At 40.1% G+C, this 142,452-nt stretch overlaps 8 protein-coding genes across 16 annotated transcripts in view; 5 read left to right on the forward strand and 3 right to left on the reverse strand.

The window, feature by feature from the left end:
* Nucleotides 1–752: 752 nt before the first annotated feature.
* Nucleotides 753–24,898, reverse strand: mrrf (mitochondrial ribosome recycling factor). Of its 2 annotated transcripts, XM_087843640.1 has the most exons (8): nt 24,699–24,898; nt 20,088–20,264; nt 19,800–19,952; nt 11,306–11,424; nt 3,809–3,900; nt 2,347–2,506; nt 1,456–1,534; nt 753–1,423 (listed from the first exon to the last, which is right to left on the reverse strand). In XM_087843640.1, the coding sequence occupies exons 2-7, from the start codon at nt 20,260–20,262 to the stop codon at nt 1,457–1,459; spliced, it is 777 nt and encodes a 258-aa protein (XP_087699766.1). In that variant the 5' UTR covers nt 20,263–20,264; nt 24,699–24,898; the 3' UTR covers nt 753–1,423; nt 1,456. The 2 variants fall into 2 exon arrangements, with proteins under 2 accessions (XP_087699766.1, XP_006788835.1); XM_006788772.3 differs by having other exon boundaries at nt 753–1,534; nt 24,699–24,897.
* A 14-nt stretch (nt 24,899–24,912) lies between these two features.
* On the forward strand, nt 24,913–40,175 carry rbm18 (RNA binding motif protein 18). 4 transcript variants are annotated; one of them, XM_006788773.3, is made up of 6 exons: nt 24,933–25,156; nt 26,120–26,233; nt 30,314–30,440; nt 31,173–31,259; nt 35,495–35,595; nt 38,374–40,175. In XM_006788773.3, the coding sequence occupies exons 2-6, from the start codon at nt 26,127–26,129 to the stop codon at nt 38,552–38,554; spliced, it is 603 nt and encodes a 200-aa protein (XP_006788836.1). In that variant the 5' UTR covers nt 24,933–25,156; nt 26,120–26,126; the 3' UTR covers nt 38,555–40,175. The 4 variants fall into 4 exon arrangements, with proteins under 4 accessions (XP_087699768.1, XP_006788836.1, XP_006788838.1 ...); XM_006788775.3 differs by having other exon boundaries at nt 24,934–25,156; nt 31,173–31,253; XM_006788774.2 differs by lacking the exon at nt 24,933–25,156 and adding an exon at nt 25,909–25,995.
* A 1,009-nt stretch (nt 40,176–41,184) lies between these two features.
* On the forward strand, nt 41,185–54,405 carry lhx6a (LIM homeobox 6a). Of its 3 annotated transcripts, XM_087843638.1 has the most exons (10): nt 41,185–41,363; nt 41,621–41,704; nt 42,539–42,610; nt 42,869–43,051; nt 44,814–44,935; nt 51,465–51,685; nt 52,030–52,130; nt 52,225–52,320; nt 52,473–52,647; nt 52,800–54,405. In XM_087843638.1, the coding sequence occupies exons 2-10, from the start codon at nt 41,627–41,629 to the stop codon at nt 52,877–52,879; spliced, it is 1,128 nt and encodes a 375-aa protein (XP_087699764.1). In that variant the 5' UTR covers nt 41,185–41,363; nt 41,621–41,626; the 3' UTR covers nt 52,880–54,405. The 3 variants fall into 3 exon arrangements, with proteins under 3 accessions (XP_087699764.1, XP_035762830.1, XP_087699765.1); XM_035906937.2 differs by having other exon boundaries at nt 41,185–41,704; nt 51,468–51,685; XM_087843639.1 differs by lacking the exon at nt 41,621–41,704.
* Nucleotides 52,781–71,070, reverse strand: morn5 (MORN repeat containing 5). Of its 2 annotated transcripts, none has more exons than XM_006788777.3 (6): nt 70,888–71,070; nt 70,618–70,765; nt 64,714–64,825; nt 64,271–64,402; nt 55,593–55,645; nt 52,781–53,018 (listed from the first exon to the last, which is right to left on the reverse strand). In XM_006788777.3, exons 1-6 carry the CDS (start codon nt 70,932–70,934, stop codon nt 52,896–52,898), a joined length of 615 nt encoding a protein of 204 aa, XP_006788840.2. In that variant the 5' UTR covers nt 70,935–71,070; the 3' UTR covers nt 52,781–52,895. The 2 variants fall into 2 exon arrangements, with proteins under 2 accessions (XP_006788840.2, XP_006788841.2); XM_006788778.3 differs by having other exon boundaries at nt 52,915–53,018; nt 55,553–55,645.
* Nucleotides 71,071–71,219: 149 nt separating this feature from the next.
* ndufa8 (NADH:ubiquinone oxidoreductase subunit A8) lies at nt 71,220–80,567 on the forward strand. Its single transcript, XM_006788781.3, has 4 exons — nt 71,220–71,435; nt 74,903–75,066; nt 78,973–79,138; nt 80,107–80,567. Exons 1-4 carry the CDS (start codon nt 71,385–71,387, stop codon nt 80,242–80,244), a joined length of 519 nt encoding a protein of 172 aa, XP_006788844.1. The 5' UTR covers nt 71,220–71,384; the 3' UTR covers nt 80,245–80,567.
* Nucleotides 80,568–114,701: 34,134 nt separating this feature from the next.
* si:ch211-243g18.2 (keratin, type I cytoskeletal 18) lies at nt 114,702–123,899 on the forward strand. The gene is made up of 10 exons (XM_006788782.3): nt 114,702–114,751; nt 117,238–117,510; nt 117,636–117,761; nt 118,215–118,297; nt 118,955–119,111; nt 120,252–120,416; nt 120,512–120,637; nt 121,679–121,896; nt 122,688–122,716; nt 123,324–123,899. Exons 2-10 carry the CDS (start codon nt 117,247–117,249, stop codon nt 123,437–123,439), a joined length of 1,284 nt encoding a protein of 427 aa, XP_006788845.1. The 5' UTR covers nt 114,702–114,751; nt 117,238–117,246; the 3' UTR covers nt 123,440–123,899.
* Nucleotides 123,900–131,037: 7,138 nt separating this feature from the next.
* Nucleotides 131,038–133,016, reverse strand: rbp4l (retinol binding protein 4, like). Its single transcript, XM_006788783.3, has 5 exons — nt 132,926–133,016; nt 132,368–132,485; nt 132,139–132,275; nt 131,593–131,705; nt 131,038–131,510 (listed from the first exon to the last, which is right to left on the reverse strand). The coding sequence occupies exons 2-5, from the start codon at nt 132,482–132,484 to the stop codon at nt 131,287–131,289; spliced, it is 591 nt and encodes a 196-aa protein (XP_006788846.1). The 5' UTR covers nt 132,485; nt 132,926–133,016; the 3' UTR covers nt 131,038–131,286.
* Nucleotides 133,017–138,554: 5,538 nt separating this feature from the next.
* The window catches only part of pde6b (phosphodiesterase 6B, cGMP-specific, rod, beta), a 13,169-nt gene continuing 9,271 nt past the window's right edge, over nt 138,555–142,452 (forward strand). For both annotated transcript variants that reach the window (XR_436824.2, XM_006788784.2), the window contains exons 1-10: nt 138,555–138,650; nt 138,739–139,001; nt 139,078–139,389; nt 140,496–140,648; nt 141,255–141,344; nt 141,468–141,608; nt 141,693–141,767; nt 141,880–141,944; nt 142,034–142,100; nt 142,197–142,244. Coding sequence is in view for 1 of the 2 variants with exons in the window: in XM_006788784.2 (XP_006788847.2) it covers nt 138,843–139,001; nt 139,078–139,389; nt 140,496–140,648; nt 141,255–141,344; nt 141,468–141,608; nt 141,693–141,767; nt 141,880–141,944; nt 142,034–142,100; nt 142,197–142,244 (1,110 nt within the window). In the remaining variant the exon portion in view is untranslated. The remainder of the gene's footprint in view (nt 138,651–138,738; nt 139,002–139,077; nt 139,390–140,495; nt 140,649–141,254; nt 141,345–141,467; nt 141,609–141,692; nt 141,768–141,879; nt 141,945–142,033; nt 142,101–142,196; nt 142,245–142,452) is intronic.

Genomic DNA, 142,452 nt, shown 5'->3' on the forward strand with positions numbered 1-142,452 from the left:
ATCACCACAAAAACCTGCCATTTCCACCCCACCCCTCCTCTGTCCCAACCCAGCCACTCCTCTGCTAAACTCTTGTTTATCCAGTGACTCTGGACTGTTTAGGCCATTAAAGAAAAGCCATTGAAGGAGACAGAGCAAATATAATAACATAAAAAAGTCACAACCTCTAACCAGAAACACAGCGTGGCTACCAAATACCAAAGAGAAATGTGGTTTGTTACTGTTTCTCAATTCATTTTTAATAAGTCTGAAGGCACTCTGATTAAAATGTAACTAGCTGATGCAAAATTGGAGCTCTGTGGTCTCCAATCAACTGTGTAGCTGTAGGACCAAGTGTGTGGGCAAACTTAAAATAAAACCTGTCTGACTTGTGGGCCGCCTGTGACCAGTAGCGGAAGAAGCAAAACAAATCACGATAAAGACGATGACACAGACCACATAATGGCTGTAAACAGCACATACATGAAAGCAGGGTTTGTGTGTGTGAGTGAGTGTCGCTGGGTTTCTCATTCAAACATATGTTGGTTTCAACAGCTATTGCGCTACAGTTCCTGAGTGCAGCTATTTCAAGGCAAAGGCCAAGTGCACAACATTAAAAGCCTTCTCCTAATGGACAATTGTGGTGCCAGGGCCTAGGGGTCTGTGCGCAGGAAAAGTCCATTATCACTCCAACTAATGGAGGAGGGAGCGACTTCAAACATAAAGTGGAGAAAATGAAAAGAAAACAAGAGAGAACAAGATGACGCACATGGTACAAAGCAGCGTTTCTTTAATGGACTCCATCAATAATGTTACGTTCCCAACTTTATTGTGTTTAAAGAAGAGAGTAGCCATATTATCAATCCTCAACATGGACAGAAATTAAAGGCCCCCTTTTTTCCCCCCTCAAGTGCATTTTAACAGACTTGGAATCAATGTGAAACAAATGTTTGGCAGCATCTTAATGGCATCTGTTCGGTCGACTCCTATGTCTCTGGAACAAACTCGCTTTTGCTCTTGCCACCAAGACAAACCCGCAGCCAGTTTACATTGAGACGGGTGCGCTTGCTTTTATATAAACAGACAGGCCCTGTGGCAAAGGGTTTGATTAGGAGGAGGCCCACAAATCCCATTAAAAGTCCATTCGTTGCTTTCTCGCTGTTTGTTTGAAGACAGGAAGAGTAACAAGGGAGGAGGGAGGTGACGGGTAGTCTGTTGTCGTTTTTGTACCAGTTTTTGTTTATGCAGATATCACGACGCAGCAAAAAAAAAAGAAAAAAGAAAAAAAGAAAAAGAAGAAGGTGGTCTTACCCAGTGATGTGGGCAGGAACAAGAGCCCAAGATGCAGTTTGAACAAAAACTACCTCCCCAACATGATCCAGTCACTGTCTATTAACAAGATGAAAAAAAGAAGGATATGTTGCTGCTTTTTAGAGTGTCCTCTGTTTCACAGTGACACATATAACAAGTTCCACAGTCAGCCTAACAGCTCCTTGGTCTTGGCTGCAAGATGCTTGTCAATGTCTGCTGCAATGTTGTCTGCCATCTGCTGAATCTGTGTAGGCAGAGAGAGGGGAGGAAAAAACAAAAGTAATGAAAGTTAACGCTTCAGAGAGCAGAGGTCTAATAAGAGGTGGCGTGAAACAGCTACAGAAAAGGATGAGGGTGAGCGGAGGTGAGCTCCATTCAGGTGGAGGCTAGTTTCTCATTTTGAATGTAGTTTTCAAATAAAGAAAATACGATCAATAGTTAACTTATCAGTGAAGTGGACTCACTGCACTTTTCCTTATTTTCTGTAATATGTGCTCTTATAACAGTGCATGCTGATCAAGCTCAAAGAGAGCTGACATCCTATGGTCGTCTCACCAGCTCCTGCTGGTCAAACCTTCTGTTTGCAAGGGGCAGCCAATCAGGTAGATGTTTCTTAAAGTGGGAGGTGCTAAAACTGCTTGAATTGGATAGACGATGAACTGAGAGGCTTCACCATGTCCCCGTATAAAATAAAACTTTTTGTAACTTTGCGATGATAAAGTTATTATTTGTCATCAGCTGTATCCTTGCACAGTGTTCATGTTTTGATTGCAACAGCTGGTAAACTCTAACTAGGCACTTCAGTTTGGTGGGGGGGGGGGGGGGGGGTTTTGGAGGGAAAACCTCGGAGCAACACATTTCTGATGAGTTTTTCAAATATATTTTCTTAGAGTTTTATGCAGCACAACGAAAGTGACTTCTGGTTGTGCTGCATTCAGGGAAACATATCTGACAGAGGAAAAACTGTTTGATTTTTTCCTCACCTCAAGCTATCCTTTTTTTTTTTTTTTTTTTTTTTTTTTTTTTTTAAATCTCAGGGAATCCCTCGTCTCCTACCTGTTTTTCTACAAGTCGTATTTTGTCCTCTGAGTGTGCTTCCTTTGCTTTTTTGACCTGTGTGACAGCATTAGAGCGCACTCTCCTCAGTGAGTCTTTAGCCTTGTTGCTGAGCTGTTTGGCTACCTTGGCCAGGTTCTCCCTGTGCTCCCGAGTCACTCTGCAGGGAAACGGGAAAAATGTCAGAAATGAGAGGCAAAACAAAAAAACGAGAGTGCAAAAAAATATATAATTCAAAGTTACAGGGGAAAAAAAAGGGAGATGGTCTAAATACTGAAATGGGACTTCTTGCTGCATGCCAGCAGCTTTGACATCACTTTTGGCGAATGCTGCCATCTGCAAGCACAAACCGCCTGTTATGCATCTGTATTTACCATGTTTATTTAAGACGAGATGAAGTCTAATACCAGCTCGGTTTGACCGCATTTAAGCGTGAGCTAGGAAGTAATTACTGTGTTTTGTAGTGTACGGTAAGAAGGTTTTATTAAAAATATCATGGAAACAACAACATTTTAGTAAGAGACACTAACAAGCAGTCACAACTTTGTGTGGCACGAGCAAATACACTCTGAAAAACAAAATAATGAAAACTAAGGTCCTCACTCCCACAGATGGGGACGCTAAGTGCCTATAAGCATGACGTCTGATCCTCTTAGCTCTGACTTGCAGTAACCACCAAACAATCTTCCTCAGACCTTAGAGCAGAGCCGAAACATCCGTCATCCTAACAACTTTGCATTCACTCTGCATTTGTTAATCACTTAGAAAGTCCTACTTCCCATTTCACTCTCCCTCTTTGTCCTTAATTGGCTTTTTTTCCCCCTTGTTTTTTGCCTCAGGGACTATTTGCAAACAATCCAAGTGCGCCGTCTATTTACTGCAAACAATACGGCCTAATTACCGATTCCAGGGCCAATCAAGAAGCGCCTTCTCTTTGGAAATGCAAATGTAGGCTTGGAGCGTGCCGAGACTGATTGCAGGGGGAAAAGCAGTCTGACTCTCGTGTCCCTCCTCTGCCAGAATAACACCTGCTGCTCCATGCGCACACACACTCTCATGATAATGCATGCACATAACCACAAGACAGCAGTCATGCACTGAGACGCACATGCACGTGTGTATATGTAAAAAAACATACTTTATATACACAGGCAGAGCAGTTTAGTGAGTGAGTGACTGATTGTTTTGTGTCGGGTTGTTTGATTTGGCCGGGGGAAAGAGAAAGAGACTGACCCAACCCTCACGTCGTCACACCGGGGGTCTCTATACATCTACAGGCAAAAGTCAATAAACCTGTCAGTTTAGAGCACGGAGACGAGTGGAGGAGGAAAATAGAGGAATACCAAAAGAAAAATAAAGGTGAAAGAGAAAAAGAAGTGAAAGATGGAAAGTGCTAAAGGGAGCAAAAATGTTTTCTGGCCTCCGGCGTGTTTGTCTGCGAGTGCGTCAAAGAGAGACTCACTTGGGAACGGGCACCTTGATGATCGTCCCGTCCACCTCTGGGTTTAAGTTCATGCTGCTCTCTCTGAGGGCACGGGTGGCCGCTGCTGTAGCCTGGGGGCACATGCACACAGACACACACACTGGAGTGAATAAAAAGCAAATCTACAAGTGCAGGTAGTGGCTTAGCTACAGCTGGCAATCATTAAGGTGTTGTGTGTGGTGTGTATATGGTGTGTGTGTCAGGGAAATCCCATGTAGTGTGGAACTGCCTCAGGCCACTGTCAACACTTGGCCCCGTGGGACAGGACTGAGAGGTTGCAGGGCAGGGTGGTGACTCCTGGTGACCCCACAGGAGAGTCTGCTTGTGGATGATACATCAACACACACACAAACTTTGAGTTTGTGTTCAGTTGTACTTGAAGGTTTTCTGGCAGAATCATTACCACATTATTGTTATTGTTATTGTTATTATTATTATTATTAATAAAAGTTATTTATACTTTGTTCGCCTGTGAATATGGGGGGTGTATTTATGCATTGTTGTTTTATTACAATGACACACATGTATATATTTATTCACCTTAACAAACAGTAAATGCAAACATGTTTTACATATGTACATGACACAGACAGGAGCTATAAGATTATGAGTTACAGATGTGAAAGACTCATGAAGCATGAACTACACAAGTTATATTGAAGTATATGTAGAATGATTACTGTGTATAATTTTTTCCCCCCTCTTCGGATACACAAAACAAACACTCCTCCCTTAACACTTGTTATCTGTTGCCCTTTACGAGTCCTTACCAAGAAAATAGGAAGTGCTCAACTCTGCTCAGATCAGCAGGATGCTGTGTTTGTTGCAGGGCGCCCTCTGGTGGACAAACTATGCAACATGAACACTCACAGCATGGTTGAAGGGTGTTTCTCTCATTTTTACTTTTATGAATGCAGATACTGATATCAGCCTGCAGCTATATCAGTCACAGTCTAGAAGTAAGACCCCACCAATGGATCATTTTTTTTTATAATAATACAACATCCAACTACTGTTAGCTGCATCTCTATGGTAACCGCTGAATCCTTAAACAACAGCTTGGGATCTGTCTTGAATTTATCAAAATTTATTCATTTCCCCCCAGACTGGAGCTGTCATCATTATAATGACTTAAGATTGGGGGAGATTAAAAGGAGAGCGCTGTGTGGACACTGGTTGAAGAGGCAGCAGTGCTGCATAGAGATAGAACAACATAGGATCAGAAAAACTACTGGACCACAAACACACAATGCACAACAACAACAGCTACGTGATAAGCTGGATTTTGGTCTTTTTCCCAGAACTAAGAAATACACTTAAAACTCAAAATGACATATTAAGACATGTTTACATGTGTAAAACTGAGACATTATCTACCAAGTGAAGCTTAAGTTAAGCAATGACTGCATAGGACCATAAAGCTACAGTTAAAAGAGTGCATAGACACAATGGAGAGGAACAAAGCCACACTCCTCAAGCTAGCGCAACAGTCTCATAACTCAGTTTGCAAAGCAAGCAAATGTGCAATGCATGTGGAGAAAAGAGAAAAAAAGATTTCCTCCTCTTACTTCAGCCGTCACTAACCCATCCTGCTTTCTCAACAGCTCCTTCTGGCCTCATCCACTGGGGGAAAGAAATGGCAGCAACATTAAAGGAATTTATTTGTGTGCATTAAATTAATTCAAGGGGTTTCTTTTCTTTTGTTAAAGTCATTCGGGAAACAGGCCTCCAGTTGCACTCTTTGAGCGAGGGGTGATAGATTCATCCCATACCTATGTTTGATTGTTCTCAGCATCAAATTCATCACCATTTCCCCTCTCTGACGACCACTCCGGTGGTTACTAAAACCCGAGTGGAATTTCTCTGTGAAGGCTGGGCAGGTTCTGGTTAATATGTTGGAAAGGAAGAGAAATTACACTGAAGTTTCACATCAAACGCTCACGACTTGGTTCAAAGCAAATAGGCGAAGGGAGAAGAATGTGTGTGTGTCTGTGTGTGTGTTTTTAAAAAAAAAAACATTTAATGCTTAAACATGGACACACACACACACCAAATTGCCTCCGGATCCGAGCGTAGTGGTTAGATGTTGTTCTCTGTATCGTCCCAGCCTGCTCTTAATGAATGAATGGAAAACAATGGCAGGGCCTCTGTAGTTCCTGGTAATGGATAGGCATCATTATAAGCCTGTTAGCTCTGAGTACTGACGACTCACCTCTGTGTGGTACATGGGTAACACGGGACATGACAGGGTAGCGTGCATGTGGATGAGTGTGTCCGTCAGTGTGTGTGTGGTCTGTGGTTTCTAGAGTTTCTGGGAAGGAAAAAAAAGAGACTCCGGATTCAGGTGGAAAACTGACTTCACAGATTTGAGGTGTTGATAAATACTTCGGATTTGCATGTTGTTTGTATGCTGTGGTTTCACCTGGAGAACAAATGAGGGAAACCACAGCCCTCAGGTGACTGGCTGTGGAAATAGAAGGTGCAGGAAGATATTTAAAAACAGGTTTTTGTTTGGCAAGTTGTACTGGAAAAAAAGAAAAGAAAAGGAAAGGAAAAGCTCTTGGATGTCGTGTGCAAAGAAGCTTCTTTTAATTTTTTTTTTACTGAGACAGATTTTTATCGTTTGCCTTCACTGCCTCTTCTACCCATTTTATATATAGAAGAAAAGATGTATGCTGTATCTGCTGTCGTCACAGCCAGTGTACAGTCACTTTACTTAGGACCTGCTAATGCCCCCAATTAAGGAATCTCTGTTTTACAGAGATGAGAGCAATGAATTATTCTGCCACAGTCACATTAACCTCCTAGGACCTGGCGTCCACATATGTGGACATCACATTTTTGGGTTATTTAGACCAAAATCCTCAATTTTGCTCTACAAGGGCCTGATATCCACTTACGAGGACATTAAATTGCCACTGTTCTATTGAAATTTTAAACGAATATCCTCATACGTGGCTCTTATTTTCTTAGAAACAAAAGTTTGGTTAAAAAAAAAAAATCTTGTAATTCTTTGTTTTTACATTCATCAGGTCCCAATCAACCCAAATATCAAAGAGTAATTAAAAATGCATGCCGTGGAAGAGTTCGGCTCTTAGGAGGTTAATGTTCAGGAACATTTCTGTAGCCAACATAGCACAACAGCAAGCTGTGCAGTTTGTCCACACACTACATAACCAGACACTTTTAACCACAGACTGCAGCCTGATTATTACCCATTGTGGTTCAATCACACTTATTTACAGAGTAAAAATAGTATGGCGGCCACTTCTAAACCTCCTAGGAAAACAATTAATGGTTGCCCGGTGATTGCAATGAGGTTTTTGCTGCTGGAGACTGACTCCTAGTAGTTGGGGTGACCAACTGGTTGCCCATGTTTTGAGGGTGTTGCTCATCCACCTGAGCAAGGACTGAGAGATTTATTAAGGTTTGCAAATAACTACAGACTGATCTGAGTCAGTCTGCACCGGTGAGTGCAACTTTTCTGCCACAGGAAACTCGACTCAATATATTCTAGTTATATTCCTACATAGAAGCAAGGTTGCTGAGTGTCTTGTTGCAGTTAAATTGCTGTTCTAAAGCAAACGTGGCGCAATCTGTGGAGGGATTTCTGAATGAGTATTATGCTGATGAGGTTGAATCTGAATGTGAATGCTAATATGAATTTCTATGTATACAGACAGCAACAAAATTTTCTACAAACAACAACAGATTTGTGATTTTCACTGATTGATCACAGTACTGCACTGTACACAGTCCTCACTGATTTATCACAATCCCTGTGTTATCAAACACAGATTACACATGATTGTCGACTGGCCCTGTTCAATCGGAGACTGACAGCAGAATGACTCCATCACTTGACTGTCCATTCTTAACTTATCCTCCATGGTCATTTCTCAGCTTAAAGTACACTTTCTATTATAAGCAGCATCCATTAGTTCTGTCTCAACTGCCCTCGACCACAAAAAGTACAAAAGATGGAGGTAGGCTGCGTACAAACTCAAGTTATGTCACAGCGACGCAACAAAGGCAGTCCAAATATGCAACTGGAAGAATGCGTCAGGTGGATCCTTCGCAGTCCACCCAGATTCACTGCACATTGGTTAATGTAGAGTAGTTTTGGGGGGAAAAAATGACGGTGCAAGTGAACAGTACAGGAATACAGTTAAAAGTAAGTGCTGGGTTTTATCTCAGTCAAACATCCAACAGTTCAAAACGTTAAAATAACAAAGAATGTTAAAATATTCAATTCTGACAATGTTTCAGCCAACTTATGTGACATGCAGCTCCTGCATGCTTTTAAAGCCTTTACATTAAAACCAAAGAAGTATGTAGCTTCTGTGTGATGCTTGTGGTCACAGACAGACACCCGGTCCTAAAGAAGTCTATGGGAAAATGACCTTTAACCCTGACCTCTATAAACACTTTCCTGCTGGGATTATTCACTCAAGCACCCATTTCAGGTGATATTTTAGTCATTCTAAGTAAGAAGGATTACCCAGGATACGCTCATTTACTAACCTCTGATTGACAAGTCATTAGCGATGAGCACTAGACCTGCAAGTCTTAACACCAATACTTATGTCCTTCACACAAACACAGTCAAGGAAAATTCCTAACAACAAAACAAACACAGTCTATTACAGATAACTGTAAAACTAGAAAACTAGCAGCACCGTGACAGGATGTTAACACTTTTGGAGGGAGGAAAAAAAAAACAACCACAAAAAAAACTCAAACAACCACCTGAAAGATGAAGATTGTTTAGAGACAGGGTGGAAGGGAAATGCTTGAGGGAGCAGCTCAGGAATACTGGAGCTCAACGAGTAGAAGGAGTCTCCCTGGGAGGCTCAATGTAAACCTTAAAAAGAGAAAAAAAAAAGGAAAAAAAGGCCTGTATGCCAAACTGTAGCGCTCTGGAGAGTCTGACAAAGGAGATGGCAGAGAGAGAAAAACTGGAGAAGGAGATGAAGGCTGTGGAGGAACAAAATAAACTGTAGGAAGAAAGAAAGTGCTGGATGAGGAAAAGGAAAAAGTTAAGGTGGCAATCAGAAAACTGAAAGAGGAGGAAAAAAAGCAACTGAAGAAGGTAAAGAAAGACGTGACAGAAGCAAATAGGAAATATGACAAGAGAGAAAGAAAGATGAAAAGACCGAAGCTGAAAGGGGCCAAGAAAAGACTGAAAAGCACAGGGAACCGTGGGAAGACAAGAAAGAATTGGAGGAAGTGCAAAAGGCAGTGCAAGAGTGGCTGAGAGAAGCAGAAAAAGAAAAATAAACTTGGTGAGGAAAAACAAGTGGTGGAGGACACAAAACAAGTATTAAAAGGAAGTGCAGAAGGAAACCGAGGGCAAAAAAGTGAACTGGATACAGTCGAACAAAAAATGGAAGATACGAGAAAAAAAGGACAGGCAGTGATGGAAAGAAAGCGGAGGAGGTGAGGAAGAACCTGGAGACCAATACGGAGACTGAAGATTGGACCAGATGTGAGGAAAGACAGAAAAGGATGAGAGGAAGCAGCTGAAACACAAAAAATGCGGATAGGACGGTGGAGTAGACTCCTCTTCCTTGCCACTTTCTCCTCATTGCCTCCAAACTCCCTCCGTCTCCTTCATCCTCATCTTCTCCCTCCATCAGCCTTCTACTTTACTGCCTCTTCCTCTCAGGTATGCACAGCGGTTCAGTGACTAACATTATGTTACATGTAGTTTTCCAGGTAAACTCCATCCTAGTAGAATTATAAACCAGTATAAATAATTTTTTTTTTTTTAAATTTTAAAAAATTAATCAAAAGAAAATAAATACATTTTTATTAAAAACCATTGAAACTTCATGCGTGTGTCGGTGTCTCTTAATAAACAGAATTAGACCTCAGCATGGCTGCTGGTTGCTGGGAAAACACTGGTGGTTACTAAAGTGGATTGTTTGTACGAGTGTCTGTTGTTCCCAACCTTCCACTATGAAAAAGACCAACTTATGACATTGTCTGATGATGTCACTGTGATGACATAACTGGAAAAAAAAGAGACTGTCGGGAAGTTTAGTTTTACTTTACTTTTACGATCTTAGACATAACTCCTGAGAATTGAGTCATTCTTTTTTCATAAGTGCCCGAATTTCAGAGCGGTGTTTTCCGCAGGTTGATAATATGGTGGTTGTGGGTGGCGTGGGCAGAGTTTCTCTAAACACCTCATAGGCATTCAGAGTGACTGAAATGGGCCTTTAGAACAAACTATTACCAGAATCAGCCCATCCTTACTTTTCACTCCATCTCTCTCAGGTCTGTTTGAGAGTTCAGACCTGGTATAAGGGCTTAAACTCAGACTAAAAGCTAGCCATTTAGTTTAAGAATCACCCTCAACTAAAGCAAATTGTTTAAAGAAGTGAAATCAGTCTAAATTTGACTATTTCCTGTTGTGTGCTTCCAGATTATACCAACACTGCTGGGTTTGGTTTTTTAGTTTTTCCTCCACATAAATGACATTTTGGCATCCATCCAAAGGGGTTTAAACCAGAGCCAAATGGAAAACAAATACATGTTAATTGGGGTTTATTTACACAGGCAAAATAGTCAATCTTATTAATAAAATAGTCCTAAACAGTAAGAAATTGCACACATTTCTGTGTCTCTGTAGTGAAACCGGTGACTGTGCTTTATTGCTGTGCACAGCCAATCCCCCAAAGGCCCATAATGAGCCAGGAAAACCCTGGTTATGCATATTTCCGTATTGTATCCTGTCTGCTGCACTTTTCCTCATTCATACATATGTGGAGATATTTTCATTTGCAACATTTTCAGATCATTTTTTTCTTGTTTGTCATTTGCAAGAATAAAGGACTGTGCACATATTTCCGTTCAATATTTAATGAGATCAAAGAAAATGTAGCAGACAGCAGAGAAAGTTGAGCATATCGGTCATTAGCGTCTCTGGATATATGACTGTATAGTGACACATGCAAGCACATTCAGCTTTTCCAGACCACCAGAAAGTCTGGCCACCAAAAAACGTGAAAATCTACAGAGCAAAGGAGGCAGCGAAAAGAAGCAAAAAAAGAAAAATAATCCATTCCTTCCTAACCTGGGGGTAAAATGAGGTCATTTCCTATTCTGTGACAACTCACACTAAGACATATCCACGCTGCAGTACACACATACAGACTTTTGTTGCTATCTTTCACCCCAGAACAAAGGGCTCCCTGAGTGATCAATCAATTAGCATCTGAGACACAGCATAGAGAGAGAGAGGTAGGTCAGGTTTCATTTACAGAGTGATGTGAGATTCGAGTTCTGGTCTGGCTTACTTTTCCTTCTGTGAGGAGGACCATCTATCTGTCTGTGCGTCTGATTATTTTTACAAAGCTTAGTTACTGCGCGCTTGTCCATATGAGACAAACTGATACCGGTAGGAAGAAATCATAGCTGTGTGTGCTCTGTTTGACTCTGTGTGTGTGTGTGTGAGAGAGATCGTCTTACTTCAGGGAAGCTGCTCATGTTGACCATAATGAGCTGAGGTGACTTCATGGAGATCTGGCCCAGCTGCTTGAGAGGGAACTTCCCATCTTGAGTCGTCACCACAATGTGATCCAGAGCTCCTAAACAAATACAGGTCAATGCCAGTGTTTACTTTCTTCATTTATTTACCTTCATGGACAGTTTAGGCATCATTGTGTTCTCACTGTGTGCACTGTAGCATCCCGATTTTTCCTTTGTATTCGCATCACAGGATTAACTGTTCTACTGTAAGGCAGATTTAACTTATACATTTAATGTACTTTAATTGTTTTTCTGTCTTACTGTTGTTTTTAATTATGAAATCCATCTTTCAGCAAGATATGATATGCATTGACCCCAGAATTATAATTATAGATTCATTATCATTTTCTTTATATTTTTCTTTGAAGGAGCCAGACTTTATTGCAATTTCTTTTAAGTAGTATTAAGTAGTAGTTCTCCAGGCACTCTGAAGGTCTTTCAGAGTGTCTCTTTGGACATTGGCTGCTTTTTTTCAATATTTGAAGACCATAGAATCAATTTTAAAATGTATTTTAAGGCATTTTGTTACTAGCAGAAACACATAATTTGTATAGTTGAAAAAAAAAGCCAAATGTAACACAATTTGATGGGAATGAAATAATAGTTTAGCACCAACAAGGTAATTCCCAAAGAGCTCTTTGCGGAAAACTTGGCAAATCATGGTTAGGAGAGAGGTACAACAGTCAGCATCCACAGCCATCTTTAAAACACGGCGGAGGCTCCGTCACAGTGTGGGGACGCATTTAAGTGAGTTGTGTTGGCAGAATCGTCTCAAAATTGCTCCAGCAGCACCTGGAAAGTATCCGATTGCCAGTGGTTCATTTTTCAGCAATGGCAATGATCCCAAACACACTGTTAATGCAGTAAAAGCATACCTGGATAGAAAAATATACAATTGAATATTGGTCGTGGACTGGCCTCCCCAATGCCTGGACCTCAACAGTGTGGAATCATTTTGATACAGAACAAAAGGCAGCCAACATTCAAAGATGAGCTCTGAATTAAACTCAAATAAAATGCCTTAAATGTTGTATTTCCATGTATATTTCAACATGTTTGAGTGAATAACTGCACCCGTTTCCCCATTTTTATAGTAAAATATAAAGAAACGGAGGCTGGCTCAAGACTTTTGCACAGCACTGTAGCTGGACATGTTTTAATAACTTATTTCTGCGCACACATGTATTCATATTCACATGCATCCTTATGGCTGTCCTCTTTTCAAAACAGTAACCTAATTATCGCCTCTCTGTGACGCATTTAGAGGAAACCTGTAAATTGTAGCTTTAAAATCAGGTGAAAGCAAATCAAAAAAAAAAAAAAAAAAGCAGCAGTTACCACCACGAAACAGCTCAGTTGATTACTAACAGAACAGTAACTGTATTTCTGGTTAAAGCCAGGTTAATCATTCATTCTTGCTTCACAGATGGAGGGAAATCTATTTTTAATCACTCCATAAATCAGAAAATACTTTCAAGAGCTATAAAAAAAAATCAAGTCTTTTGCAAACAAAGTAAAATTTGTCTCTTAAAGATATATTATCAAATGGATTCTGTAAAAACCTTCAAAATATAAACAGAGAGGAAAATAAGAGTTTGTTAGCGCTCCTAAATTGGAAGATTTCGAGCTAAGAGTATGAAAAAAGATGTCTTTTTGATTGTGTCTTCTAAAATCCTGTACTGTAACATTCGATTTGTCAATTTTAAACCAACATTTGTATTGCAGTGATTTGCACATTTGCTTAACAAGTGAATGATTCCCAGTCTGATCCGTGGATGAGGCAAACAACGCCTTGCGATGCTACGGCGACTACTTACGAGTAACAAAGCAGCTGCAAGTAGCTTTATATCACTTTAAAAATCAATCAGAGGCTTTTTTTCATTACAACCTTTCTGAAAATATATGTATGATAATACCGATGGAGTATTTTATCATTAGATATTAACTACTTTGGAAGAACGACGGACAGACCAGTTTTGGTCCCAAATGTGTATTTTGGAGCTTAAGCTATGGAAGCAAAATAGCTGAAATTGAAAAATAAAAATGGTCTGACTATAGAGTTTCACCCTGTGTGTTAACACCAGCACTGGCACATAGTTAATAAGATGTTGCTATGGTGTAATGGAATAGATGAGGGGAAAAATCATTTAGTCCTTTGGACAGATTAACAGATAGACAGAGGAACGTGCAATAGCACAGTGAAAAATATTAATTTTGAGACCACTGTCAGACTCTTAAAAGTTTCCATGATCTATTGTCTCCCCTCTTTGTCAACACTGAACGAAACTAATGCATGTTTGCCAACACAAGCTGACTTCTGTCCCTCCCTCCCTCTCTGCATCCACCCACTCCTCTCCATCCTCCATCTGGCTAACCTCAGACGCGCTTGTTTCCTTCTTCTCCACCTCTGCCTTACATCACTCCCTCCCGGCTCACCCGGTGGGGGGCTGCGCTAGTGGTGTGTGATTGTGGAAATGTGAGGTGAACCGAAGGTGAGCCAGTGGTGTAGTTTTCTCTAAAAGATCAATTTATCATATGATTTCAAGGGTTAAAAGAGAGAGACATATCCAATCAAAAAAATAAGATACAGCTGCAATGAATTAAAAATAAAAGGTTGGTATGATGTGATAGCATGGATATCAGCTGACATGCTGCCTACTTTGCTGCTAATTATACCGTCTCTCTTTTTTACTTTGTCCCTCTGTGTACATGCAGACAGCTCATGCCCATATCTCTGCCTGTCTGACTTTGTTACCTGCACCTTCACAACGAGCACCAGCACATCTGCAAGTACTTTAAGCAGGCAGGCCGGCAGACAGTCGGTCATTGCTACAAAGATGGATGGTGAGAGGGGGTGGCAGCTGGTTGAGATATCGGATGAAATTTGGCTAAAATGCTCTTTATTTTTTAAACACGTTGAGTTTTTAACGATACCAAAAACAGATTTTAAGCTGTATGCTGCGTCTGGGTGTTGGTGTAATCAGGATACGTACCACATTAATTTGCACTTTTTCCCCTCCTTTGTGTCTTGTCAGGCCAAATTCTCCTTTTAAAAAGGTGCTGTAAAAATTTATATCAGTTCCCATCTCCTTCGCCTACCTCAGCGAGTGTTTGTCTGAACCGTTGCAAACTTGCTGGCTGTAATGTCGTTCACCCGAGTAAGCCCAGTGCTCAGTTTGAGGTTGTCTGGATGAGCGGTTCTCGCCTTTTGGTACTTCTCCCTTTCCTGGAGTGACTGCTGCCTGCTCCAGTCAGTTTTTTGAGGAAAGGGGTACTGTGTCTTGAGCCACCTCTCATGGCTTTATATTTTGCTTCCAAGAAGCCAGACTTTATTGTAATTCTTATAAAAGTGATCTTGATCAATAGTTCTCATTTTCTTTGAACAATGACTCATTTTCAGTCCAGTCTTCATACCCCATTTTTTTGTAATTATTTAAGTCACTTAACACTGTCCTAAGAATCGTTCAAGGATAAACGCCCAACCTAACAAAACACCAATTTTAAATGCACTCTTTTGCTGAAATGAAATTTGCACCAATTTATATTTTTGCACCAACGAGGTGATTACCAAAGAGATACGAACTGAAAACCTGTCATATATTGGCATGGAGCGCTGTGCAGTGTATGCCAAATTACAGTAGAACAGGAATGAATCCATTCTTAGCAACAGTTCTTAATGGGATGCAAATCCAAGTGGAAATTTTTTAAATTATCATCAGTATGTATGAAGGAGATCAAGACTAGGCTACAACAGTGAGTGGGTACAGGCATCTATAAAATACATTGGAGTCTCTGTCATCTTCTGATTGACAGTGGTTCATTTTTCACCATAACGATGATTCCAAGCATACTTTCACTGCAGTAAAAGCACATCTGCACAGAAAACACACTGGAACACTGTCAGTCATGGATTGCCTCCCCAGAGCTCAGACCTCAATATTACTGAAGCAGCTTGGGGTCGCATTGACAGAGAACAGAATAAAAGGCAGCCAACAACCAAAGAAGAGCTCTGAATGTCCTACAAGTAGCCTGGAGAACTATTCCTGAGGACTACATAAAGATATTCTTAGAAAGTGTGACTAAGAGAGTTCAGGCTGTGTTGAAAAATAAAGATAATTACATCAAATACTGACTTTCAAACTTGTACAAACTGACTTTGGATTTGCAAGTCTCCAATTTTCCTAGCAAAATAAAAAAACGAGGGGCGGCTTAAAACTTCTGAACAATAGTGTAAATGGTTTTTGTTTCACATAACAGCAAAGCTGTGGAGTAATAATACTGCATCTGTGTGTGCTGACCGGTGTTCTCATTTACACGTGAAAAGCTTTACTTCTGCTCAGATTGTTGAGGACAAAATGTTGCACCTATTTGAATCCAATGAAAGGCAGCACTATGATTTTGTGTAAGTGCTCTGACCTGTGCCCGGTTGTGTCTGATTATAAGTGTCCTTGTTAGAAGAAATTTACAAATATAGGTGCTGTCGAGAAATGCCAACAGCACAAAAAGGGCGAATACCAACATAACCATTTTCTGACGCGCTACAAACACTAAATATGTTGGATTAGTGCATTTTTTTGCGCTGTCCTAAATCATACATCGGCTTCTTAGTCATGAATACTTTGAGACCTCCAGTCCAACCCTAAACTAAACTAAACTCTGGGGTTTTCCTGCATATAAAATTCTGTTCTATTGGCCTTCTTCCAAAAGAAAATCACCAGGGCTGTGATAAATTAATACTTCAGGCATTTCTTTTTAAAGTGGTTTTATTTTATTTACTCCAGGATAAATATGCTTTTCTTTATCAAATGGCCAGGGGTAAAAGGAAAATGTATATAGCTCTGTTAAGTAAGACTCATTACCGTATGTGGACTGATGTGCTTTTGTGTGTAGACTCAGCACAGAGCCGCGTTTTCAGCCAGGAAAAACTCGGTAAACCTAATTCTAAAGTTTCCCTAAAACCAAGTCTTCACCCTCAAACAAGCTTTCGAAGGAGTGTGAAAAAAGGAGGCAGGCCAAAACACTCTTTTACAAAAACCTGTAAAAATTTCATAAATCTGACGTCCAAAACCAGTTCTCACAAAGACAGCTGGACATGTTTTTATTCAGTTTAATTTCTGCAGATCCAAGCTCTGAACCAGCTCAATCACACACACACATGCATCCAATGAGTGCATCCTCATAGCCGTGCTCTTTCCAAAACGGTAATTTAATGATTTCCTACATGTGATGTGATCAGCGGGTGTCCACATACATTGCAGCTTGGGCGGATTACAATTACCGCAATGAGAGTATATGCTGATTAAAAGCTTAAGAAATGGCGATATCCATGTTTCAGCTAGTTGTTTTTACCCGTCTGCGAGAAACAAGAATGTGAAGTCTACTTTAAACAATGTTTTCTTGGACACATCGCTAGTTTCCAAGTCACATTACCCATCTGCGATGACCATGAGATGGTGGGCGTAGCACTGATCTCCCACTCTCTGCATTTATCTGTCTGACTTTGTGCTACGTGTTTGCTGCACACATAAGTACAGACTCATGGCAACAAACAGCAGTACATACAGTCATACACTCACTCTCATAAGTTTAATGAGAGCCAGATGAGAGGTTCATGAACAACACACACACACACACACACACGCTCGGACAGCTGACGTCATCCCATTCCACCATCTCATCTCTGCTGTCAACTCTAAGTCCTGCTGCCTCCCTGGATTACTGTCCAGCTGGACAGAGGAGAGGGGGATGAATGGACCAGAGGAAAGGAGCGAGGGATATATAGATTAGGGGGAGGGGACACAGGAAGGATGACAGAACAGAGGGATTGATGCAAAAAACGGTAGAAAGGACTGGAAAAAGAGGAAGTGATGAAGGGAACTTTTGACTGAAACGTGTTATAAAATTGTAAAAAGGTGGTTTAAAAATTTCTTATGTGGTCTTATCTAGTCAAAAGACAAAGTATGAAGCTGAGAAGCACTGGAAAATTATAAGACAAAAGTAATAGAGGCAGGGCTCCACACAGAAAATGACTCAGAGCAAAAATCAGTTGAGTGATAACCGGATTAAAAAAAAGAAAAGTTGGGAATGTGAAAAGCAAAGCTGGACACTGAAGGGTTAATGATATTGTATGTGTCTTCATTCTGTGTAAAAAAAGAAAAAAAAGGAATACTACACTAAAAGCAAATCAGATACGTGTGCGGAAGAAAAGTGGAACAAATTCAAAGTAATTTCAGTTTGAAGTCCGATTCAGGCAGCTGCCTCGTCCCCCGGGAGCTTCCATTACACACCCCACCTCTGACTCCCCGAGCGCGCCCCCATTTATTAAAATGCAGAGAGAGAGAGAGAGAAAAAAAAAGAGGCTGTGACCTGGATGTACTTGGGGAAGCAGGGGCCAAGGCGGGGTCAAGGTAACATCAAATAGGGATCTCTTTATGCTAAGCCTTTTGGCGCCGTGTCCGAGAAAGACTTTGATTCCAAAAGTTTTAAAAACGTGAAGAAAAAGCCGCCCTGTTAACTACAGTGCACACTATATTTGGACAGATACCCATTTTTTCCCTCCAGTATGTTAATTCTGAAAATGAAATAATGAATACCACATTAAATGTCTTCCTCTGGCATTATTATAACCCCAAAAAACTCATCTGTCTTCATCATAAATGCATATTTTCCTTTAAAGATGTGAACAAGAACAACTTTTCACATTTTAGGATGAAAATTAGCCCCAACCCCCCCCTCTCAAAAACATGCAGCTCACCTAAACACTCTAAGGTTTCAGCTGTAATTCGAGCAGGTTTGCAGAAATCTGAAAAGAACTAAGTGGGAGACGTAATTCTTTTAACAGCTTAGGAGCACAAAAGTAAATGGAAAGATGCCCGTGAAGGAAAACAATAATAATAATAAATGCTTTTGGAAGAATCATTTACATCATTACCAGCATGATGTCTATCGACTTCTCCGAGGCTTTAACTGTTTATCGTCATTGTCTTTTAGATTCTCTCTCTCTCGCTCTCGTTCAATTTTAATGGATTGTTTACATGACCCTACTTGACTCAAAACCTACAAAGTTTGATCAGAATTGATTCAAGACCTTTCAAACTATCGGGCTTACAGACAGAATGTCAAAAACATAACCTCCCTGGTGGTGGTAAAGATGAGCAGAGGTTTCTCCAACTTGTCATCATCTGCAGTACATAATATCATCAAAAGACTCTCTGTATGGTGACATCATCAAAAATTAATATTGGCCGCCTGTGATCTCCGAGCTCTCAGGCAATGTGGATTAAAGACTGATATGATTCTGTCTTTGAAATCACTGCATGAGATTGAAACATTTCAGAAACCACCGTGTGTGAACACCGTTCACCGCGATGGCCACAAATACAGGTTAAAGCTCTGTCAGAAGAAGCCACACATGAACGCGATCCAGGAATGCTGCCATCTTCTCTGTGCCAAAGCTCGGCAAAGTGGAAAACTGTTCTGTTGTCAGATGAATAAAAATGTGAAATTCTATTTGGAAAATATGGACACTGGACTACACAGGAGAGGGACTGTCCAGCTTATTATAAGTACTCAGTTCAAAAGCTGGCATCTCAGATGGTGCATTAAAGCCTACAGAACTGGCAGCGTGTACATCTGGAAAGGTACCATCAATGCTCAATGGTTTTAGAGCAACATGTACTTCAATTCAGACATCATATCTCAACCAGTCAGTAGCATGGCTTTGTAGCAGAAGGGTGCGGTGCTGAACTGGCCTGCTGGCATTTCAGACCTTTGACCAGCTGAAAATGAAAAATATGACAAAAAAAGACCTGGGACTGCTTAGCTAGAAACTCATAGCAGACACAAATGGGACAACATTCCTCTCCCAAAAGTCCACAGCTGGACTCCTCAGTCCCCAGATGTTCACAGACTGTTGTTAAAAGAAGAGAGGATGCAATGCAGTTTAAAGCTTTTATGAGACTTGTTGTTGCAACCAGATCTCAAATTCAAAATAAGACAATAATCTTCTTAAAATGTTAGATTTCCTCAGTTGAAATAGTTGATATCATCTATGTTCTATTTTAAAATGTTGTTTCTGCATTTTGTTTCCATTCACATTTCACACAGAATCCACATGCCTTTGTGGAATATGCCTCTTTGTGATATCCTTGTTATGTGAGGCTGGTGAGCTTTTCTGTGCATGAACAAAAGCTGGACGAGCACACAGGTAAAGTTTAGCTGCCACGTGTTTAACTGTCTTAATGTTTTCAGTCTGGACTGTACGTACATGAAGTGATGTCTGAACGTTTCTTTTAACTTTAGAGGTAATGCTTTCATGCTTCATCTGCCTTGTTGGTAACCCTTTGTTCTCTGCTTTGAACTTTGTACTGGAACAACAAGGAATGAAAGGCACAGTCCAAAAAAGAAAGAAAGAAAAGTACGGTAAGCTCACTACCTGGCGAGGTTCGGATGCTGAGGTTTCGTGTGAAGTCATCTTTGAGCGAATCGAGAACAGTGGTCATGTCCTCCTTCACTTCATCCAGACTGATGATGTCTTCCACCAGAGATGAATTAATGTTCACCTTCCCTGACTGGCCCTTTGCCTTGGCTTTGAAGATTAAACGAGAGAAAGAAGGAAAAAACAGAGGGAAGAGTGGAGACTCATCTAGATAAATAACACCACATTTGTGCCAGCAGAGTCATAGAAGTTGTACAAGTTAACTTCAGCAATCTCCTCACTGACCTTTGGCCTTTTTGGTGGCGTAGAGCCTGATGCATACAGCAGGAGCAGGGTGGTGGAAGGCGTCAGGAGCCAGAAGAGGCCTAAGGCTGACTCTGGATGTGAGCGGAGACCTGACATGTCGCAGCAGGGGCTGACACAGGAGAGGCCGCAGCAAGCTCAGATGATTCAAAGCCATAACTGTTGACACAGAAAAGGGGGGGAAAAAAAGTTTAAATTAACAAAACATTTTAAAGTAGATAAATGCTATACAGCTGAGTTTGGAAGGGCAACATGTGATTACATTCGACAGAGCTACAATTCAATCAGAAAAGCAGTTGAAAGCACAGCTGGTAATATTAATCAAAATGAGGTAATAGCTCATATCAGCCAGCAGGAGGTAGGCCTTCATCTTCTTCTAACAGTACAGTACCGTAGTCTGTGTGCACCTCAGTAAATGCATGTTAATTTCTGACAGAATTGCAACTAAATCAAAATGAATGCAACCTACTAATCTGTCATCTGCTACATTTGCTTTGTAGCATTTCTGTTATGGTCTCCATAAATTATTAAAGCATTCAAATCAAATAAAAGGGATTGACTTGAATGATCAATATTTGCTCTTTTGTAAGTAAATGAAACCTGTTATTAAGTGAGAGCACATAATGGTGTGCACATAATGGCATCATAAACTAATGTTTGCTTGATAAACAGCTGATCTGATCTAATTTTTTCCAAATTTTTGTAACTAATTTTTTCCCCTGTGAGGTTTAAGTGATCTTTTACTCTATGTTTCTGACTGTGAACATGCTGTTATGTTACACTATCCGGTAAAGGTTTTTTCAGTCCCTTTGCCACGGTTGTGTAAATTCAAGTACCTAGCCGTGCAGATTGTCTTTACAAATGTTCACTCTAAAGAGCTCGAGCGTGGTGCTGTAACAGGATGCCGCTGTTTCAAGAAGTCACTTTGTGAAAGTTCTTCCCTTGTAGATACTCCACAATCAGCCCTGAGTGGAGTGATATTATTGCAAAATAGAAGCTTTTAAATACCACAGCAACACAGCCAAGGAAGCACAGTGGTTAGCACTGTCGCCTCACAGCAAGAAGATCCTGGGTTTGAATCTAGCTGGGGCCTTTCTTGCATGTTCTTCCTGTGTCTGCACACAGTCCAAAGATGCGCATGGGGTTAGGTTACTAGGTGATTCTAAACTGGTCGTAGGTGCGAAGGTGAATGGTCTTGATAACTGTTCATACCTCCTCTGGTATTAACATCAGCACAAAAACTGTGTGCTTAAAGTGTCATGGAGTGGGTTTGTGTAGGTGGCCAACTACGTTTATCCTTATAGTGTATCTAAGTCTTTCTTTTTCCCCACTCTGTGCAAACGTTGTAAACCTGCCAGGGACTGCAGATGAAAATCAGCCAGTGTAACTAAAGCCCATTTACATGAGTCTCGGTGTACATGTTAATGTGCACGATCCCCTTAAAACATAATAAAAAAAATAAAATAAACTCTTTTCATGAATAATCATGTGCGTGTTTGGGTTGTGAAACAGAGATAAAAGCCTATGAATAAGAAATTCTTGAGAGCAGCTCAAAAATTACTCATCAACTGATCTAAATAACAGTTTATTATTTTTCTGGTATTCCAAAAAAAATGAATCCTTTCCACCTGAATTACAGCCCATGCATTTGACCAGAGTTTCTCTCAAAGTAGAACAGAGACAGAGGTTGGTTCTTATAAATCCATCCACACGTCACTGTTTTTGTGAAGCTTTCAACAGTCAGCTCTACCACCTACATTACATTCAGTTACACTCATACACTTAAAAACATGCCATTTCTCATAAATCTGTGGGATAAAGCTAACCATTATCTCAGCCCACGCGCACTCGTCTGGGCATTCCTGAGGGGGGAACCTCCCATTCAAAAAACCCCCCCAAAAAAACAACAATATGACAGCAGGCCCTGCCTTTCAATGGACGAATCACACCCCACCTCACAAATGGGCTCTTGACTGTGAACTGTGTCACTGACCCTCGGTGTGCACACACAAGTGCAGAAAAGCACGGAGATATTTAAGCCCCCCATACACAAACAAGACTCTAAAGCCTGTCTTTCACAGTCAGTGGTTGTGAACAGCGTGCGGTGCACTGCTGCCCACCTGACATCTTCTATTGTGCCTCGTGTATTTATTGCGACCTGTGAGGGGAAACACACCGTCTGAACAGTCTGAATACCCAAATTTAACATTTTAAGTCAAAGGCTGTGTCACAGTGAGCTTTAAACAAGCCACTGGGTGTGGTTTGTCTCCAACCAGACATGACACTGAACTCACTGTCGCCATTCTACCTCCAGCTACCACTAATCCCCGAAGTCAATCCAACGCTCACTTCAGATATTGACCAACATCCAAACTCATTCCTGCGGCAATATTTAGGCTACACAGTACACCACCACCTCCAGTACAAGCCCAAAACAGGTATCCACGGCTGGCAGGTTTCCCAGCAAGTATGATGCGACACGCCACAATGTGGCAGAGACGATAGGCCGAGATGCGGGACGGTGACAGATCTCTTTAAGAAGCCAGCCGAGCAGAAAGAGTGAGGCACAGGTGTTCAGTGGGATACTGTATCCTCACGTCCTGTAGATTTCACACACACGGCAGCAGCTGCAGACACACCCTGCGTCTTCCAGCAGCAGAAACCAGCTGGTGAACCCGCATGCTCTGTCTCCTTTCGCTCTGCAGCCTGAGCAGCGAACAACACAGCAGAGTATCTGATGATGTTCTGCATGGCTCTGCTTCCTCAAACAAGATGTTCATGCTGGGAGCGAAACAAATTATTTTCTTCTCATTAAAAACCATTGAGCACACCTGGTTTAGTGTGTAATGAATTCCTAAACTTTCCTCAAATGTTCTTTTTTGTCGAATACCAAAAATGCAAAAGATCCCCATATTTTAGAAGCAGGCACCAGACAATACTTCACATTGTTACAGGCTTGAGGATGCGATCAATTCAAACAAATCATTTCATCACATAGTAGCACTGCAGTTCGACTGATATAACAATCAATCACCATAATGTGTTGATGAATATGTTTTTACCACAGCATAATGTAGAAATGATGAAATGGAGACTCATTTCTCTGATTTGTTCCCCCAGATCTCTTCCTTCCTTCGTCCTCTGGCCTGTGACCAAGTCTTAGCACCCAGTGTTGAAAGGTGCAGCTGGAGTAGAGAAAAGGTTCTCTGGCAGAGCTTTACTCAACGAAGCAAAAGTGCCACTATTGCCAAAGTGGTTTTTTTTCTTGGTTTTTTTAACCATCATAGTACAAAAACAGGAATGGCACACAGCTGTTTATTTTGGGTGATTGAATGCGCGACTAAACCTTCTTGTCTTCACACTCTGTGTGCGATTAAAAGAAGGTTTGATATCTTGCCACACTGTCTCATGTTGTGAATTTAATTTTGATAAAAGTCCCAAATATTGAAAAAAAAAGGTCACAAAGAATGTTATATCTGTGATAATGAACACAATTTATACAGCAACAATTCATAATTCAGCTTTGTCACACATCATATTTAAATGACATGGCTTTAAAATGTCTCATCCCTGCTTCCCCCACACGCTCTGTCTACAGAGAAAAAGAGAAAATATCCAGTCAGCAGCAGGTCTCTGGTTGAATTGTCTCTGGATGCCAGAGAAAAATGGTCAGACTGCTTCAAGGTGACAGGAAGATAATAATAACTTTAATAGCTACTAGTTACGACCAAGGTATAGAGAACAGCATCACTGAGTGCACAACACGCCGAACACTGTGGGATACAGGAGCAGAAGACTGGATGCCATTCCTGTCTGCTAAGAACAGGAGAGCAAGGCTATAATAAACGCGATCTCTCCAAAATTAGACAACAGAAGACTGGAAGATGTTTCCTGGTCTGATGAGTCTTGATTTCTGCTGCAGCATGCATCCATCCTGCCTCAAATCAGCAATGATGATGCAACCCATGGTGCAAATAGCTCAAATAACACCAAAAAGCACTGGTTTCTTGAAAATGACAGTGGGTTTACTGGACTCAAATGGCAACCAATCCAATACAGGCAAGATGAACCTAATATCCAGTGAGTCTAAATATGTAAAAACAGGAACTATTGCTTATGTACATGTTTTAATGGACCTTTTCACAGACTTCCTGTTACCCAGCTGGGTATGAAAGTGGTAATTTTGTAGTTTTTCCGACACCAACAGTAACTTCACAATTAATCAAATCAAACACACAAATCAATAAGAAACGTGCGCCCCAGCCATCTATGGGGCACGTCATTAACATGACGTTAAAAATTCATGTGTTTTTATATTACTGTGGACTCGGTCCTGCATACAGCACCAGAATGATTCGGTGCAAATTTCACAGCAGTTGGGAGCTATCATACAAGCCCATGCACATTTAGGTTAACTAACTGTACAACTCTATGGCTGAGGGGTTGAGAAGGTCAGTAAGACTTCTCTCCATTCTTACAGGGGGCAAATTGAACCAAACTGAACTGTGTTCAGCACAGTGCTACCCTTAATTTCAACAACAACCCAGCAAAATAAAAGCCTCAACTGTAAAGTGCACCAAAACACACACTTACTTCAAAAAGTCTTCACAGAAGCGTGACAGCCTGGGCAAAAGCCATCGGGGAAAACGCGTTTGACATCTATTTCGTCATCACTACGAGACTGTATGTTATGGCCACCTGGTAGCTGTTCGATATCTGTACGGGTTACACCGACTGGGCGGGGTTACCGACTAAGAGGACACTGGAAGCGTTGTAGGAGAATGATAAAGGCGATACCAAACAGTAACCGAGTGCTCCCATAGGACTCTGCGCATGCTCAAACAAACTACGTCATCACCCCGCGCCTTTGTTGTCAGACGGTAGCGAGGTATCGTCAGAGCTAGCTCGCCTAGTCTCTAATATAGAACGAAAACAGTTTAGGAAATGGTTAATTTGACGTTTTGACGCACCAGAATCATCCCGAAGGTGGGATCAGTGGTAAATCAATTCGAAGAATTCGCCAGCGAAGAGGAAGTTTGACAAACAACGAGGTAAACGGAAACTCACTTAGCTAACTGCTGCAATCCACTGCTCTTCTATAACGAAGTGACTGAGAGCTCATCTTCATCACATATGCTACCACCTGCATAACCGTGTTTGGTTTAACTCTACCCGGACTGATCTATCCGAAGAAGTTCCGCAGTTAAGGAGTAAAATTGTACGGTTTGTTAAACTAAGATTATCTGCTTAGCTTTTCCCAGATGTGGAGTCGGAGTTTTGCTTTTTCAGATGTTTTCAGGAACTATGTGTTTATTTGACAGTGCGAGGAAGTAACCCACACTACGTTGTTTCCTGATTCTATTTCCTGATTAGGTTAAAACCCCTGTTATGAAACATACATCGGCACAACCTTTGCGCATACATTGCACACAACTGCTTTATATTTTAATTGAATGAAATTAACAGAGTTAGATCAGAAAATCCCTAAATTTCACTGTTTAATTGGACACTTTTTAGAGATTAGATCATTGGCGTGGTAGTGGCTATGTCGTAGAAAGCATGTTGGTGATAAAACTGCCGAGCAGAAGGAAGAAAAAGGTTCGTGGATGTAGGGAAGGAGGACATGCAGAGGGTTGGTGTGACAGAGGAGGATGCTTGGGATAGTGTCAGAGGAAGGAAGATGATCAACTGTGGCGTCCAATAAAGGGCAGCTGAAAGGCAAAGTTTTGAGACTCTTTATGATTTATGTGCAGTTAATGTGGAAGCTGTTTATCTGACGCTTTACTTTTTTGACCTTTCCTGGATTTTTCCTTCAATGAGGGTATAATTAGTTGAATATCTGTATTTGGTTGAGCGTGCAGATGCCCAATAGGTGTCCAGGTCTTCTCTGGTAGGTTCCTTCATGTTCCAGAGATTTCCAGAGGCAAACGCCCAGTTGTTGAGTGTCTGAGCTCCATGCAAATTCATACTTGCAATAATCAAAAACTCTGCCTTTTGCTTCTTTTATCCCACAGATTCCACATGTCATCGGCAGCAGAGACAGTCGAAAATGCCTCTATTATTTCAGAGAGCACGGCCCATGATGGAAACCGCTTGTGGATAGGAAACATTGATCCCAAAATCACAGAGTGAGTAAAAAAAAAAGTCAGCTTCTGCTTTAACGCAAGCTCATATTTCATCTTCATTGATCCACCAGATATCACTTTAGATAGTGTAAATTATCTACAACACTTTAATCCGTTAGTAATGATTGCAGGGATCTTAGCTCATAGTCAAAGAGCCACTGGGATTACAATAGAGCTGTGGCATAGTGAGCATTTTTAGGAATTAAATGTAACGTTTTCAGCCTCAAATGTGCGAAAGCGCCACTTTAACATGGAGTAACATTTAGTGATGGCTTTTAGTGGGTGATCTGTGGTCACTGTAATAGATGGTATGAAACTGAGGCATTGGTTTGTACCTTCTACCCCATAGAAAGGCAAAGTATTGTGTGTCTGTGTATGATTGATTAACTGTGTGTGTAGAGTGTGTGTGTGTGTCACAAGCTGAGACTGAGCAGACAGGGCTGGGTGTGTGAAAGAGAGGCAGTGAAGCGCGGAGACCTGCTCGGCTAAGGAGCAGCCATCATTCCTCAATCACCTGCCCTGTTTACTGTTTCTGTGTCAACCTGGAGCTGTGTGTGTGTGTGTGTGTGTGTGTGTGTGTGTGTGTGTGCGCGCGCGCGCGCGCGTACACACACAGTTGATGTTTGGGTGGCAGCTGGTAGAGGCTTTGACACCCAGAAGAGTCTTGACAGAGCATCACATGCAAATCCTTTTTGTTCCTCCTTCTTTGTGTTTGCTGCTGAATGCTAAAGACATCCCTGCATATGCTGTGATGAAGAGGAGGTAGTTTTTTGGGGTGAGGGGTGTGTTTGTACGCCTGTGGGGGCTGCTGGAGAATGTACGGGCAGCAGCTCTGGTGGGCGTCTAGACAGGCGTTTCCTTCCCCTTTCCCTGCTCTGCTCTGCTTCTTCTTAAATGGCCCTCTACTTCTCAGTATGGAGGGAAAACAAGAGAAATGCTCAAGGCCCCCGTTGCTGATTGGGAAGATTAATTAGCTCCGGGATAGCACGCAGTACCCCCTGTGTTTGTCTGGGTGAGCCAAACTCCCTGCAGAGGTGGAAAATAGACCTGAGATGCAAGGTGCTGATGCCACAAGGCAAAATGATTGAACTGAAACAAACTGTTTTCAGCATTTAAAATCAATACAACTATAAACTGCCCCCAATCTTAATTTATATCATTTTATTACAAAAGATGACATATGAGTAATTTATTCTGTGAGGGTGAAATTTTATTTCTTTGAGCTTGGATCATTTGAAAATACAAAAGTGTGCAAAAGTCTTAAGCCCCACTTGATTTCTTTATATTTTGCTCCCAGTGATACACACTTTGTCTTTTTTTAAGCAGTAGTTCTCCAGGATTTCTGAAGGTCTTTGAATTATTATTATTTTTTTTACATTGCACCCATCTTCAGTCCAGTCCTTGTACCTGGCCGTCCCAAAGGAATGTTTTTTGTTTGTTATGACACTTAACACTCACCTATGAATTATTCAAGTTTTAAAAAGGCACCTAACAAACTAGATGAACCAATGTTGTGTCTACACATAACACACAACTTAGAAATGAACCAATTTTAATGTGTATCTTTAGGTATGTTGTGACTAGCAGCCTGTCACAAAAGTATATAGTTTGTTCCAATTTCTGTAGTTGAATCTACAAAAACTGCCAAAAAATTTTTGGTTTGACTTGGAGGAAACAGTATTTTGCAGTAGCAAGGGGATTTCCAAAGAACTATCAGCTGAAAACTCTGTATTTTGATTTTGATCCACAATGCAATACCATCTGGAAAACATTTGAATAGCAGCGGTTTCCCAAAAACACTACCAATGCAGTGAAAGCATACCTGGATAGACAAAGACATAGTTGAACACTATCAGTCATGGACTGGCCTCCCCAGAGCACAGACCTCAACAGTATTGAAGCAATGTGGGATCATATTTGACAGAGAACAGAACAAAAAGGAGAAACATCCAAAGAGGAGCTAGTTGTCAGTTGCACACTCTTTTACTCTTTACAACTGCAGATAGCTGCATTGTCAAAAAGTCAAACCCTAGCTCCTCCTCTCCAAATTCTTCCCTTCTGACCTGCACTTTTCTGGACCGAACCTTTTGTCTTATCTTTTTCTGGACTTGACTCACATCCCCCCCTGTCCCTTCCTTCCTCTCCTCTTGTTTCCTAACTCTTGTATCTGTCATACCTGGCTTCTCACCTCCTCTCTTCTTTTGCCTTGTGCTCCTCTTCCTACACCTTTCACCTTGCCATCAATATCCCCTCTCTGAACTTTAGTTTCCGTTTGCTCACCTTTCCCTCCCTTTCCTCCCCCTTCTCTTCCCCTCTTCCTCTGGTGGGTTTTACAGCCCCCAGGAGGAGCTCTCCATTGTGGCTTAGCATCCATTAAGGTTCTTAGTGTGTAACCTCTGTTAAAAATACACATATGCTCAAACGTCTAACTATATAGCTTTTTCAAAGGACGGCATAGTTCACTACTGCACAGTTTTTGTTTACTGAAGTGTAAACAACAACTTAAGTGTAATCTAGGGCTAGATGAGCCACTGTCACATGGGGAGGCTTGCAGGGTGTTGTCTGGGAAAAGCAGAAACTGTCGTTGGTCTAAAGCCCCCCAGGGAGTCGTAGAAGACATTAGTACAACCTGTAGCTTAGAACCTCGCTTCACTCTGAGAATGCCACATCGAGTCCCTTGCACATACACTGCACACTTGCACATTGACATTTTTCTGGTCTCTCACACACACACAAACCACTTGAGGATTAAAAATAACAGGCTCCTAAACAATAAAAGGCTGAAGCATTAATTTCTCTTTAACAGTCATACAAAACACCTGGGGTCACTCTGAGGCCTGGACAGTCACACAAGGCAATGGCACCGAATCAAGAACACAGGAGGGCGTCTGTTGGACTCTTTTCTTCAAGCGTTTCAGTTTTTTCCCCTGTGACAGAAGACAAGAACATGTAAACAACAACAAAAAAATCAACGAATTGCTGAATATGTTTGGCTTCAACTGTTTGTGCATGTGCACGCTCCACAAAATATTAAAGTATACAAATGTGTAACTGTAACCTTTTTTTTTTTCGTAAACTGCTGATTGAGTTGGTTTGCAAACAGTTACGGGTGTTGTCGTCTTTCATACAGTGAGGACTGCTAAAAGCCGTTTCTTTGCCTTCACTCAGGAACATGAGGAGTTAATTCTGTGGTAGTTTCAGTGACTAATCAACAGGGTGATGTGTTGTTTCTTGTTGAGGAGTTTTCACAGTGATTCAAACTTGTTCTTGAACCTCAAACAGTTACTATAAATGAGTCCATTGACACTCTTAAAAGAAGTCTGCAACAATTTTGCTAATTGATTTCACCATTTCAGTCATTTTTTTGAGCCTGACTCACACAGTTGACCCCAGCATCTCGAATGTGTCAGCATATTGGAACTTGGGATGGACACTTTTTCGTATTTTCTTCTTAACAAAATGGAAAAGCACGTGCTGCTCAGTTTGTGTTGAAAACAATCAATCAGCCCCGGGGTATTTACAGTAGTGTAGCAGAGAATCTAGTCTCCAAGTGACCCTGAACTCATTGCTCTTTTCTGTACTGTCAAAAGAAATGTTTTTTTCCCATGGCTGCAAATTGCTGGTTAAACGCGCGCGCACACACACACCTTCAATCTCACAAACACTGCATAGCTCTTCAGTGACCACATGTATTCTCATTTGTAGTCCTAAGCAGCGCCGCACAGTCAGTGGAGGTTGTTTGTGCAGATCTCTGTGCTCAGGGGGGATTTTAAGCTTCCTCTGTTTTATTCCCTCATTGTCCTGCTACTGTATCCTCAGCATTGTCTCAGTCAGAGATTTACTGTCACCGGCCTGCCACACCAGCTGGCCTGCTGCTAAAAAGGTGTCAGGGAGAGAAAGCTGTCATTCTCATTAGCCCTACTTGACAGATTTACAGGGGCCAAATACAGCATGGACTGAGACCCTTTTGCAAAATATCAAAGTCATTTTGCTTTTTATTTCCCATTTTCTGTCTTTATGGAGCAGTCTTTTCTTACACTTTTTTTTTTTGCTCTCTCTCTCTTTCTCTCGCTCTCTCGACAGGTATCACCTGGTGAAGTTGTTAGAGAAGTTTGGCAAAGTGAAACAGTTTGACTTCCTGTTTCACAAGTCTGGGCCTTTGGAGGGACAGCCACGAGGCTACTGCTTTGTCAACTTTAGCACCAGGGAGGTACGTGCAGCATGTTTATCTGCATATAAATGTCAGTTGTGTTAAAAGGTTTGTTTGTTTTGTTTGTTTTATCATTTCTAAAAGTAAATCCTCAGTTGGCAGGAGTAAAACGAATCATTTCATCAGTATAGGAAAAATATTTGAACTTAAAGATCTGATGAGAAACAATTTTCATCCACTATGAGTTGGATGTTTTATGAAAATGACCCAAACTGAGTGTAAAAATGTTCATGAGTCAACCTGAAGCAGTGTGCGTGTGTGTCCTGTTGAAGTGGGCTTTATAGGGAGCAGGTTTAAGCTTCACAGGTTGTTTTGGAGCGCGCTGTGGGATTGAGATAAGCATCTAGTTTCACAGCTAGTGTCTGTCAGTGGGATATGAAGCCCTCCCAAAAGGATTATACAGAGGAAGTGTGTGTTTATCTTTCACACTCACACACACTTACATGTAGACACGCTTGGATAAAGAACTGCATTAATATAATTTAGCAGCAAAGCCACTTGCACATTTGATTAGATAAAACTGTATTTATTCACACTGCCTCTCATACACACAGCCACACACTCAGACACCTCAGTTATGGCCTTCTGCTGTTATGAGGACTAATGATTTAATCACTCGGATGCAATCATCAAAGCTGATTTTTAATCACGACTTAAAAGCCGCCCCTCTGTCTTTCTCTCTTTTCCTCTTCCTTGTTTTCTCTGTGTTTGTGTTTCTGTGGCTGCATGCAGGAGGCTGAGAGGGCTATCCAGTGTTTAAATGGGAAGCTAGCTTTGTCCAAGAAATTGGTTGTGCGCTGGGCACACGCACAGGTGAGGGTAAGTATCACGCTCACTCCCAGCATACAATACTGCTCTGAATGTGGCTGAAATTTTGGGTTTAATCTGCAGGTATAGAGACTAAATATAAATATTAGATCTGTGCATTAGAAAAATGTTAGGCTCGCTAATGACCGAAGGGTTGGGAGAAATCACCAAAATATCTTAAGATGAGGGACATGTGTGAAGGCAGAGGTCAATCTGGCTTAGGGTGAAAGATAAAAATGATCCGCCAGTAGTGGTTTTAATTTTAGTGTTTTTGCTGTCAGAGCCAGTTTACAGAGAGCACAGGGATCCCAGCACAACCAGCATGCCTGTCTGTTAACAATAGAAAGCCTACTGGCAAAGGGTGAAAGGATATCCTGTATAGAGACGAATCACGCCCTACACACACACATACACACAAACACATGGTAGAAGGGGGTCAAGGTCAACGCTGCCGCCTTTAAGAGAACACGCTGTGAGATAAATCTGCTCAAAGATTTACCTAATAACAGTTCAATCAACCGTTTCAAGCAAAAGTAGTAGCTGTTTATATTCATGCTTCTACAAGTGTTCATTTAAAAAAAAAAAAACAACAATTTTTGTGCCACTAATATAAATGACCTTTAACCACTTAAGTAACAATCTCCCAACATCTTTGCCACTCGCCTTAGCTCACATGCACTTTTTTAGGTGCGGTACTATGAAATCAAACATTTCCTTGCATAACTATTGTCCAGTTATGCAAGTCAGTTATGCAGCTTGCATAACTGCTGCATGTAAAAACACTTCCATGCAAGAAGCATCTCTAGCGTAGGTTATACTACCAGGACGGTTAATCTCGTGAATAATTCAGTGTACTGTAGTGAGTGAATATAATCAGCTGAACAGGGTCTGGTTCTGACCCCTTTTTTTTCTTCTTTTTTTAATAATTAGCAGTACGTGTAGGCTAATATAAATAATTATCAAACTTAATAATTGTTTTATTCTTTTAAAGCTTAAAATGACATATTAACAGTATTTTCAAGTCAAGTTGGGGTCATCTTAGATTCGACAGGCCCCAGACTGTAGCGTCAAGTTTGTTAATGTGAGGATTTATATGAATAAACAGGTTTTTGACTCTTTGCCTGCATGGCAGGCATACAGTAAATGCTGGTTCCTCTCAGTAAATACCATTTTCTGTCTATCAGCTCAGGCAGTTAAAACACAGTCTTGGAGAATATATATCTCGCTGTCCTCTCTGCCGCATACGTGACTAACAGAGTCGGAGAAAGTGCAAGTTTTTTTAGGAATTAGTTTTTTAATTATAATTAAATTGTCAGTGGGTTATAGACTGGGGTCGACCTTGGCTTCCAGCGAATGTTGTTGGTATTCTTAAGCTTTGTTCTGTTAAAGTAAGCTAGATATGCGCATTTTTCCACTCTGCTGCAGTGTGTTGATGGACGGTCGTGATCATGTGACCCTGCAAACTGTCCTGCTAGACTTGATTGCTATAATTAAAGTTTCACAACAGGGAGTATCTCCGCCTAGCCTGCAGACATGGATTTGCCTGCCTCCTGGCAGAAATGAATTCACACATCACCATTATCATGCCCTTTGTGAAAATAAGTTAATATTTCAACCACAGTCATCTTCACATTGTTCATCAATCTTTCTCCCTCACGTTGTAGACTCCCCCACATTTTCTTATTGTGAGTTTTAGGCGAGGAAAAGAGTAGAGGTTTAAGCATGACCCATGTCGTATGTTCCAAAAAAGATGGCACCGCAACGCTCAACTTCACCCATCACCTCAGGACCTTTTTCCTAAGAGGTGTCTGATCATTAAACCTCCTTCTAAAGCATGCGATATGTGCGCTTTTCCCCTTTCTTAACCTTTGTTTGATGCATAATTTCAAGGGTTATGTTTCTTATTAGCTACAGAGATTACAACATGGGGTCAATTGCAGATCACCGCCAATTCCAGTGAAGCCGGTATACTGATATTTCAAGTGGACTAGTCTGTGAATTGCGAGTTACTAATTTTTGCAGTCCCGTCTTTGTGAGCAATCTTCCACTGATGGAGCCAGCTCAGGTTAAATTAAAAATGAATTACATTTTTGTCAGCCTGTCTTCATTGAGTCCAACCCAGGATGTGTGCTGGGATATGTGAGTCACAGACAGGTGGTGTTGAAGTTATCCAATCGTCCAGGCTTACATCTTGATTTTATTTAAAGCTTTGAAATGGAGGGAATTACTCTGATGATCATTTATTTAAGGATGTCCACAATCCTCAGATTTCCAAACCTGCTAATGCAACTGTTAAAGATGGCGTATTTTATACCCATACTTATATAAGTAAGCTTATCTATGATGCATGCTACCTTTGGAGATGAAATGATTTGTGTGGCTAAAAGGGTGCAGTGCTAATTTATCAGCTTATCCTAGTGAGCTTAGTTAGCAAGTGCAACACACAAACACACTTATCAGCTTATGCTTGTGTCAGGGCGCCTGCCGTGACCCTACCTCTAACTGAGTTACCCAGTTGGATGAGTAAAAAAAATACCCTCACTCGGAGTTGATCTGAGAGTAAACTATTATTTTTTTTTTATTACCAGGTATGTAAGTTTGCTTTTTAATGCTGCAAAGTGGAGCATTTTAGCATGGGAGTCTTTGGGGTCTCATTCCTTTTTCGAGCCAACCTCAAGTGGCCACGAGAGGAACTGCGGTTTCGTACACTTCTTCTTGGCTTTATTTGTTTGTACTCCGTGTTGTGTAATATGCTTTTAATTTTAAAATATCAAGTTATTTTAAAAGTAATCTATTACATTAAAGCATCATGTATGCATTAGTTACTCGTTTGAGTTTGTTTGCTTTACTAGAAACAATAAACGGTTTTTATTTAGTTTGTGCATGTTGATTATTCATCCTGAGCGTGTGAAGTCTTCTTAGTGTATTGAGTTTACTTTATGATATTTCCAGCACCTCCTCAACTATATTACCACCCGGTTGGGTGAACTTGTTACTTATTAGAAAGTAAAAGTTATTGGTGTCATATTGTAAGGTGATACATCCAACACTGAATGAATGTACAAAACAAAAGTTTAACTACATTTGCTATGCATTTCTCACTTGTCAGCCAGTTATAGTGCAGTAATTTAGATATATAGATTTATTAACCTAATTTAAAATGCTATCTCCTGAAAAACATAAATTTAACAACCCAAATTTAGCTTTATTTGCAGGTTTTGGAGTGTTTTCAGATTCAGTGTGCTCTTGTTGGCTGCATTCAGATCTCTATGCATTCCAGCCACATGCCTTTAGGAATAGGTGGAAGGGAAGGGTCCTGGCTGGTTGCATGGTCATTGTTTTTACTCTTATTCTTGGCTATACATGTTGTTTATTTCATGGGACTGTATGTAGGAATGTGTGTGCGTGTGCTGTGCTGCATTTATGTAACTTCATTTAATGTCATGTGAGTCTGTCTCGCTTCCACAAGCTGAATTTTGCCAGATGGTTTCCAAACGTACTGCACACGGAAACTGCTGCGCCAAGCACTGGAGCTTATCATTACCCATCATGTGACTGTTACTTTGTTTAGATTTTCTTTTTTCTTTCTTTTTTTTCTCCACAGGTTTCAGTTTTGGCTGTTGGAGATGTTTGGAAGGTGGTTTTGAAAGGAATGAGTGCACGCGTTGGTTGTTGCTCATCAGCTGGTCCCACTTTTATCCTCGATCATCCCTTAGGGTGTGATTACAAGCCGGACGTGCTTGCTTGCTGCTTGGTTACTGTCTGTTTGACCGGAAACAAACAAGATCAATACTGTAGTTTAGTAATGTTCATATTTGTGGGAGAAAACTGGAGCTGACTTCAGAGACCTGCTGCTAGTATTTATTAAGTCTGTTGTTTTCTAAATGTCTGCCTTATTTTATTTGGCCCTGTTCAAACATAAATGTATCTCAGGGGTAAAATGCTGTTAAACTGAGATTAATGATTAGGAATTGCTTGTCTTTTTAGAAAGTTAAAGTTTGATTGATGTGTACTGTGAGCTGTAATCTATATCACAGTCCACATTATATCTTTAGGACATATTCAGTCTCTTCCACTGATTGTCTGCTTCCCTGTATCTTGTGTATCTTCTGCCATTACTTGCTCTACTTGTTATTTTACTCCTTCTGTTTATCTCTTTTCATCTGTCTGTCCATACACGTTTCCATCATTGTTTGTGTGGGTCTTTCTTTGTTTGTTTGTTTTTTGCCCACGTATGTTGTTTACAGAGGTTTGAAGGTTTTCGTAATGACAAGACGATGCCTCCCAGCCTGGAACCGTCGTGCAGCGGTTCAACAGAGGATGGATCCATAACAACCAACCACCTCAGGTTGGCATCAACAGCAGACACACACGCACACATATAAACTTTCTGCTGTTGTATCAGATTTTGTTTTTTCTCTGAGTGTGTTCACATATGAGCTGAAGCCCTGAACTTTTGTATTTGAATGGATTTGAATTGGTGTCTAATCTGTCGGCACCCAATGCAAAGATGAGCCAGTGGGCATCGAATTGCCTTCTTCTTTCTCTACCTGTCAGTCTTGCTTAAACCTAAGAAAGAATTTCTAGCAGTGAGAATGCTGCTGAAGTTTACCGTCTCCTACTACAAGAGAGAGCTCCATCTACTAAAACCTGAGCCTCATAACAGTTGCCATCCTCAGAGAAACTTTATTGCATTGAGAAGGTGATAAAATGGCAATAAGACAGTCTGCTACCAGTCAGCTTGTGATTGAACTGGATTAAGTTGGCATGTACACAGGCAGTCTATATCTGATTAACTGTGATAAATCGGTGATGATCGCTAATCTGGTGCTATCTCCTTCAATGTAAATGCACTTCAACTGCTTACATTCAGAGTCTAGCGAGAACCTCATAGATCCGAAACAGAAATTCAGATATTTCTGTTTATCTATTAACTTTTACATAGGATTGTAACCAGTTGGCAACCAGTTGAGTCGTGTCCCCAACTGCAAAGAGACCAATTGCAGACGAGTTGCAACTGACACCAGTGTGATGGCAACGTTATAAATTAAACAGCAGTTATTTGCAAACCTTCTCCAATCTGTCTGAGAGTGACTGCACTCAGTCCGAGTCAGACTGCGATTGTTTGGAGGCAGGTTGCCTTCCACTCTGTGACCCATGCATTGATTGAAAGTGGGCACCCATAGGTTAGGGTGTTGAATGCTTAAGCTCTGGGTGACCAGTTGGTTGTTATAACTACTTGCAGGGGGGGTCACTGAATGGGAAAAAAAAGTAAATGCAATCAGTAGAAAACACTTGTTTATTTTTTTCCATTCATTCTTTTCCACTCATCCAACTTTGGGGGGAGGGCTGGAGAAACCCATGAAGCATTTCACCCACTCTTTTGTTACATCCACGATCACGTCTATCTTCTTACATACTGTAACCTTAATTAACCAAGCCAGCACAAATACATGAAAAACAGAAGTTTCAGACATATTTTGGACCTCATACGGGCCTAATGTTCTCTCAAGAGCTGTTCTCTTTCTTTTAGTGTAGTCCAAGTACCTTCTGAAAACATTCACATTTAATGAAACATCCATTTTAAAAACAGTCTGAGATGTCTTAAGAAGAAAAAAAGAGCTATTTCAACAATGTTCCTCAGTTTTTCCACATTCAGTTGGTCTGCTGTAATTATACTTGCATTACAATTTTACAGATAAAAGTGGAGCTTAAAAAAAAAAAACACGCAAAACTCACACGCTTGAAACGAAACAATAGTATTTTACTCATTTATGATTGAAATAATCATTTATGATTTAGAAAAAGTTTAGCTATCCTCACTGCTCCACCTCTCCAGCAAGAGCAGTGCAATTTGTTAAAGAAAATGAGTTATTATTAGCTCCTCAGCCATTCTGATACTTTGTAAAGCTGTCCAGCAGGCTGGATTTGACCCTTTGCCAGGATGCATGTCTGACACCTCTGCTATAAAACATTCTTCACGGTACTCAACTGTGGTGCTGAAATTATTGAAAGACCACATTGGCTCCAAAGACATCAATGGAAGTGTTGAAATTCTGTCCGACTCCAAAGTTTGCCATTATAGCAGCCACATTTGCAGCCCTTATTCCCATATACACACTTGCAGGTCAACCAATTAAATAAATAAAGCGTTGTTAAGTCACTCTGTGGCGTTTTCGCCTCCTACTGAGGTAATATAGCCTAGAGTCACAGCAAAACGTATAATACACAGCATGTATTTTATGCAGTCTACTCAGTGAGTATACATCCCACTGGCAACCAAAAAAAGGCAACTCTTGGACTTCCTTTACTATTTTGGGGCCTTTTTAGCCTTTATTTTGATGGGATGTTGAAGAGAAGACACTCAGCAATTGGCCTCACGGTGGATTCACCTTACCATTGTGAGGTAAAGCTGTGCGCTGATCAATGATCTTTTCATTAACATAAACAACAGTTTTAGGGGGATTAATAATGCATTTGCAACCTATTTAAAATAAAAACGGTCAAATGCCAAATTAGGTTCCCCGGCGTGAGCAGACTCACTGAGCAGAGTGTTTTTTTACCCTTTAAATGTGGAAGCTGTTAATTTTGTGTAAATATGTGACAAGTCGTGGTTGGAAAAAAAAAGAAGTAATTTCATGTTGTTGTGCAGGAACCTCTCATCTATCTGCTGCAAACTTCAAAGTCACTCCATCTACACAGCACAAGAGAGGAAATATACACTATAGCCCTCTTTTTTTCCCTGATGGCCCCTCTATTGTTTTCCTCTCCAGTTTTTCTTTTTCTTTTTTTTTTTTGCTACTTCTCGCACATACTCATTCCCTCATTTTCCCACCGCCTCCCCACAAGCACTGCAATTTTTTCCCACAATCTTATCTCCTCTGCTTCTCCAAATTCTGTTTCACCATTTAAATAAAAGTAGTGCTCTGTTTCACTGTTCATTCTTCTGTATTTTTTTTTTAAAACCTGTCCACCCCCCTCTCACTAAGACTGCTATTACCTCCTCTTTCTGTCCCCCAGAGTCTGTCCATCAGCCCTATTTGTCCCTCACACTCAGTATCAACACTATATTTCCCCCCCAGCCTCGCTGCTAACACCTCCTCTCATTTTTTCCTTCTTCCTCCAGCACGAGTGCTAAGATCCGCGCCATCGAAGCCAAGCTCCAGATGATGGAGGAGAATCCAGACGATAGCTACTCAGGCCCGTCTGCCTACGTTTACAACAAGCCGCCGGAGAGGAAACGCTGGGAGCCCTACTCTAAATCACACCACAGCAACCAGAGCAGGCCCCGCAAGTTCAGGAGATGACCCATCCTCCCACTTATTCTATCCCCAGCCACCCACCCCTTCCTCTCTAATCCCAAAGCCAGCGTCTACACCTCAGCCCCCACCTCCACACAAACAGTTTCCACATTCAGTGCTTTCGACTGTCCTATGTGGGGAAAATAAAAGCTCTCGAAGGTGAACCCTGACTGTTAAGGAGTAACCACAGCCATCATGGACGGCACCCAAAGTGGGTTTGGGGTTTTTTTTTTTAGTTATTTCAGGTCTCAGAATCATCGGCAGTTATTTAGCCGGACATGTGACCCAAACCTGGCTGACGTGCAGGTCGGGCCTCTCGTCGGCCTGCCTCGTCACGATTTGCAGCGATTGAACACAGTTGAAAGTGTTAAGCGGTGTAAACGCTGCTTCTCGTTTTGTTTTGAACACATCTTCTAACTTCCAGATCACATTATTTAATTAAGGAATATGTTTCTTTTGGAGGGTGGGTTGGGCTTCGGTTTGTCCTAATTGGTTACTATTAATGGAGTGTAAAAATAATAAGCCACAAGCCGCTTAGCGACTCTCACTGCGAGTTTTTGTGTGTGTGTGTGTGTGTGTGCGTGTGTGCGTGTGTGCGGGCATGCTTGATTTCTCCCCCTTTGTTCTTTTTTTTGGGGTTTTTTGTTTTTTTTCTTGGATCTAATTTTATACGACTGTTTTTAATGACTTTTGCGTAGCATTTAGATCCATCCCTGGTCGCATTCTTGTTATTTAAAATTCTCAATTAAAGGTAAATAATCACTTCGCTCCTGTGTTTTTCATGTTGATGGTGTTCTTTGTTGCCATTAAAATATTTTGTTTCCATTGCCCAAAAACTCCCTCTCCTCACCACATGTAACCCTTTTGTTTTGGGGTTTTTTGTTTGTGGAAAATCAGCCATCATGGATCAAATCATTTATTTAAGTACCAGAAAGAGCATCTATGTAACAACATTATCCACAATAATCATATAGTCTTAGCTATTGTAGCCTTTTGAGGCTCACTTTTCCCACTCTGATATGATGAATATTAAGTAGTTCACTATTTTTGTGCAGTTCCTGTAAATACTTCCAATATTTGTAGGCCTTTTTGTAAGACTGATTAATGTGGACAAATATTCTTTATTATAAACTGCATTTTTTTCCATTTGCTGTCATATTGGGCATTTTTATTGCAGTTTGGGGCTCTTATGATTTTTTTAAAAAAAATTTAAAAAAAAAGAGACGAAATCCTGATGAGACTGTAAACTGGATTTAATTGGCAGATGGATGAATTTGCCGGCCAAATGGCCTTTTCTGTTTTTGTGAGGTTACCAAGTAGGAACTGTTGGTCTACAGCTCGCAGCGGGCTAATTATTGGAGAAGACGGAAGAGCACAATTTCGTGCAGACCGATGGACCAAATCCTACCTCTTGACATCACTCAGCTCTTCGTGGGATTTGTTTGTTGCTGTAAAATCATTCATGCGGCTGCAGAACATTTGTGAAATCAATTACAGCATTTTTTTAATTCTATTTTTATTTTATTTTTTTATTTTCCTTGCCTGTAATTATCTGTTTTCAATAAAAGGCCCACTGGTTAAATATATCATTTTTAGTTCATGGATACACATTCGGGTGTATTTTTTTTCTTCTTTTTTTAAACGCTTGGATCATTTTGATGGAATAATTCCTGAAGTGTAGATTTACAGATAATTATGGATCCGCTGTGGAAAGCGGGATGATTGACATATCGATCTAAACTATTGTAGGCTCAAACATATCCTGTAATTATAAAGCTCAGCCTTTTGTTTAATGGCTCCCCGAGTTTCTGTCAGCGTTTAGATTCAGTTGCATCAGCTCCTATAGTTTATGTATTTATGTATATGTCTTTATACTTTTGCATAATTATATTAAGGATTTACATTAAAAACAAACAAACACATTAATCTGTGGATTTAAACGTAGCGCCAGCTGTGTTTGAAAGATCTGTAAATCGTGAACATTTGCCCTACTAATATACATCTTTTACCTTTTACTTATACATCGAATTTATTCTTATTTTTTAATGAATTTTAACTTCAACCAGTTTTATTTTATAAATACATGATGCCTTAAATCGCAATATTTATGTTCTTTAAATAACTGCAAGCATAGCGACAACTGGCATTAAATTATCCAAAATATTAACGGAATTATATTTTGAATCATGGAGTTAAACTAAATCCAGTCTCTAAATTGTCCTGTCTTTAATAATGACTATTTTTCTCTTTTTTTATATATATAAATGAGTAATAAGAACATACATATGGTTTTATCCGCATATACACAAGAATCAGCGTGTATATAACAAAAACTTTGGTTTTCACGCGCAAACTTGTGCGTTAATTGCCGCATTGTTGTCAGCGGTCAACGCCAGCTGTATATTTCCAGTAGCAAATAAATGACAATCACATAAACAAGTATAATTTTATTTTTCTCCCTCTGCTGCTATAAATGTCTAAGATATCAAACATCCACCAGCAGAGCTTTGAGGAATCAGAACTGTTCCGAACTGCGCGTCCAGCCTTCTCACGCACATGAAACTCTTTACTCGCCCTCCCCCTTCTTTAACTATAAGGCAGGCCAGAGTCTCGCACAAACTTTCACTGCAGCTCTGCAGAGACACTCAGGTTCTCCGCTCGCCTGTGCAGCCCCGCAGGTCTCTGCTGAACCTCAAGAGCTTTTCTTTTTGGGGGGAGTTTTTACGAGGCGCCTCGATTTGATTCACTTCCTGTGGTCGGACCCCCGATCAGAAAAGGGAAAGAGAGAAGAAGAAGAAGACACAGAGAGAGAAACGTAAGAAATCTGTTGTGAAGAGCAGCAAGCAAAACTCTCCGGCGCTGCGTGGCTGCATCACTACCGTGACAGACCGTGTTCGTGTTTTAAAGAGACATTTTTTTGTAGAACAAAAGTGCGCGCCACAGTTCATTCATGGTACGGATATAACTGTTTTTCCCCATTTTTTACTTTTTTGTTTTCTTTTTCTTTTGTTTTTTCACGCCCATCGCCGACTATTCTCCTGATCCCTGACTCTGGAAACTCTGAGACGCCAGGGGTTCATGTACTGGAAAAATGAAGTGTTGTCCCCTCTTTCAGAGGGAAATAAAATTCTGTCCGAAGGAATCCCAACAAAGCAGGTACTGACACGCAATGTTTGGGCCTTTTTAGAAAAAGGTTTAAAATGACTCTACTTGCAGCTAGTCATATGTGCAGTGCGGATGCTATACTAGGCTCTAGTTTTACTGTGGGATATTTTCAACATGCCAGTTTCTTCTCTCACTGAACGGGACGGACGGCAGAAGCGCGCAGTTTCTTCGGCAGCCCCCCGGGGCGGGGATCGTGCGGGGATTTTTTTTTGTCTCTCCGCGATCTCACAAGAATCATGTTTCTTGTGTGTGTGTGAAGATCAGCTGCTTCTTCTGCGTATGAATGGCGTGATTTGCTGTCCGCGAGCCTCTCGAGCGCTGCCAACTCGCGTGAAGAGAATTAGATTTTAATTACAGCCATTAAAAATCAAATTTGCAATTCTTTGGGTGACCGTTGCCTTTTTTCCACCCTGATTGACAGTTGAAATTGACACTCCGTGTCCCTCTTATCCCCCCAGCGTTTCAAGCTATTTGTAATTACAGGTAGTCCCCCCCACCGAACACACACACACACACACACCACTCCACTCCCCATCCTCCAGTCTCGTGTCCTGGATTGCGAAGAAAATACTATTATTCTGAGAGGCATGGGTTAAGGGCAGGGGGAACAAAATCAATCCAATTTGAGATAGCTTCATTAAAACATTGCCTTTTGTTGCAGGGGGGCTTTTAAACAGGTTTAACCGGGGGTTTATTGTCAGGACTACTTTAAATAGGAGTAGCCTCGGAGAGCTGTCCGCAAATGTATCCCGAGGATTGCTCGGCTCAGCTGATGATGAGACGGAGAAAGTGATGACCTGCCGCTCACTGATCGTTTTCTTGTAGGTGATCTCCACCGAGCACCAGAGCACACCGGGAGCCTCGCGCTGCAGTGTGGACTCTAAGCACACGTCAATGGTGAGAGCTTTATTGCCCGTTTATGCTTTAAAACATATATGTTTAAAAAAGGCTCTTTCAGTGCGCCGATAGCGTGCAGCGGATGACCGTTTGCTGCTTTCACGCGCATTCACGCTGGCGAAAATTTGTGAATTATGCGCGCACTGCAGTGCAAACGCATGGTAAAAAAAATGGCGACACCTGAAAACTGTCAACGCGCTGATGAGGATGATCGGTGTGTGTGTGTCAGTGCTGAGCTCTGCTGATGCCCTCTTGCAGTCTCACTCGGACGGAGAATCCCAGCGGTCCAACATGGAGCGGGAGGACACCCGCTCTTCCCCCAGCACTCCGTCCACCCCCTCCGTGTGCTCGCCGACCTCCACCACCAGCTCGGTGCCGTCAACCGGGAAGAACCTGTGCGCCAGCTGCGGTCTGGAGATCCTGGACAGATACTTGCTGAAGGTGAGAGGCCGGCCGTACTTTTAGACTTTGTTTTCCTTTTTACATTAACAGACAGAAATAGTTCCTCTGCACAAGGCAATGGGGAGCTAATGAAGTAGGATGCTGTGCTGACTCTGCCCTTATTTTTGGATTTGGAGGCCCGCCTTAAGTTTGCACGGAATTTAACGCAATTTGGAGATTGAAAGCAAAAATAAATTAATAAATACAACTTCAAACTGAAAACAGAAGAAAAGAAGAAAAAGAAAAAAAAAAGGTTGCAATGATATTTGAAAGCAGCTATATGCCTGACTTACTTAAAACTTTTATTATCTTGTAGCCAACTCGGAAAACAGGAAAATACACAAGAGGCGATTTGTTTCTAAATCTCAGCCATGTTATCGCCACCGTAACATTTCAGGAAACTGAGATTAAACGGCGCTCTGTGTTTGGGAGACCGCAGACAGTCACAACAGGGATGTTTTGGTTCTTTTGCTGTTTCACAGCCAGGACGCCCTGCTTTTGTCGCGTGCGCTCGTGTGTTTCCAACCCCAAACAATCTTCACTAGTGCGCGCGCGGCCGTGTGTGTGTGTCAGGAAGTGTGAAGATCATTAGTTCGTTATCTGCCTACTTTGTTCTCCATCCGCGTTACAGATAAGACAAATGAGATTATTTTATTTAAATATTTAATGTCTGGTCTTAAATTAAACGTTTATGCTATTATAATAAATTAGTCACACTGAAATTTTTATTTTATTTTATTGTATTTTTCATGTCCAGAACTATTAGTTTATCTGCAATTATCTATAGAAGGCGTTTTGTCTATACATGTTGTAAATTCTCTGGATAGATTTAATTTATACGATCTCAAAAACTAAACAATTAAAATCTTTTGTGTGCAACAATTGTTTGTCTTCGTTATTTAGCCATTTTAAAAAAGAAGTAATATATTTTCCCCATGATTTTAAATGTCGGGACTGATTATTTAACACCGTATTCAAAATAATAATTTAAAAAACTCAAATTCATCAACGAAAAATATATCTATTAGGGCAAATAATAATAATAAGTACTGATAATCATTTAAGGTTATAAATATAAATTTAACATTAAGGCAAGTGTTTTTGGCAGCTTCCTTTAACTCTCATATGAATAAATAGACAAGCCGGATGTCTTTGCTGCCTGTAAGCTTGCAAAAGTATAATTAAAAAAAAAGGTTTTTTAAACATTTTTTAAATTATTGTTTTCCTAAACAATTATAGTGCTCTTTAACGAAGAAAAAAAATCCAGTCACAGAAAATATCGGTTGATGCCTTAATATTTCGTATAATATCTTAATTGCCAATAAAATATGTTTTAGGACAAAACAAACAAGCAAAAAAAAAAAAAACCCCTCCTAAAAAGCATATTGCTAAAATACAGATACATCTGTGATAAGCTGCACGCCTTATAGTTTCAGCATTATATTCATAAATGGCTCAAAATTGTGAGTTATTTTATTTAGAGTTTTTTGTATTGTATTTATTCGTTTAAAATAATGAGTAAAAATAAATTTTAAAAAATTGTTATAAAAAAATCCTTTATTTACAGCTCTCATAAACATTCAAAATAAGCTCACGATCGATCGGATTTGCGCAGGCGCGTTCATAACGCATGCTGCTGCATCACGTCAGTGTTCCACAGTGTGACAGAGTCATTACTCACCACAGCAGACACCCTAAGTCCTTAATGCGGCCTTATATCATCAGTTTGTGTGTGTTTGACACGCTTGGTGTCTCTTTGCAGGTGAACAACCTGATTTGGCACGTGCGCTGTCTGGAGTGCTCAGTGTGCAGGACGTCACTACGTCAGCACAGCAGCTGCTACATCAAAAACAAAGAGATCTTCTGTAAAATGGATTATTTCAGGTAGGGTAAGTTTATGGCCGTGTTTTCAAAATACCACGTCCGCCCCTCTGCCAGCAGAGCTCTCTCCCCCCCCCTCTCTCTTGTCGCACACACGTGCACTCACGCACGCTTATCCTTTGAAACTTATGCATGTGGGTTGCCTCATATATTCTTGAAAAGCCTTTTCAAAAACTGAAAGTGTGTAACAAAATAAAAGCTTTTGCCTACAGCGAAGGGCTGAAAGATTCACAGTTTTGTTATGGCTATCCAAAAAAAAAAAACCGCGACATTTTCAGCAGCTAGGCCTATAAAAGGAAAAACACTGGAGTGCTGCACTCTGGGAAAATTTCCCTAAAGTGTTTAAAAAGTTGTGGGCTGTGTAGTTTTACGCTATTTAAGGAAAAACGCTTTTGACCTTGTTATGACCAGCTTGTCTTTTACCGCTTTGATCATATCAGATCTTAAAAGGCAAATTAAAGTTAGCACACTTTAGTTTCTTTTCGCTTATTTATGCATTTCCAGTGCACTGTGCCAGACTGGCTGGGCGTGTTTTTGTGTTTTGCAACTGCCCGATCATTGGATCCTTTCTCCAGCATTTAGTGCCTAAAAGCTGGTGAAATCATTTTCTCATGACTCAGTCTTGAATGAGGTACAAAATGAACACACCACGTGCCACGATGCGCGCGGATAACTGTTTTAACACTCTGACAGGGACACGTGATGTAAACGGAAATTGGCGGAAATGCCAGTTTGAGCTGTCCGGATTTAGTCGGTCCCTAAAGACAAACAGAGCTTAAGTGCAAAAAAGGAAATTCCTATCTATTCTATAATAAAAGGATATGTCTCATTTTAAAAAAGCAAATACAATTTCAATTAGAGAATCAAGCCTAATAACAATAATATTAAAACCCTCAATAATGATTGTTTAGTAAACCTTAAAAATTAAATATCTCTGATAATATATCTAAAATAATACAAAATAAAATTGTATACCGTCTGTATACAACATGCCATGAATGTGTAGGCAAATTTTGTACAATTTTATTACAATACAAGCTGGACTAAGAAAGCCTGTCTGATGTTTTGACTCAGTTTTCTATTCCCTTTTTGTGTGTTTTTGTGAGTGCCAAGAGGAAAATATAAAAATGTGTGCAGGCCTGGGTGTGTGTGTGTGGTAGTACAGGGTTAAATGGGGTTCACAGCCACAGCAGCATCAGTATGGTAAATTTCTGTTCAGTAGCCTGGAGCTGGTGTATTAATCGTATGGACACGTGTGCCAATTTGTGCTTAACGCTCTGTGTGTGTGTGTGTGTGTGTGTGAGTGAGTGCATGGAGCTGCAAGTGAGCGTTAGTTTTTGTCTGATCAAAATCTGACACCAAGTCACTGCTCTGAGGTTTATAATCACCAGCAATTAGTTGTCCCCCCACCCCAGACCCTCAAGCCTCCAGACCAGCAATTAGACGGCCCCGAGTGTCTGGTCAGCATGTAACTCGTGTGAATGTGGCTTATGTCCAAACTGAAAACACACCCTGAGACGGATACCTGCACACGGACAAACATGTAATAAGAAACATAAAAACACAAATGTGAAACTTTGAAATGGGCATTAGCAAAAATGCCCAATGCAAACACCTGCACACATAATCCACCTACTCACACGCACACACTGGTCACCAACACACACAGATCTCTGTTTATTTATGCATGTCTAGCAGCTGCCAGTCATTTTGCTCATTTTTTCCCGAAAATGGACACTTTTGTGTTTGCTCTGCCGCACCATAATATTTTACCAACCCACCTCTGGTTAAATGCTCCCTCAGAATTTACCTCCACACTGATCACTGAGAGACTCAGAAATGCTTTTTAAATGTGGACGCTTAAATACGTCATAGTATCAGATCTCCAAAGATGGTAATGAATAAAACAGTTTAAGCTCTCTTACAGTCAAAGAGTTTTAAGCACTTGATTGTTTTAAGCTATATTGTCACTTGTTGGTAGAGTTGTCTTTCATCAGATTGCTTCTCTTTCTCCTCTGTGCGCCAACAAATTAAAACAGAGAAAACAATGTTGCGTCATCCCATTATAGGAGAAGTGGAACACTGCAGCAATTATTATTTCTTTTAATCCTCAAGGCATCTGACAAATATTTAGTCACTTACTCTTTAGCGTTTTAAAGACCTGAAAGTGGCGACAAATGTACATAATCAGACGCCAAAGACCTCAATAATATAATCTAATCTCTTTTTAGAATTACTGCAGTATTTTAGCCCCAGATATTAAAAGCCATTTGTCATTATTGTGCTAATTTAATTTTCTTTGCTCTGTAGTGGTTGATTTCTGCATCCTGGGTAAAAATGAAATGCGTTTGTTGTGTATAATGAGGGTCACTTAGGGCCTCTTTCTGGTTAATTTGGTCATAGATGTAGTTAAGTGGCATTTTCAAACCTATATGGTTGTTAATTAATTATTTAAACGCACAGAAAGCTAAGAAAATATTTAATTCATAGAAACTGGGGGTCTAAATTAAAATGTCACATAAACTGCCACATTTCCCCCTAAAATAAAACACATTATTACTCTTGTTATTTTTCCTAATTTTGTTTAAAACGTTTTTTAATAAAGGGTGTGAATGAAAAGGGTTTTTCTAGACAGATGTTTTATATGAAAAACGTATAGTTATTTTCACAAAATGCAAAGCAACTAATTTCCTAAATTTAAAAGTTTAAAAACTGGTCAAAGGACCTAAACTGCTCCACAGTTTACCTCACATTTGTCATCTATCTGCTGTACAGAACTATGACTCTAAAGACAGGGATGACAAGCACAGTCATAGAAGAGTTCATAATGCAGATACGCAGATTAAAAACTACTGCAAGAAGAGAATAGTTAGTATGGTTACAATATGTGGACGAAACCCCTCTTTTGCACAATAACATCAGTACTTTTGGATTCGATGTCCTTATAAGTCACTCTGAAAATGTGATGCTATTTTAAAAAATGCTGCATTGAAGCTTTGCTGCAGGGCTGGGGCCTGTGCAATGGTTACTTCTGTAAATATAAACTGTAATCTGGGTTTAGGCCAGATTTAAACTAGGCTAAACACCGGTGCAAGTCCAGATCCTTTGGGCTGCTTTCAAACCTCTGGAGATATTTCCTCATCTGTGTCAGCCTCTCATCTGGCTTTGGACTGACAGCTGCTTTAATGGGGCGTAATAGCAGGAAATCAGAGTGGGTTTCCCTCCATATACGTGTGTATGTGTATGCAGAGGTTGGGTGGGGGCGATGTCAGCGTTATAGGGGTGCAGGACAGAGCCCCCGCTGTGCCTCTCAAACCCATGTCAGGCCTTGGGGGCTTGCTTTCTCTCTCTCTCTCTCTCTCAACCACACACACATACGCAAACCATTTCTATATCAGCCTCCCCCCCCTCTCCCCCCTCGCCTCCTTGCAGCCCTCCCTCGCCTTGCCCCATAGAAACCCCATCCGCGTCCGTGAGCTGCAGGCCACACAGGAAGTTGCCCTAATCAGGGGCACCCCGTGACACTGACACTGTAACCAGAGTCCACGTATGTAATGAACTTCGTGGGTGAGATGTGAGCACATGTGGATGTGTGCATGTCTCTTTATGCGTGTGTGTGTGTGCGCGCTTGAATTTTTTTTATTTTTTTGCAATAATAATTATTCATCAACCACCCACCTCTGGTTAGCTGATTAGGTCTCCATAGCAACAAAGGAGAGCAGCAGCTACAGAGATTTTTATCAAGAAGCGAATGAATTAAAATTATAATAAGACATCTGTGACACACAGTGTTACGCTGCTCAGTTAAAGCGCTGCACTACATTATTCATGCCGAAAATCAGATTGGCTGTTGCAAAGAAAACTGCCCGTATTCCTAGTTACTACAGGCTAAAAGAGCAGCGGATGAGAGTGTCAAGGACTTGTATTTTCTGCAGGGTTTATCCATAAAACCCTGATCTATTAAAACCTGTTAAAAGACGTAAAGCATATGAAACATTTCCCCTCTTTTTCTCAGCTCAGAATCCTGTCAGCCTAATGTGAACCTCTCGCACACAAACCGCACAGCCTCTCTCAGGACAAATCTAATAGAGATTAGCATGTTCTCAGAGCACATCATAAATAATCCAAAAAACGTGTACCTCCTCAGGCCCCTCTTTCAGCAGCAGGTGAATTACTGTAAAAAAAAAAAAAGAGTAAAAATTAGACAGAATAAGGGGAGCAAATAGGAGAAGTCTGAGGAGGAAAGGAAGTTTTGCGGTGAGTGATATAAGGGCTGCGAGGATTGACACGGATCCAAAATAAACATCAGTTTTTTAGTGCAAAGGGAAAATAAGATACAGAAAAAGTATGGGTGCAGAAGTAGGAGGGAGGGGAGGAAGACAGAAGAGGAGGAGGGGGTTAAAACAAGGGATGGTTTGCAGCTTTTTCTGGGTTCTGTCTCAGACCATGAAACTGACAAGCTGTCATGCTGCATTAGCTGCAACGTTCCACAATGTTTTCCTCTTTACTGTAGAAACAGGCTCGACTTCTCTGTAACAGTCTGAAAGGATATCGTACAGTGAGCCGTGCAGTCCATTTGTCTCCCGGAGCGGCTTTAATGCCACATAAGGGGTTGTTTGGTTAAATCTGAACATATCAGAGACAACTTGAGCCCTTAGTGGGTGCCATGCCAGCCAATTTTCCTTGAAGGTCATCACAAGGACTCGCTGTTACAGTCGCACTGCTCCCCCCCCCCCCTTGATGAATACCATTTTTTGCATTTGTTGTGATATCTATATAATTTGTTGACCTGTGATGATAAAAACTAGGCTGACCCTCAAACAGTAGTCGCCTAATGATGCCCCATAAATAGTCTGCACCACACTACATGCATAAAAGTGACTTCTGGCAAACAAGCTCCTGCACATAAGGAGGGTTACAAGCTTGTGAGATGTCAGGGCCTTAGTATGCTTTCATCCTAGATAGAGTGGACTTGAGTGCACGCATACGCTGCCAAACCCACTCACTTGGCAGCCCTTGTGCTCCTCTGCACCCCCAGCTCTCTTTGCTCGCTCTCTCCGCCGCTTACGCTCTCCACTTTGCCATTTCCCCCAGCCCTACGACTCCCTGTCTCAGTCACTTACGTCCTCTCTCACTCTCTCCATGACTGTTCTTTTCCGGCTCCCTGCCCTCCGCCAGCTCCACTGACCTCTGACTTTAAATATGGTGCATGTTTGTGGCTGTGTATGGAGCAGCGAGCGAAATATCGGGGTGAGCACGGCTGATGAATGTACACAAATCCGGCTGTACAGTGCAGCACACTGCGCATGTTTACCCCCACCCCATTCCACGCCAGTTTTACCCTTGAAGAAGCACTTTCTTTCAGGCTGCTTACAAATCTGGCCTCCTCCAGCAGAATTGGCAGCTGCCGACCCCAACAATGGCTCTTAACATAACCATAACCATCTCCAACCTAAAGCGTTTGATACCCATTAAAACCCATAATGGGTCCTTCAAATGAGGCGCTTAATATCTTTTTATTCTTGTGCAAAACAGGGAACATCTATAATATTTCTGTTGCAATAAAATGGAGATTTATTTGGATACTCCACAGACCCAGCTGCACAGTAAACACAATCTCGTGAAGGGATATGAGATATTCGACATTTTTCCCCTAAACAAGTATCATCTGTATTGCCTATGTCTGATATATCTTATTTCATAAAGCACAAGTGCTGCAGCTCAATTTGACTAATTTCTACACACATATTACTAATGTACTAATAAATTTGAAAATACTTTTTTAATATTTGGGATTTACATTTTTTTTTTTTAGAAGAAAGGCGACCGACATACGGGATAGGAAGGCCTTTTTGTGGGATTAGTTATAAATCTACAGCAGCCTTTATTTCTTCTTTGAGCCCCGTGTCCCGTTTTATCCCCCTCATTTAAAACATTTAAACTAAGCAGATGTTCAGCTATCTTATTTCTTGCTAATGAGGAATTGTCTTGAAGCATTTCTAGCCTTACATCTTTGATCCTCTTTCTCTCTCCCACCAACCACCCATCCATAACAGCAAGTCAGGTGGTTTGGGTTTATTCACCGCCAACCTCGCTGTTGCTATCAGTTACAGCGAGGCGATCTAGAATGATGTCATCCGGGTTTTTCTTCATCTTCCACTGTGTTTAAAGCCAACCTGGCTTATGTGTGTTTGTGTGTGTGTGTATATATGTGTCAGGGGCTTCATGCATCAGTCAGGAAATTGCAGGTGTTGGTTTGTTTGCATTCAAGGCTCAGCTTGCAGCCGCACTCAGGAGTCTTTTCTGAAAGCCATATCCTCCTCCTCCAAGGTTTCCTTTAAAGCTTCTGAGCTTTGCCAGAAATTAAAAAACAAATTCATGTCAAACTTCACTTCAAGAAAATATTCTCAAAGAAAAGGAAGTCACTGTGTATGTTTCATTTTCTGTTCTGCAACAATTTTATCTTTTTCCCTTTTTTTTTTTTTTGCCCATAATTCCTCATTCTCCTGCTCTGTTCTTCTCCCCCTCACAGTAGGTTTGGTACTAAGTGTGCCCGCTGCGGGCGGCAGATATACGCCAGCGACTGGGTGCGGCGTGCAAGGGGAAACGCATACCACTTGGCATGTTTTGCCTGCTACTCGTGTAAGAGGCAGCTGTCCACGGGAGAAGAGTTTGGTTTGGTGGAGGAGAAGGTCTTGTGCCGAATCCACTATGACACCATGGTGGAGAACCTCAAACGAGCAGCTGAGAGCGGTGAGTGGTTGGGTAAATGACAAGATATATCTGAAGCTGTGCTTTTCAGCAAATTTATTGTCTGATTGAATCATTCCTTGTCATAACTATTTCAAATGATTGATATCTGTTAATTTTCTGAGAACGGTAATACCTACAGAATTAGCATGTTATGCTGCAAGAGCGGAAAAGTAGGCCACGGCTCTTAAATTTGGGTCCCTGCTGGGGCATCAAAACTCCTGAGGTCCCTTTGATATGATACATTTTTCAAGTCCTGTAGACTACCTATGTCTCCTGACATCTATAGTCACTTTATTTATCACTGAACTATTATCTGACTTGCATGTGTGTGTGTAATTGTTTAGGCAATGGCATCACATTAGAGGGAGCAGTTCCAACAGAACAAGACAGTCAACCCAAACCGGCCAAAAGAGCACGGACATCGTTCACCGCAGAACAGCTACAGGTGAGAAACGCTCTCAGCAACACCGAAGTGCACAACGTTGATTTACTGTGCCAAAGCCCTGACACAGTACCTAATATTTTGTCTCATTGTGCAGATCATGCAGGCACAGTTTGCTCAGGACAACAATCCGGATGCCCAGACGCTACAGAAGCTAGCCGACATGACAGGCCTAAGCAGAAGAGTCATACAGGTGAGCAGTGTGTATAAAAAGCACGAATGGATGACGTCAATATAATTAAATGTTAAAATGCTAAACTAATGGAACACATTCTTACAGTACACTGAAAAGACAAACTTTAAGAATATAGCCACATGATGTCTGGTTACATTGCATCTTCATAGGTGTGGTTTCAAAACTGCAGAGCAAGACATAAAAAGCACACGCCCCAGCACAGCGGGGCTCCTCAAGGTCATCCTCAGTCCAGGATACCCTCATCTCTGCCCGATGAGCTGCATTACTCTCCGTTTGGCAGTCCCGAGCGAGCGCGCATGGTGGCCCTTCATGGGTACATTGACAGTGAGTTATCATTTACTGTGGTGTAAATAGGCACATCATTTTTAGTATTTGTTTTGACTTCTTAAATTATGGGAGTTGCTTTGTAAGACACACATTTTGCTTTTCTTTTGTTTTTTTTTAATCTTGTGTGTTTTTTATGATTTGCTCCCCAGGTCATCCCTTCTCTGTCCTGACCTCTCAGAGTCTCTCTCATCAGGCCATGTCGCTGCCTCAGCTCCCCCTCAGTCGCTAGTTCTCCGACATGGCCCTTATGACCCCTGACCTCCCGATCCCAACCCCTGATCTAACATCAGTGATGTCTCATGAACCAACTCGAAGGTCATCCAGGAGTCAGCGTGGAGAAGAGACAAATATTGCAGGAGCCTTGTCCACTGAAACCAGAAAAAAAGAGAAATGGATGAACGAGATAAAAGCTAAAAACCATCTGTGATTATGTTCTTTTCTGGGGATAGGACTTCCAAAAATGACTTGGAAGCGTTTATCATTAAACTCACAGACTATGTTTCACACGGACCCTTTTGCTTCACGTGTACAGCATCCTCCACTCTACTCAGCCACCACCTAATGTGGAGGTGAAGGGAGCTTTAAAGGGATAAACTGAGCAAGGAAACTTCTTGAAGTGCTGTCAAAACACGAAGAGAAATTTAAAGGGGAACTATCTTTGTGGCCCAAAGGCCACAGTAGACCACATTGGAGGTAAGGCTCCTGGCTCTTTTCTCTCTAAGCAACCATGAAGGAATCTAAATATAACAGGAATCTTTGATTGTTGAAATATTTTTTATTTTGGAATGACATATTGACTTTATGACGTCTCAGAAAACCAGAAACTTCCTCCTTCCTTTCCCACCGAACTGAGGTGCAGAATTAGAGACAAGAAAATATTATGTGCCTTATCTTTTCCAAAGTGATATTTCTCACTAAACATTTAACTGTTATTACGCAGGAAAAATTATGAGACTCCTAAATCTTCAATTGGCAGAAAATCACAAACTATTTAATAGACTCTGTTGTAGCATTTTGTCTGTTTACCATTAAATGAAGCCGCAAAGGACAACATTTGAGCTGTTACGTGAATAAAACACCGGTTATAAGCAGGAGTTTGCAGACTTTAAACCGTCACAGTCCTGTTTAAAGAGGAAAGTCTGAGATGACCATACAAGTCAAACTTCACATTCCTGCAAAATCAGACCACATTTCCAGATTTTCCCACAGATGTATTGTTACTAATTTATAATTTATAAGGTTGCTTGTTCAGCCTCTGTGTGTGTGTGTGTGTTCCACACAAGCAGGCAGGGAATATTGTATTGGTACAATATGGACAGTATAAAATGACTGGCTTTGTACATATTAAGACGTGTGTGTGTCTGTGTGTGAATGTGTGAGTTTTGGCAGGGGTATAGAGTGTGCATTTGTATTTTAGTTCCATGGCCATAGTGTGAAGAACAGGATCCAACAAGACCTCAATGTCCTTGTATTTATTGAGATGGTAAATCCCTGTAAAGCACTTTTTCCCCCATTTGAAATGTTTTTTTTTTTGTTTGTTTGTTTTGTTTAAAAAAACATGAAATGAAACAAAAAAGTTTATTTGATAGACTGTGCATCATAAATGTTTTGTGTAATAAAATGCAATAAAATAGAATGTGATATTTTTTGGTGGCTTTGGATCATTTCTGAGGATAAACTAACAAAGCAATTATTCACGTTTAATTTTCCAAAACATGTCAACTGCAAAGAACAGACAAGCGTGTAAGATGATTAAATCGGGCTCAGATGGAATGAAGTTTCAAATGGTAAATACACAAATAAAATCCATAAATATAAAGTAACTCTGTGTTCCATGTGTATTTTTTTAAGTCAGGCATTGTGTTTTGCTGTAACTTCACTTCTTGTGTGTTTACTTTAGCATTTGTGCTTAATTTAGTGGTTAACAGTGTACATCCTCGTGTGTGTGTGTGTGTGTGTGTGTGTGTGTGTGTGTGCGTGTGTGTGCTGGGTCTGCATTTTTGTGCAAGACAAAGCGTGCATTATGGGAAATTTCTCCTGCTCTCAAGGGTGTTCATTCATTATTAATTTTATTTGATATTTTTAAAAAGATGATCTGCTAATGGGAGTTTATGGCGATATGTTGAAGAGTAATTTAATGAGTGCCTGACGCTCGCCCAGCAGATCAAAGCCTTGTCAATGTTACCTGCTAATTTCCTATCTTTGGCAAATTACCTCAGATTGTAGTTTAATACACTCACTTTTGAATGCCTGCTAAAATCTTTCATTTAGGCATGAAAAAAACCCTGCAAAAAAGCACCAAAACCCCTCAAAACCAACCCTCACACATGAATGGCGCATTTGTGTTACACCAGCAATCTGTGGTGTTTTGCACATCATTAATTCACTGTAAATAAGTCAATTCTTATTACAGGGATGGGAAATGTGTTGTTGGATAAAGTTAGAATAACAGAGTTGTTTGGGCAGCATGTATAAAGACTGTTTAACCCAGTTGGAAACTGATTGCCTGTCCTAATTCTTCTGGGTGTGAGATGTAGATCTGAAATAATACAGTATGGCAATCAAAGCACGTAATAAAACTGGATGTATTCTGTGCTGCCTGTAAACTGATTGTAAATGTATTTCCCAGATTCTTTCCATTCCTCTAGCTCCCTCTCTGTAATGCATACAGTATTATGGAAATTAAGATGAATGCACTGAAAGGCGGCTGTTGCACCTCCCAGAATTCATAGGCCACAGCAGCAATGTGGGTGGGGGGGAAATAAAACGAGATGATTTAAAAGCATGGACTTGACCATTTACTTTTCAGTCATTAATGCAAAATGTAATACAAGACAGAAATTCCCTATAGCTCGGTTTTAATAAATAACATGCTAAAAGTTAACATTGCTGCTCTCCTCACATCTGGCTGCAGCTGATTTTTCCGGCTCAGCGCCACAAACCTCATCCCAAGCCTTCCGACAAGTCCGCACAATCCACTCATGCTCCTGGTCATCTGGTGGAAAGATCCAAAGGGAAATTATTAGAATTTTTATCTTTTTATTCTTCTTTTTATTCCAGATAAAAGTGAACCATTTAACCATTCTTTTGACCTACACTCTGATAATACAGATTTAATCATATAAAGGCGCACAGCAAGAAGCATTTTTGGTTGAACTCGCTTAAAACGTTTAAATCAAAGACCTAACAGCAAGCATTATCACACCGCAGGTCGCACTGATTTCGAGGCAGCACCGTTGAAGTGCCATTTAAGTCTCGGTTAAATCTGTCAAAGCAAGATAAGCCCGACAATTAGCAGAAAATAACTTCTCAGAGCCACTTCAGACACCAATAAATAATAACCCCCACACAAAAAATGGACGCCAATTTTTTTTTCCTTTCTTCTTCTTCTTCTTTTTTCTTTCTTTTTTTTTTTTTAACCGAAACGACTGCCAGAGGAGATGATAATAAACCAGTTTTTCGTTGTTAAAAACTGAAACGAGGAGCTAATTGCAGGGGAAGTCGGCTTTTCTCTCTGGAGCGCGCGCAGCTGCACGCACTTGAGCGGCTCGCGGGCCTCACCCCTAGGTTCGACCGCGCGCGGGGCTCCATTGTACAGAGGAGCAGGTCTGCAGCTCTCCCGCTGATTGTGTGTAATTGCCGGCCGAGGGCGTCAACACTAACAGCCTCTTCAAGTGTGAAACGGCCTCTCCCCTCATTCTCTCCCTCTCCTTTTCTACCTGCTCTGATCGGGAGGTCAATTGAACGCGACGGACACGCGGGCAGCTGCCGCTGCGGATCTTTGTAACGCATTTTGTTAGCGGAAAAGGTAATTACGGCAGCTCACACATAACTGAGCGGCCACGAGACTGACCTCAATTAACCACCAACCCCCCAAAACCTTCCTTAATGATAATTAGATTGGGGGGCATTTTCATATTTGCTGCAATTCCGCTCTCTTCAGTGTTGGCAGCGTTTATCTCTGGATTTAAGTCACGTGTAATTGGCACCTAAAGTTAGCTGAGGGCACAGGTGGCTGGCGTATTTACATGCGAGGACAGCACTTTTTTGTGATTTTTAAATTTAGCAGTTTTGACGGTGGTAATTATCAGGCAGGATGGGTATAACTGCAGTGATATCCCGGGGTGTGTGTGCGTGTGTGTGTGTGCGTGTGTGTGTGTGTGTGTGGGGGGGGGTAATTATAAGAAGGAAAAGCAACACAACAATAACAGAAACAAATTCATCAAACAGTTTTCTGGTCAACTAACAACCTACATGGAGAACCTTTATGTGAGTGAGTGAGAGGAGGGGAGTGTGTGCAAGCGATAATGGCACCTTGTTAAAGTCTGTTTATCTTAATCCTCAAAATACACTCAGAGAGAAAAGTGTTTCCTTCCAGCCTAATGGCAGTGGTGTAACACACATGCACACCTACATACATACATATACATGCACACAAAGATATACAGGATGGCTTAACTACAAAAACAAAAAATGGTTTTCTTGTAGCACAGTGGTTGCATAAGAGATGAACAAGGTTCTGCTGAAGTAAATCCAGAATTTGGATAATATTCACAGGAACTCTGTGACTCGCTGAGAAACGACCTGACCCTTCACCGGTGCGATCGATGGAGCACACTTTTGGTTTCTAAGCAAAGGCTCTACAGTGGAAATCAACAAAATGAACACTTAGACAAACATTCAAACATACATGAATAAGTCATCTGTCTCCAATTTTAATGTGGTTTTGTGTCTTGATGACACAAACATACAACATGAAACAGCGATGGTTTTACAATTTCTAGCTTTAAATGTATTAATCCGTCTGCCACGGCTCACAGGATTAACACAGGAATCCTGTTTTATAGGAAAAGCAGCGTGAGGATATGTTGCACTCCCCAGCGGACCGGCTGATTTTTATCTGTCTGTGAAACACCTTGGCTGGAAGGGGACAAAGGGAGGGGCCGCGCTTTGGTCACCAGAGAGGTGTTTTCCTTGGCAGTGGAATGTGTTCGGTGTGCAGCTTGCTCTGCGCAGAGTCTCAACTGGAAGCGGTTATTCCAGAAACAGGAAAACGCTCCAAATAATATGGCAACACATGGCCCCTTCTGAAGCTGGCTGTTGCCAAGACAGAATGCAGTATTCACAACTGATTGTGTGTGTGTTTGTTTGCAGTAATAACAGAACGTATTCAGGCACTCGCCAGTGGAGATTTCAAGCGCAGATGTGACCTATGCATCCCTCATTCTTTTTAAATTACAGTTTCACAGAGCAATGCAAAATGTCTTAGTACCTTCAAACTTTTAGCAGCAATCTTCATCAGCGATGGCTAATTAAAGTACTAATGTATGTCCCTGGAAGTCTGCAGCAAAGCAGATTAAAAATAGCCTTGTGAGCTGTTTGTATTTAAAAAATATTTAGTCTGTTGATTGTGTGATTTGGACTTAACATTTAACAGTAATCATTTCCCTGTGTTGCAGTCTGTTGGTTTTAATTAAGCTGCGTTTGTCTGTGACACAGTGAGGGTGGAAAGGCACAACTGTTGTAATGATCTCATCATAATGAAAATAGAAATTATTTAAAAAAAAACTGCTTCAGAACTGCAGTCTAAAGAAAAATCTATAGTGTTGTTTGTTTTCACATCATGTACATTTATCAAACCTTCTCACCTACAGGCTATCTGGTTCTTTTAAACTGGATTAGAAAATCTCAACTGATTTAGTGAGATCACTCTTAAATAGGGATGGGTATTGATAAGATTTTCACGATTCCGATTCCATTTTCGATTCTGTTTAACGATTCGATTCTTTATTGATTCTCTTATCGATTCTTTTTAAAAAAGGAGAACACTAAGGTCTAATAGCTTAGAACTTTGTTTTATATCTTCTCTTTGAACAAGATAGAAATTTAGGAGTAACATGGCCTTACAAACCCAACAGTGAGATCTTAAGAGATCCACAGCCTACGGCTCTTCAGTGGGGTGTCACAGGGTCCCCAGGAAAAAAAATTGTAAATGTAAAATTATAAAATAAATATTCTTCTGTAGCAATAACAAAGTATAACATAAATTATTCTGTAGCAATTACACAAGAATATCCAGTAATGTCCCTGCCTACAATTAAACACATTCACTTACCGAAAATCGGGGCATCTGCTGTGGCAAATGGGTTCAAGCCTTTTACCACAAACTTAGTCACTGCTCGGTGACATTCGTCTATCCTGGCCTGAAAGGAGACGCTACCGGTAGACTGCAGCGAGAACTGCCAGCATTTGAGCCAGACTCTGTCTGACTCTCTCATCATGGTCACCTAAATGCACAGTAATGGCAGGTTTGGTAATAAGGCAGATCGCGCTAACATAATATGCACTGTTAGTTGATTATTTACCTGCCGCATTAACGGGAGAGGACGTGCAAACGTTACCGCTGCTGCTGGGTTGAGATTCACGAGTCCGGAGTGGAATTAAAAACACGACATTCATTTAAGGTTATCGCATGTTTTGTAAGCAAATGCTTTTGCATATTTGTAGTGTTTCCTCCCTTAATGAAATATCTACTTTTCAAGTATTGCAAGCTGCCCTGTTGTATAACCAAACTTTTGTGCGTTTGAGCCACCATGTTTCCTGCCAGGTAAATGACGCTCCACAACGTGGTGACGTCATTCGGGGCGACTGGAATCGATAAGGGAATCGTTTGCAAAAATGGCAAACAATTCCAAGGAATTGAAACAGTGGGAACCGGTTCTCAACAAGAACCGGTTTTCGATACCCATCCCTACTCTTAAAGTTAGAGCACAAAGGTGCTACCTCTATCTGCTGCTTGACATGTACTATACTCTTATTTTCCTTTGGTTTATTCTCCAGGTGAGCAATAAGTAACCTACTGCACAACCTACAAACTGCTGTGGGACTTAAGGAGAGGTAGTAAAACCAGAAACAAAATCTGCAATAGATGAATGTGTATTTTGAATTGCTTTCAATAACTGCACAGTGCACACTTCCTTTTTTCCTGTCCTCTGTTCAAATCAGGAGGTAGCTTTGTATCCAAGTGACCTGTCTGACTCCTGCTCGAGACCCTTTTTCAAACTCCCTTCTTCCAGTGTCATCCAACCAAAAACAATAACTGTGCGGAGCTGTGCCAGTCTTTGAAATGCCTCTCGAATCCTAACGAGAAATTATTTTAACTGAGGCTATGAAATCACTAACTTTAGATTTAAAAAAAAAGAAAAAGATAATTCTTTGCTTGATTTGAATCATAAAACTAATTTAGCAGATAATTTAGGATGGATTAGCTTTTCAAGACTGTATGACCTTAAATGAAATAATAAACAGCAGCCAAGAACAACACACTGACTTCATGCGTCAGCGTGTTGGAGGAGGACACTTATCGTCTATCGGTTAAAAAGATCATTCCGTCGGCTTGCAGAGTCATTTTGGTCAATGATTAAAGTGAATATTTGTAATGGGTTTTGTGGAATTAACTGAGCAGACCACATGGATTCAGAAAGAGACGGTCATCCATTACTGTTGTCACTGTTTGAGTTGCAACTATTTGGCGTTGGCATTTATCCAGAGTAACTCACGTTTGAGGAGTGGTTTAGGGTTTGGTGCTGAGCTTGAGTAAACGTGAATATGAGGAACAAATTCCCAATCGTTCTATTAATGGCCAGCATCCTCTTTCATGAAATACATCTGTATCTGTATCTGAGGCTTATAAACCAAAAGAGCACCGTAGTTGAGAATGAGTGTGGACAGCCAGTGTATTTGCAGATTGTAAACAGACTGTATATAAAAGATGGAAGTGCAGTCGCTTTGCGCGCTTTCCAATGGCCAGCAGAGGGCATTAGGAATGACCTCGGTAAACATTTTTCTGAGAGGTTCGCAGTCTCAGTCACTGGTTTCTTATTGGATACAGCATTTTGTAAATTATGATCAGCATCAGCCAAAAGGAGGAGAAAACAATGTGTTTTAGAGTAACAATGCCCTTTGAGTTCTTTGTTTCTGGTCCCAAAACATGCTTATCTCGAGGCTTTGGCTTTGGACTTTGCTAACCAAAAAGTACAATCAGCCTGGCTACAGCCGTCTTAATACACAACGTATAGTTCGAACTCACTCTTGAATCCTCTTCCCTGTAGCTATTTTGTATTTTGTGTCTACTCCCCCCACTTTCCATTATCACTATCACTCTACATGGTCCGTTTTTGACAAATCCCTCCATACATACAGGTACTGACAAGAAAGCGCTTTGACTCCAAAAATAATCTAAAACCTCTTGGGGAAAATTATCAACAGATCCTATTGTTTTGCTGCTTGGCGCTGTTCCAAGAAGGACTGTTTGTCCAAGTTTGCAACGGCTTCTTTGCAGAAGGTCCGATTTGGTGGGTAAGGAAAGTTTAGCCAGATATTTCCAAGCAGCAACTTGTGGTTCCAGTGGGTAAAAATAATAATTTTTGCACCTTAAAAACAAAACAAAAACAACATGAGACTTTGTCTTCATTGGCTCAATTTTTCCCCACAGCGACATAGGGATCTCCTTCCTCTTACTTGCTGCATGCAAACTTCTCCACTGGGAGGGCGGGCCTTCCCTGTGCCCCATCATCCCCGCAGTCCTCATCCTGGGCGGAAACCACGAGGCAATAAATTCAGTCTTCACACCCACTCTGACAAATATGCCTTCACCTCCCAGGGTTGAAAAATAAATCCATACAGGATACAGAGACATTCTTCTCAAGAATTGTATACCAAGACAAAAGGGAGAGTACACATAAGCATAAAGAGTGTATGTAACAGCATTCGTCACATACACAACACATCACTCCACACAAACTGCATATGAACAAAGGGGAAAAAAAGAGGCACAAATCCATTAAACAGTTCCTGTTTGACTTCATATTGATCTAAATCAAAACAGAGTCTGAGTATTGTTGGAAAGTTTTTGGTTCCTCTTCTTTTTCATCTCAACTTCCAACCCCCCCCCCCCCTCAAAAAAAAAATCTTTCCTTCTTATCCTCCCTTATTCTTTTCCACCATATCTCCCTTTCTTCATCACTCTGCAGATCAATACCAGAGCTATAATGATGATGAACAACTCGCATTAAGGAAAGGATCGCAAACCAAATTTTTGTCTTCTTACACATACCGATGACATCTGGCAAGGATGTGGATCTGTTTGATTCTCTCTCTACACATATGTAAATGAGGTTTGTGTACCGGTGGAAGTAATCTGCATTGTGTTGCAAGTAGCTCATCTAAATACAAATATCCTGCCCCGAAATACATTAATACCTCAGGGAGCTCGTGAGTCACCTCGTAACTTGTGCCAAGAATCATTTCTTAAGACTTGTTTGTGATTCCTAAAGAGGAAAAACAATTAATCAGATTCAAACACAAAATAAAGCAGATTTGAAAATGGTTAGATAAGAAGCCAGACGTTGAAGCTGGACTCTGTCTTATTTAATAATGAAAGAATGCCAGAAAACACTGACTTGTAAGCTTACGGCAATTAAAACCAGTGTTACAAGAGTTTTGCAGGAGTTTGTCAAGACATTGCAGAGCACATGTTCAGAGAAAGGACTGCAAACCCTACAGGCATGAGGCCTACTAAGGCCTGAATAAAGTGCACAGCTATCTATGTGGGAGCTGAGATATTTATCCAGATCAGATTGTTGGATCGACTGGGAAGCCACCTGACGACAGCTTGATGTTGTCAGCCCTGGAAACATGACACTGACTATACGTCTTACATTTTCTAGTGATGAAAAATCATGGCAGGGAGACACGACAAACAGAGGATGTCAGAATTTGGGACACCCGACAGACTGCGTTCACTTCGAATCAAGACTTCCAGTCTGGGCACTCGTTCAGTGGAAAAATGTGTCTTCAATTTTCCACTTTTGACAAATAACAAAAGAGAAAAAAAAATTACTGCTGCAGCCTATAGAGGCTTGCCTATCAGATGAAATGCAACAGTGATCTGCCATCAGATAATGCAAGGATAATCCATTAATGTCACTCCATGGGTTCAGTCTTATCAAGACCTTTCCATATGGCCACACTGTATACTTTGAGAGTTGTAGTTATTAAATATGATGAAAGAAAAAGGGTCCTAAAAGCGCTCTAGTAAAGCAAATCCTTCACTGATGCCATTGCCATAACTCACGTTTTTAAAGTGAGTCACTCATGGATTTTTCTTTTGATCAGATCCACCTTTCCACCATGTCTCGCTTGCCTGAACTATTTGTGTAATCTCGCTGACGGACATACTGTGCAGGCAGATGCACAGAACAGAACGTATGAAACTCTGAAAGAGGAAGTGAGGGTTTACTATGTTTAAAAGTAGCTTCAATAGAGTTTAATGAAGTTTAGCAAAAGTTCAATCAGAAAGACTAATGCAGTTTACATTCTCTCTCTCACCATGTCTCACATGGGTACACCGGGGCCATTTCTCCTTCCGTTTACATCAGAAGCTCTCAAACTTCTAGAACAGCCCACTTCAAAAGCGAAAAAATTCACCTACACCCCATACCCTACTTTTTACTTTTTTTTAATCAATCAAGCTTGTGCAGTAGTCTCAGAAAAGTCTTGTTTGTGAAATTCAACTGGTGTCACATGATATTTTTCACACAATTGCCCACCTCCCACCTGGAGTAGCACCGCAATAGTCTTGAAACAGTCTTCTGCTCCTGTCAGCATCCGATTAGTGCAACCCTTTTCTTCGCCTCACGCTTTACATCACCGCCAGTGTTCACGGTTGTTGTCCTTCCAACTAAGTTCATCACATCCGTCCAGATTCTTTAGCATCACTCTTCAGCCCTGCTCCACCGCTCCCTCCATCAGGGAATATTTGTGCACAGCTCATTCCATCAGTAGCCTCTTAAATATTATGTTACATTAAAACCCGATCACCAGAGACTCCTCACCTGTGTACCTCACGCCAAATCAATCAATCAATCATTTAACCTCTCAACCTTGTTTTTTACTTGATTCCCTTCTGTTTGAATTCAGCAACGCGTGTTCTCAGTCAGAAAAACAGTGGTCACAAATGCACACAGAACCATATTGTGAGTAAATATTTGCTTTCTTCTATGATCCAAGCATTAGTTTAAACATAGGTGCAAAACTTATATTTGCCGTACATACACATGCGGTAAATTTGAAGGTTAAATTAATTACATGATTACTGGAATTAATATTGTTTCTAGTTATGGTCAGTCGTAGAAACAAATGGACATACTTTATTAGGTTACTGAATAAATATATTTTAACATAAAGCAATCCATCACTGACAGGTGCTTTACTGGACGTAACACTTTGTGTACATAATTTGAAATGGAAATTTTGTGTTTGAGCTTGCCTTTAATCTTTCTAATTTACCTTGGCGCAACAGGCCACGGTGCCTGGATATTGCTCAGTAGTGGACAGAGCCAGTTTGGCAACAAAACAAGTGGAAAAATGTGCACAAAACCACAGCGGGGTAAGCAGTGAAAGAGGAGGATTTTGTTGTGAAAATACAGATAATTCTGCTTCTTGTGTGGATCAGGGGTACAAGCTACAAAGTATCCACTAGTATATAACAAAAAATTTATATGAATGAGCACACCTCTCCTAATGGTTAGCGAGCTTTGCTCTAACAGTTTGTTCTCACCTGCGCTCCTGAGAAACCTGCCGGTGTAGGCTGTGACCACTCTGGTGCTGGGGTTATAGAAACCATCTCCACAGTCATAACATCCATCAGGAATGGCTCGTGGAGGATGTAAATCTGTTATCTGAGATTTTCCTGTATGAATAGATGGAATTATTATGATTTGACTGAGGAATGACTTAGAGGTAAAACCATCTATTCGTCAGGTCAGTGATGAACACAGATTCTGGCTCATGAAGCAGGATGACAGAACTGCCTGCATAACTTTGCTAGGTAAAACAGGGACCGAAATAGAAAGAGCTGTTCAGATAAAAGTCATAGTTTACAAATTATCCAGCACTGAGAGGAAGCTTTCAGCCAAACAATACAGAGACTTGGCTTGTACACTATATGCTCATCATTCCTTGTGTGTTTGTTTAGGAGTGGTCTAGAAAATAAGATCCAACCTGCAGGTCTGAGGCCATTGCACCTCTCCGTGTAGAAGCGTCTGTCATAACCATCGCAGTAGTTCCAGTCCTTCTCCTGGTACTGCAGTCCGTCTGCAAAGGTAAATGTCCCCTGGTGTGGAAGCACACACAGACCTGTGAAGTATCCTTATAATTAAGTCCGCTTAATAAAAACCACCTATCAGTGACAAGTGGAAAGTGAGGGTTTTCTTTGCCAAAGCTGTAATATCTGTATCCTCCCCAATCCCAATGCACTGTTAGTGAAAGAAATATAACATGTGCTTCTCAAATCAGTGAAAAATCCAAGATAATGCACAGATCTCACTGATGACAGTTATCGTAGGGAATATTCCAGCAAACTTTGCTGCATGTAAGATCTGGGTCTGGGTTATCCTGCATACCCCAGGCATGGTTTCTGGAAAGATAAGTTGAAGCTGCGGTTTTCAAATGTCAGCTTTGAGTTCTCTGAGAACCCAAAAGAATTTAAATCTCCCTCCATTGTCTTTCGATTGACGCAGAGCTCTCAGTGATGAATATCTCCAAACCTCAGCAGATAAAACCAAAGCTGTCTGCACAGATACATATCTCAAGGAGAAAGTGGAAAAATATGCCTTTTGGTATTTGGGGTGAACTTTATTTATCCTCAAGGGATGATACAAGAAAGACACTGTTTGTTGTTCTGCCTCTTTTATCCCTCATTCCCCCAACCAGTCACAGCAGATGGCGGCAGACGGCAGCCTTTTTTTTTGTTGTTTGTTTTTTACAGCATTACACTTTCCAGTCATTTTTAGCTATATATCTATATTTTTTCATTGTTGTTCCATGCTTTCCTAATTTTTCCCCCAAAAAATATCCTTATAACTGTCGAAATCTTTCAAAAAATACACACATTTTCTTTCACCGCATAAGGAGAGTTAGATACTCTGGATAGTTTTAATTAGAGTTTAACTAGAGTTCAACTGTTATAGTGATATTTTTAAGACCAATATTAATACTGGCGATTTAATTTGGCGATTTACAAATCTGATATTGCAACATATCAGCGGATATTTTTATCCTTTCAGACACACATAACATAAACAGACTTCCCTGGCATTTATTATGTATAGTTATTTATTTAGTTGTTTACATTCTGCATGACTCGACTGACGCTTTTTGAGCCACTTGAAAAAATATTTTAAGCCATTCATAAGCAGTGTTGGTCACGTTACTTTAAAATAGTAATTAGTTACTAATTACTGATTACTTCTCCAAGAAAGTAATCCCATTACTTTACTGATTTCCTCTTTTCAAAAGTAATTAGTTACTTTATTACTTAGTTACTTTTTAAAAACATGATACAGAACCTGAATACATAATAAAGCAATAAACCTGTAATCAAATGAAAAATTCTCTTTTTAAAACTTGTTTTATTAGTTTGAATCTTTTAACTTTATGCACATCGCATCTTGCAAAAAAGAAATTATATGCAACAGTCTTTGACTTTGAAGAAATTTGTTTAACATTTAAACTGTTACGGCCCCGGGCCTTGGAGGGAGTGAGACTGCCCCTGTCGCCTAGCAAAAGGGGTCGTAACAAAACCTATTTTCTGCATATTCCAGCATATAAAATAATTTTGTGTTTACACTCACTCTTTCAAATAGATGCAAGTAAAACAGCAAAAAATAAATAAAATCTAAGATTCAGCAGAACTAAGTCCTGTCGTTCTTAAATCTATTTTCACTTTTTTAGCAGAAATGGGGCTGTCAGGGGTTTGCCAGGTGCCGCAACTGTCATGTCAGTGGGGGGATCCGGGGCTTTCTCTGTGAATTTCACATTCATGGCAGTGTCCTAGATAATTGCTCAGATTTGAAGTTTAATTTTTTGCTGTATAAAGAAGTTTTCCTCCCATGCAGAGTTTACAGTGGAGTTTATGTTTTTGTCACTTTTTACGGAATAAAACTTGAAGTAATTTAAGTACTTCCAAGCTTTAAACGCTACATGGTCGTGCTCTCTCCTGCACTCCATACTATCCATTGTTGATCTACACACGTCTGTTGCTGCCACAGATGTCGCACACTCGTAAGAGATTGTCATGAGACACTCTCACAAACAAAATCACGGTTTAGCAACGCAGCAACGCAGCAACGCAGTAACGTAGCGTGCTTATGGGAAAGTAACAGTAATCTAATTACTGTTTTGCAATAGTAATCGCTTACTCTACTCATTACTTGAAAAAAGTAATCGGATACAAGTAACGTGTTACTTGTATCCAATAAGGACAAGGATCCGACAAGGATAACTGTAAAGTCAAACAGGAATGTCACCTAAGATAAAGTTCTCAATCTATTACAATAAAGAAATCAAAACAGGAACCCAGAAATTCAACACAGAGATCATAACGGGAAACGCCTGAAATAACAATAAACCTCCACAGAAGCCCAAACTCAAATATATTCACGAGGAATTCAAAATCCCCAAAACAAAAAACAGCTAAGACCTTGACATTTAGTCTATCTAAGTCATATTCAGAGTACATCTCTGAAACTTGCACTAGGTGTAACCAATAAATCTGCTCCATTGAAGTGCACCATTATCTCATGTCAGTGAGCTGATAGGGATCCAGGAGCAGCAGCTTCGATTAATGCTGTTAACTATACAGCATATGTATGGGTCGTAATGCTGTAAGGTCTTCCCAGGGGCATGGCTGCTCACTGGTTTCTCCTGGATCCCTGGTTTTCAAGCCTGCTCCTTATGTATTAAGACCAAATCATGCAGCCACTGTCTGACTGAGTAGAAGTGTGTCATGCTTACTCACAATCTTTGCTTAGTTTTTGCTCTCTCTGTGCTCTAGAGCTCTTTTTGTGTGCCAGCCAGCCACATTTCTGACATATAGCCTCTCTGGGCTCCAACCTCATGCCTTTGCTCCTTGGAACCTCCAGGCCTGCTCATTCTCCACTGCTAGAAGCAGTTTCAGCACCTGCACAACTCTAACTAAGGCTGTGAATAAAAATCCTGAGCGCCTGTAATCTGTGCTCTTCTTCTTCTTTTTTTTCTTAATACATTTGCCAGTTCTTTTAAAAAAGCTAATTGGTATTACAAAAGGATCGCATAGAAAGGGCACAGGTCTTAGCGGGTCGATTAAAAGTAGTAATGGCGAAAATAATTCATGCAGACCAATCTGGTTTTGTTCCAAACCGCTATGGTTCAGATAATATTAGGCGGTTGGTTAATTTGCAAAATTATGTATATGATTCAGTATATCCAACAGTGACCCTATTGCTGGATGCTGCAAAAGCTTTTGATTGTGTTGAGTGGGATTATCTGTTTAAGACATTAGAAAAGTTTGGTTTTGGTGATAATTTTATTAGGTGGATAAAGATATTATATGATTCGCCTTCAGCGCGAGTATTGACAAATGGGCTCATATCAGACCTATTCCTTTTACAGAGATCCACAAGACAGGGTTGTCCCCTTAGCGCCGGTCTTTTTGTAATTGCTATAGAGCCTCTGGCACAAAAACTGAGAAATAATGTAAATATATTTGGAATTTTGATGAGTAATAGTCAACATAAGCTTCTATTATATGCAGATGATATGTTGTTACTTATGACCCAGCCTGGGAAGTCAATTGCAGCCCTATTAGAATGTACAGAAAGCTAGAAAGCGTCAACTGGAATAAATCAGAGGCAATGCCTATGTCAGGACACTGCCCCCATACTTTATTTAAACAGTGGGAGTTTTGGTGGTCCGTGAATGGTTTGAGGTATTTGGGGATACAAATTACCTCGGATTACACTAAGATGGTTCGAGCAAATATGGAGCCAATGTTTGAAAGAATAAAAATGGAATTTGGTAGATGCCCCAGAGTGCGTCTCACAATATGGGGTAAAATTAGTTGTATTAAGATGATGACTGCACCCATGATCTTTTATATTTTATCTAATATTCCATTACACATTCCAGATAAGTATTTCGAAGATCTAGACTTTTTGATCCGGCAGTTTTTTGGGGTAGCTCACCGCATCGTTTAAGTATTAAGAAACTTCAAGCGAGTGCAAAACAAGGAGATTTTTCATTGCCTAATTTCCAATGGTATTATTGGGTGATGAATGTGAAACAACTTAGAGCTTGGTTACCTACTGCACCAGTTAAACCCATCTGGTCCCATATAGAGACCGAAGTTAATGGCGGTATTTCTCCTTGGAGGGAGCTGTTTGATACCAGTCATAAAACTACCCATCCTATAATTGCAAATGCAAAGACATTGTGGTGTAAATTACATAGGGCAGGTTGCTGGGACTTTATTAAATCACCTTCGGCAACCTTATGGGGGAATAAAAGAATTTTAATTGGAGGGACATCGGTTGACTGGTTACAGTGGCGTAAAGCAGGCATCCTTAATGTATCAGATTTATTTGACTGTGGGACTAAATGTTTTTTAAGCTTTGATAAAATTGTGGAGTTATATAAGTTGAAGCGTAATCAATTCTGGAGATATGTCCAAATACATAGTTCATTATCGAAGTGGCTGGGAACCCCCTTGAGTTGTCCTGTGGGCAGCCCTGTGGAAGTCCTGCTCTCAAGATCATCCTTGGGTAAAGGCATTACCTCTAGGATTTATCACTTATTGCAAGAACGGTCAGCTGACCCTCTACTGAAAGTTAAGGGCTACTGGGCCCAGGACATGGCATTGGACATATCTTCAGTTGAATGGGATTCATGTTTTCAAAATGTTAATACTATGTATAAAGAAACAGGCAGTAGATTTATTCAACTTAAGATAATCCATAGGTGGCATCGAACACCGCAACAATTGTATAAATGGAACCTGGCCTCTACGGACAAATGTTGGAGATTTGATGGTCAAAATGCTTCGATTTTACATATCTTATGGAGCTGTTCGGCACTTCGGGTTTGGTGGGAAAATATATTGGAGGTAATTTTCAGTGTTTTAAAAAGGAGATTTGGTATCTCACCAAAACTGTCCATACTTGGTATAACCACAGAACTTTCTGATGGAGATTTTTCCAGTTATACAAAAAGATGGATTATTCTGGCTCTTACTACGGCCAAACGGGTCCTGCTAAGACATTGGCGGAAAAAGAACCCCCCTCCCTATGAAGAGTGGCTAAAGACAATGGCTAAGTTGGCATCTTACGAAAAAGTGACTTATGGTTTATTAGACAAATTGCATCAATATGATTGTATTTGGTCCCCCTTTACAAGCTGGCTTTCTGTAACTTGAAGAATAGAGGAGTAATGACAGAGTGGTGGTGTGGGGATTGGTGTGCAAAGAAAGAATAGGATAACTTCCCTTTGTTTTGGTTTTTGTTTTGTTTTTTTGTTTTGTTGTTGTTGTTGTGTTTTTTGTTTGTTTGTTTTTTTGTTGTTGTTTTGTTTTTGTTGTTTTGTTTTTTAAACTATTTATTTATGTAGTTATCCTTAAGTTCTGTTATTGAAGTTTAAAATGAAATAAATAAAAATTGTTGATGAATAGAAAGGGTAAAAATTGGAGGAAACCTCTGGGTTTATTGAATTGTTTAGATTTGTTCTGCATGGAGGTAAGTTGCAGGTCTTTTACTGGCACTAAAAGCAGGTGCTGGGTTGTCTGGGCCAAGGTTTGTCATGGTTAAGAGCTACTATCATTTCAAATGAACCGCAACAGCAGTGATGATAATAATTGTAGTGATTGCTATTGCAGTGAGGTCCATGAAAGTTTACTTCAGAGCAGGAGAGGCTAAAGATCTTACCGAAAAAAGGGCAAACCTAATTACTACGATAATAACTGTGAGTGATTACTAAAAGGGACCAGATGTAATATCAGATAATATCAGCTATAACCAATGTGAAACACACACAGTCATGCATGTGGCTGCAGACAGTCTGACATGAAGGGATGGACACACATACAAAACTGTTCACCTGTTTGGCTATGCCGTTTTCCCAGGTGCTCTCATATTTACTTCCATTTGGAAAGTACAGCACTCCTTTGCCATGGAACATTCCATCTTTCATCTCTCCCACATATCTTGTATTTGTAGGGAAGGTGTACTCTCCTTCACCTTCCATCCTGAAGCAGAGAAAAAACACACTGTTTTATGAACTGTGTTTGAGTATACGAGCACACACAAACACACGCACATATGCAAACACTGTGTCTGTGGCTCTTTTTCACAACTACGGCCAAACTACCTGCCAAATTTTGTTGCCCCATTGTAACTGCTTCCGATGTGCTCCATTAACACAATGTCCTGCTTTCTATGTAGGGTGGAAAAAGCATGCAAAGTCGATCTAAAAACTCTAAAAACTGAAAACAGCAGTGAAGTGGTATACCGTTACCATGGCAATGACGCAACAATACGACTGTTGAACAAGTTATTGGTTTCTACTCATCTAAAAAAAAAAAAACGTTTTCATAGTTTGTTGGATTTATTCATTTTTAAATAAAATATGATAAATGTCAATCCAATTTTATTTTCTTAAAAGTCTTTTTTCAGTGCGCATGCGGCTCCGCGTCGCTCTGTGAATTGCGTCATCAGAGCGCGGCCACTAGCTGACAGTAGCAGGGAAAGTTAACTGACCTTCTTTACGGCCTCGTCGCTCGCACTGGGGTCTGACGAGGACCTTGAATGTTTTTCACCAGCGGTATTTGAGCTTCTTGATTTCTTTAACTGCACAGCTACACAGTCATGCCCACAAAGCTGGAAGTCCCCACCCTGCAGGAGCTGAAGGTGGACGAGGTGAGCGGACATTATTGTTTAGCATGAATGAAGAAGACGGGACAAGCCGGCTAAGTAGCTAGCTGAAGGGATAGCTGCTGCACGGTTCATTTGAAAAGCTGTAAACTTTAAGCCACTAGCTTTACTTGCTAAGATAGTTATATTATATTGATGAATGCTATACATATGTGAGTGAATATTTACTATAGCACAGGAAGGTGTTAAATATTTCGGCGCCTTTATGATAACTGTTTTTGACAACAATATATGGCGTTAACTTGAGTCTTTTAAGTTTAGCAAATGTGCATTCAGAATGTACATTTGGTTATACCTGTCAAGGAGCTTTCGATTCCATTCGGTTCTTATACCAGTTTGTTGTAGCAGTGCTATTTGACATATTGAACTTGTCCTTGGAAGTCAGGTGATAGCTGTCAGCAGCAGCAGCCTGTGCCTGTCCAACAATAATAGCACGGAGGATATAATAAACGAGCCTGCACCATTAATTTAGATCTGTCCTAACACCGGGCACTTTATCAAGCTTTTGCTAAAGCATACTCTTTCAGCTTGTGAGACAAACTTTCTTTAAGTACAGTATGAATTTTGTTAAATACCTGGCAAGACCCCTGCAGATATTTTAAAGATAACATGAAGAGAAGAATATAGTATATATACATATATTTATATGTTGTAGAAATGCACCAACATGTTTACCTTGTTGAAAGATTTTGATATTGATATTTGATACAGATAGTAAATTCACTTGTATAAGAAGTAGTGGCTGAACAGGGTCAGATAGAAGCAATGCTTGTATATGTCTGACCTGCATTCGTATTGTTAAAGCTGCCTTACCCTCCAAAAGAGAAGACACAAAGAAAACAGCTATATCATTAACTTATGTAGCCCTCAGAATTATTGTTGTAGATAATATAAATAATTTAAATGTAAATAGCGTCATTTTTACTACATAATTCAACACCAGCAACAGAGATTATTATTTAATCTCAGTTTTTTCTTTTACTTTAGCTTTTTGTATATTTAAATCCTAAAACTCTCACAAATAATGTTTACACTCCTGTTTCATTTGTGAACATTTGATTTCACCGTAAACATTATTTGCATTATTTTTCAAAAAAAAAATAAAACAAATCATTATATTTCATAATGTGTCAAATGGCATCAATGGCAAACAGTGGTTGATGTCTGGTTTTTTTTTTTTGTTTTTTTGTTTTTTTCTCACATTAATTTTGTGCTGGCTAAATGTTTACATGTGGAGGGCGACGAGGAGATTAAAAAAAGTTCAGAAATAAATAGGCAAATGTTTTCCTTTGATAAAATGGAAATGCAAAACAAGTATATGCATGGGTTGGCTATAGCTAAAGTTTTATTATAACACTGACCAGGCCGCAATTTTACCATGGGGGCAGTGCTAGTAAAATATTCAAATTTTAAAAAAGCCAGAATTTGTGGGCTAAAGTGGTCATTTTCATGTTAGAATTTGTGCTTCTGTGTAGAGATTTGCTTTATAATGTATTATTTATTGTATAGGTTGTGTTTCTTATTGGACAAAAATAAACAGTCAACAGTTCAGATGCTCAAGGACATGTTTTCACAGTTTCACAGCAGAAACTCTAACATGTTGAGCGTGCCTGCTCTTCATGAGATAATAATGCATATAGCAGCTATAAATTAAATCACATTAGCAGTGATCACTACTAGAGATGGACCGATCCGATATTACGTATCGGTATCGGTCTGATACCGACCCAAATTACTGGATCGGATATCGGTGAGAAATAAAAAATGTAATCCGATCCATTAAATATCAAAAAAGCACCTCACAAAACTTGCTACATGGCGTAACTCGGCTCATAACCATAGCATGTCGCAGTAGTGTGCGTCACGTGATAGAGCGGCTGTGTGTATTTGTAGCCTCGCTACCAATCTGGCATTTCATCTCCGATGAAGTTATCCCAGAGAGAAGTAAAGCAAGTGTGTAAGTTCATCTCTGAATGTCTGTAAAGCATTCCCACGTTAAGCTTAACAACAGATATATGGAGCGACTGCCTCTCTCTCTCTCTCTCCTGCTGCTACTTCAATAGTGAAACTGATTAATGATCGGCTTTTCTGTCGCGAGTCCGTCTCTCTTCTTTGTTTTTGCCCCACTTCTCACCAGAAAGAGGAAACCAGCGGCTGAACAACAGCAGCATGTTTAAGCTTGATAAGCTGTTGTTAGAATTTATTTAATATTACTTTCTACACCAGGATCGTTTTCTACATAGCTGACGGCTGGTAACTGTGCTGTGCGGATCTAGCAAAGTTTAGCCAGGGGGGCCGATAGGGCATGAACAGGGAAAAGGGGGCACAAAGACATACTTTTCTTTCTTATTCTCATTTAAAATGTCTAGCTTTTAATAAATAATTATCTGACTCTTACACCCAAAGTTTTAATCTGATGTAAAATACATAGAAGTCCATTACTGTATATAGTAACTGTTAAGTCTAATATACCCTAGTAAGCTATACTACTTTTTCCTTTGGGAAGATACCATCTGTGCAGTCTGCAATTCTGTTGAAGAAAGATGTTGAATCTATTTAATTATTCTTGAAAAATAATTTATTTTTGTGCATTTTCCCCCTGCATCAAATTAAATTTGATTACATCGATTAAGCATCATGAGGTGGAGGGTGGTTCCCTATTTTTTTTTTTGCTGGGAGTTTGCAACCCTATTAGTTAGGTTGCTTAATATTTCTGCTAAGTACTCTTTAAAATACCAGAATAGGGAGGATGGAGTAGGTTTAAGTTTATTAGATTGATCAGTGTTGCTGAACTATGAAATATTTTGGGTGCAGTGTATTTTTTACATACAGGTATAACAGAATAGCTTTAGTGTTGTTATTTATTTAAACTTGAGTATAAACTTATACAAAATGCAGCAAGATATTAAAAAAAAACTTTTATTGATTAAAAAACACACTATATCGGATTCATATCGGTATCGGCAGATATTCAAATTTATGATATCGGTATCGGACATAAAAAAGTGGTATCGTGCCATCTCTAATCACTACAAGGCAGTTGTAATGGGAATATTAAAGTAGCAACACAGCTCTTTCTTTATGTCATATCATGCTGTTTTCTCTTTATTAACTGATCAATACAAGGTTCATTTACAATTCCTACTGGGCACTGCATCCAGGTTTTTGTTTGTGTTTTTTAAACACAGCCCATCTAGAGAGAGACATTGCAAATAAACTTTGGCTTCACTGTGGTCTGTCTTATGTTTCTTGTTGATATACCAAAATAAAACTAGTACTAAGTGCTACCTTAATATACACTGTTGTTTAATTGGTGCTATATACATAAAATTGAAGTGAACTAAAGTGTGTCTCATGAAAACACCAATTGCATAATTGTTATTTGTTAGTGTCTCTGGTAGTTATGTTCCTTTTTCATTCTAATTGTCTTCCATGTGTTGCTATCTGTGCAGATAAAAGTGTCCTCTTCGGTACTGAAGGCTGCTGCCCACCATTATGGCTCCCAATGTGACAAACCCAACAAAGAGTTCATGCTCTGCCGTTGGGAGGAGAAGGATCCCCGGAAGTGCCTAGAGGAAGGGAGAAAAGTCAATGAGTGTGCACTCAACTTCTTCAGGTAGTAGTTTGGTGCCATATAGTTCGGGTATGAATGGACACAATATCTGAAAGTGAACACTGAAAGCAGGAGACTATATATAAACAGGACTGGATTGATGAGGCCTTAGATGTATTGTCTGAGCAGTCTGAATGGTAAAAGGATGAGCTTTGTCATTTCTGCGAGAATAACATTTTTCCTTATGCCTTGGCTTGATGTTGTCATGATATTTGACAGAAAGGCGATACTCCGGTGATTAGGCAGAGTAATTATATTTTTAGAGCTGAGGGCTGCTGCATTGTTGTCATCTGCAAAAGTGAACAGTGTGCTTGTGGTCAGAGAGTGATTGAAAATGTGGCCTGACTTTGGAGCCAGCTGAAAGTGCAGACTGTGGGAGTCCATGTGAAACTCTGGTCAGATACTTTTGCATTTCTTGGTGATGGGCATGTGGGTAAGAGAATGTGTTCTGAGGTTTCCAATGCTGCTCTTGGACAGTTGTGCCTTCATAGTTCAAAGTTGTTGAGCTTACAGAAGACTGCAGAGTTGGGAAGTTTCATATTCTGTGTCTTCTACTGCTAATAAGGTTTTCAATCTTTTGACTTTTGGTTAAAATAAATTATTAACATAACTGAGTAAACATCATGGTAAAGTTGAATATGTGACTTAAAAGTAGTGCAAGGGAAGAAAAATGTGGTGATAATCAGGCTTCCATGTAACATCAAGGATGGAGAAGAGCAACTAAATTCTAGAGAAGTAAGCATTTTTTCCATTATTACCTACTCGGCTCAATGCGACAAGAGGCGGTACTACTGGGCTCAAGTCATTTTCCATTACAGTCGAGTACTATCTAATGTGTACGGGGGGTTGTTATATTAACACGGCTCAACGTCCCGTGACATCATTTGTATGCAACATGAATGCTACAACATTGAGGTGATGTTATACCTGCAGTGCAGTCAGTGGCTTTTCATCAGAATCGAGGACCACGGTAATAGTTCTGTGTAGCCCTTGTTGCTGGGTTGCAAAAATGGTGGTTTTGATTTTTGTGAAGGAGACACTCTCATTATTTATCAAGTGATGCCCCTGACTAGCCAATCGGTGACATGCAGTCTGACAACGTCACATTTTCTGATTGCTTTGAACCTCGATTGAGTAGGTACTAAAAAGTACCTTGTACCTGGTACTATCACCTAATACAGCGGTCCCCAACCTTTTTTCCGCCATGGACCGGTTTAATGTAAGACAATATTTTTACGGACCGGCCTTTAAATGTGTCGTGGATGAATACAACAAAATAAAATGATACGACCAAGAATGAACATTTTATTGATGCTGAGAATTTACCTCAGTAAACCATGTCCCTTAAATAAAACTATACCAAAACCATATTTTCAACTTTAAATTCTGAACTTTGGATCGAGCTTTTAGCCAGCGGCTTGTTTTTCCATCATGTAACCACATCAGTAATCTCCAGCCTCTGTTTGCTCTTTCTGCCATATGGAGTGTAACTAGTGAGTGTTCCAGCAACACTCGGTGGAGTCATTCGTTTACGTTTAAGTCGCACCTCATCAGCTGCTTGTATCTCCTCCTTCGTAGCACGGTTGTACTTGACAATGTGCTTCTGCCACAATTGGCGAAATGCGTTATTTTCCACCTTTAGCAGGAACAGGAAAGAACTGTTGGAGTTTGTTGAAGTAGCTGCCTTTTAGGTATCATGGGAGGCTGATGCTTGGCTTTCAGACACAGACATGCTGATCTTGTTGTTGTGCACTAGGGAACATAAATTCATGGCGTTGCTATAGCAATGATATAGTGATATGATATTTTTTTTATATCACATAAAAATTTATATGGGTGTTATCCAAGGACCAAGGGACGATAAGTGGTTTACAAAAATCAATATGCAAACAATGTATTTGTGTTTTCCAGACACAAAGGGAGGAGATGCTGCCAGTGTATTAAAGCAGCTAAAAGAGCAGCATGAGATCAGTTAAACAAATTAATTAATTAAAAAGATTTTAATGACAAAATCCAAAGTATGTCATCCTGAAATCCATGCTACCATTTGGTTTGAGACTGTGTGCACTGCGGTTGTGAAATCAGTTTTGCCTAAAATGTTTGCAATGGCTAATTTAAAGTATGTGAAACATTACTGGGTGATTCACCCAGGCTCAGGAACTAGAGCGGGTCATCTACTGATCAGAAGGTCGGTGGTTCAGTATGACAATTATCCAAAGTACATCCTAATGTAAGATGGGGGAAGATGAGTGCTCAACTTGTGCACTAAGTTATGGGAAGAAACCTTTAAGGGTAAATCTTGTTGTATTTTGCTGGTTGATTTGTGCAGTGACATTTTTTTAATGAGATCAGTATGAGTCTCAATAGATATTTCATCAAAATTTCAGTTACTTCAACTTTAGGGTTGTTGCCGCATACGTTGAAGAGTTATTTTCCATTGTGTAATGTGTGATAATCACACAGCCGCTTGCACTTCTGCATCATTTGTATCGTCCTGTTGAGTCACTATTTGCTTCCACAAAGCTTTTTATTTATCATGTTCTCTCTACTTATTGATCAGTATATTGATTTTGACTTTATAAAAATCCGTTCCAGATTTTCATTTCTCTGTTCTCTGAGTTATTTAGCCTCTTCTCTAAATTACCCAAAAACATAAGAATAAATCATCAACTTGAGCTCATTAAGTGTGATGTAGAAAACACTCCAGTAATTTTCCCTCTCTTTAGTAGAAAAAGTGGCTGATTTAGAACATGAATAAGAAAAATACCCATGAAGCGTATTGTGTCCATAAAACTTTGTGGTCTGGCCTTTTTCACTTTTAAGTGCAGTGTCTGTGTTTACTGAAAAGTTTTATTCTGAGCTTTGGTTATGTTGTGACGCCTGTGCAGTAACTGAGGTGCTTTTGTGAGAGAAAAACCTGCAATTATGATAATGAAGATAGATTTGAGAAAAGTTGTAATTGCACCAGGGGCCTGTTTTGATTCTCTGGTGTTTCTGGCAACTGCCAGCCACCTTTAGGTGTTCTTGTTATAGAAAACCAGCCCATAGCAATCAGATTCAATCAACAAGTGACTGCTCACAAGCAGGGTAACCATACGCTGATATGAGGGCTTAAATACATTTGGTTTCTTGAATTTGAGCAGCTCTGTCTATTACATTCTTGAATTATTGACTCCTATGATATGCATTCTTTTGAAAATCCCACTGACTGGTGGGATACTGGTGCTGATTGGTGTCAGCACCAGTATCATACAACTGGGCATCAAAACATCAAAATTACCTGCCTAATATTGTGTAGGTACCCCTCATCCCCCACCAAAACATCTCTCAGTGGTCGCTGGATTGATGGGATCTCTGGATGGTGTCCTGTAGGTTGGCAGTAAATCCTTTTGGGTCCTGTAGGATGTGGAGAGGAGCCTCTGTGCATCTGACTTAGTTTGCTTCCTCCAAACTTCCCAGATTGGGATCTAGGAACTCTGGAGGTCAGGCCAGTGGCTTAGGCCTTTTGTGTTTATCGAGCAGTTTTTTGCACTCTGACAGGGCACATTTCCCGCAGGGTGGAGGCTACTGCTGTCGGGGAGTGCTTTCACTTTTTGGAGGGTGGAGGTGTTAGCAGTGGGTGTGTTGGTGTCTGTCTGCGACATAGGTGGTGCATGGGTGGTGTGTGTCAAAGTGCTAGTCACAAGAATGCTGGGATCATTTTCCAGAGAACATCGCATTTAAACAATACAGTCAATATTATGAATTTCATCTTTGTGGTTTTAATGTTTAAATAATGGATGATGGATAAAAATTAATTATATTTTAGATTTAAGATTTCCACTTCATACGTTGCAGATTCAGTCTGTATGAAAATGAATCCTGCTTCTGCATGTTATGATGTGTGTCTGTCTGCACTGTGCCTTTTAGGCAAATCAAGGGGAACTGTGCCGAGTCCTTCACGGAGTACTGGACCTGCCTGGATTACTCAAACTTGGCAGAACTCCGTCACTGCCGTAAACAGCAGCACGCTTTCGACAGCTGCGTCCTTGAGAAACTGGGATGGGAGAGACCTGACTTGGGAGATCTGTCTAAGGTGAGGCTGGTGAGGGATTAACTTGTGCATTTGCAGTGTGAGTACTGTAGCTCGGTTGATGGGCTCTATTCATGTTGATTGTGGGGTATGTATGATTGCATCTTATGCAGTCTCATTCAGCTACAGTTTTGAGCAGGCAAATAGTTTTATGCTGCTTTGTTTTTTTTCTCTTTCCATAAAACCAACATTTTTAAGGGGCTTGTATAACACTGGCAATCACTAATTTAGGTATCAGCAATCAAAACGGAGCCAAAAAGCGATGCCAACAATAGATTATTAGACATTTATTTATGTAGTCTTTTAAAAGGACTTCTGCAAAAGAAAAAAAAAAAAAACCAACCCAAAAACCTGGGAGCGTTTGAATGGTTGTAATCAACTTTCTGGCTGTCTTTCATTTGTTAGACAGAGATATTGTGCACCGACTCAAACATGTGAGCCAGCAAAGAAAAGAACAAAAATGTGACTTTGTAAAACTGTGAAAAATGTTCTTGTTTAATGTGGATCTGGACCGAGTTTCTGGCTGCTTATATATTTAAAACAGATTCCATTTTTGTTACTGATTTTGGAACTTAAATTAGCAAACTGTTTTTTGTAAGAAAGGTTAGGAGGCAAATGGTGTGAAGGTGGGACAAAGCAGGGGACAGTCTGGATGATTTTGGGGGAAACAAAGAGGTGCAGGGATATAAATCATGACAAGGGATGAGATGGAAGGCCCAGTGAAAGGCTAAGGAAATGTTCAGGGCTTCAGCTGTTGACAGCTTTTGTATGGTTTCATTTTAGCATGGACCTATTATGCAGTTTAAGCATAATCTCTTGTCAGAGATTGGCACAGAGCATGTGCTATATTGTTTCCTAATAACTGCCATGTTTGACATCAGTGTGTCAATTAATATTTGAGTGAGTCTTCAGTGTCTTTATACTGTGTATGTCTGAGAACTTATGGTTTGTGTGTTGCTTTTCTTCCTTAGGTCACCAAAGTGGCAACCTCGCGGCCCCTGCCAGAGAACCCCTACCACTCTAGACCTCGTCCAGAGCCCAACCAAACCATCGAGGGCAAACTGGAGCCTGCCAAACATGGCAGCAGGTTATTCTTCTGGAACTGGTGAGGCAGCTCTGGAAAATCAGTCACCCTCCAAAGCCATGGGCTCTGTCCAAAAACAGCTAGGCTTCTTGTGACTGTTGATACTTCTAAGATAGTTCTAAGGTTTGAATTTCTCAGCTGCAAACACGAGCATTAAGGATGCTGGATTTGGACAGGGTTCATGCCTGAACAGTCATTTCTTTTTTTGCAGCTGTACCTCAAACATTGTCCAATAGTTTGATTAAGGAACAAAGTCCATGAGTCCACCACTTCTGTAAATGTAAAAAAGTGAACAAAAGCAACATGCTGTTATTATTGTTGTCCAAAAATAAAGAGATAAATTATAAAGCAGCTTTCTGTTTTTATTTTAAATTTATTTCAATGCTCAGTTAATATTACTAATGTGTTTTAACATCTTAAACATTTCTGAATTTTAAAAAAATATATACTTTAAGGTTATTAGGAGCTGCACGTCTGTGTTTTGTCAGAGTGATTCAAGGTGAGGTTAGAGGTCAGGGTTCAGGGTCACTACCTGCAGCAAGAGCGCGCTGCTGCTGCTTCCTCATTTTCTCTCGGCTCACTTCCTGCCTCTGACCTGGACTGGAAGAAGACCAGAAGGGTAATTTTCAGAGATGCACGGTGAAGTGTGTTTATTGCTGCCGGCGCACGTGTTCATGACCTTGAGTGGAAGGAGGTGAGAAGCCTATTGAAAGTGGCCCGCTGGTCTGTGGAACATGGAAGACTGTGCCAATGTACACACACATGTGCTCACGTATCACTGGGATGGTGTCCAGGATCCAAGCTTATCTACAGTGTGGTGAGGGAGACCGGTTTGAAGACAATTTACTGTAAGGGCTCAGAGCCCACATAGCAACTGTTTAAAATCTATACTGGCAGCAGCAGTCGCGATTTGGTCCATTCCAAACATGAGACGAGTCTCTGACCTCTGCCATGTGGGTGACTTCTGTGGGGAAAATGGTAACATAAAATTTGACATCTTTCTCATACTCAGAAGCAGAGATGTGGCCCTGGGGTTTTCATGTATGATTAAAAAACGCTTTTTTTAATGGTGCAAAAACAAAGTGAGTTAACAAAGGATAGTTTTCTGCTGACGGTCTCTGAGAATATATATTTAAAAGTACACATGCTTGTTTTTGTTTCTACTAGATGGAGCATTGATAGCCTTATTTCTTCTTTGCATGTTCTCAGCAATTTTCCCACAAGTTACATTTTATCCTACACACAACAATTTCAGCACAGTAGGACCCCATTTCCTGAAACACTGAATGCAGTCATGTAAAAAATAAAAATCCCTTGCATACACCCCACCAAAATTTGGTTGCCTTTTAATTATGTGTTTATACAAGCTAGCATGTGGTCTTTGTTGAAGTGGCTATTTAAAAAGGTGAGATACTTAAAAGAAATTACACTTAACTGACATTATTTGGTCATTTTCATAATGATCCGTTTTCTTGCTTATTGAGTATAGTTTTCCAGGGGGCTTGGAAAAGTAAGTCAAAGTCGCAGGCCCTACGATCTTTTACTTAAACTTCTGACATCTACAGTCTGCTTTTCTTTCTGACGTTGAAGAGTGTGATGCTATCATGCCAAAAGCTAGGTATGATAGCAAAAGGATTCACTGGGGCGGGGGGGGGGGGGGGGGGGGGCTTCTGGATACCTATGACTGATAAGATCTCCCATTTATTTGCAATTAACAGTTTCCATGTAAGAACTATCAAAGTCAGTATTGCCATATAAACAGGACAAAATAAGAGTTCCCCTTTGGCCCACAGTGTGCAAACGAGATGAATAAAGACTCAAATGTAAAGATATAAAAAAGATAAAGAATGCAAGAATTATTAATATGCAGTATTGCAGGGAAAGAAAAATATAGGAGACTGGAACTTCAATTAATGATGACTTGAGTGACTAAAAGTGTATTCAGAAGTGGCTTAGCACATCATTTAATGCAAAAAGAAATCTTCAATATTTGTCATGATCTTATTCAAGCACCTGGAGGAAACTGGTGTGATGGGTTCTGTGTAAGTACATGTAAAACTAGAGTTTCTAAATAATGTACTTTGGACAGATGGATGTTAGAGTTTTGTCCGCAGTGACGTTATACCAGTTTGATGCAGACCGTAGGCGATTTTTCAGGGGAAGAACCTCAAATCAACTATGAAGCATGGTGGTGAAAATGTTATGGTTTGGGGTTGCTTTATTGCCTAACTGACTGGGCAGAGCGCATTTACAGATTTGACTATGAATTGTGCATCATATCAAAGAGTGCTGTTCGAAAGCTGAAGTTGAACCAGACAGGGACATTTCAACAGGGTAATTATCCAGATCACATTAGGAAATCCACCAAGGAATGTCCCAAAAAGAAGAGTTGGCAGATCCACTGTGGAAAGGCCTAAGCAGAACCCAGAATGGCATTTCAGAGGAACATGGGAGGATTTCAAATGTCCACTAAACTCACAAACATCTTGGAGAATCTAACATGTTGATAGTTTCCTTGTGAATGAGTTCTGATACGCTGATACCTTTAACTGAAGGTCCTGTTTAAAGGCGGATCAGATATCTACTTGTCCAAATATTCTTAAGAAAAGCTACAATTTTCCATAAGAAGTTTTTACTTTATCAAATGACTGTATGTTTAAACATGACTGTGCGTGTCTCTGCGTTTCTATGGGGCGTCACTGACTTTAGCTGCAGAAATCCCCTTCACGAGGTGTGGTCTGGCACTGCGGCTTGCACAGGAAACGTCTGACAGACCATCTTCTGACCTGGACGGCGGGACAAAGGGAGGAGGGAAGAAGGGATACAAAAAGGAAAGGAGGTGTAGATACAGGGAAACACGAAGGAGAAACAGGAGGTCGCAAGTGATAAATTAGGCATGAAGGGGAAGAGATAGGTGCAAGAGAGATGAGAGAAGAAAAAGAAATAAAAAACAGTTAAAGGGAAGCAAGAAATTAAGGGAAACATGAAGTGGGAGAAAAAAAAAAGTGAGATCCAGAAAGGGCAAGGTGGCAAACGACTTGAAAACAGACACGGAGCAGGGGCTTGGAGGTTGTTCAGCGGCTGACGGTGAGGCCCCAGGGCTCGTGGCAGGCCTGTCTACATGCGACTTGCAGGAAGCAGAGGGTCATCGTTGTTTGACACAGCACCGCCACAGGAAACGGGCTCTGGCACAGGAAAGAAATACAATACAGGGCTTTCATAAAGCTACAGCCCGCCTGGGAGCTCAGTGTGCTAAAATACTCAAACAACCTGGCTTGTTCAGAAGACATAACTGTCACTGTATTCCTGCTGTCGAGTGTCAGGTTTGACACGCTAGATGGATATATGAAAAATGACGAGGACGTTTTCAAACAGGCCAACATCTATTTTCTGCAAAAAAACAAAAAAGATAACAAATGTATAACGACTGATAAGTCAAGAGATATATGAATTATTTTCCAAAAATTGAATTTCCTTTCTCTGTAGTACATTAGCAAGTTGCAAACCTTTGCGTCAGTAACCCTCCAAAGTACTTATCTTGCTTGATACATCTGCTACATCAGTGCTGTTAGGAGCCCCCAACATGTGGGTGCACTTCAATGGACAAACTAAAATGTAGGTGTGTTTGATTTGTTTATGTTGGTGCACCTTTCTTGCTATTTGGCCCTGTGATCTTTTAGACGGTATATGTTGTCAAGTGCTGCTTTCATGTGTCCTCTTATCCCCCTCGTACTGCACAGGGGGCTTTGAACTAGCATGCAGGTTGCAGTATAAAACACCCACCCACCAGGTCACAAGTACCACCACCACATTCACAACCACAACTCAGGGGGATTACTAATCTGAGAGCATCAAAGGGGTAAATTTCCCGGGAAACACGCACATACATGCGCTTGCAGACATTGTTATTTTTTAATAACTGTGTTTTCTGAGAGGAGCTATGCAGGCAGCTTTACACGAGAATAAGATCTTAGTAAGTGAGGGCTGTTGGGTTTGTTTCTGCAACCTTCAAGTCTTTAAGTGCCGTTAAGGGTGAAAATTTCAGCTGCAAAATAATTCCTTTGTTTTGAGGTGAAAAAGGATTTTCCCCCTTCCAGATTTCTTATTTTCGGTCATATTTGTTATGCTTCAGATCATCACACAAATTGTCATATTTGTTGCATAAATACAAATACAAATTACAGTTTTTAAATGATGATTTTATTTATTAAAAGGAAACCTACCTGGCTCTTTGTGAACAAATCTTTGCCTCCTAAACCAAATAACTGGTCGTGCTACCTTTGGCAGCAAGAACTGCAATTAAGCATTTGTGATAACTGGCAATGTGTCTTTTACAGGGCTGTGCAGGAATTTTGGTCCACTCTTCTTTGCAGGACTGTCTTAATTAACCTGAGTGAACTTCAGCTTCATGTACAAACTGATGTCCAGAAATCAGGATTCAGGATTTTTTTGGAGAGAGCAGAATTCATGCGTCCATCAATTACATCAAGTCGTCCAGGTCCTGAAGCAGCAAAGCAGCCCCAGCTCATCACACTACCACCACCATGTTTGACTGATCTTTTTATTGAATGCTGTATAGTTTTACTCCAGAGGTAACGGGACTCAAAAATTCCAAGAAGTTTAACTTTAGTCTCATGAGTGCACAGAATACTTTCCCAAAGGTCTTTGGGCTCTTCAGAAAGTTTTTTTTAACCTTTGTGTTCTTTTTGGTCGGCAATGATTTTCACCTTGGAGCTGTACTGTGGATGCCATTTTTGTCTAATCTCATTCTTATTGTTGAATCATGAACTCTGACTGAAACTGGGGTAAATGGTATATTTAGTTGTTTTTCAGGTTTTTTTAACCTTCTAGACGAGTCATTGATGCTCTCCTGGAGTAATTTCGTGGGCCAGTCACTCCTGGGTTCACCACTGTTCCAAGTTCTTCTTCATTTGTAAATAATATCTGTCATGGTGGTTCACCTGAGTGTCAAAGTCTTAGAAATGACTTTGTACTGCAAACCTTTCCCGACTGATAGATGTCAATGACTGTCACAAAGGGCCAAGTTGGTTTGGAAATCTTTCATCTTTTTAATAAATAAAGTCATCATTTAAAAACTGCATTTTGTAATTACCTCTGTAATTACAAAATGCAGTTATCTGTAGTTATCTCTGTCTTAAAATCTTTGACACAGTTTCCAGCCTTCAGTTAAAAATAATAAACGTAAACATACATTTAGATTATATTCCATATTTCACATACATCAGTGATAAAAAGGATACAGGATGGACATGAGATGTGGTTCATAGGGGTTCCCAGCACTGCATTGCAATATTTTACATATCAATATTTTATTAACACAGGGACACCAAATGTTGATATCTTTTTATATAAACTGGAAATACAACGTTTTTAGTACTATAATAATAAAATTAATTACCTTTTAACTCTACCAGCAGATGCTATTGAGTTTTTCTAGTGAGTGCAGCAGAGGTGACATGAGGTCAGTGTATGGAAGGAAGAAAGATGGAGGCTTTGGAGAAAGAAATTTGAAAAAAGTGCTGTCCAGGTTTAAATCACAAACCTGTGGAACAAATGAGATGGACATGTCACGTGGGATTTGCAAGAAGTGTCATATGAAAGCAACCTTTATACTACAAAAATGAAGGTTTATCTTACGTCCCACCATCCTAAGCTAACGTTAGCCAGTCACAGCAAAGCTAACATTAAATCAACCAAGAAACCAACCAACACTGGACACACTTAGCTTGACAAAGCTACCTTACACTTCAGAGTGAAAATAACAATCCATCAACTGCATTTAGGCAAATTTAATAAAATGTTGTGGGAAATACGTTTTTTCCCACTGGAATAATCAAATGCAGGTATGTGACACAGCTGCACGAACACAGCCGTACCCGGGCTAACGAAAACCTGAGCAAAGCCTGAGTACAGCAGGAAGAGCTGCGTTAAATTGTGACATGTGAACAGACTGTGCGTTCATATCTCACAGAAAACTAGAGGCTAAATACTTTTAATAGTATCATAACTCACACATTTTTGCTTCCACTTAAGTTAAATTTTGAAGAGTTGAACAGTTCACTTTCTCAGGTTTACCATAGGTTTTAGTAACAGTGTTGGTCAGTGTGTGTGTGTTTGATAATCCCATTTTGAAGGAATAAAAATTACTGAAGTGAGAGGAACAGAACAAAGTTTACATAAATCTCACCTGAAAAAAACAAAACAAAACAAAAAAAACAGTAATACATTGCAATATGTCACAATCATGTAGACACCATGCAAAAACCAACCCGGTCCAGAATTTTAGTTTTTTCATATTAAAATTTTCCTATAACTAGACTCTGAATAGAAGCCATATTTCTGTCTTTATTTTCTATAAATGTTTAATGTGAAGATGTCAGGTGTATATTCCACAAATTATTGTGGTTTAGTGACTATTATGCATAATAGATAGTCACTTGTAGCACATTCATAAACGCTTACGCTTCTGATAAAATCTCCACAAGGTTTTCAAGAAACTGACACTTCATCACAGTCCACACCAAGTTATCGCCAAAGTCTGCAGCATCACCAAAGGTGACTGTCCAGATTCCACCTGTAGGAGTTTGTGGCTGTGCTAAGCACGGTGGTTTTACCCTCATATTTGAGAGTTGTGCTGGATGAGTATTTAGGGAAAAATAGTGCACTGGTTAATTGCAGTTTATTCATCAAAAACTGTTCAGTAAACTACATTATTTAGACGTACTTTTGAGAAATATTTGCAGACAATGACCTAAAGACATTGGAAATAATCGTCATTGCTTGACTGTTTTTGTGCATAGTCCTCATCTTTCACATGCTTCATTACATATGTTGTTGTAATACTCTGCATTAAAGTGCTATAGTATTGTACTGTGAGTTAAGTATCATTGTAAGGTGATTCCCACCTCTATTGCTTTCACAGACCCCTGGCTCGATTTCAGTGATCCAATATTGTGATAAATGCTCAGCTCAAGGCTCTTACAGGTGATGTCATAGTAGCTTAATTCATCTATTATACACAGGATTCACAGAATTTTAGCAATTACAGTATAGTGAACTTTATGCCATGTGTAGATGATAGTTAAACATAAGTAAACCCATGCAACATTATTCTGTGGAAAAAGAGAGCAGTCTTTTGTTTAGTCCAGCCCATAACTTTCCATTTCGTCTTTACAGGTGGATGTTGATGAATTTCGAAGTGTGTATCGACTAATTAGTCTGCTAAATTGCCCACTTCTTGTCCTACGTCAACTTTTAATGGGCTTGTCACATTGTCTTCATGCACTCTTTGATATGACACAGACCTCTGCTCTTGTGGTGGAACGGACTGATACATCTAACTTAGTAGAACTGCAGATTTCAAAACATTACACATAATCATCACATAATCAGTTAAAGTAAAAACATTCATGGGAGAAGCTTTAAATAGCATCTGATTAATCTTTATTTCTGTAGGATAGATGGATACATGAGCATTGCCCCCTGCTTCACACAGCAGTCACCATTAAGTGCCATGCTTAAGGGAAATTTAACAGACTGCAGTTAAAAATGAGCGTAGGTCCCTGCAGTTCAAACCTGTGCGGTGACAGGACGATGACCATGACTTGTGTTTTGCATTCCAGCGCAACACGCTTCGCAGCAACTCTTTCACACTGCAGTTTTGCCTTTGAATGCCATGCTTAAGATAACATTTAGCAGATTTTTAAGGTTTCACTCGAGATGTAAGTCAGTTGGAGACAAGACAGAGCAGGAGAGCCTGCGCTTCACAGCACGCTAATGAAACTCAGTCACACACATCTGAACACATTTGAACAAATACACTGAAAAAAGAAAGAAAGAAACACGCATGCGTGCACATTAACAGTAGCGGCAAAAAAACCCCAAACGTCCCAGTGTTCCTGCGTTACAATTAAATCTTCAGGACACAGCTGACGTTTTCTTCTTTGAGGATTTATGGTAATTACAAAGGACAAGGTTCTTTCTCCAAGCTGGATTTAAATGACTGCCAAAAACAAAGAGGGATTTTCTGAAGGCTCAAATAACTCTTGAGTCTGTTTATTCGTCGTGTTTAAAAATAAAACTCCAACCATTTCTTTTGGCTTCGTGTTTACTCTGTGGTATCTGAGCAAATGGACTAATGTGAACTATGTGATGAAATGAGATGTCAAAATGACAGCACGGCCTGTTGTCACACAGCTTAACACTCAAGAAGCTGTGGTCAGGGAGCCATACATAACTGTTTATTTCTCTGCAGGTGTGTGTGTGTGTGTGTGTTCATACGTGCATGCATGGGTGTGTTTGTGTATATGTAAGTGCATGATGGATATAAAGTGCTAGCAGCCTCATGTGTTTGGGTGTTTGTGCATTTGTACATGTATGTGCTGTTGGTCATAAATGTGTGTGTGTGTGTGTGTGTGTGTTGCTGCAGCTCCTTCTGGGCTGGCTTGTGTTTATCTTGGCCCGATCCCAGACCTTCATCACTTCTCTGCTGATAGCTCCATTCCTCCATCCCTCTGTCCCTCCGGCTATTTACAAGTCTACCGCAGACTGCTTTTCCCTGCGTGCCAACATCCAATCCTTTTTATACCCTCTCCTCTCCATGCTGTCGTCATTTGCTCTGTCTCATATTTTTTTGTGTCCCAACGTCGGTCTGAAAAAAAGGAAGCAAAAACCCCCCCAAAACCCCTTCTCTCGCTGTGAGCCAAAATAGATTGAATGATGGCCAAGTGTGTGTCCATCTCCACCCTTTCCTCATTCTTTCCTTTGTGTTATTGGTTGTTCGTGTTTTGATTTGTGTTGCACTGGAGCACAGTCTTATGAATAAAAGTGACGACAGTGTGATGAAAGTGTGACAGCGATCCAACTGAAACTCAAACAGACTTCAGCCGTGATTAATTCAGTCGGTTACACCTGTGCTCTTCCGACTGTCATGTCAGAATCTCTTCGGTGAAATGGACAGTTTTTAACAGACTGTATTAAAATTAAATCTCACGGAGTCCCTAAATCTGCCCCTGATGAGAATCACTGTTTGTAGTTTTCTTTAGTATGTTTTACTTTGAAGTAAGCTGGGCATTAGTGATGTGCGATACCACTGATTTGCTTTCCGATCCGATACCAAGTATAATTCAGGGTGGTATCGGCGATACTGATCCGATACCGATACTTTGTACAAAAACTTTTTTTGTACCTCAAATTATAGCTTCATAGTGATTACAGGATGTCAGATTACTTGTTCTTATCACTTAATAATGCAGAATTATCATACAGAAAACTGAAGTTGTGTACCATTTGAGCATGTTGCCTGCCTGCAGCACTAAAGGACTCCTCGAGAGACGTCTGTCTCGCCCTAGCAGCACCTGTCCCTCTCCTCGTCTTTAGTTTGCCTCAACATACGCTTGTCAAATTCTGTGATATGATTTACTCTGAGGTGTTTGACGAGGTAAATGGTGTCGCCACAACACCTCACTTTCTTGCCACATGTATCACAAACCGCATCTTGGCTGTTTGTGGAGGTAAAATATGTCCGCACATTATTCCATTTATGCCCAGTCATTGTTGTGAGTCCGCACGCCAAGGGGCTGCGACACATTTATACAGCCGTATTTCGCACATGACCATTAAAGGCGGAAGAGGAAGTAGTTCCTTCCAATGTAGACAATCCAAATGATATAGTTTCTTTCCACTCTGTTCCTGTTAATGATAAACTACAAATTTACCCTACATTACTAAAATATCGATATTTTAATGTGAGAATCGATTCTAGAACATAAATGACTGGTATCGGAGGAATCGATATTTCAGTATCGATCCGCACATCACTACTGGGCATTGTAGTCTGATTTGTGAACTCTTTAGGCGTTAAAAGGAGTTGTGGGACACTCACGTTTTACTGTGAGAAGGTTGTATTTAGGGCTGCCACAAACGATTATTTTGATAGTCGACTAGTCACCGATTATTTTTGCGATTAGTCGACTAATCAGATCATCATCCATTGGCTGTAAAACTACAGCTTATTGCACCAGCATGCATCTGCTCTTATATAACTATTATTAGCTTACAGCTTTAAGTGTGTGAGGTATGTGCTAACTAAAAATAAAGACAAGATGGTAGTTTATTAAATTTTAATGAAATTTGCAGATTGTTTCGGTGAAGTTTAATAAACTCCTTGCTATCTAAAATATAACAGGACACCGGAGAATATTCTCGAGCATCTCACACTTCTGATAATCAGTTGTCTGCTTGACGTTTGTTCAGCTGTGTAAAAACTATAACTTTGATCTCAGCCAAACCGATTTACTCAGAAACAAATAAAATACTGAAAAAAAGCCAAACAATAACATTTTTAAGTTATCTAAGTGACTTATATATATTTAACCTGAGTAGCGAAAGACGGCGGTGGGTTTTAAAACGATTTGCCGGGAGTCCGGTGTTCTCACGGGCTCTAGTGAGCCTTGCCCCCGGCTAGCTATCGAGCTAGTGGGCAGGGATGGGATGGCACCGGTTCTGACATAAACGGTAGTAACCAGACCAAAAAGCAGCACACATTTCGGTGCTTTATTTCCGTGCTTTTTTTTTCCTGAGATGTCACACACTTTGAATTCTAGCCAATCATTTTACCTTTGCAAGCGCAGTAGGCGGGCCCAGGTACACACGTTCTTTTAGAGCAGAGCTACAGATTAAAAATGCCCAAGGCAAAGCGGTCAAAGGTCTGGCTGTACTTCACAGCAAAACAAGTGCTTTAAGCTGATACTGTGCAAAGGAGGTAACACCTCGAATCTGATGAAACACCTGGCGACGCATAGAGGGTTTTTTTTAAAGCCGAGAAATGCGCCATATTTGATAGCTTGCTGCGAGTCCTCACACCGAGCACATCTACTGAGGGTGTGCTGCCTGTTATCGGACCCGGAGTTAGCAACATCCCCCAAGAACCCGAAGAGTAGAGTCCTGGCCCCTAGCCCTGCCAGTGTAGCAGAAGTGATGAAGGATGATGATGACAGCAGCAGCCATTCTTCTCTGCGTGAGTAGCTTAATGTTGTTCGTGTGTAATTTACGTTGAGTAGGTTAACCACGTTATTACATTAATGCATGTAAGGTGAACTAGCAAACATCGTCATAGCTACATGCGGCTGTCTTCTTGTTCGATGGCAGATACTCCCTTCATCCTGGCCAAAAAGGCTAAAATGACCAAAGAAAAAGTCGAAAACAGCTAAACATGAGAGGTTTTTAGACAAAGTTTGTGTTTTTTTTTCCATTGATTAAGCACTGCTTCCAGCCAAGAGTGATGCCATAAATCCCCTATAGCTGCAGAAAAGGCTACATTGTAATCTTTTTACAAAAAAACAGCTGAACATGAGAGGTTTTTGGACCAATTTTGTGTTCTCCATTCTTTAAGCACCGGTTCGAGCACCGTTTAAGCACCGGCACCGTTTCAAAAGTACCGGTTTGGTACTGGTATCGGATAAAACCTAAATGATACCCATCCCTACTAGTGGGTAACAGACATCTCCGAAAACGTCGGAGCGCTTTTGAAAATATGTGGTGTCTTGATAAACTGAGCAGATATTTGAGGTTTACACAGCTACATTCTCGCCTGAAAATATGTTAAACGTTTATTTTGTGACCTAGAAAGAATAATAAGAGTAATATTAAAACTAACTAGGTGCTGCCATTGTTGGAAACTGAGCTGGGCTGCGCTATGAATTCTGGGACACAGCTTCTTCTTCTTCAGGGTTTAACGGCAGCTGGCATCCTTGTAGATGCAGTGCTGCCATCTTCTGTTTCAGTCCATTATTACACTCTTAAACCCTACTATTTATTCCTGCGTCTTTTGTGATCTTACAAAGCTTCAAACGACGCGTCGACTTTTAAATCAGTCATCGACGATTTTGATAGTCGACGTAATCGTGACTAGTCGACTAATCGTGGCAGCCCTAGTTGTATTTTGATGTAACACGTCCTTTCACTGAAATGACCTAATGTCGTGACTAAAACAAAAATGAGGCAATATTTTAGCACGTGGCACGATTACATAAAAAGTCTATGCAAAGACTGAAGCTGAAGCAAATTTGTGCCGGATGACCAAATATTTCAGATCCGGTGACAAATTTACTTGACGCCTTATCGTGAAAGTGTGTAAACTGAGAGCTTCACGTGGACTGTGGATTCTCCTGACAGCGTAACAATAAGACATAGAAAACAAGCCAGTCATGTTGTTGTTTGTGGACAGCTAGTGTGATATTATTCAAGAACAAAAACAGGTGAGGGCATAGAGACTTTGTTTGAAAAAACCACAATCCTAAGATCTGAAAAGGCTGCTGTTGCTAAATTCTGGTTGTTGCTCTTTCGGTTAGTTTTTGGAAAAGATCACAGTTTGGGTTAAAATGCAAAGCTTACAACTATTTTATTTATTTATTTTCAACCTGAGATTTTGCATGCACTTCTATGTACAGCCACTAGAGGTCTCCTACATTATCTGTGTCTGTTTATCACTGCAGTTAATAACAACAGCCTGCTGAGTCAGCTAGGAGGTAGCGCCGCGCACCTACTGCTGGTATGTATGGGATGGGCGACAACTGATACTGACCATCGCATTTGAATCAAGTGGTTCCTCACTTTCTTTCAAATCTTGGTATGACTACATTAATACCCACCAACTAAACATGACCCAAAACCACCTCAGAGGCGCTTTGCCCTTGTCAGCTCTTATTGACTGCTTGCTGACAGCACCACGGCATCAAAGGCACTTTTACTGAAACTCATACACACACAGTTATGATCTTGCTAGTAGGCAAAGCTGTCTCATTCCCATGGATTTCCCTGGGAAGTCGCCCTAATTCTGTTGTGCTTGCGGTTTCTGCAAGGTATACTGCAGCATTCCTCAGTCGTGTGTTCATCTAAACAGAGCTAGTTAAAAAAGACGCGCAGCGGCTCGGGCTACACAGTTGTGGCAGGGCTCCTGTGGGTGGTTCCTATCTGACAGAGGGCTCAGAAAGTCTTGGGTTTCCTACGCATGTCAAGATAGGTTAGCTGTTCCCAGTGTTGGTCCACTTTGAGGCCCCGGTGGGCTATCAGTCACAGTGGGTCCTCCCTACTCTCTTTCCCCGCGTCCACACCCTCCTCCCACACACCACCTCGCCTGCACTGACGCACAGGCCGTCCCCTGGCTGTCATCCTAAGTTTCGTTGTCAGTTTTCGATGTCTCTTCGCTCTTACGTTCCCCTCTGTCTCACTCTTTGTCTTCCACTAAGATCACAATATGTCAAAATACAGTCCTGACACATCATCTTCAATTTACACTTGCATTGAAGCAGACTCCTGCTGTGATCTAACACTCTGCACTTTGCTAATGGGTAGGTTTCGAAGACACACTGATTCATTTTTTGTTTTCCCAGAAACATAATCTTTGCATATTGTGCAGCCCAAGCTAAAAACAAGAGAAAAGCTAAAAACTAAACACCAGCTTTACTCACTGTCTTCTGTGGTGTCATCTTATTCGAGAGATCGCCAGGAAGCGAGAAGGAGATAGCCCAGTCCTGCTATCCCACCTGTCCGCGCATCAACACATAAATAATCACACCACTTCCAGGTTTTCCTAGCTCGTTAGCATCCCGCGCTACACAAGCTTACAACACTTTTGCTTAATTGTGAATGCAGGCAGTTTGTGAGTCAAAACTAAAATAACTTTATGCAAAGGAAAAATAAACTGACAGGGATTTTTCCTGAGAGGAAACCTTTAGTTTACTATATGACATGTTTCTTAATAGTGCTAAAGTGTTCAGTGTTCTTTAAATAAACAATGTGGAGTTTTGCATAGTGGGGCATGAAAGAATGCAGGAGTCTCACTGCCCCCTCGCACAGATGTCAGCAATTTGGCTGCCTTGTGTATTTTGGATGTTGAAAAAAAAAAGGAACATTTCAAAGTAAACGAAAGAAGGAAAGTCTTATCCGCCTGGCAGCTGCGCTCTGGACCAAATTGCTTTCAGCTGATGCGCTGCAGCTCAAACTTGCTTGGGTAATGTCAAGTGATGCATTGCAATACTGAGAAAACAACACAGACAAAAAATAAATAAGGAAAAAGAAACGCTGGAAAGTTCCACTGCTTATTCAGGCAGAGCCCAGAAACACCCAATATGCAGACATGCTTGTGAACAATTTTGTTTTCCGTGTTTAATTTTTTCCTTGTTAAAAAAAAAATTAATTAATTTGTATTTAGTGATCTCGAGTAGAAACATTAGAAGTGCTGCACATACCCAGTGCAAATAGAAGGATATAAATACATATCTAAACAAGAGCGGGGGCACAGTTTTTCTTTGTCAGTGAACAATGAAAGAAATCAAATATCAACTTTTGCACATAAAAACTACATTCAGAAATTACATATAGTTTAAAGTAACCACATGAAAAAAAAATCAATGGATCAAGTTTTGCATTCGCCTCAAACACACATCGCAGAACTGGACGTGATGATGATGATAATGTAATCGACCTCAAATGCAGTACATTGTGTAACTCCATGTTGGCATCTCTACCTGCTCGACAAACAAAGACTGGATTCCTGCACAAACTAACAAACGGGCAAAGAAATTAAAGGGAGAATTAAGCATCATGCAAGATGTGCCCTTTCTGCATGCTGGCATGTTTTGCAAAGATGCACAAATATTACATCTTCCAGCACATCAATAAAACCCTCAAATCAAAAATGCACTGAAAATACACATTGGATTTAGATATTTTACTCCCAAACGGAAACAAACACACAGAGACACACACAGAATAAATCAAATGATATTTTGGGGATTTTAAAGCTAACAGCTGGAGATCATTGAATTTTCCATGTTATGGGTCATTTGTAGTGCAAGCTCGATTGTTTTTGGCAGTTTACCCCATCTGTGAATTGAAGACTTTATTTTCTATATTTTATGGAAGTGTAACATTTTTGTTTTATTTTTCTGAGTTTAGTGTACTTTTGGATACATTTATCAGTTTTCCTTTGATGATGTGTAGGAGGAATGATTTATTAAAAAAAATCCTTTGATCAAAATGTAGGTGTTAGGAAATAATGAATAAATGTTTCATAGCAACAGTAAATATTACCCACTGTTTAAAGACAATTTTTAAGAGTGAATTCATTCATTTATGCACAAGTGCTACACTTACTGTTTCACTGTTGTATTCATAATTACAGTGAATCACACAAGTCTGGCTATTTATTTATCATACATAATAAATACTACTAAATAATTATGTATTTATTTGCATTCATGTATAAATAGAACTGACATATTTTTAGAAATGAAATCAGTTTTTTTATGTATTTGCGTGTTTTTGCACTTTGATGCATGTTTACACTTATCACAGTTATATTTCGTCTTTACCATCTTATTCAGCAAAAACAGGGTTTCAGAATTTTTAGTAGTGTTTTAAGCAATTCGATTTTTTTATTTTAAAGTGGGAAAATCACGTATGTAGAAAAGGACTGATGGGAGAGAATGAGTTGCTTACAAACAGCTTGACCTAGAGACACTGACATTATCCATTCAGTAACAAATACCACTGTGGGTGTGGAGCTTGACTCTCTGATGGCAGAGCCAGAAAGAAAGAAATCTACTCCAAGTCAGGAACAGCACTGGGAATCCTCCCCACACCCTCTCCATGATGTGTTGGACAGTTAGAGGAGCACGATCAGCAACCACAGGAAATGATTCCTAATACCTGTGAGCATCAAATTTTACAACTCCCTGTAACACCTGGACTATTTACACTTGCCATAGCTAGTACATGTTGTACACAGTATTTTTTTGTTGTTGTTGTATTGTTGGCTTTTCATTAATATGTTATATATATGTGTGCTATTTTGTTCTTTTTTTATCTATCATTCTTTGTTTTAACATGTTAAATTGCACCTTGAATGGGGCACCTTAAACACATTTTTTATATATGGTTTATATTTTTCCATCTTCGTATTTTTAATCTTCCACGTTGATTTAGTAATTGATTGTCTGTAACCAAGCAACCCAAAAATCCAGACTTTTCCCCCCTGTCTTTCTGTCAGCAGAAACAACTTTAGATTTTTACCATTTTTAATTTGAAACATGAAAGACATGAAACATTGACACTATCCAAGGATATCTGGTTCATCTCAGCACTCTAGCCCTGACAAAATATTTCCCCCATTGAGAGTCACCACCCAAACACATCCTTGACTCTTTGTGCAAATAACAAATCACTTTAAAAAAGGAGGGGTGTGGGGGGTGGTTGGAAACCTTGGTCCTAGTAAACCAAACCAAGAAGATCGGTCTGAGCTATGTTGTGTGACAAGAACACAGCAGGTTCACTTGCTCTCTCACAGCCCTGGCTCTGTTTACATTCTCCTGGAACGGGGACCTGGAAGTGTTTGGCTCGGCTCTGCACTCACTGGGAACTATCAGACAATTCACATTTTAAACTATTTTGATATCAGCTCTGTAGAGAGTTGCTGTTTCCCTGAGAACACGACCTGCCTCTGGGCTCTGGGGCCTGCTACACCGCCAGAAGAATAAACAGTAAGAGCGAGAGAGGAGGGCGGGGAAAAAACAGAGAGGCTGATGGGAAGAGAGAGAGAGTGCGCACTGTGGATATATTTCTATAGAAAAAAAAACAAATATTAAAAAATATAATCTTATCAATGGAGACAACAGTGTGAATACAACATGCAGATATTGGTGACTTATTGAAAAAAAAACACAGAATTAGCATAATAGAGGTTTTCTGTTGAGTAGCTGGTTCTTATGTTGAGGTTAAAGGTGATGGAGTAGGAGGGGAAACCTTCAGCCTGTGTTAATTAGGTAAGTAGTTGTGCTTTAGCCTGCACATACATCGCCCAAAGCAGTTTGTGGATATGTTTATGTGCACTTATAGCGGGGGAAAAAATAACAGAGGGTACTCACCACCATCACCAGTGTAAAAAGTATCTCAGGATAAGTCATGTCAACGGATGGGGCACTGTAATGTGTAATGTGTGGTTACACTGAAGGAAATGTAATGAGTTCTTCTAAAAGTGTGACTGAATATTACTGGAAACATCTGGGACAAAGCTAGCAGACTATAAAAGAATAATATGAAAATGTTACATAGGCTATTAAACAATTAACTCTCTGAGGTCTAGGTCATATGCCCAACATAGCCCCATATATAAGGCTAAACCAAAATCTTTGTTTAAGTTTCATAAATCTTATAATAGCCACACATTAAAAAAATCTGTCTGCATTTAAATTAAATAACCTGCAGTGGTGAACCTATTTTAAACTATATCATTTACATTTAAAATGTTCAATACATTTATAAAATGCAGACGTAAGAGCTTTGGCACAGAATAAACCATGGTTTTTAAAAGTAAAGAGTATATAAGGTCACCAGATACAGGATTAAGGATGTGGATTTATAACACAGATTCCATCATATATATCTCATCTGCTCCTTTTCTGCCTAATAAGTAAAGCCCCTTTTCATGCATTTAATACATGATGATGACATTAAGCTGTTTCTTAAACTGTTTAGTACTATGTTCTTTGATTGTATGGTGTTGGTACAACCTTATTGTGCCAGAGGCTTCTTCCTGTTAAAAGCAAGTTTTGCCTTCCCACTGTTGCCAAGTGCTTTCTCTTAGAGGGTTGTGTGAATGTTGTTGTTTTTTTTTAATAACATAGGGTCTTTACCATGCAATATTAAGCAGCTTATGAATTGAACTAAATAATAACATGACATAACTCAATGATATAATAGTTATCATTATTATATTGATCATTATTAATAACTTTGAGGCACTGAACATTTTTATAGTCTTTATTATGCTAATGAAATGGATTTGCTTAAAACACAGAAATGCCTTAAATATACTTGCGTAAAACAATAGATAGGTAACTATTATATCTGTCATTGTCTGAGAGTTTCAGAAACAAATTAACTTGCTTATTCCTGTGCAGCTGTGTTTTGTTGTCCCAGATGTTGAAGCACTCTCCCCTTTACAACACTGCATAATTTAAAAAATGAATAACGAACCAGAAATCCAGGCAGGAACTGTCTGCGTCGAAGTGCCTGTGTTTCCTTAAATGCTATTAAAGCTGACACACACACATTGCTAATTGTAAGTCAGCAGTGTGGCTCATATGTGTCACTTGTTTCCTTTGAAACTGTGATTTACAGTGTTTGCTGTAATTTCATGTGACAGACTGAACAAAAACCAAATGCCACAAGCTGTTTTATAAAGTGTTTGTGTTGCTTTCTTTGCCTTTTGTCTTTCCCATTTCAGCACTTCAGAATAAGTAGGCCTACTTAAAACAACCTTCGAGCCAATCAGCAACCCCAACTTCTCCCCTTCAGGTTTGAATGACCTATTAGCCAAATGTGTTTATTCAGTGTTTAGTCACTATTACCCTCGGTATGATCCCTGCACTAAAGGGCTAATGGCTGAAAATTTCCCCCCAGCCTGACTTCAACGTAAAATAATTGATCGCATGTGAGCGCAACTGGCACGCGTTCCCTCTTGTTTTCCTAAAGAGGTGATATCATGCGGTCAGGCTGCTTGTTCGTCACCAAGATAGTGTGATTGCTTCCGGTACTGCAGAAAGAAAGATGGGAGATGGATGAGAGGGCAATGTGGTTCTCAGTGAGGATTTACTGCTGCAGTAAATCACACATCAAATTATTTGGTGTTATCGTTTAAAGGCCGACAAGCACACAAAAAAAGCCCCTCTGGAGCAAAGCCAAAGTCAGAACATGATTTGTTTTGCAAGCTGTGTTTTAAATGCTCCGTCATTACATCGGCAGGAAATTGTCCTTCATCAAAAAACAAACTTTTGTAGTTTTTATCTTTTGAAGATAAATTTCAGCTGCAGGGATTTATTGTTGTTTTTTTTTTTCCCTGAAACGTAATGTCAGATAAAGATTTAGCCAGTCAGAGCTTCCCTTTTTAAAGGCAATTATTAACATTTTTGTTTTAGTCTAGGTTATTTAATTATTTCTGTCCCAATTCAGCCAGATATTTCTTCAGTGGTTCTTCTGTTTATATCCCCTGGTTAATATCTGGCCTATCCTTTATCAGTAGGGATCATACTGATGCAATTATAACGTAGACTTACTTTGCACTTGTAGTGAAATTAGAAGTTGTAAATGTGTGTTTTTGTGGTAAACCCCAGATATCGTGTAGATATGTATGTGTTTGTATTTGCAATTATTTATTTTGTGCATCCCATGTTGTACAACCCAAAGTGTGGCTGTGTCCACAAAGTGAAGGGAGATGTGTGTCAGTTTGCCTTGGCTGCCAGTTTGTGTTTGTCTGTATGCTGGTGCATGTGTGTGTGTGTCCTATATGTTACATTTACCTAAACTGCTGCTCTGTCGTTTTCCTGCTTCATTTTGACAAATTTGCGTTTCCAGGAAGTCTCTGAGGTCAGTACAGCATCTGTTGCTAATTAGGTGCATGATGCAGCCGCGAGCACCGGCGTGCACACACTCACACAACACACACATACATGATGCAGGAGCTGCCCTGTATGGGTTACTGAGGAGCTGACAGCCAATCAGACGTAAAGCCATGTTTAAAGTTCCTAAAGTGACGTTAAAGAAAAGTCCATGACTAGACGTTCAGGTAAGATGCGATGTGGTGTGTGCTAAACCTTTAGAAAATAATTTAAGCATTATGGCCTTTAAAATAATAGATGTGTCTAATGCTTATTGCATGTAATATTTAAAATGATGTAATGTGAGTGTCGGGGCACATGGCTGCACTCTGAGAGTGGTTTAGCTTTTCTTCCCCCTGTTGCCAAGTGCTTGCTCATAGTGGATCATTGAATTTATATATATTTTGGTTAATACTGTGCAGTCTTTACCTTACAATACAAAACGGTAAAAGCTGTTTGACTTCATGCTCCTCTGCATTTGTCTGTTTCTTCTTTTGATATTAGATTACTGACATACAGACAGTAGTGCTTTTCTCTGACTTCACCGAGCAAACACTACAGCCTGATAGTTACACCGACCACATTGGTCTTTCCTTGGCTGCCCACCGCATTAGCTCTTCTCTTAACTCTGTCAGTTTTCATTCCCTTTCATTCACGTCTCTTTGCCCCAAACCATATTCATGCCCAAACAAGGCCTGATCCCATCAAAAATGAAGCTTCAGCATACATCAGTGAAAACCCTCTGATATTTCAGCAATGCCACAGCAGTAGAAGTGCATAAGAAGATTACGCCAATTTTGCTTCCATGGTTTCTGGAACGAGATCGAGAAGACACTGGGTAGTAAGATGAGAGAAGCCAGACGTGTAGAAAAACTCTGCAAGTTTCTTTTCTTGGTTTGGGCTGAAGCCACAAGAACTGGGCTTCACAGCCAAGTCTCTGAGCCGAACCGAGGTAACCTCAGTGGGTTAAACAGAACCCAGAACTGCAGATTGCAGACCTCTGTCTCTCTATGTACAGGGGCCGGGATACCAGCTGAACCTCAAGTTTGTTTTTAGAATTTGTGCAATGAAGAGAGGCACAGATTAAAATACACATATTTAAATAGATTGTAGTAATAGATCAAACAACTAAATTCAATGCACAGCAGACAGCATTCAGTGTCTTGGATTGCACAGAAAAAAATGCATCAGATAGCAACTTTAAATGATTTGTGTTGGAAATTGACATTTTGGATGAAGCATATAGCAGCGTAGTATTTCTTTTTCATGCTCAAATCGTGCAAAAGAAGTCTCCGGGGTCTCCTACTGGATATTGAACTGATAGATTGAGTGATTAGAATTGATCGTTCTCTTTCTTTAAGAAATGCGGTTGTTTAATTTTGTGAAACTGGTCGTTTATTTTCTTGTTGGGCATTAGAAGAGAAGAAGTCACTCTTGTGTTTTTATGCTAGATTTTGTCTTAAGAGCTTGGACCCGTGCTCACTATAAAACTATAGAAGTAGCTGTTGTTTTTGGGGTAGGATTACATGTTGGACTATCACTTGCACAGGTGGAAGACGTCTCATTTACTATTTTCTTTTGTGCTGATTGAAAAATTAGACATTGTAGCAGTGATGAGGGGGGCAGGCAGTGCAGCAGGGCAAGGTTGCCACGACAACTGCATCTGATCATGTAATTATTTGGAAAAATGCATAGCTTCCCAAGTCTTCAAATGACACACAGGTTTCTGTGTCCATACATTGGGGTTGGAGTTAGACTGTATAGGAAAGATGGAAGTAGCCACCGTGTAGTAGCAGCCGCGTGTGAATGTCGGTCTTCAACAGAGGGAATTAGCAAGTTCTGCTTTGCTAGATGATGTCATCTGGTTGTTAAGTGATGACATCTCAAATCTGCTTCTGGGCCCAAGCTCCTACTGCGTTCATTAATTTTGTTGTGTTTTGATCATGTGTAATGCTTTGTATCTTGTTTTATTTGATGTAAATAAGCCTCTGAAAAAAATAGTGGTCACTTTAGGCTTCTCTACTACTATTCATGTGCACCGCAGCCTTAGGTTAAGATTTCAATGGGTATATAATGCTTCAGATCAGTAATCCAAACCACGAATCAGCATATTTGTGACTAACCTTGTGCTATGGATGGATCATTTCAGGTGTTCTCTTGACTGACGTTTGGTCCATTTTCAGCATCTTTTTCCTCCCCTGTGTTTGTATTTGTCCATCGGAGATCTTCACATTCACTTAAAGTTAGAGCTCATCCTACATATTCGCTGGCTAGCTCTGTACCCAGCCACCATTATATGCCAAATTCAATAACCAAATAAACATCGCTGCTGTTTAGTTTTCTGTCTTTATTTATATCAGCAGAGATAGAAGAAAGGAGAACTGCACGTTTTAGTGTTTTAGGAATCCCTCAGTATCAGCTTTAGATGGAAACTAGCAAGCTAACTTTATGCTAACTTCAAACTCCATTAAACTTTATAAATCCTGTCTTTCTTATGGATAGTGATAACAATAAAAGTATTTGGGCTGTTTTTAACTCTCAGTGTTGCCACAGTGTCTGTTTGAGTTTGGGAACTGAAGAAGAGTTTGCACCAGAAACGGCTAAGGACGTCACGCGGATTGCTCCACAAGAAAATAAATAACCCTGCTTCCGATCAATTTTCACATGCTAAACTAACAGTTTTTAGAGTCTTCTTTCTTAGCTGCTTTTGCACTGCTACAGTGAGCCGTGACTGCTGCTTCTACACTCCACACACACATGCAGGGCACACTAAGATGTTCGGATGTTGCCCTGCAGGTGATGGACTCACTGTGGCCTGCCATGTTAACAGGCTAGACGTGTTCAAGGATTGAGGACCACCCAACTGCAGCTTCTCTCCACAAAATTCAACCAGATGTTTAATGAAGGCCAGTGTATGTGTGAGGATGGTGTGTGTACTGTATGAGTGTGTGTGTGTGTGTGTGTGTGTGTGTAATCATTTTCACCTGTGTGCTGATACAACCCCTTGTGCGGAGGCTAATGGATGCAGGCTAGCTACACCGTTTCTGCATGTCTCTCTCCCCTTTGTCTTGCTTCCTTCCCGTCACATTTCTGCAGGTTTTACATCGCCTCACCCTTCACTTTTCCTTTTCTCGTGTCCAACCCTTTCTTTTTACTATTTAAACCATTTTGATACCCCCCCCCCCCCCCCCCCCCCCCCCCCGCTGTGGCTTACATGAGGAATTAATTTTCATATTCCAGTTCCCTTTCTTCCAAAATCCTGCTCAACTGACAGCCCTCCTGCTTCCCTCACCCCCCCTCCGCCCTCTCCTCCCCTTCATCCCTCTAGCCCTACCTTACAGCTGTTGTTTTGGATTAGTCAAATGGCTCCTGTCAGATCCAGTGATCCTTTTCCTTTGCCACCCACAGAGCTGCACTGCACTGTCTGCTTGCTGCCTTTTCTGTCTCCTCCTCGCCATGTCTTTCCCGTGCACGTGCACACAAACCACACTGATGTCTCTGACAGGTGCGTGTCAAGGTGTCTTTGTGGGCAGAGCCGTGAGTTCGCTGCGGTTTCTTTCCTTTCAGGTCCAGCAAAGCGCGACGGTGCTGGCATACCACTCACACCTCTTAACAAAAAAACAAAACAAAAAAAGGTTTGTTGTTCTAAACCGGACAAGAAGCCTAACCAGGGTAAATTCCCGACGGCTTCCCTCTCTGGAATTCACCTTACTTTTCAACTACTCCTCGATTCCTCTTTGAGTTCTTTCTTACAACCAACGTTATTTTCTTTTTCCCTTTTTTTGTCTAATTTTGACAGCTGTAGGTCTGGTCATCCACGCTGGCTGAGACAAACTGACACTAAAAGGCGTTTTGACATGATGATGGTGAGAGTAATAGTGTTATTTCAGTCATTTGGAGAGAAAGGGGAGCCAGTGTGTGCGCAGAGTCCGGCTGCAATAGCGCAAGCAAAGATATGCATCGAAGCAGAAATGGGAGAGGTGCTATATAATAATTTGACAGATTCACGTCAAATCAGTTATGTTGTTTCAGCAAGCGAAGAGACAGTGCCCCTTAGTTTTCAGTTTCAGTGACACGGCACCTGGGTGGCGTGCAATGATTGCAAATGTATTGGCGTCAATGAAAGAGTGGTAGAAATGTGTGTTTTAGATTGTATGACATTTAAATGTTTTGAAGGTATCCTTTTTTTGATTTAAAATTCTGGGCAAAACATTGGGTTTTGATGAAGCTTGCAGCCAAAAAGAACATTTTTAGGATGCTGGAGAACTGTAGGCTGGTTTGAGACTGTGTCAGTAGCCACCTGAAGAGATGGAGGTGCTGATGTAGGAGTGGGAGGTGGGAGGATCTAGGTGGGTCCTGTGAAGTATATGTATGACTTTTTATGTCATTGTTTTATATTAAATTCACCACTTGCACCTTTACCTTTAGCACTTTGAATTCAACTTTAATAATTAACATAGACGTCTTTGACAAATGCTCGCTAACTTTGTGGCTTTCATTGCTGTATTGCACCTCTTACGCAAACAAGCAAATCAAAAAATCAAAAGCCAATCGTGGTTCATTGTTTATGGCCTCCGTATGCTGATCTGGCTGTTACAAGATTAATTGCTCTTGGGGGAATGAATGCTGTGTTGATTTTTTTCCCCCTCAAAATACATTAAAACCTTCTTCAAAAGTCTGGTATTCTTTGAATTAGGCCACTGTTTCCTTTGTTTCAGGCTGCACGCATCAAACATGGTAGCTGTTAACTCTTTATGATTATATAAATACTGTATCAATCACACACACACGCTTACGCACATAAAGATTGATGTGGTGGCTTTAATCAGCTGAATGTTTCTGTGCCAGGGAGGACATTACAGTCCTCTATTATAATGCCATCAGATCCTTGCTTGTGCGATAGAGGTGCATTTGTATGTGTCAGAGAGACTGCTGACCTATATGTTACAAAGACTGACACAAGTTTTTTCCCCCTGCAAACATAAGCTGTCTCAACATAAGAACGAAATATTGTGAAATTTGTTAATTCAAAAACTAAACTATTTCTTTTATCTTTGTTGTGTACTTACACATAGATTAGCTAACAGTTAAACCTGGCCTCCTCCTGTTTTTTTTTTTTTTGGTCCTACCTCTTCCTTCTTTATCTCCTCTTGGCCTCGTCTTTCCATCCCTATGTTTTCTCTCCATCAGTTGCCCCATGTTGCCCTCCAGCTGAGGGCAAGACTGACCTCCTCTTTCTCACAGGCTTCCTCTGCAAGACAATGGCAGGGCAAAGGAGGTGTGTGTACAGAAAGTTTAGCAAATGAATGCATGAAGGTGTAATATTATTGATCAATAGTGTGTAACTTTTTTTTTTACTAGTGGTGGGGAGATATTTTAAATATCTGTGCATGCGTGTAAAGTAGGTTTTTTAGGGTGATTAAGAGGTGTGATTTTACTTATAAATTACTTGAATGTTATTGAATGTGTGTGTGTGTGTGTGTGTGTGTGTGTGAACATGCAGATTTATGATGCAGGAAACAGCAACTGTGTCACTGTAAAACAATAGAAGATTCACGGCGCTACTGCAAACACACACACGTGCACTCTTTTGGCACTTGTCCTCAGACCCCTGTGTGTCTACGGCAAGGAACTCCCTTCCTGCTGCATTGCTGGAAGAAACGCACACACTGAGTGACACATCCCCCTGGACTCACAAGTCATCCGGATAGCTTCGTACATCCTTTTTTCCAAAGTGGGTACAAAAAAAAGAAAGAAAGAAATAAAGCACAGGGGAGACGACAGAGACAGGATACAGGATATAAAAGTGAGTTGTATGTCAGCATGCCATGTGTTAGATTTATGAAGCTGCGAGGGGGGCAAAAAAGAGAAAAGTGTGTCAGGTGTGTGTGCATCGCTCGTACATCAGCTCGCTCGCCTCGTGTGTCACGTGCAGCCATATTGCAATCACTGCATTATTGTTGCAAAGAAAATGATAGATTCCCAGGGTGGCTTGTGCTAGCCTATAGCCTGCCCACTGTGTGTAATCGTCATGAGACAATGGCATTGAGTGCCAGTGTTCACTTATAATAAGCTTTCTTTCATGTAACCCTTCCCCCCTCTGTTTCGATGGAGGCACTGAAGGCCCTCTTCAGACGGTCAAAGATGTTGCAGCCACTGTTCCCCTTCCCCCTGTGAATAGAGACAGTCAGCCAGAGATAAAGGTGATCGAGAATACAAGAGATTATGGTTGTTTCATTGAGCTTTTCCTCCAGTTCTCTTTCACAATGCAATAACAGTCAATCACCTGCATAAAGAAGCCTAAATATAGGGTTTAAGACTTGTTACACCACTACCCGCAGCCTTGGCTTATAATTGAAACTTTTCCATTCTTTTTTTTTCCCAAATGCTTTGGCTGCCGAGGGGAGATTGGCAGCTCTGAGTGGCCAGCAGATGAAGCGGCTGGCGCAGTAATGAATAGAACGCTGATTGCAGGATCCCCAAGATGCAAATTACCATGCCTGCCACCCCTGACGACCGGCAATTACCGGGCCGCCGCGGCGGACGCCTCGTGCATATTCATTGCACCCGCTGGGCATATTGATCAACAACTTACTTCAAGCAAGAAGCACTGAAATGTATCATGTCGCTCTGTCACTGCTAAAGAAACACTCTTTCCTTTCCTGTTGTCAAAATTGACACAGTAATATCTGGTAGGACAAGCCCTTTAACTAGGCAAGGAGTATTTATTTTAATCAGGCTCAGGTACAGGCTAATTGTTAACGTGTCACATTGAAAAGGAAGTGACAAAACATGCCATTCATTAAAAAATAGTCTTAATTCAAATATTAATTCCTGCTTGTACTTAACCTAATTAACTGCACTTAAAGTTCACTGCCCCTAACAATGCTGTGCTGGGTTAGAATAAAAAAAAAAATCTTTCACAAACACTTGTATATCAGGCATTTCTTAGTTCATTTATAGCAAACCGATGTGCGTAATACATTTATTTCTTAAACACTCTACATAAAAAAAAAAAAGTTTTTAGCTGAATAATTTGTCTTATTATCCTCTACAAAGTGTGTTTAAAGTATTTTTCCCCTTTTTTCATGCTGCTCAATATTTAACCCTCAACTTTGGACTGCAGGAGACTTTTTTTCTTTTAGTTATGAAATCATTCCCGAGGAAATGCACACACACAAGCACACACAGAGTGAGTGCAGACTTCAGAACATGGCATATGAATATGAAAGGGCTTCTTTCAACAACAACGGAAAAACAAGAGTGCTGCCAGCAGTTAATGGGACCAAATGAAGGAAAGCTGAGCAACATCGGATTTTGAGCTCTCTGCCTCAAAACAAACATTCAATGATCGCATTAGCGATGGATGACAGAGATATATCATTATTGTCTTGTGTGTCTTCTCTGGTTTACGGCCTCAGCCTCACTCGTTTTCACCAACATAAATACATTTTTGGAGAGTTTCAGTAAAATTAATTTACATCGGTTTCTCGTGGCCAGTGTAAGATGACTGACCTGCAAGTGACATGTGTGCTTTATGACAACAATATGGATTTGAGCTCCTTATACCATCGCTATGCACAGTATGGAACTTGTATGGGACCCAGTGCTGAAAACATCAGCTTACTGGAAACATCATGCTTACAGTTTAACAGTGTCTAACATGTGTCTGTGCACATTTAAGCAAGCATCTGGAAATCCCATGAAATCCTGTTGTCACATCTTTAATATTTCTATGAATATTTGTTGATGTATGTCTAAATTATTAAGTTACAGGGTTTAAAAAAAGAACCCAAACCCCCGTCTGACTATTTTTTAATGAATTTAATGGCCAAAGAGCCAGTTAAACTCCTACAGTAGTGCGCAGGTGTGGATTGGTCAGACTGAGAGTGCTGGCAGTGTTTCCAAAAATTGTCATCACAATTTAATACAAATATCATTTAATTATGTGGGGTGTGCAACATGTAACAGCTCCTGTTCTGTAACTTCCTATAAATGAATCATCATGTGAAAGAAGAAGAACTGCTGCAGAAACACTTACAGAAAAAATCTGTTGTGGGAATCATGTAAGACAGGATGTAGATGTAAAGCATCAAATCTAAATACTGTTATTATAGAAACACTTCATATCAAGAAGAAGCGATGGTCCGATGGTTGTCTTTCAAATATGTGAACAGAGTACTATATACAAATTTAGATAAAAGTCGAGGTCATGCCCAGTATGAGATAAACACATTTAAGTGTATGCATAATATGTAAAAACCGCACAATGGATTAAAACAATCCCACACATTCAAACTGAGAAAATATTTTTCAGAGCATTTAAAACTTAGCGGTAAACAAAAAAAAACTCCCCTGTAATGCAAAACCTGCATCAGTTGGTTGTACTTCACTGGGAAAAATGCCCAAACATATTCCATATTCATCAGATTTACATAACTGACAGACGCACGGTTAAATAGGTAGTTTTGTGGTGGGACAGTTGCCTGCTATGCCCATTTAGCTGGTACTGCTGCCTTGGCAGGTGAGCTTGAAATCAGAGCCTGTGCGGTTTAAACTCTCACTCTGAGTGTTTGTGGGAAATATTACAGCTGCCAGAGCGCCACAGAGCACAACACCAAACTCAATACAGTGGTTCAGCTGTCGGCAAGATAGGTTTGTATCGCTAAGCGGCTCCCGAAGGTGCCGCCCTGCCTCCTTCTGTTGCTACTTCCCCAGGTCATGTACAGGATAAAACAGTTCTTAGCCAAGTTTCCCCGTGGTTTAAACACACACACACACACACACACACACACACACACACACACACACACACACACACACACACACACAGACCTCTTTCCTTTCAACTTTTCATACAGTCACCAGCAATGCATATAGATCTGTATCTTAAATATTGCCAAACCCCTTTTGATAAGAATCTACACACACACACACAGAAGTCTGACGTGTTTCCGTCAGACAAAAGCAACCTGCACTTAGGCGGCGGTGGGGGAAAGGAAAGCCCAAATGAAGGGGGGAAAAAAACCTGATAGTAACAGAAGAAGAAAAGAAAGAGCAAGTGCAGGTGCTGACCTCCAGAGTTGCTCACATATGTTGCTATCTGTGTGTAATTTCTCCACTGCAGATTGCTATCTCCTTATCAGAGAACGGCTGGTGAGCTGAGGTCCGCCTATCAAACGCTGACTTGGGGCCCAAATTACATCAGGGTCTGGAGTTCCTTAAACCACGGGAATAATGAATTCACTTCCACTGGTTACCTTAGATTTAAACATTTGATGAGGAACTGGAAGAAACAGAGCTTGAGAAAAGCCTGCAGGCTTGTTTGTATTACAGTAAGGTGTTATGAGTAATGTAGTCACAGTGTGTTATGGTAATCAACACATTGCTTTATGCATAATTCAGGCAAAGAGAGATGGCTCTCAGGAGTTTGTTACATTTAAGAGACCTCCCTTTATGCTCTCCTTCTCCCATCATGCCTCATTTGAAGGAGGAGTATTATGTCCAAATGAAAGGCTTTATGATATAACAAAGCAAGATTTTCTTTGCATGAACAAAAAAGGAAAGCCTCTGTGTCGCTAACACAGTAGCTGCTGAATAATAAAGTTGGGAAAAGTGTTATTAGACAAATTATGATATTGTCTGTCATTAAACTTTTAACATCTTTTAACATCTACCACGTCTCCGGAGGTATGTTATGGTGTAGGACTGAATAATTATTTGGCCAAAGTTCAAGCAATGGGCTTTGTTTAATAAGAAAAAGCTTGTGCTTCTAAAGCTTGTGGCTAAAACACTTCCTAACATGAAGCCTAAATGGGTCATCGTGGTCTGGCGGATGTTAAAAAGTTAATCTGAGACATGACTAAACACAGAAGAAGAGCATAAAATGTTTGCTAGTCTTATTGGGCATGAAATCCATTATTTTAAAAGGTCTCATATTTTTTTAAAGAGGCATCTGTGTACAAAATGCACATAGTATATTATTTGTATATAAAGTTAAGGATAGACAGACACACAGATGATGCGCAGAGATACATTAGACATTTCCCCAGTTATGAAAAGCATGTGCAAGAGTGATTCCAGGCACAGGAAAATGTTCGGAAAAAAAAGAATGCCGAAACGTTTTGCCAAGCAGTGAACTGAAGCATTGAAGCACGTCTTCACACAGACTACCTGCTTAAAAAAGTTTTTCCTTAATTTTTACAGACTTGCCCCCCTAAAGAAAGGAAACCTTTATATGTAGCTTGATTTCTCAAAGAAGAAAACTCGTTACACGGTTTTCACAAGAGAGTGGAGCACTTCACTTGGATCAATCAGTGAGTGAACTTTAAACTTGGACTTGAATTACTTCTAGTTTTCAATCATCCCACTCTTTTGGTTTGATCAGCTTGAGAAACGAAACCCTGCATTTTTCTGAGCACACACACACACACACACACACACACACACACACACACCTACACACACACACACACACACACACACACACACACACACACACACAAAAAAAAAGCTGAGATATTTTTCAGTCTTACATTTTTTTTCTGGACTGAATTATTATGGCAGGAAGGCTCCAAAGCTTGTGGAGCTAAATTTGTCTGTGTGTCTGTATTTGTTTGCCTGTCAGCCAAGCAACATGAAAGCTTGTGAGGGGAGCAGCAGAGCTGTAACAGGAAGCAATCACTTCAGGAGCAGAATTATTATTGGGAGGTGACTTCTCACGAGAGAAGAAGCAAGGATGATGCTCCAAGTCATCTGAAGTTAGTTTCATGATGGTGACCTGCTCCACAAGCCAAAGAAAGCACTTCCGTGGTTGTGTATAAGTGATGGCTGTCACATTTGTGTATTTCTTATGACTTTAGTCTGCATGCGGTCATCAACTTACAACACAATATGTTCCCTGAAATTAAACGGTTATCTTCAAAAGAAGTATAAATCATAAGTGGTGTTTTTTCACACTGATTTCCGCGTAAATTTAACATTTCATTTTAATATTTCAGAATCAAGATGAACCATCGAAAGACTTTTACAAGTGTAATTTGTTGCATATTGCTGTAAAGTGATGATCTTACCTGGACATCCTCAGTACCACAGTACCACAGTATCACAGCTCTACTTTCTTTTACTGGTGTGCAATTTGGCTGATATGGCCACATGATCATTTGTGACAGGGGTCATGTGGGTCAAGTGGGGTCATGAGTAGTATCCTGACATCCTGGCAGTCTAATCACCTGTTTATTTATTTAACAGCCAAACTCTGATCGACACCGACTAAAGCAGAGAGCGAGAAAGTGAAAGTAGCAGGAGGGGTTGATTAAGGTTCAGAGCTCCGTGGCTGGTGTTGGCGTGCATATCTCATATCCAACTGTTTGTCCAGCTTGTTATTCATTTTATAGATTGTAAAAATACAGATCCAAAAGCTCATAAAGATGTGAAAAAGAAATTTGGGAGGAAATAAAAGAAAATTAAGCATCGTGTGCATAAAATGATGCCCGATTCATCTACCTGCAAATTATTTTCATCTGAATCAACGTTTCACCCAAATAACAGAAAAAATCTATATTAATTAAACTGCAAAACTATATGTGAGAGGGTTAAAATAATACTTTTTTTGTTTTTAAAATCAGTCATGAGCTCAGTTATTGTGAATTTTGCCCTTACGACATTCAAGAGGTAATACAGCCTTTCATCTGGACTGTAAGGGAAGTGCAGTAGCAAAGCTTGCTGCTGCCCTCTTTTGGAAAGTTCTGGTGCTACTTTTAGATTAAACTTCGCTTGTATTTACAAGCCTTTGCCACACAGTGGAGACACATGATGGACTATTATTTCAGTATTAAAACACCTATTTCAACCACTCACATAAGTATGTCCAATTTGGTCTTTGGTTATCTTACTGCAAAGTCTTCCTACATAAATTTATGCACTTTATTATTTTAATGATCAGTTCTTAAAACTAAAGTTTACCCATTTGTTTCCTGTTTATAATAATAATAATAATTATTGCATTGGTTATAGATCTTGTGTAGTGACTACAGCTGAACAGGTCGTCCACTGATGTCGGAGGTTCGATGCCCAGCTCTGAACCTGGCCTGAATACATCCACCAGCAAACAGTGCATATGGTGGATGATGCTCTGGATGAATGTGTGTACAAATAGGCAAATGGGGCCTAAAAAAGCAGGGCGTGTACAGTTACAGTTATCACAGGACTGATGTCATCTTTCTGATGATATGGTATTTAGCCAATCACAAGAGTGCTTGGTGTTTATATATAAAATTGTTTTTTTCTCCTTTCTTTAAGGAGGAATCTTGAGTGTTGATTTACTAGTTTACACAAGACACAAAATGTAAAAGTTATAAACAAATGTGTTTTCATTTTATCGCATGCAGGACTGAAGAATTCTGAAAGTCTAAGAATGAGATGCAAATAAAGATATTTGCTATGCTGTGAGACGCACGCATGATTTTCATCAGACTTCAATTTGAATATGATAATACAGGCTGGAATCACATGCTTTACCCGCATTTTAATATCAGCAGCTCCACTATTTCTCTGGGACTTTGCATAGACAAAATTCACAAGACCAGAGCAAATGGAGTTCCTGGTCTTTCTTCCTCTGTGGGAATTTGAGAGTGTAAGCATGACAAGGAGCTTCCATAGTAAAGAATGCATACACAATTAGTTTAGAGGTTAAAATTTTAAGTACACTGAAACATTTTTCTGTCTTGTTCCTCAGTGCACCAATTACAGAAAGCACTGATCGTTTGGCTAATTTTCTCATCCTCTACCACATTTGTGTATAAGTGCTTCCACCAGCAGCTTTTCCTTCTCTGAGTGACTTTTTGAATATTTTATCTCCAGCGTGGAGAAGGAGGGTTGAGTTACAGCAGGATGAGTGACTGCAGGGCAGGAGGGTTGCAGAGATCCACAGGTGGGGCATCGCACACATACGTGCTAGCAGTAAAAGGCTGGTGGGGCTAATTAGATATTTAATAGCACAGACACATGAGAGCACACGCATTATTGTGATGAGAGGTGGAAACTGAACAGCACAGTAGCTACGTTTTGAGGATATGCTGGTTAAGGAGTATTAGTTACTCAGAAAGTTACTCTAATCAACGTCTTTATATCATTAATAAAAAATTATTGTAATGCCTTGCGAGCATCTTTGTGCTCACTGCTTTATGGTTTTACACCGCAGCTGTTTTACTCACTGCTTTCATCAGCCAACCACAACAAGCCAATGCTACCCAGCAGACAGGTTATCAGCCCACTGAATGACTGCTATCATCTGTTAGCGTCATTCAGTAGGTGATCATGCAGGGCAGCTCTTGTAGCCGTGAGAATATGTAGGCTTACTTGTAAAATATCATGCTTGGAGGCTTTTGGGGCTTTCTATGTGGTGGAAGTCTGTTTTTACCCAAACCCTGGCTTTCCCTAGTTACAACCAAGTAGTTTTGGTGTTTGCGCCTAACCAAACAGCAAAAAACCCAAAACCTAAAACAAAAGACATATGAAACTCAAGTCTCTTCAGTGAACATCACTGATTCTCTTAATGCAAAATTTTATTGTGCTTACAAAGCGGAAACACTGGGCCTTGTTTCAGTAACACAGGACTAACACACCTAAATGAGGTGACATGAGCTTAGTTTGTGGAACAGGCCAGATAGTGTTGATATGTCTGGGAATGACAATAACTGACCGCAATCAGTGAGGTGATACAAACAAATGCAAAGTCATCGGCAAAAGAATGACCACAGCGGATCATTTAGCTGCCAGTGAGACTCGTATTTACTCCCAAAAAGACCAAAATAGAAGTCCACCACTTTCACAAAAATGAAAATCATTTCTGCTGAATATTGTGCGTGTCCCTCTCAAACTATACAGATCAGAGCTACAGAAAGGTCTCGGTCAACTTCTTCCCTATGCTAAACCAACAAGCGATGAACTCCACAAGACTGCTGAAGGTGTCTAGTGGTATCAGACAAGTGGAATTAGCTGTAGATCCTGTGACTTTAAGTGTGAGGCCTCCATGATTTTATACTACTTCTTTCCAAACATATCTCGCAAATGCTTGTTCAGATTGAGGTCTTGGGAATTTTGAGGCAATTTCAACTCTTTACTATGTTCTGCAAACCATTTATGAACATTCAAGGACTACTGTTGTTTCAGTTATGAGCACAAGTCACTGTAACAGCCACATGAATGCCAGGTTTCCTAGCAGCACCTGTCAACCTGGCTTCTTCCTGTACTGCATCACATTGTCACCTCTTCTCTCAATAAATGACACACATGCGCTTGTTGTCAGTCACATGACTTAAAACAAAATGTAATTCCTCAGACCAACTCATACTATTTCATTGCTCCGTGGTAAGTTGAGCACACATGCCAATTATAGAGGCTTAGGAAAGAGGTTAGCATAAGAACTTTTGGTATGCTGCAATGTGTTCTGCTTCCTTTCTATTATATCCTTTTAGTAATACCTGCCATTCTGGAGATGATCTGACCAAGAGTCTTGCAGTTTTAGCCATCAACAACTATGGTGCCCATTTTTCCTGCTTCAACGCAGCAATTTTAAGAACTGCCTGTATGTTGCTAGTAATGTTTACAGGTGTCATTTTCCTGAGATAAACAGTCCTACTCACTCTGCCTGATAGTGGTTTTAAATGTGTGCCTGATGCTGTGAAACCCGATGACTCCATGAGTGTCTGCAGCAATCTATAGAACATATTATCGGGTTTATGAGGAGATCTAAAGCTCCTATCCCTACCATCACCTCCCAAAAATGTAGCACCTGTTTTTTTCATTATCTCTTGCGTTTAGTTTACCTGTTCACTTTTCATCCGAGTTTAAACGCAAATAACAATGACAAAGACATAAAGTGAGCAGGCATGAGTGGAAAGAGCACCCTACCTTTCTCAAGACCTTCAGGTGCATTAAACACACCTCTACTTGAGAGTTAGATCCTCCCACTCTGTGCTCACCTGCATATAAGCACACCTGTAGCATCAGCAGCAAACAGAGCCTACTACATTCTTCTGGATCGTAGACTGACTCTACCTGAACAAAGTCCTGGTAAGGAGAATATATATCTTGTTGTTTTTATTCTTTTATTCTTTATTTTTAGGAATCATGAGACATGAAACAGGTAAATATTAATCAGTGGTTTTGCTTGCTTGTTTAATAAATTTAATTAGTAATAAGGTTGTTATCTTGGAATAATTATAATGATGCACTGACATGAATCAAAATAAAACTTCTAAACTTCTTGCTCAGTTTCATTCAAATGGTCAGCACACGTATTAGTCAGTTGATAGCATGATGATAATCCCACATTATAAAATGCCCATCTCCTGCTGTACAGTGTGTCTCGTTGTGTTGCTGGAATTCACTCTGAATATTTTCTAGATCATTTTCCCAAGCTCTATCTCTCATCTGAACAAGGACTGTCTGTCTCCTGCTGGGTCCTTTGTAGTGTTGTGGGAACGGTGTTGTGAGGATCAAGTGACAGAGAGACAGAGAGGTTCCCTTGACTGCTAATCTGCCACTGAAACTTTGCGAGCGTACACACACACACACACACACACACACACACACACACACACACACACAAAGCCACCCTGTCCTTCACTACGTTTGACATCCAAAAAACAGTTAACCTTTTGTAAAGTTAAGGAAATACCATGAACACCTGTTGCGTTGGCACTAATATTACAGACAGAAACATCATTGATCATTAAAAACAGAAACCGATTACAAAGACGTGCCATTTGAAGGCGCATAGACACCTGTATCCTTCTCTGTTTGCTTCTGTTCTTTTAGAAATCCTCTATCAGTCTCTTCTTGAATATAAAACACATCTTATTATCATACGTAAAAGAATATGTGAGAGTCTCACAGTCTCAGTGAGAGGCTCTTCTTCAGCCCATAGCCGAGCTGTGGTCATTTGCATTTAGATTTTATGCTGACTTGAGTTGAATTATGTCTGCACAGAGCTGAGACTGACAGACTGAAGAGTCTCAGGCCACGAAGTCAGTCATCTCTTGATGCAGATGCTTAGGATGAACAGCCACGAGGCAGCCGTGCATACGCTCATTGAAAGACTCCTTTCATCATTTTCAGTGGGCGATCAGTGGTCTTGAATATAAGACCCTACTTGTATTTCCATCAAAGTCTGCTGAAATGCTAGAATAAAGCACATTTGCTCAAGGACCACAAAAGAGCTTTTCTACAACCGGATCGCATGCAACACTACATTTAAATGACTGCCAAAGGTCAAACAGACTGGCTTTTGAAGTTATGATGTGTGTAATTTAAACATTCATCTGCTCTCTTCGAAGATATGAACCTGTAAGAGACTACACCTCTGTGATTGTGCTCTGGTTCTGTTTCTCAAGTTTATGCCTTTCCTCTGTCTTGTCTTCGTAGTCAAAAATAAATGTATAAGTACCCAAAGGGCAAGTCATGCTACATAGCCAAACTTAGCTAATATGTAATAACAGAAATTAACCATTTAATGTAAGATGAGAACAGGTTTCAGCATTAAAGACAACTAAAAGTAATGGCTAGCAATAGAAATACACAACCAAAATAAATGTACATATGCTTTAAATACAAACAACTGGCTGAGATTAGTGGCTAACATTATAGCTAACTGTCAGCTAATAGCACAGAACTACTAAAATCAAGTTTAAGCTGCTCACTTGTTAACTTATAGGATGGATAAATAAATAAATAAAACACATTTAAAAGTTGTCATTAAAGTTATTCTAGTGAGTCTTGAGGAAAAAAATATCTATTTACCAACTGGTTGGCGAGTGTTTGCTGGAAGTCGCTGGCTGTCGGTATGGAATCAGCTGCAAAGAGGAGGCTACCTTTTTAAAGTTTAATGCAGATTGCCACAGTTGCCTGCAGTTTGCTTGGAAGGTGCCAATTGTCTGCAAATACTCATAAAATACTTGCTGAGCAGTAGTAGAAGTTTTAAAAGTTTGAGGCAAACCTGAAACGAAGAATGTTCATCTTTAAAGTAAAATTTGTACTTCGTTGCCCCAACCAACACGTTTCAAAAGGTGCAGCTTTTACTCCGAAGGCGCTCAGAAAGTAGTTAGTGAATCTTTGCACTTAAGAGCACATGCTCCACGGAAACTACCAACCAACAAAATCAAGCTTTTTGCCAAATGGTCGGGTATCTGGCAAGGTCTGTCGCTGGCTGACGGGGCAAGGCATACCATCAACCTTCAGCGACCATTTGCCATCAGGTTGGGGAATACACATTTTGCCCTTGCAACCAATGGTGTCCAGGGCTGTGTAATTGGCATCTTGTTCAACTGACCTGACATTTGTCACATTTACAAAAAATGCTAGACAAGTTAACGCCATGCGGTTAGTGGTCACATGACTGCAAAACCTTGATACTGTAAGGTAAAAGCTGTCCAGATCCAGTTTAAATTGAGTTGATAAAGGGGACATGAGGCATATCAGAAAGGTTGGGAACCACTGGTTTGAAACACAACATTGTTTAACCCCCGACCCTTTTTGCTTTGTTCTTTACGCCTTCACAGCCGCCGATCATGGCCTCCAGTATTTCAATGAAAAGCTACTCTCTTGGCCGTCAGCCCTCCTTTTCCAGTCGTTCGCTGATGGACACTGGCCGTGCTCGCTCTCGGGCTTCTGTGTCTTTCGCTGTAGCGAGCCCGCTCACCCGTTCAGCTTCCATCAGCCAGGATCTCAACGGGCCAGCAAGCCTTCAAATTAACGGACTCCATGGCAACAGCACCAATGAGAAGGAAGCTATGCAGAGTCTCAACAACCGTCTGGCCAACTACCTGGACAAGGTCTGACAATAACACAGCACTCCACTGTTACGTTATCAGCCCAGGAAATAACAGAAGCAGTAAGCTGAAAGACTTTGATCATTAACCTGTGTCCTCCCTTCTCTGTGGCTCTTTGTATCCTCCAGGTGCGTTCACTGGAGCGCTCCAACGCTGATCTGGAAATGAAAATTAAGCAGCTGATGCTCGAACGCATTCCCAAAGGTCATGACCTCGATTCCATGATGGCCCAAGCTCATGCTGTTGAGCAAGAGGTAGGCATCGAGTGGCAGGCAGGCAGGGAAAAAAGTCAGGTCAGCATAAGATCTGAGTTTAGAAAGGGCAAACAAGGCTCAAGATTATAATGACTTTGATCACTTTACATAGACAAAACATTCATGCAAATATCAGATCTATTTTAGCAGGAAGTGCACTAGGAGAGTCATCACAGGCAGAATCAGCTCATTCTTCTAGTTAACAAGTAGTAAAAGAAGCCAGGCCAGAGTTAATGATTGTTTTGTGCTTTTTAAAACAGAATTAGTCACAGTTCAATGAAGCTCGAACCTCTCACCAGCCACAAATCCAACTCTTAATGTATCATTTAGAAACCTTGTTGCTATTAGTATAACACACAAAGGTAACATGAACATACACTAAAGTTAAAATATATTATATAAGCTTTAATCCAGGAGTTAATGCTATTATTGACCTATGTTAATATTTATCAGGTGAGGAAGAAGACCTTGGAAAATGCTCGTCTCATGCTAGAGATCGATAATGCTAAACTGGCTGCCGATGACTTCAGAATCAAGTGAGTGATTAATGATTGCACCATGGTGATGCACAATGATACAGAGATGTTTCTGTTAATAATGTCATTGATGCCTCTGTCATGTTTTGGTCAAATATTTGCTCAATCAACAAAAAAATGTTTGCACGTTAACGCAGCGTTCTTTGGAAAAAGTTATTTAAGTACTGATTATTAAATTAAAAGATTACTGTAGGAACACTAAAAAGCATAATAAGGATAGTATGTCAGCTAACATACAGTTTTCATTACATACAGCCAAATATTTATCAGTATATATCAGTAAATGTATATTTAATACAAAGTTTTTCTTATTATTAGAAAATGTTTGTGTTCTTTGAGGTTTTATTGCTGTATTCATTAATTTCAGGCTACTTTTGTAAGACTTCCTGACTGCATAGGCATTTCTTACTACTTTGACTAATAAATATTATGCAAAGGGAAGTCACAAGCAGAAGTACAGCAACACAAATGCAAATGTTTAACTTTAATTATGAAAAAACAAAACAACAAAAAAGTACTTTTTCCTGCAAACATGTTATTTCATATCCAGTATAGACAGTTTCTACCGCAGTAAAAACAAGGGGGGAAAAGCAGTTTATCTGTGGAGGTAATGAATAAAAGTTATATACGATGCTGCTCGTCTTTCCAAACTACTAGATGGGAGACTGAAATGGTGATGTGTCAGTCTGTGGAGCGAGACTGTATTGCCCTGAAAAAGGCCAAGACCGATCATGAGCAGATCATCGCCTCTTTGAGGGGAGATTTGGACAGCCTGAAAGAGGAACTTTACTTCCTCAAGAAAAACCATGAAGAGGTTAGTGTGTTTGCCACCATCGCCATGTTCTCATTTTCTCTTCTCACTACTTGACATTTGTGTAGTCTCATTTTCTTTTTGGCCCTCTCCCTTCCCCAGCCTGCCCTCACAAACACTTGCTTGAAACACGCTTGACCCACTTTGGTGGACTCAGTGGGCTTTTTTAGCGCCAACATAGACAGAAAACGATGTGTAGTTGAGGAGAGCGCAGCGATAGGTGGTCCTCTGGTTACTGTGGACAAAAGCAGCAGGTAGATCTGGTTGCTCACACCTGCTCTCTCTGTCCAGTCAGCTGATCCGAGGTGTTCTCCAAGGCAAAGATAAACTTACCCCCTCACACCAAAGGAGGAACTGATCTCCCTTTTACTGAAACAAGACTGTGTAGATCCTATTTGGTGACACTTAGAGGCCACTAGAACAATGTGATGCAAAGAAAGAAGCAATATGTCAGAGACTGGAGGTTTTTAAAACCTCAACCGAATAAGTGTAGATTATTAGAACAGATCACACATTCTTACTTTTTATGTATTTTACCCATGTGGTGCTTGCTTTGTGAATGTGAATAACTGGAATCTATGCCTTTTTGTTGAATATATGGCAACTCGTTTAGATAAGCAGTGTCTCTTTGGGGACCATTGGGACATTAGATAGATCCTAAGCAAGAATTCAGTGACTAAGCATGAAATATATAAACTATAATTCAAGTTTGTTGCCCAATAAAGTTTAGAAAATGTGTATAAACATATATCAAGAGCTTTAGTAATACACTACTTTAGAATAAAACAGACTAGTGACAGAGAACAATGTAACAAAGAAGAGAGAGTGAAAGAAATCCACCAAGCATGCTTGAGCAGGATTATTTGTGTGCAAGTTGAAAGGCCAGGGGTAAGGTGAGCTCTTTCCCATTCAGTATTTATGAGAAACATCTAAATAATTAAAGTGCCATCACATCCTCTCTGTCACTCTGCGGTGTAGGGTTCACCGATCTCTTCCACGCCTTCTTCATATGCTGACTGTGGAAACCAGTGTTGGTTACATTTAATTAGAAGTGACATTTAATACACAGTGCAACTAAAATAATTTGGTTTAAAAATGACAATGTGAGCAATGTAATAAAAACAATCTCCTGTGTGCCTACAGGAACTCGAGCAGATGAAGTCTCGTATTGCCAGAGATGAGGTGAACGTGGAGGTGGACTCTGCCACCGGGCCCGAGCTGGGCACCATTCTGTCCGAGCTGCGTTCCCAATATGAGGGCATTGTGAAGAGGAACAAGGAACAGGCGGAGCAGTGGTATCGCAAGAAGGTGTGGGGAGTAATATCTAGTGTGAATCACTGTAATAATGTTGAATGGTCCTCACAAAGTTACACAAAAAGTCACAGAAAACACTTCTTTGCCAGCTGGAGACGATGCAGAATGAAGTGAAGGAGAGCAACGAGGCTCTGAGGGGAGCTCAGGGAGAGCTGACCGAGAGGCAGCGCTTCCTGCAGACCCTGGAGGTGGAGCTGGAGAGTCTGCACAAACAGGTGAGCTGGTATACAACAGCAAGATGAAACAGCGCACGGACATACTGTAGATTCCTTTAGCTTCCCCTCAACACCAACTGGTCATGTTAGATGGTTTTTCCTTCCCACTGTCACCAAGTGCTCGCTCATAGGGGTTGTCTAATTGTTGGAATTTTCCCAGTTACTGTAGTGTATTTACCTTTAAATACAAGCACCTTACTGAGATTTGACTCTATGTAAAATCGAATTGAAAAAGTCACTGTGTAGACAGAGAATGTCTACACAGTGACTACAGCAAGAAAAGTCGCCCATCCCTAGGAAAGGTTGTGGTGTAGGTGACGGTGTGGTCTTACTTCACTGCTGTTTTTCCTTTCTGCAGGCAGAAGAGTGACGTGTCTGTGTTTCGGTTAAAAAAAAACATTTTGAGTTGTGCAAACATAGCCTAATACCCGCAAGAGCAGTGCAAACACACCTCAGGCGTGATTCTAAATTCATGGTTACGAGTATTAACTTTTCAAAAAGGTGTTAAAGAAAGAGATTTGTCCAACAGCAACAGAAAATCCTTACAGACGTCCAGATAAGTCTCGTGTACATTCTTTGTACATTTCCGTACCACTGCATCTTATCCTGGGAAAAAATCATTTTGTTTTTCTTTCATTTAATCCTGTGTTGACAGTAAACATGTTTTACCGTGCAGGGACATATCGCATTCAGTTGCAAAATAGTACTGGGTGAGTTTCAGTGGTGAGGTGGGTTAATTGTGTCTGAGCAGCAAATGTTTGCTTTAGGTGCCAAGGACTTGTCCGTTCACAGGAGTTTGTTGATATGGGCTTGGGAAGCAATTTCAGAATCAGGCGACCTACTATGTAGCATCATATTACTGATCGCTGGTTACAACACAGCACAGCAGAGTCACTGTTATGAGGAAAATCATAGGGTTATCATGTCCGGTGGACATGCCGGTGTTTTTCAACTTGATACTGATATCACGACTATGAGGAATATTCACGGCAATTCCGGATATAGATTGCATTTGTTGTTTTGTTCCCTTTTGCTCCTCAGATAGCAGCTCTGGAGGGAAACCTCGGTGAGACAGGTCAAAAGTATTCTGCTGAGATGGAGCGGCTGCAGGTCACCCTGAACCAGCTGGAGGAGGACCTCTCTCAGCTCAGGCTGGACATGCAGCGCACCAAGACCGACTATGAGCAGCTTCTTCGCATCAAGCAAAACCTGGAGATGGAGATCGCCACCTACAGACGCCTGCTGGAGGGAGAGGACTCGTAAGTATAGCGATACTAATAAAGATTTAGCACATGTCTCAAAGGGAAATTATAATTAAGTATGCTTCACCCAGCCCTTTAAAATAAATCTGTATGTTAGCTTTGGCCAGCAGGTAACACAGACATTTTAGTGAAGAAGTTAGAGAAGGACAATAACACACCTGATATACTCAGAGATTATGGTACATCCTTGTAGTTTGATGTTCTGTCAGAATGGGGATAATTTGGCTACACTGTTGCCTTGATCACAATACCTGTATGATCATCTTACATCAAGTGTTTCTTAGCCTGCCGCCTGGCATTGTTGGGTGTAGCTGTTCTCAGATGTCAGCTTTGGTGAGCACACTGTTACTGTGGCAATGTTCTCACCAAAGTAAGCAACAGACAGGAAAACTGATGAGAGTGTAAACTGTACTGCATTGTTTATAAAACCTAATCACAAAACAATATAATAATAAGCAAGTTGTAAGAAACTGAAGCTTGCTGTCAGTGTCCGGGCGTGTTTCATCCTTTTAGGGCAGTGTTTTTCTGATTGGCTGCCCCTAACAAACCGAAGGTTTGAACAACAAATGGGTGGGGCTTTTGCACTCACAGCCAGATCTGTGTGCCTGAGGTGACTATATTAAGGATATCTGCTCTCACTGGCATCAAAAAGAGCTAAAAACTGAAATAAAGCTGCATGAAACCAGCTATTATAAAATATATAAGTTCCCTTTAAATGATTGCTTTGAATGTGTTAGTCTTGCTTTGATTAAAAGGTAATTCTAACAGGTTTTCTTTCTGCCCTTCAGAGTCAAAGAAGTCCCTCCTCCACCAAAAAGTGAGTATACGGCTTTTAATTTGAACTGATAAGAGACAGTCAGAAATTATAAACGAGAAGACCCGAATGACAATACCACAGTAGTAGCTGCTGTTGCTGTCGTTTATTGAAAACTTTATGGAAGTAAAGAATGACTAAAAGTGAAGTTATGAGAAAGATAAGTCAAGCAAAAAAGGAAAACTGTATTCAAAGTCAAATGTGGATCTGAGCCAGCATTGTAGTAGACAGACAGACAGACAGAAGGGTATATCTATCTTTTACCACACCCAGGAGGCCCACAACTAATTATAGTTATGTAAATATCCAAACAATGCACAAACCACTTACAGCTCAGCTCCTATAGCAACTAAAGTGGGTGTGAAAACATTTCCCCCCATGTTGTGTGTCCTAATCTCTCTGACTTGCACTGCTGGATTAAGAAACGAGAGTGTGATGTGATGTGAGATGAATAGGTAACACAACTTTTACAAACTCAGTGCTTTAGTAGCAGTCACATATCATCCTATATGTGAAACTACTGAGATTTTACATTTTTTTAATGTATTTATATGCGTAAAAAACTGGTTTAGTCAGCCTCACATTCTCTTCTCATGTCTTTTAAACACAGAGGAGCCCGAAGTCCGCACCAGAAAGATCGTGAAGGTGGTGACTCAGACCATGGTCAACGGCAAGGTGGTGGACGAGTCCAGCGAAGTGGAGCAGATTGAGGAGTCGAAGAAATAGAACAAGCAAAGAGCCAGCTGAAATTTTAAAATAAACAAAATAAGTAGAAGTTAGAACTTTTTTCAAAAAAAAGGAGAAAAGGAAAAACAAGAAAAATTAAGAGTCCACCCTATTACTCATGAATTGTGAAAATGAGGCTGAGAGCATTGTTGGAGGTACAGTAATGACTGACTATGAATGTCCTGTTTCCTATCATCTCACATGAAACGTGATTCAGACGTCACTACAAACAAGCTATGCTTTGCATGAGTTCATTGACTTTTAGATAGAAATGTGTGAAAACTGACTGATCACTGCTAAACTCTGTTTTACTAATAAAGGGTTTTGTAGTCAAATGATGTTTAATTCCTAGTGTGATAACATTCATTTTACTAAATGAGCCTCTGTTCCTTTTACAAGAATTTCATGTCTGCTGTTTACTGTTTGCATTCTGAATACAAAGACAGAATAAATCCACAATGTGTCCACCTTCTCTATTCTTACATCACCTTTGATAATGGCCTAGATTTTGGGATTTTATGAGTCTGAATTTTTGTTTAACGTCTGTGAAGGTTCTCATTCATCCAGGTCATCATAGTCTAAGAAGATTGGAAAGAAAAGCGCCTGGACTTCTTTAAGTTGCTTGAAGACGTTTCACCTCTCATCCGATAGCTTTTCTTTCCCATCTCCTTAGGCCATGTTTAACAGTTTTTATTTAATTAAACAAGTTTACTGAAGTTAAGCATAAAGTGCAGCCAGGTTTAAAGGGACAGTTTATAAACAGCCATGAAAAGTACAACCTACTTGTAGGGCGATCGTGGCTCGAGAGTTTCGAGTTCGCCTTGTAATCGGAAGGTTTGCCGGTTCGAGCCCCGGCTTGGACAGTCTCGGTCGTTGTGTCCTTGGGCAAGACACTTCACCCGTTGCCGACTGGTCAGAGGGCCCGGTGGCGCCAGTGTCCGGCAGCCTCGCCTCTGTCAGTGCATCCCAGGGTGGCCATTTAGATTTCAGTGTGAGTGACAGTGAGGTTTGCAGTGGAACTACACGGGTGAGTAATTGGGGGCACCCTTGGGCACTGCTCTCTGTAGGTTTGCCTCCTCAAGTGGCCGGTCTCCACCATTTTGTTTAGTTATTTTTATTGAGCCGTGATTGTTCTAGGGTAGCATCGTGGCAGCAGCCTGGTCATTTTAATCATTGTTTGTTAAAAAAGCATTTTAATTAACTGTCTTGCAGTTTCAGCCCTGCTACCTTAAGAACTTTTCTGATTTTACAGTTCTATGCTTTTAGTAGTTTTTCTTAATACATTTTGATTTGTGGAATTGATCTGCCTCACCTGTGCTGTTAATAACGAGCCTGTGGGCTTTGGTAGCTAGTGTAACATTTACATCGGCTATAGAAATCTGTCCTGGGGTGTAACTCCCTCCCCAGGTGGCGTTGTCAACATCCCGTAGTCACCTTCACTGGTTATCCCTCCTTCACGCCACCACATTATGATTTTTGTTGGGAATGACCAGAACAGACAAGATTAGAGCATCATGGGTACATCAACTCACGGTGTACTGCAGGGGGCTGGTGTGACAGAAGATGATGCGATGGATAGGGTGAGATGGAAGTAAATGATCTGCTGTGGCAAAAGGGAGCAGCAAAAAAAAAAGAATATGAAGAAGAAAATAATACTGATCATTTTTAGGGATGTGCAGTTAAATTTTAACACAAATTTTGTATCGAACCACAATTTCTGTGGCTCATTAAAAGTGAAGAATGATGATAGACAGACCTGGAGGGATGGTCTCACTAACTTGACATATACGAGCACAATGTATATGCTGTACAGTCTTTTTATTTATTTTTTATTAATGTTTGGGTTAATGGTTAACCTAAAATCCATCCCCAGAACTATCTTAATATCTGAAAATGATGGGCTCAGTCAAAAGTCAAATTTTCTCTGCTGGTGTCGTCACAGTTGCTCCTTTTCAGGCAATGAAACCACAGCCTACAGCCTGAGCTATTCATAAACAGAAAACTATATTAAATTGGGCTCAAAATCCAATCAAAACACATTGAATAGAAAGCAGGATTTGTGAATAATGCTTTTGTTGTTTAATAATTGATTGTTGTTAATTTTCTGCGATAAATGTTTATTTAAAGAAGGCCAAAGTAAATTTCCAAACATGTTCCTCCATTAAAATATTGTTGGGAAAACAATTTTACTCTAAGAAAATGAAAAGAAAAAAATCTGAATGAAATGAGTATTAAATGGATTGTAACAGTTCATTTAATTCAAAGGTTCAATGTCCAAAAGGATCGCTGAGAAAACGCAGAGAACAGGAAAGTACAAGGAGCCCACCCGGAGTAACTATCAAGGGGAATCCCATTCAGATTACATCACTGTCTTTTGTTCACAGTGTATTGTAAAGAGGATAATTACAGTCATGGTTCTGAACCAAAACCTGACTTTATTTATGCTTTATACATTTTTCTTGTCAATTACATTTTAGTTGCAAATAGTTACTCAGTCATTTTGTACTCCACTGATAAAAACTGCCACCTTTTCTCAAAAGTTTTAAAGTCAGAAGATAATGTTGCTCCCTGCCATTTGTGCAAAATGCCCAAGAACACAAACTATGCAAACAAACAACAATCTCCAGAGAGTGTCTCAGTGCAGCAGCCTTTTAAATTATGTGTAGCAAGCAAACCAAAAACCAAAAAAAGTGGTGCTTAAAAGAAGAAGAGGAGAGTGCAGGATGAGGACATTGCACTTTGGATTTGAGCAGTTCTGTCAATGACTTTGCTGCGCAAAGAGTCTGAGTATGAGAAGTTGTGTTTGCTCTGGTACAGTGTGGTGGTAAGAACCCAAAGAAATATCTGCCCCAGGGCCTATCACAGAGTTATTACGCCTGTGGTTCAGTTGCAAACATGTGAAGCCCAAAGTCATTATGTGGGAGGGCATGTTTGTTGTCACTGAGGTAAAATGTTGAGTAATATCTCAAAAGCACTGAAAACATACTGCAGTTCTTTCACTGAAGACATTTTTGAGGTAGCTCCTCTAATGCCGAGGCAAATATAGAAAAAAATAGGCTGAAAATAATAGGGTCCTATAGTGACAGGTGATGTACTTGTAAGTCTTTCCTGTCTGATTTATATGAATCACATTATCTAGAATGACTGACAGCTCTATAGTTCACACAGACTTAGTAATTAGTTTGGTTATATAATCTTTATGAGTGACATTTAGGGTTTTTTCCTCTGGCATGATAATCCTTTAAAAGCTCATCCTATTATATGAATGCACACTTTCATGAGTCTACAACCAAACCGTCACAACAAACCAAAACAACAAAAAAGATAAAGATAAATCAGGACAAAAGCAGGTACCAGTTATGACAACACTGTCAACTTGTTTATAAAAAAATTTATCATCCATGTGTAACAGAAACAATCGCAGGAGCCACTTTTACACGGGTTCAAACAAGAAGACTTTTTTATCGGTCAAACATTTTGTTTTTGTGGAAAGGAGCATGATAAAACGGAGCAGACCAACAAAAAACACAATAAGACATCAACAGGCTTCCTGAGATCATGTTGCAAATATACATTTTCTGTGAGTGTTTATAGAAATCTGTGGTTTTAAAAGGCCACAAAACAAATGGGACTGAGTTTTGTTTTATTTAATCAGATTTTCGTGTATAGAAAACTGAAACACCACTGACTCAACGCCTTTTTCCGTTACTCTGAATAAATAAGACAGATACATGCAAGTCCTGTTCACAGAGCACTGAGTTTGTAAAGACCGAGGCTGATGCATTGTCGGCCAGCTCACAGTGTTATAAAGCAATAGACACAGAAAGTCTGATAAACTTTAGGACAAACAAACTCTGAGAACTGCTTCACAATAGTGTCACATGGTTACATGGCAAGAAGCAGCGAGATTAATTATTAATATGCCTGAAATAATTTCTAGATTCATGGATTCAGAAAATGAAAATCTTCTTTGTACAGACCATTTGCTGTCAATTTGAAAACAAGGCTTTCAGATGTTGGACAGTTTGGGGCCTCTACTGTAATATTTCCAACTTCATAACCTGCCAGATGTTTTCAGTAGGTGACTGGACTGCAGACAGGCCAGTTGTGATGACCCTCACCCTAATGTCCTTTCATCAGCTCCACTCGGCAGTTCCTTTCTGCAGCTCTTGGAGAGGACAAGTGGTTTGCTCCCAATTAGCAACATTAGCAACAGCTGAGCTCAGTGTGCCAGTGCTCTAATTTAAATCCCTTAGAGCTCAGCTCTCTTCCCTCATCTATCATTTTGCATTTTGGATTTCGGTTGTGTGTTGCTTAATTTTCTTGCACTGAACAGCACTGCATTCCCTGCTCACTCACAGTACTGACTACACATGTCTTGGTTAATTCAAGTTCCTAAAGGATGTTGCTTTAATTTAAAATAAACCGTTTTTTAAAGGGGCATTTGTGCGAATCTCACTCTTGGTCATGGTATTGTGACCCGGGTTGTGACACGGTTTAGCATTTCAGCTGTTTCACCATGCAACCAGCTAATGTGTGCCTCTGCTGAGAGCACACATAGTTTCTTTTGGGCAGAATTGTCTTATTAAAAAAATCCATTGCTGAAAATGCATCATCCGAATGGCAACACAAGTTATGGAAACATCTGCATAAATATAGTTAAACAACAAAGGTACATTCACAGATGTGAAAGTTACCCCTGCCATATGTACCTAATGGACCTAATAAAGATGTATAATAAAAATTAAATTCTTACTTCTGTATTAAAGCTATGATAAAGAATATATTTCTTATATTGTATGTTTTTCTTCTTCTGGTAATTCATCCAGAAAGAGCTGCAAAGATTTTGCATTAATAACTAGAAGCAGTGGCACAAATTAATCTGGCAACACATGTCAATAATTATTTAGGTAGTGAACAACTTTACTCCAGATTACATGATTGAGACTCATTATATTCTCTCATCTCACCCTCACACTTGAGTGACATCCCATTCTTAATCTGTTGGGTTTAATATGATGTCGGCTCACCAGACTGTTGTTTTGTGCTACCACCTCTCAGCTTCAACTCTTGTGGGAAGGCTCTCCATGGAGTTTAGGGGTTTATTTATTTATTTTTTGACCATTTTTCCAGGAGCACATCTGTGAGTTCAGACACTGATGTTGGGTGAGAAGGCCTGGGTCGTAATCTCCGTTCTAATTCAGTTCTGTGAAGGCCAGTCAAATTCTTCCACATCAAACTTGCTCGTCCATTTCTTTATGGACCTTGCTGTGTGCAATCCTGTTTCAATAGGAAGGGACAATTCCAAACTTTTCCCACAAAATTGGGAGCATGAAGTTATTCAAAATGTCTCTTTATGCTGAAGCACTAAGAGTTCCTTTCACTGGAATTAAGCTCGAGCCCAACTCCTGAAAAACAATCCCACACCATAATCTCCTGGCAACCGCCAAACCCAGACTCATCCATCACATTGCCAGATGGAGATGTGTGATTTGTCATTCCAGAGAACAAGTCTCCGCTGCTCTAGAGTCCAATGGCAGTGTGCTTCACGACACTACGTGCTGATGCTTTGCATTGGATTTCATAATTTAAGGCTTGGATGTAGCTACTCGGCCATGAAAACCAATTCCATGACTGCTGTTCTTAATCTGTAGGCCAGATTGGAGGTCTGAAATAAATGACATGGTGGGCCGAGTGAATACTTTTGGCAGTATAGTATTGCAGATTTATGGAGCTCAACCTGCTTGTAGATGTTCATCCTTTGTTGTGTCCACTGAAGTGCAGAGCACAGAGAAAGTGCGAGTAGATGACTGTAAAGATGAGGAGACAAGCAGATCTGTGGATTAAGCAGTCTCGTGGTGTTTCAAAAACAAGCACTGCAAGTTTTCTCTGAGTACAGACGATGGTTGGACAGCATTTGAAAGATTTCATCCCAGCAAAAAATATTGCCGTAAATTAAATCCATTATATTTCATGCTTAAAGTCTCAAGTTTATCCTTCTGTTATTGTGCCATGGGAAAACGTTTCAAGGCCATTCTCTAAGAATTTTTTTTCTATTTTTCATGCCTTGGTCTCCAATATAGTTTGTTTTTTCTGCAGAATTGTTTAGCCGCAGAGGCTGTGAGCAGTCATGTTGAAAACTTTTGCTTGCTTTTCTTTGGATTTTGTGATGACATCGGTCATCTGCAGACAAGGCAACAAAAGAAATGCATTAGATATAATAAGCAACTGTTTAAATATTTGAAATCACCAAAGATTGCACACATAAGGAGTATAAAAGTTTATGTTTTACTGTTACCGTGTTGGTCACTCCAATCATCCAGTAATTTATCAAGGGAGATAATAGTGAATGAAATGCTTCATGAAATTGTCAGAAGTCAAGGTTGTGTAGTATTTTTCAAGCCTGGGGTTTAATGTTTAATGTTATTTAACTGCCCTCTGCTGGACAGATTTTATTGTGGTGATTAATTTGTAAAGAAAACATCCACTCTTTAGATTCACCTGACACTTATAGGTAGATCTGGAAACCTCTGATTGGCCAATCACATGGCAGCAACACAGTGCATTTAGGTATATGCCAGTATGGACCAAAATCTCTGAGAATTATTTGCAGCAATATGTTGAATCTCCACCATGAAGAATTCACACAACTCTCAGAAGGGACCCAATGTGGGACCAGCAAGGTGTACCTAATGAAGTGGCTGGTGAGTGGGGGGAAAAGAGTTTATGAGGAAGGTCTAATAATGATAATAATAAACTGGGATTGCAGACTTTTGTCACACAGAAGCATAAAGCGCTGCTGGGACTCAGCAGATCTGATGGAAACTAGGAGATGGTGTTATTGGCGTTAAACAATCCTATCAGATTTAAGCCTGCTGCCTAACCGATTATTTCTAACTAACACTGTCCAGACTGCCCTGCCAAACATTCCCCTTACTAATATCCACGATCCCCCGAATCTCTGAGCAAGCAAGACCCAACAACAAAATATTAGAGTCCCTAAAACTCCCTGGTTCTATCTGAGTAAATACATTAATTTCCAGCTTATTGTAGAACACCAACACAATCACTCACCAGCTATAGAAAGCATTTCTCTCTCTGTCATTCTTGAAATTAAAGACGTATTATTATGTTGACAGATGTCTTTCCTCTTTCTCTTGCAGCATTTGATCTAACTTGTAAGGTAACATTACAAAAAAAGAAGGGCACACAGGGTCAGTTGAGCTTTGTGGTTGTGAGGCCTAACCTGCTGACACAAAGTCAATTATCTTTGCAGTCCAAACACTCCTAATTTGATCCATGAGCTTAGAGTACCCTCAGCTGAGTTAGTATAACAGGACTAAGATCGCAAAACATTAGTAAGCTCATTACTGCTCGAGTGTATTGCGTGGGTTTGGCTGCATTTTCGTGGGCTCAGAGAGGATTACCCACTTACTTTACATGGCCGTGTTTTCAAAGCTGGAGCACTGACAAACATTCCCTATGTTTCTGTGGTTCGGTGAGCTACTTAACATCTTATCTTAGTCTGTTTAGGTTGAATTTTCTTCTTTATGGGCCAGATTTTTGAGCAGCATAAAGAAGGATGTTTTTCAGACATATTTTGTTTAGAAAAAACATTTATTTTAGCTTTCACATTCACACGAGACTCTGGAACACTGATGTTTTCCTTTAACAGACAGTCGATGGATTTGAGAAACAGTGGAAGATCTCAGATATTCCTCTACTTTCATGTGTTCCTCATGCACATTCACTCTCACATTCTCCCACTTCTTGGTGTCAAACCACCTAGACTGCAGCTAGCTGGCACACACTTCTGCTCCCCACTCTTTCTCTTAATCCCTTTCGATTTAGCAGGCTCCAGACTGCAGGACAGGCTGGAACTCTCCAGCCATGCAGATATCGTCCTGCTTTTGGCGGACGACACGCTGGATGGCGGGGGGAAGGCCACGGGGGTTCCTGGAAAAGACAAGGGCGTAGCCGTCCTCACAGCTGCCGTCTTCTTTCAGGGTACGGCAGGCGTAGGTGATGGCGTAGTTGTCGTAGTCGGTGTCAATCACCCAGTAGTTGTCGCCTGAGTTAAAGAAAGGAGGAGTGTGAGGAGGGATGAGGGGATAGAAGAAATATATGGGAGGGTTCCAGTGTGCAGAACCAACCTCCACTGGACAGGTAGCTGGCCAGTCCTTGGTAGTTCATGAACATCTTGCCGGGTGTGGAAGGGTCAGGTACAGAGTACTGTGCAGCCATGTCAGCACACACAACCCAGAAGCTGCGAAACAGTGATACAAACACAAATATGTCTGACACTTTCTCCAAACAAAGCCTAGCTCATTGCATGTTTATCTAAGCTTACATTCCTGTATGAAAACCCTCTCTCTAAACTGTGTTTCTTCCTAATCCTTCCTAATCCTGAGAAAACCAAGCCTGCAGCTAATGCTGTCCAGAATGTTCTTCTAAAAAGTGTATGTGTTTATGTCTTAAAGCTTTACTGGAACTCAAGCACCACGTGTAAGCTTTTCTTAACCGCTGACCTGATAAACTGAAGGTTCAAGTTATCTTCACCTCATCAGGTCTTACAGATAATGAGCAGATAATGAGATAATGAGTGTAATACAGCAATACGGATGCATACATCAACTGTGAGGGCAAAAAATCTGCATCTTCCACTATTTCTCAAATCCATCTACTGTCTTTTAACTTACCCAAACAGAGTGACGCGTCCCTTGGAGGAGGCAGTCATGGAGCCATCGTCATCAATGGTGTACTCTGCTGAGATGTTGTCCTGCAGGAACAGGCCTTCTGGGTCCTTCTTCTGCAGCGCATACCACTTCCCTGCATACTTCAGTGAAAATGAAACGAGAAAAGCAAAGTCAGAAATTATCCTTTCGTCGTTCATCATTATTGCTGTCTGTGTATTTTAAATTCACTCACCCTCTTGGGGTCAAAGTCCTCTTTCACAGAGAAGCTATCAACAACGCAGGAGGCAGACAGACAGCGTTCAACGCAGGACACCAAGACCAACAGCAGGGCAAGCTTAGAGGATCCCATTCTGTAATGAACTTATATATCAGTGTTTTCAGAGTAATCAAAGATTCAGTACAAGAGAGCCTGCAGTATTCATTGTAATAGGCTGTTAAATACAAATGTGAATGAATAAGTTCCACCGATGAAAGAAAAACATTTCTGGAAAGTTCACGACAACGCCTGGAGTCTGTATACTAAAATCGGAGATACAGTCAGTCAGATCTCATTTTACACTCGAGCACTATGTTCCAGTCAATCATTAATTATATCACGTAAGACTATAGGAAAATGACTAATTCACAGCTATATATGTCCAGCTCACCACTCTCAATAATTAAACCTAACGGGAGCTGAAGGAACATAAAATCACACAATTTCTGATCATCACGACTGACAGAATTAAAAGAAATCCCCGAAAAGTAGCTGAAAGGATATTTTTTTCAAATAAATATTTCAATGTCATACCTGTTTTGGGTTAAATTAGCAATAGGAGTTAAAAATAAGTTCTCTGTGTGCAGTTATCCACCAGGCTGGGTCTTGTGTCAGAAGCTGCCTTTATATACATGCACCTCAGACAAGCTTATGGCTGATTTTCATTGCCTGGGACTAAATAAGGTGCTTAAATCTAGAGCTAATCCTGTTCGGCTGAAATCCTTACCGTAATCTGGCTTTTACCTTCAAACCTGCCCAAGACTTACTATAAAAACAATTAGACCATTATGTAAGTGACTGGAAGAGCTGTAAAACAAGACACATGCTGCCAACAGATGGCAAGTGAAATGTGTCTGACTGTGTGCAAAATACAAGCAGCGGCTGATTTTTAATGAACTTAGAGATTTGATAATAGTAATGAAAATGCATGTCTGAAATCCAAACAATGAGGTCAATTGTTTGGATTGTTTTGTCCATTTTATTAAAACCAGGAATCTTTATTGGGAGTTTAAGTAAAGGACAAAATGCCAGGCTACACAATGAAGACAGAGGGAGACTAAAATCACTGTGTGACACCACATTGAAAAATTGAAAATTCCAAAATTCACTGGAAAAGGTATTTTATGAGGAAGCAGGTTAGTCTTTTCTTTTTAGTAGATAAAATAATGGCAAAAACAAAAGAGTTTGGGGTCCAAAAAAGGGTCAAGAGGTCAAAAGTCAATTTCAGCAATGGAAAAGTGCTGTGTTAGCATAGTACAAATTCACCTGAGAAACTTCCATGTCTGTTTAGGATGAGAAAACAAACAGGAACGAATGAGTACATGCTCCCTTTTCCGACATGCATTTCTTGAAAAACAGCTATGCAGTAAGGAAATAAGCTCTATCTTAGATCCCACATGCAACATTTGTGTGTGAATTGAGAGAAAAAGAACAACTTGGAGCTCAAACCACCAAAAAACCCTATGTTTTTATCGGCTGTATAATAAAAACGTGGTTAGAAAACACTGATTTGAGATGTGAGCTGTATTCTGTTTTGCTTTGATACTTTGGCAAGTCTGGAAAGTGTTGTAAACAACTGAGATGCACTTCATTGATAAGCACAATTTAATGGACACTGGCTCAGACCCCCAGGCAGGAGAGGGTGAATAAAAGTAGACAATCTAGTTATGTCATCTTGTTTTGGCTGAACAATCAAGGTGTAATGCTCTTTAAAAAAAAGTCCAAAAATACTGATAGATGAGTAAAATAAGAAAATGTGCCCCACCTGTTAAAAAAAATAAATTATTTTAAAGAATTTTGGTAATTTCAGAGAATTGGCCTCACAAGAGTACAAACTAAGCCCACAAGAACATACCGGACATCGCATTGTTATTCATAAACTTACACGCAGACCCCTGTTTGTGATTTCTACTTTCCTGGATTGACCTTGGTCACCTGAGATTTCTGCTGGCATTATACATCATGTAATAATATCCACAGGTGTCTGTTTTAAAATTTACCTTAGTGTCTGTTTTTTTATATTCGACTTACTACTGTTACAAATTTATCCTCTTTAATCTGATATCCGGTGAAAAATTAAGCAATCGGTGTAAACTAGTGCAGCCCCGAAAGTAAACAGCGTCTTCAGTGAGGACACACACAGACAAGTCAGTCAAGACAGCAGCTCTATTTTCTCCACTGACTGCAAGAATACAGTTTAATCCTGCTTGCAAGAACAGAAATAGATCCCTGATAAAAATACGTACTCTACACCATCGTTAAATTCCTATGTGAAGAAATACAGTTAGTTCCCTTATAATACTGCTGTGTTTTCATTTAACCTTGAAACAATCTAAGTGTGGTATATGTTTATGTAAAGGTTATGAAACTGGACACAGTAATTACTAACAGTTAAAAAAAAAAAAACTGGTGTCATTGTTTGATCTTCAACTACTTTAAATCTCAAGAATGATCTTCAGGTAATTTTTTTTACACTTCTGGTGTTTTGGTCTGTGAGCCTTTCTTTAGAGTGTGTAGGTCTTAGGCTTTAAGAGCTCTAACTAAAAATATGTTTTCTATCCTTAATGCAAGATGTTCTTTGTGTAAATCTGAGGTTCCTTATTTGAACAAAATGTTTTGATATGACCATAAATGGGAACAACATGGTGGCAATCTGGTATCGGTCATTTTGCTAATTTGCTACGGTATCAAAGGCATTGGAAAGCCCCAAAATGTAAAAAATAGTAATAATATTTTTTTTAAAGTACTGGTAGCTTTGTAAAAATACTTTTAGTAGCCTGCAAAAAAATACAAATAAAAAATAAAAATAAAAATGCAAAAAAGTGGAATAAACCCAAATCACCAAGCCTCAAATAATGGATGGATGCTGTCAATGATATCTATGTAGTGGAAAGTTCACTTTTAGCCCAAGAGGAGAAATCTTTACGAGAAAATACACTGCTCTTTTTCAGTGAATTCATTATGAACAATCCAGATTCATAATTCATTGAGGCAGAGTTGTATTGACTGATGTGCCCCAATATGTATGCTTAATAAAGACTAATTAAAAAAAAAAGGAAACCCCCCAAAATGAAGAACAAAGTGAAAAGTATGGGGAAGTCTGTTAATCCTTTTCGGCAGCACATACTTTGTAACATATGCTTAGATAACCACTGTATGTGCCCACACAGAAGGAAAAATAGGAGACTTGCAGATCATGGGTCACTCAACATCTTTCTAGCCTGCAGACTCTAAGAGTCTGTTGCCATCGTGTGGTGCGTGGCAGGATTGCAATATAAGAAAGCTAATATGTGAGTAAATCTTTCAGTTTATTTTCATTTTTTCATGTAGCCTACTAAACTAAAAGTCTACATCTTTGGTTTCATCTCTGTCTCTGTCTGATCTCAGTCTTTAGGTCACAATGTAAAGCACATTGAGATGACTCTTGTTGTGATTTGGTGCTACATAAATACTATTGAATTGAACTGAATTGAATAGCTCGACAAATACTGAAATAGTAGTAACATTAATGACCATATGGCTTTTCATCCAGACCCATAATTAGGTAACATTTTCTATTACTTGGTTTATGATCAACACATGCAAAACAAATGACACTGACATTGGCTTTATATGTGCTTTGTTTTGCTAACAGTGCTAATGAGAAAATGTTCACATGCTAACAGAAGGTGAAAACAGTAGACATTACTATTCATTAGCGTGTTGAACAATGTCATTGATTCAGTTCAATTTGTCTCTATTCAAATTAACAATTAGATTTATTTCAAGGAACTTTACATTATAAGCTGTTTTACTTGCTGTGATTATTGCTGTAGCATGCTGATTACAGCTGTTAGCTTTAAGTAAGGGTTTGCTCAAGTACTGTATTAGAGACCACTGATTAGGCACAAGGAAACAAGTTTATCTGACCTAAAAAAGTTAAGAATAAACTTTGGGCTTTTACAAGAGGTCAGCTAAAAAGAACTAAACTCAGGATTTATCTGAAGTAAATGGGGACATACCTAAAAATAACACTGCTAGCTAATGTCTTAAAAATACTTGACCAAAACTAAACAAAGAATCAAGGGAAACGACAAACAAGAACAAAAAAACAGTTAGTGTAACAGTTACTTTTAACTTAACATTAATCAAATCCAAAACAACCACATACAGAACATCAAAACCAACGAATTAAATCAAGGTATTTTGACAAAACAATTCCGTTCCACCCCTGTGATGTGGCAACATTTGGTATATTCCAATTACTACTTCCTGTATTTATAGGAGCTCCATCCACTTCATTCAGAATATGCCACCAGAAGCATTAACAGAGCCAGAAAACAAAATTATATGTATGTGTAATTTAGCCAGACAAAAAACTAAGATGATTCAAATGTGTGTTCAAGTGTTTTTAGGTGACTTATACTATACTATTATACACTATAGTTGTGTGGCTGATAATGTGGCCATCTCAGTACTTCACAGAGCTGCTAACATGGTGATGGTGGGACACTTTAGTTTGCTGTAAGATTTAAGCACTCATTCATATTAGGTAAACTAAAGCACTAAGAAGAGGAAATATCCTGGTGCACAAGTGAGTATGCACAGTGAGGCTCAGGTGAGTGCGTACGTGATTCCTGTGTAGATGATACATGGAGTAACACAACCGGTGCACATCATACACATCCTTATCAAACTAAATCAATAAACACCTCCTGACCCTATCATGAATGTGCACAGATACGCACTCACACAGACACATACAGTACGAGTAATCTATTGTAGTGGAAGGAGATTATGTATTTGACCTTTTGTTTAAGATGTTTATGAAACCTTATTATAGACAGGACCTCACTGCACTAAATCAAAGGATTAGTTTTCCCACAGAAGCACACAGCGTCTGATTTTCCACTGTCTATATGTGCATTACAGGTTTAAAGACTACAAGAGGAGAAAGCCTGAGTTTGGGTGCTGACCTCATCAGGCAGCGTTTTAACTAAACAGAGCTTATAAAGAGGAGGTCGAGATTAATGAGGAACTAAAGAGCTTTCACAGGTAGACCTAGGAGAGAGAGACAGAGAGAGAGACAGAACTGGCATACTGTGACTGAAAAATATAACATATACAGTAGACATGAAAAGCAAAGGGTGTGTATGTAATACAAATATATATCTTATAATTTTGTAGATTTTGGTAGATTTTATAATCATTTCGATTTAATAATGCAACAAATTTTTCATTCACAGCAGTGCAGAAATAAGGAGACAAATAATATTTTATTTACTGATATTAATTTTCATTAAAGTTTTCAGTAATAACGTCAGCTAATTAATTTGTTTTTTTCATATTTGTTTTTCTTACTAGTCATTTTTACTGTGGATCCATTGCTATATCGGCATTTACAAGTACCAATAATTGTGTTTATCAGTGGTGCAATTTTGTATTGGCTAAATATTCCTAGGTCCCACGGTGATGAGTGAAATTGTATTATTGTTATTATTTATATTTTGGACTAGCACAAAAGAGATAAAAACTATATTTATACTAATGATTATTAGTGGAGAATGTAAAAAATGTTAATAAAATAATAAAATTGCTATTTTAAACGTCTGTATTGACCCAGAAATTTAAAAACAGGACCATCATTTCTATTTATTGGTTTCAGAGCCTTTAAACCTATATCTGTATATCTATAATGCTTATATATTTAAACAAATGTTTAAATGTTTAAAACACCTTCTCAATAAAAAAAAAGTCTGAGACCAACAAAGAAGACTTGCTGTTTTTTCATTGTTTTTTAAGCTTTTTATTATATTCTCCCCTCAGAATTTTAAAGAAAAGTTATACACAATTGTGCATCGATGCTTAAATGCGTACATCAACAAAATCAGTAATTAACAGCAAAAAATGAGCCAAGTTGAATTTGTAGTGCAATGCCAGCAGAAAACCTAAAAAAACATAATTATTCCTTTAGGGACATGACAGTATAGATTTTACTTTTGTTTTGGACAAAAGCACAATGGTGTCTGGATCCTTTGGCCTACATATCCCTTACTACATGATCAGCTGATGAGTTTAGTACAGGCAGATCCCCACTAACCTTCAGCACTATCTGCTGATGACAGAGGGATTGTTGGATTCAGCCCGCTGCCTTCTCCTCAGGGATCTCCCTCTCTCAGTCTGCTTATCCCACTAACAAGAGGGGATTAATTTTTTATTTTTTTATACCTGCATTTGAATGTGTCCACTTCTGTTTCCCACCTTTCTGTGTAGTATCTGGGTAAGATTTCTTTCTTTCTTGGGGGGTAAAGTTTAGAAAGTTGTCACTATGCAAGTGTTTCCTTTCTTATTTTGTCTTCGATTTCTAGGTGGGGAAGTTGGAGGAGCAGTGTTGGACGTAGTGGGAGCTCGATCACTGAGCTGAAGAGGGAGAAGACAGGGACACTTGGAAGAGGACAAGGAAGAAGCAATCATGGGTGTACAAAAGGAAGACGTGGAAAAGTTCCTGAACGGGAATCCTGATTTTGCTAAGAAGTACTTTGCCAAGAAGATGAACACCTCCACCATATCGAAGGTTTCAGGACTCCCAGAGAAACAGATTGACTTCAGCCAGTTTCAAGAGCTCAGTCAGGTAAGTTACAGTTTTATTTTCTGTTTATTATTAATATTATTTTTGGATTTTTAGTGATTTTTCTGTCCTTTTCAAGATCGAGGAAAGCAAAATCATGTATGACCTGATCAAAGACATGCAAGAGAACATCAACATGGAAAAGGTGGTTTTCAAGATCCTGAGAAGAGTCAGCGCGCTCATCCACGCCGACCGCTGCAGCTTGTTCATGTACCGCCAGCGCAATGGCGTGGGAGAGCTCGCCACACGACTCTTCAACGTGAGCAAAGACTCCGAGTTTGACGATTGCATTGTGCCACCAGACTCTGAGATCGTGTATCCGCTGGACATGGGAATAGTTGGCAATGTGGCTCTGACCAAGAAGTCAGTTAATGTGAAAAACGTCAAGGAGGTAAGGAGGAGGGAGGGCTAATTAATTAGAGGGAAAGCTTAGATGATGAATGGTGTGATTCATATTAGATTACCACCAGGTGACACACAGTGGCTAGAATTAAGAATTAAAACAGTTATAAATATATCACAATAACACTTTTGATTTATATTCTCATTTATATTCTCTCCAATGGAAGTTAAAGGTGGTGGCAAGTTACCCATGATCTGTTCAGTTCTGGTGGATAATCGAGCGCTCATTGGTTGCACATGAAAGAGGCAAGAATGTCAAGATTTATTACAGTCTCTTTAAAATCAGCCTCTTTAAAATCAAACAGCAAGAGCTGCCGCTACTCTTTTCCTCACAGATTAACAACAAAGTAACATTTTTGCATGTTTGCTTTCGTAAATATTCACATATATTAGATATCATACCCTAAAGCCTCATGGTTATAGGGAGAGTAAAAGAAAAGCTAGTCCCACACTACACTTGACCACCTGAAGGTGTAAATCCCCTTGTCAGACATAATCCATTTATCTTCAGATCCCATCAGGCTCTGCTCTAGCTGTGGATTAGACATCTCTGGCATTTAGTCAGCAGGAATCTAAAACAGATCATTTCACTTTGATAGCTTACTTTTATATCCCTGTATAAACCTTATATTGTTATTTACACTGTTATATTTTAAAGGAACAGTAGCGTGCATCATACGTTTTGTAGTTTCATAATTAAATTGAGTTAACAAACTAATAAAAATGTGGGATTTGTGGGCCATATGATGCGTTCTTACCTACACACTTACCTCTTATTATAGACTCTATTTATTCTCTAATAAATCGACTCTTGGCTCCTGCAGAGCTCTGCTGTATAAAAGTTGTTCATTGTCTCTATGCCACCGTGTGAAGTTGGAGTATTTACTATATGTGTACACACATTAACTGTAGTACATTGTAAAAGTCTTCTGTCTTAAAAACAATAATATTAAATGAATTTGTCTAGCGATACATTCAGTGTATTCGGCTTTCAGTAAGGCCTTATGAAAGCCTTTGCAGTGTTGTATTAATAATGTTTTCTGGATGAGCAATTACATGTCTATGTGCTCTGAAGGCATCTTTACTGCATTTTAGAACCAGCACTTCAGCTCATTTGTTGACGAGCTCACAGACTACGAGACCAGGAATATTCTGGCTACACCCATCCTCAACGGCAAAGACATGGTGGCAGTGGTCATGGCTGTGAACAAGACCACAGGACCACATTTCACTGCTGAAGATGAAGATGTGAGTCCAAACCACAAAAGCACACGTGCTTGAACCACTCACAGTTGAAACTAATGTGCACAATTCGGTAAACAATGTTTTTCTGCTTTAAGGTAAAGACAATCAGCTTTAGACAGTCAGTCAGCCTTAAGATTGTAATTAAAGACAATTCGTTTATTATTACAGCTGATAAGTATTGCGTGAAATATGGGCAAGGTCATTAATGTCAGTTAGGGATGCCCCCCTTCCTCTTAAAAATATACCTGAACTGAATGGACTGAGAGCCACATCAGGTTAATGCATCAGAATTAAGATTCATTTTTCCCTATTTCATATGTTTTACAAGAAAATATTTCAACATGGCTAAAATAATGCCACGTTATGTATCCACAAGCTCGGGGAAGAGCAGAAGCCTGTTATCGGACATGTCAGTATGTTCTCTGTTTAAAAAAGGCACAATAATAAATATAGTAATAATAATAATAATGTGATGTTGCTGATTATATTTATAGTACATTATCTTCATCACCCCTCGACCTTCATTTACAGCATTTTTTTGTACCACAAATTTAATTCTGCCACTTATTTTTTTATGTTATTTTGACCCCGTTTTCTCCATCCTCACAGCTTTTTTTGAAGTATATGAGAGTTGCCACTTTGAACTTGAAGATCTACCACCTGAGTTACCTCCACAGCTGTGAGACGCGTAAAGGACAGGTACGGCAGTTTTAATGTGCTGTCTTTGATGTAGATACAGAAATATTACTGCAGTGTTACACTTGCACCGTGTATTAACCTAATTTTCACCCTTCTTTAATGTATATTTTGCATGTTTTGTAGCTGCTGCTATGGTCAGCCAACAAGGTATTCGAAGAGCTGACAGACATCGAGCGACAGTTTCACAAAGCCTTGTACACAGTCCGAGCCTACCTCAACTGTGACCGCTACTCTGTTGGTTTACTAGACATGACGAAGGAAAAGGTGTGGCTTCTTTCTGTATCTTTGTGTGTGTTAAGCCGTATTTTTGTACCACCGTGAAGTTACTGACTTGTTCTCTGCTTCCAGGAGTTCTTTGACATCTGGCCAGTTTTGATGGGAGAGCAGGCACCTTACTCTGGCCCTGTAACCCCTGATGGCAGGGTATATTCTTTTATTTTATTTATCTAACATTATTAGCAGCACTGCCTTTGCTAGTAAATGTCTACACACTGCTTCCTCTTTCTCAAATATCTCTGTTTTATTTTGATTTTAGGAGGTAATCTTCTACAAAGTGATTGATTATATTTTACACGGAAAGGAAGACATCAAAGTAATACCGTAAGTGGTTAGATGAAAAAAATAAAAGAGATTAATAAAGTTTTAGTGAGAGATAACATCTGTTGACTTACTGCCTGTGTGTCTTATAGCAATCCTCCCGCAGATCACTGGGCTTTGAGTAGTGGCCTTCCCACTTATGTTGCTGAGAGCGGCTTTGTAAGTTTCTTTTTAATTACTTGCAGAAAGCTGTCAAACCAGTTTAACCTTATAAATATTTCCAAACTGATCAGGTTGTTCTCTTCCCTCTCGTAGATTTGTAACATTATGAATGCAGGCGCTGATGAGACGTTCAATTTTCAGGTAAGATATTGTAGATGTCACTGTGTAGAGAGGACGCTACTTTATTAAAATAAACAAAAAACAAAACAAAACAAGCAAACAACAGTGCAGAGTACTTTTAGAGCAGTGGCAGTCACAGTGGTATCCGGGAACGCCCAGGGGTCTGTGACCCATAGCCAAGGTTTGTCGTAACTTTAAAACGTTAATATCTAAAACTTCAGTCAGGGTT

The sequence above is a fragment of the Neolamprologus brichardi genome, chromosome 7, assembly GCF_056152115.1.
Source record: "Neolamprologus brichardi isolate AB-2024 chromosome 7, ASM5615211v1, whole genome shotgun sequence".
NCBI lineage: Eukaryota > Metazoa > Chordata > Actinopteri > Cichliformes > Cichlidae > Neolamprologus > Neolamprologus brichardi.

What these genes read in the sequence shown, in the direction of transcription:
- mrrf (XM_087843640.1), bottom strand. Translation starts at nt 20,262, where the DNA reads ATGGCTTTGAATCATCTGAGCTTGCTGCGGCCTCTCCTGTGTCAGCCC. An exon ending in CAGCATCCGAACCTCGCCAG is followed by an intron (nt 11,425 to 19,799) that starts GTAGTGAGCTTA and finishes GTATTTGTTTAG; the next exon opens with GAGCTCTGGATCACATTGTG. An exon ending in ATCAAGGTGCCCGTTCCCAA is followed by an intron (nt 2,507 to 3,808) that starts GTGAGTCTCTCT and finishes GTTTCCCTGCAG; the next exon opens with AGTGACTCGGGAGCACAGGG.
- rbm18 (XM_006788773.3), top strand. Translation starts at nt 26,127, where the DNA reads ATGTCATCGGCAGCAGAGACAGTCGAAAATGCCTCTATTATTTCAGAG. An exon ending in ATTGATCCCAAAATCACAGA is followed by an intron (nt 26,234 to 30,313) that starts GTGAGTAAAAAA and finishes CTCTCTCGACAG; the next exon opens with GTATCACCTGGTGAAGTTGT. An exon ending in TCAACTTTAGCACCAGGGAG is followed by an intron (nt 30,441 to 31,172) that starts GTACGTGCAGCA and finishes GGCTGCATGCAG; the next exon opens with GAGGCTGAGAGGGCTATCCA.
- lhx6a (XM_087843638.1), top strand. Translation starts at nt 41,627, where the DNA reads ATGTACTGGAAAAATGAAGTGTTGTCCCCTCTTTCAGAGGGAAATAAA. An exon ending in ACTCTAAGCACACGTCAATG is followed by an intron (nt 42,611 to 42,868) that starts GTGAGAGCTTTA and finishes GCCCTCTTGCAG; the next exon opens with TCTCACTCGGACGGAGAATC. An exon ending in TGGACAGATACTTGCTGAAG is followed by an intron (nt 43,052 to 44,813) that starts GTGAGAGGCCGG and finishes GTCTCTTTGCAG; the next exon opens with GTGAACAACCTGATTTGGCA.
- morn5 (XM_006788777.3), bottom strand. Translation starts at nt 70,934, where the DNA reads ATGGAGCACATCGGAAGCAGTTACAATGGGGCAACAAAATTTGGCAG. An exon ending in CAATGGCCTCAGACCTGCAG is followed by an intron (nt 64,403 to 64,713) that starts GTTGGATCTTAT and finishes CTATTCATACAG; the next exon opens with GAAAATCTCAGATAACAGAT. An exon ending in CAGGTTTCTCAGGAGCGCAG is followed by an intron (nt 55,646 to 64,270) that starts GTGAGAACAAAC and finishes TCTTTCCACCAG; the next exon opens with ATGACCAGGAGCATGAGTGG.
- ndufa8 (XM_006788781.3), top strand. Translation starts at nt 71,385, where the DNA reads ATGCCCACAAAGCTGGAAGTCCCCACCCTGCAGGAGCTGAAGGTGGAC. An exon ending in TGTGCACTCAACTTCTTCAG is followed by an intron (nt 75,067 to 78,972) that starts GTAGTAGTTTGG and finishes TGTGCCTTTTAG; the next exon opens with GCAAATCAAGGGGAACTGTG. An exon ending in ACTTGGGAGATCTGTCTAAG is followed by an intron (nt 79,139 to 80,106) that starts GTGAGGCTGGTG and finishes TTTCTTCCTTAG; the next exon opens with GTCACCAAAGTGGCAACCTC.
- si:ch211-243g18.2 (XM_006788782.3), top strand. Translation starts at nt 117,247, where the DNA reads ATGGCCTCCAGTATTTCAATGAAAAGCTACTCTCTTGGCCGTCAGCCC. An exon ending in TGGCCAACTACCTGGACAAG is followed by an intron (nt 117,511 to 117,635) that starts GTCTGACAATAA and finishes TGTATCCTCCAG; the next exon opens with GTGCGTTCACTGGAGCGCTC. An exon ending in AGCAGTGGTATCGCAAGAAG is followed by an intron (nt 120,417 to 120,511) that starts GTGTGGGGAGTA and finishes CTTCTTTGCCAG; the next exon opens with CTGGAGACGATGCAGAATGA.
- rbp4l (XM_006788783.3), bottom strand. Translation starts at nt 132,484, where the DNA reads ATGGGATCCTCTAAGCTTGCCCTGCTGTTGGTCTTGGTGTCCTGCGTT. An exon ending in AGGACTTTGACCCCAAGAGG is followed by an intron (nt 132,276 to 132,367) that starts GTGAGTGAATTT and finishes TTTTCACTGAAG; the next exon opens with TATGCAGGGAAGTGGTATGC. An exon ending in CAGCTACCTGTCCAGTGGAG is followed by an intron (nt 131,511 to 131,592) that starts GTTGGTTCTGCA and finishes TCTTTAACTCAG; the next exon opens with GCGACAACTACTGGGTGATT.